Genomic DNA, 144,179 nt, shown 5'->3' with positions numbered 1-144,179 from the left:
AGGTGAGGTGACAAGCTGAATGAAATTTGGTTTCATTTTCCTCCCAAGAAAAGATTTACTTGTATTTTTAAAAGTCTTTTAGGGTAGGAGAGATGGAATTATATTGACCAATTAGCTCTTAGAGAAATAAATTAAAACAATATGTTGTGTTTCTAGGAGACAAATGATATGTACACGATGGTGAATAGTGGAGAGGGGTCTTACCCGTCAGATAGCTCCAGGGGGCGCTGTTCAGCCTGGCCTGGCTTTGGTGCCTCTGAGTGCAGTTTTGCTCTACATCACTTTGTTTTCTTTCCTCAGCAATGGTGGCTCAGCCAGCAGAGAAAACCTGTGGGGAAAGTGTGCAACCATTCTTGGCATCCATTCTGGAAGAGCTCATGGGGCCCGTGAGCTCTGGGTTCAGTGAAGTACGCTCACTTTTTGAAAAAGAAGTGGATGAACTCAGCCAGAGCTTTCAGACCACCAAGGACAGCACCCAGCTAAAGGAGGTAGGATTCAAGGTTGAGGAGCTGCTGCAGGTGGGCTTCTAGGGCTGTCTTTTCCATGGTGCCAGTCCCGCCTCCCTCCATCCCTCTCTCCTTCCCTCCTTCCTTCTTTCCATCCTTCCTTCCCTCCTTCCTTCCTCACTCTCCCTCCCTCCCTCCTCCTTCCTTTCCTTCTTTCCTACCTCCTTTCCTTCTTTCTGCTATTTTATCCGTCCAATGACCCCATTCATGGACCTAATCCATCCACCTAATTTTCTTTTTTTTTTTTGTCTTTTTGAGACAGGGTCTTGCTGTGCAGTTCAGGCTGGCCTTGAGCTCACTTTATAGCCCAGGCTGGTCTCAAACTTGCAATGATCCTCCTGCCTCAGCCTCCCGATTGCTGGGATTACAGGGGTGCGCCACCACACCAGGCTCATCCACCTAATTTTCTTATTAGTGGTTTCTCACCCATAGAGCAGCTCAGCCACTGCATCACTGCTTGAGAGCCAGGTGTTATTATTTCAAAAATAATAACGTGCTTGTACAAGTGAAGCAATATATTCAATATTTTATATATGTATATAATTAATCACACCACTGATATCATTAGTTCTCCTCTACTCCCAACTCAAATCTAGTGAATCAGAAATTCTGGGGGGTGAGGCCTTTGGGAATGTTTTAAGAGGACCCCCCCAGAAGACTTGGAGCACTGTCAAGTTTGAGAGTCAGTGGCATAAGATGTTGTAACATGGCTTGGTTTTATGCGAGACACATCATGACGAACATCCCTACAAGCCAGTAGATAATATTGGATACTTGGTTCTTTTCCTTTTCCCCTCCTTCCTTCCCTGCTCCTTCCTCCTGTCTTCCTCTCCCTCTTTCTGCCTCTCCCTTTCTTCCGTCCTTCTTGATACCACTAAAAATGAATTTTCCTTTTAATCAACACATCATAATTGTGTATATCTTGGGGATATCATAAGGTAATACAGGGCATAATGACTAAATTGGACTGATTAACATTTTAAATTCCTCAAACACTTACCATTTTTTATGATAAATCTTCAAGCTCCTATAGTTCTTTAGAAAAATACAATAGTTGTAAGCTATAGTCACCTTTGCGCTATGCCTTCGTTTTGAATGCCAACATACATGTATAATTGTACAAAAACAAGATCATAGGGCCGGGGAGACAGCTCAGTGGCAGAGCACCTGCCTGGCAAGCCCAAGGTCCTTAGTTTGATTCCTGGTACAAAAAAACACCCCAAAACCAAGAAAACAAGATCATTTCATAAATGCTTTGAGGTTTCCTATCACGGCTTATTTTTTTAAACTTGCCTTTACTCTCCCTTCTTTTCTGACACCAACTGCCTCCCCTGGAATTGCCAGCATCATCAGCCTTGCCCTTGCCATTCTGTGCTTTCCTATATATATATATAAAATCACACATGTGCACACTCTCTCACATTCTTCTCTCTCATAGGCTATTTTCTTACATTGTTTACTTTGAGAAAAATGGGCCCATATTTTATATGCTATTCTGCTTATCAGTTTTACAAAACTACTTCATGAAACTATTTCCAAGTGAAGTGTTTCAGTTCTCAATCATTCTTTGTGATGGCTACATAGCATCTCGTGTAGGAAAACATCATGACTTGTTCAGCCATCCCACTACTGCTGGCACACAAACAAAGCTGAAATAAATAACCTTGTCCATGCATATATCTTTATGTCCCAGTGATTTTATTTCTCTGGGGTAGATTCTTACGTTGAAGGGTATATTTCTCATGTTGACAGATGTTTCCATTGCTGTAAGTTTTATATTGTACTAATTGTGTCTGGCTGGGGACCTTCTCCACAGCACCACTGGTGACAGGTGTAATCACTGGACCATCTGATAGGAGCAGAGAGGCAACCCATTTTCCTGTCCTGCCTGCTTAATTGACATTTTTTAAATGATGCATTTCCTTACTGTATGACAAGAGGAGAATTGTGCAGTGTGCTTTTGATTATTAAGTTCATTTCTTTGGACCCCTTCATAATTCACTTCTTAAAGGGAATCACTTTCCCTTTTAAATTCCAACAGGAACAGGCCCTTTTGACATCCCTGTCTGCAGTGCGTCCTGTATTATTCTCATTCACCCAGCCTTTCCTCCAGTTCTCCCTGGAGCCTTCATCCTCAGGAATGTTGTCTTCTCCTTCTCTACCCACTGTCCTTTTCATTTTAACCCTCCAGTATTCAGTGTTTTAAAATAGTATAAAATAAGGGCTGGGCATGGTGGTACACACCTGTAATCCTAGCCCTCGGGAGGCTGAGATAGGAGGATCATTGCGAGTTTGAGGCCAGCCTCGGCTACAAAGTGAGCTCAAGGCCAGCCTAAACTGCATAGCAAGACGCTGTCTCAAAAAGACCAAAAAAAAAAGAAAAAGAAAAAGAAAAAAAGTACAAAATAAATTTAGAAACAGAAGGCCCTCTGTTACAACAATGTTTATAGTTTTAGAGTCTGCTGATAGCACTTGACTTCGGCAGATGGTCTGATATGGGAAGCCCTGTGTCCTTGCTGATGAAGTTATCAGCTGTGTAAACTCAGTGGGAAGGGACCCTAGTTTATAAGACCTCTGGCCGCTTCCTCGCCTCCTCTCCCCATCCACTAGCACCACGGACCAGCCTGCAGCAGACCGACAGAAACCTTGTGGGCACCGACAACCTCAGAATAGTGGGGAGCCCTGGCTTTTTGCTCAGCGTCTAGGAGTCCAGGGAGTGTCCTAACCTCCTCAGGGTTGATTGAGAGGGAGGCCACTCTTTAAAGAGAGCTTTGGACGCTCATGGGCCCAGCAGCAATTCTATGCTTAGTGCGTGAGCTCTGAAGCCGGAGCTCTGAGTCCACTGAGAACTTAAGGAGACTGGACACCTCCTCACCTAGGGCACCCCTGGGTCTTCCCTTCATCTGGCTGGTTCTTCGACGCTTTCCTACACAGCAGTGGAGCTGCCTCGGTGGCCCACGGCAGGAGAGAAATGAGATGTCGCAGATGTAGTGGTCCCAGTAGTGATTCTAATAACGTACTTGTGACTGTTTTGAACGTAGGTATCATGGAATATATATGAAATACGGCTTCTGTATCTGAAGATGTATATTTTTTCCCTTCATCAAATTGCAGCATCTAGACCAGCTTATGCATCTGCCGCTAGATTCCGTGAAGATGGAACCTTGCTACACGAAGGTCAACCTGCTCGAAGAGCACCTGCAGGATCTCAGGAGCCGCTTCAGATTCCCACACGTCGACCTGGTGGTCCAGAGAACCCAGAACTACATGCAGGAGGTAGGAGCAGCCGGAGTGCGCAGAGCATGCGTGTGTGAAAGAGAGGGCAGGATGCACACGCTGGCAGAGGAGGCGGAGTCCCGGCGTTTCGTGAGGCGCACTTCCTCAGTCCTCTTGACCGAGGACACTCTGTGCTTCCGGCTGCCTTCATCTTTCTTCCATGTTGATGAACATCACGGGGCAGAAATGTCTCAGATAAATAAAGTAGTACTGATCAGTAATTATGTAATTGACAAATCAGTGCTTAACTACATATTAGAAACACCTGGGGAATTTTTAAGACATACTCATGCTTATACCTCATTCCCAGTGATTCTGAATCAATCTATCAATCTCTCTCTCTCTGTGTATAAATGTGTGTGTATATATTTGTAGGTTGTTTTTATTGGTGCATATTGGTTATGCACAGATGAATGGGTTTCGTATTGGCAGATTCGTATATGTATATAACATACACCATTTTCACCCTGTCACCCCCCTTGCCCTCTACCTGACCCTGTTCCCTTCCCAAAGTCTCTTTTTGTTTTCACACCACCTCCCCTTTTTATTGGTTTTTTTTTTGTTTTTGTTTTTCTCTGGTACCGGGAACCGAACTCACAACCTTGCGCTTGCCAGGCAGGCGCTTTTGCCGCTGAGCTAAATCCCCAGCCCCCACCTCCCCTTTTTAAAAGCGTCCACGTTTGAGAAAACAGGTGATATTTGTCCTTCTGAATCTGGCGTATTTCACTTAACATGATGATCTCTAGTTCCGCATTTGAAAATTTCCCCCCATTCCCATTCCTCTTTCTGATATGCAGCCAGGATTGAGAAGCACTGGCTCCAATTACTGTAATTCCCTAACCTCGTTAAGAATCAACCAATCAACCAGTCACTCCATCCCGGCTTCCTGCTTGAATCTGAGTTCTCTGGATGGGTTGCTTCTCCCTCTCCCCGAAGGAATTTTTTCACCAGGGGCAGGAATGCATACCACAGACTCGTCCATATTAGAGTGTTTCATAAATAAAGCAAGGGTGTGGTCAGACACAGTCCCATCTGACCACAGACGCCCTAGCGGGAGCTCACTGTGGGCTGGACACTGCCTGATCCCACCCCAGGGGATAGATAGATTCTTGGATTAGTTCACCACAATGTTGTAAGTGCTGTGATAAAGGTTTGTGTGAATGCTTTGGGATTGACCGCAGGTTTGGAAAGACAGGAGTGGTTTTCGCTTTCTTTAAAAGTTATGGTAGGATAAGCAATGTATCTTATTACCCAGCCGCTGAATTATAAGAGACTAAGTTGAACAAAGAACAAATTGGGCAGCAGTTTATCAGCAGGTCCTTTGGTAATAGTGCACCCCCAGAAACAGATACAGACACAACTGCAGAGAATACGGTATCTGAACTGACTCCATTTCCTGACCCATGGCATGTCAGCCACGGCCACCAAGCCCTGACCTGCCTCCCTTCCCCGCCTTGCAGAGAAAAAAGAGGGATATAAGGTGGTGGGGTGGAAGGAACCGGGGTGGGGATGCTACCAAGTGGTTTATGTCCACCTAGTCTGAGGGTGCTGCCAGAATGGCTGCAGAAGGCTCCCGCCTCATCTCTTTAACTGTGGCTGCAGCCGCAGGGGAGGATGTATCCTCTGTCTCGGGGCCCTGGGTTTCCCCACTGGTGGAGGAGGAGGAGATGAGAAAAAGATCTGCATGCGTGCCGACGTCTATACCTGTGTGTGGTGGGTGTTTCCTGGCCTCTTAGTGATGCCTTGGTGACCACATGGTTGTTAGTTTCACAATCCACGTCAGTGGGATGAGGGGGTCACCCTGTGTCACCCCAGAGCAGAGCCTGAGGACTCCTGATGGCTCATCTGAGCCAGGCCAGGCTGACCTACGGCTGACGGTGCGGGTGTCTGTGTGTTTGGATTTGCAGCTGATGGAGAACGCGGTGTTCACCTTTGAGCAGTTGCTCTTCCCACACCTCCAAGGAGAGGCCTCCAGAACTGCTGCCGCCATTGAGAAGGTGAAGCTCCGAGTCCTCAAGGTAAAACTTTTGTCTCATCTATGGGAAGCATCAAACAGGAAGGTGGCCCTTGTTTATTCTGATAAGTGCAAAATACCCTACTCTCCTTCTCACTCCGCCTACCCCTCCCCAAAGTGACTTCATCTTGCAGCGATTTCCCCAGCCTGACTTTCTCGCCTGTTCTGCCATCTAGTGGCTACTTTAGGGACCACAGTTTCTTAACATTGTTGCCCACCTTTGGAAGGACAGGGCCCAGTTTACTTTCACAGCAATTGAAGCTAACAAACGTTTATAGGCTGCACATTACAAGCATTATGACAGGTATTGTTTGCCCTATAAAAATAGGCAAGGCACAGCCTCGCTCTTCAAAGAGTTGGCAGTATAATAAAACTAAACTGCCAACATATTAAGAAAAAAATCAGAACATCAAGGGCGAGGAAATAACCCAAAGAAAAGATACCTGCCATATGAAATTGCTTTTAATGCACATCATCATTTAAATATTGCTATAATAAGAGATTGTACATATTGGTACATTAAAAAATTTTAAAAACCTACCAGGGTTCATTTGATCATCACAAGAACTTGTGAGAAGGTTAGAATATATCCCAATGAGGAAATGGACCCTCCAAAAATTGACTCAAGCTTAACAGGCTAGTCATGGCGATCTTAGAGCCAAAGCTATCCTTTAGTCTAGTCTACTAATATTTTTACTGCCTTCTGCCTATCTTAAATAATGGTTTGGAACAGAAGATGAAACTCCCACCAAGCCCAGGGTTGTCCCTGAATTTCACACCTCATCTCGATGCCTCACACCTAGGCAGAACTCGGGTCAGCACATCACTGAGACAAAAAGCAGTGGTGATGATGGTCACACAGATACTAATGTATGAGCACCTGAGCTGAAGGAAAAGATGGTACCACTGCCAGGGGTTTCAGCAGATAGAAGGAGAGGAAGAAAGCAAAGCTACCCACATCTTAGGACCTTGAGTCTGAAAATGGAATTCCAGTGATGCTATTTCAATTCCATTGCTCATGTTAAGAAGGTTCCTGCCAGGCGTGGTTTCACTAGTGGTCGGACACCTCCAGTGCTAGGACACTTTCTCCCTCTCAGAACAGCCCATTCCCTCTCTCGACACTTTTGACTTCCTTGTTTTAGATCACTGGTAATTGTTTCCATCCTTTCTTCATAGTCCTTCCTCACCCACATAGTACCTTTTGGTCAATTGTACAGAGCTATAATTTTTGCCTTAAATTAGTATCTCCAGTGTGAATGACCTCATATGTCTAACCAGCCAGTCTTCATTTGGCTTGATCATGCTGCTCCGTGCCTGCCCCCTTCCCCAGGTTGTCTGTGTTCCCCTTGTGGTGACATCTAAAATCAAACACTGGCCTCTAGTTTCGGATGTTTGGTGCACGTCAGAGAGAATCATCGTTTTCCTTGTTCTAGACATTAACTTTCTTTGGGGGGGTTAGTAGGCCACAGTGCTAATGGATTTCAGAGCCAGGCTCTCTCTTACCCTGTAGTATCATTTCTACTCATTGCTCTGCCTGGAAGACCAAGAGTAATGGGTGACTGTGGCTGCCATGGGCCTGCCCAGAAAGAGTAGTGAAAACATTCACGCCCAAGTTCCATCCCCAGCTTCTTTATAACCTCAATGCCACTTCTCTATTTTGATCTTGCCTCAGCTTCCGTATCTGTAGGAGGGGAGAGATGGGTCATTCTGTCACAGCCTATACCTGGTCTGAGCAGGATTTAGATAGAAAGACCTCTGAGACCTTGGAAATGCAAGTCTTCAGATATTAGGAGGGAGAAGATGACCTGGGTGGCTGGGCTTTTTGTTTAAGTGAATGCTGACAGATTTTAATGCCACTATTTAGCAGATGTTTCTCTATTAACAGCAATATGATTATGACAGCAGTACTGTCCGGAAGAAGATCTTTCAGGAGGCACTGGTTCAAATCACGCTTCCCACTATGCAGAAGGCACTGGCGTCCACGTGCAAACCAGTAAGAGGATGGGTTGCTCCAAAGATCTACTTTATTATCTTTGGAGTTCAAATGAGTTCTTCTGCTATAGTGTAATTGCAAACAATAGACTAGACCAGGGAGGGATTGGTGAACTTTTTTGGAAGTGGTCAGCTAGTGAATATTTCATTCTTCACGGTCCACATTATTTCTGTTTGCGATCATTCAGCTCTGCTATTACAAGCACAAATGCAGCCAGATATGATACACCAACAACAAAATCCAATAAACTTTACTTACAAAACCAAGAAGCTGCCAGAATCTGCCAAGGCCTGGTCCAGAGGCTGTCTCCCAGGGTAGTGATCTGAACTGGAGCCGCACTAATGGTTGATGTAGAATACCTAATGAGACCAGCTGTTCCGCAGTATAGTAGGACTCACGTCCACTCCTCCGACGCTTGACCTTACATATGGCAAGATTTTAAGTAACGTGACTACAGAGAGGTACCTGTTGTGTTACAGCCAATAGGATTTGTTTACTGAAACTAACAGCACTATTTGAAGCTGCTGCAAGCCATGATTATGAAGGAGAGTCGTGGCCTGCAGGGCAGTGTGTTGGCCGAGTAGAAGCTGGAGGCTGGTTGCAGTCTCAAGATTCACCCTCAGGATCCCAATTTAATTGATTGAGAGAATTAGCATATGACACAGTTCATTCAATTCAGCGTAGACCTAGTTTGTAAAGCTGGGCACATCACCACAGTATAAATGCCCCTTAATTATTCCTTCCTGCAGAATTCTTTAGTTGGTAAAAAATTTAAAGGGCCTCTAGCCTGAAAACATGTATTAAAATGTATCTACGTGGTCCAGGCACCGTGCCAGCCTACCTTGTGTTCTAGAACTCACAGTAGAGAGGCAGAAGACAGGCACACAGGAGTTCAAGGGAGTGTGCCCCACTGTGCGTATGGGATCAGAGGCGGCCACCCTCAGAGAACTCCAGAGCTATGCTTTCATCCAGGCTTGAGGGCTGAAGGGCAGTCAAGGGAATAAGGACCAGGAAGGGAAGAAGAAAGGATGTTCCAGGCATGAGCCTGTGTACCACATTTAACAGAGAAAAAGACAGAAGTTCAGAGCAGTGACGTGGTTGTGCAGGGTCCCATAGAGAGTCCTCAGTAGTGTCCAGGCCCCTGAGTAGTGCTTTTTCTGTGTCTGCATCAGTCCTGTCTCGTAAACCCTGTAAGGCTCACTGAGTCTCGTGTCTCCTGAGACCTGTGGCTTACCTCTCCAATGGGTCTAAATGGACCCCATTATTACCTGCTGGTAATAACAGTCCTAGGCCACAGCACCTCTAGGCCTTAGCACTGAAAGTTATCTGAGGGTGGTAGCTTCTGATCACCTGCTAGAAAACCTGTGTATTTGGCAACAGGAATCAAGTCTCACTGTGAAGTTCCTGGTTCTCTAAAGGCCACATATGGAGAGCCCTCTCCCAGCACCACTACGTGCAAGGTTTACTGGATTAATATTGGGGATATGATTTGATACATGTGAATCTCTGCCCTATTATGCTGCTAAGGGGCAAACCATTTGGAAATTCTGGGAAGCAGGGAAGGCTAAGGGATTTTGCAGCATGCCTGGCTGTCTTAGAAGAAATCAGGGAGCATGATTGTCAGAGGGAAAGGAGAGAATGTGTGTGCTTGACTAGAGACTCTCCAATCAGAAAAAGAACCACATTCTAATAAGGTTAAACATAGGGCCGGGTGTGGTGGCACACACCTGTAATCCTAGCACTCGGGAGGCTGAGGCAGGAAGATCCTTGTGAGTTCGAGGCCAGCCTGGGCTACAAAGTGAGCTCAAGACCAGCCTGAACTACATAGCAAGACCCTGTCTCAAAAAGAGGGAAAAAAAAAAAAAATCAAGGTTAAGCGTACGTCTACCCTGTGACCCAGCAACCTCACTCCTAGGGATACACCCTAGATAAGTAAGGCTTAAAAAAAAAAAAAAAGACTTGTATAAACATGTTCATAACAGATATACTCCTCGTGGTCAAGAAGTAGAGAAATCCCAGGTGAAAGGAGTGTGGATAAACAATGTTGATTTATCCATACAGTGAATGCTATTTATCAATAAAAGGAAGAGAGCTACTGATCTGTGCAGCAATTAGGGAAAATCTGAAAAGTAAACACGAAACAATCTGATTCATTCCTCTAAAGTGCGTGTCTCAGCAAAAGCTCACCTACCATAAGCTGTCAGATCTCTGCTTACCTCTTGGAGGGCTGTGGGCTGGAAGGGGGTTTGGGGGTGTCTTGGGGGGTGATAGAAGTGTCCTTCATCCTGATCGGGGTTATAGTTACATGGGTATCATTGCATATTCAGTGTCATTGAGCTGTTCCTTAAAAACCTGTGTGTTTTACTGTGTATAACCCATGCCTTGGTAAAGTGCTTTGACCTTAAATAAAAAACCAAGAAGGACGGGCTGGGGATTTAGCTCAGCGGCAAAGCGCCTGCCTGGCAAGCGCAAGGTCGTGAGTTCGGTTCCCGGTACCGGAGAAAAAAAAAAAAAACCAAGAAGGAAACACTTTGGCTGTGCTAGAGAAAAAGGTCTCAGACCTACTGACAAGGCCTTGAGATAACCAAAGTTTCTTCCGTCTTCTCTCTTCCAATGTATGTGAGGTGTTCCCAGTGTGAGGAAACGGAAGGGAGCCCCCAGGTGCCAATTGTCACCCTATCATGACCCGCGAGTAGATGTATCAGGGTCATGTGTGGTTCTCAGCCGAGTGACCAAAGGGAACACAGTCAAAGACTGTTGGGCTGACCTATTTCAGCATCTTGGCCTATGGACCAACACTGCCCTTCGCCCCTACCTTTTGAGGAGGGGACCCCCAGTGAGAACCGTCCTTTCCCTGTCTCCTCCGAGAACAGGGATCTCATGCCTTTTCCTCTTTCTCTTGTCTTTTGCTCTCCAGGAGCTTCAGAAGTATGAGCAGTTCATCTTTGCAGATCATACCAATATGATCCACGTTGAAAATGTGTATGAAGAGATTTTACATCAGATTCTTCTTGACGAGACTCTGAAAGGTAAGAAGGGTTTACCTGGTGCTGGAGGGGACTCCCCACAGAGGGCGCTCTCCTGAAATGGAACTCAGAAGTGCTGTGAGATAAGACAGGGAAAAAGGAAGTCAGCACTGGTGTTCAGGGAGGGATCTAGGAGAGGAGAGAATCGGACATTTGTGATTTGGTGCACACCGTGTTGGTCCTTTAAACATTACACGTATTTGTTCTTTCAATGCCAATGCAAACTCTGAGATGGGAATGTTAAGCTTCCTTCTGCAGATGAAAAAACTACAGTTTAGAGGGAGTAAATTTAAGGTGTCTTATGCAGGGCTGTTGTCTTGCATTGTGGCAGACAGAACTAAGGAGAAAGGGCACTTAGGCACAGGCTCCTGACCCCGCCCAGGGTACAGCAGAAATGTCTTCAGCAGCAGGGCCTGAGCTCTGCTCTCTCAGCAAATTCCTCACCTCCACTCGGCCACACAGAAAAAGTCTGGGATAACACAGTGCCCTGCGGGCCTCGTTAGGACAGCAGCACCCAGGGTGCAGGGGAGTCCGGCCTTGCCTGGGATTGGAGTGTAAATAAGAAAGCTGATAAAAATATGCTGAAGAGGGCCATCGTCAAGCTGTGGACCTGAAATTTACCAGGTCTCCATGGAGGAGGTCTTGCATGTCACCCAAAGGCCTCCATAGGGGAAACTGGCCAAGTGCAAGCCCCACATCACATAGCTACCTACAGGGATCGAAGGAGCTAGGGAATGCCTCAGAGTCATCAAGGCCTCTGCACGAAGAAGGGCTAAGGCAAAGCATGGCCAGCCCACCATGAGCACCTTTGGGTGAACTCTCAGGCTTCTTCCCTTCAGACACCTTTCTGCCCTCTGGGAGAAAACTGTCATAATATGTTGACTTTGTTAGAGCAGGAAAATCTACTTCCGGCTGCTAAAAACCTATGCTGCACACACAAATCTGCGTTGTCTGTGATAGGAACGGCATCGCCTAGGATGTGGTGGTGTTGGGTACCACAGTGCCTGTACAGCCAGAGCCAGAGACCTGCTATCGAAAATGTCAGCTGTTTTTGGTGTTACTGTCTTTGCAGTTCCTAAGGCCTCTGAGGCCAAAGTAGATGTACATATATCTTCATTTTGGATCCCACACCCTGCCAAAAACTCTTTCAGCTGCATCCTCAGGACTGAGAACCTATTACACATTCAGGACTGTGCTGTACAGAAGAACAGAAAAGTCAAATACCTGCCCCCGTCCTAAATGTGCTCCAGTCTAGGTGAACAAACTGAGCTACATGTATTAGCAGCTAATTAGACATCACAGGGGGCCTCTCTGAGTGGTATGTGTGGTATTGTTATAGACTTTGAAAGCAAAGGACGTCTTTTATTCACCTCTGGCTTCTCAGTGTCAGTCCTGTATTAGATGCCCTAGCAAATGTATCTTGAAGTTGAGAATTTGCATAGGCAGGGAGGTTTATGGAGAGTTCGGCTTCTGGATAAAATCAGAAAATCTAGATTGTCCAGGAAGTCTTATTATCAAGTTTTGTGTCTTGTATTTTTCAGTGATAAAGGAGGCCGCGATCTTGAAGAAACATAACTTATTTGAAGACAACTTGGCCTTGCCTAGTGAAAGTGTGTCCAGCTTAACAGATCTAAAACCCAGCATTGGATCACACCAGGCCAGCCCTGCCAGGACGGTGTCTGCCGTTCTGCCTGGAGCTCTAGAGAGTGAGACCCCAAGTAATGAAGTGTTCCAGGAGCCGGAGGAAAAGCAGCAGCCTGAGGATCCCAGTTTACTGGCCAAACAAGAAAGTCTTTCTCTCCCTGAGCCCAGCTCGGCCCTAGCTGGGGATGAGCAGGTGACTATCTCAAGCACAGATGACCCTGCTATGACTCCTGTGGCCGCCGAGGACATGGAAGAACCCCTGGGCGTGTGCTCATCAGAGTCAGAATTGGGAGGGACTGCTGAGGACAAGGAGCCTGCCCATGAAAAGCCAGAACCCACTTCGGCCTCACAGTCCTTGAAGGAGCTCAGAGAGTTGGTGACGGTGACCGTGGAAGTGCCGGTGGAGTGTGCTGTGGGGGTTGAAAAAGACGCAGACAAGGAGACACTGATTCTCCAAGAAAATGAAAAAGAAGAGGAGAAAACCCAAATCAACACAGAGGCCAGTCAGGCAGCTGCCCCCCAGGAGGACAGTCATGAGGAAAGTGAAGGCAGTGAGAGGGAAGCGCATTCTCCTCCTCCAGAGGCTGAGGCTCCTGAGGTGGACTTGGGGGCATTTCCTGAGGTGAGTGGCCCTGCTCCTCAGCCGGCCTGTGGCGAGCTCATCGGAGACCTCACCAAAGACCTCACCGAGGACACCAGCTGCCCGGACCCTACTGCAAAGCCAACAGAGGCTACAGAATCTTGTGAGCAGGAGCTTGCAGTGAGGGCTGCCGCTCTGGATGCCCATGAAGGAGATGAGGCCCCGGCTAGTGCTGTAGAGGGCCAGGCCATGTGTCAAGAAGGTGGCACTGTCCATTCTGACCCCATCTGCGCTGGGGAGAGCCAGGTTCTCGAGGAACAAGAAGCAGTGGGAGGGGGAAGTGTCGCGGCCCCAGCTGTGACCAGCGAGGATACGGAGGCTGTGCGGCCTGCCCCTGTTCATGAGTGTCAGTGGGTGGCTGAGAGTGCTCCAAACACAGATGCCCCAGATTCACTTCAAGATGATGTGAAGGAGGGAGGAAGCTGCCAGGAGAGCCTCCCAGAGCAGCCCTCGGAGGAGTGAGAGGCAGCGTGGCAAGTCTTTCTTTGAACAAAGTCAAAGGGTTACACTTATGGGTATATGTGGGAGTTGCATGTGATTTACCTGAAAAACAAATTATGAAGTATTTCTTTAACCTGAATAATGAAGCCAGAGAAAATGCACACAGGCTATGAGCACAGAGGCCAACCTTTGTGGAACTGAACTGCCTTACCATCCCTTATTGCTTTAGCATTTTCATAGGAGTCACAAAGGCACTGGAGTGTTGGGCTGACACGGAGCCGGCGGGGCCCAGGAGAGGCGGCGGTACTGCAACAGAGACTGAAACAGCAGGAGCACAGTTCTCGAGATTCCACACTTTTCAGTGGTGCGATTTTCTGCTGCACTTTAAGGCTTTTTAACTTTTTGTAAGAATGCAAATGTATCCTGTAATTTCTGCCTCACCATTCACTCTGTCAGCTTCCTGGCCTCTTAGGGACTCAGCATCTGTGCCTAGTCGGGCTGCAAGAAGGGGACGGTCATGAGAACCGGTCACCCCTGACATGTGCAGCCTGCAGAACCATTCGTACCCGGTGGAGGTCTCCGAAGGGAGAAAGGCTGTGGTCTATGGGACTGTTACTGATTCTGCTATCAACTTCTTGTTAACTGATTGTGCTGATTTTTATCAGTTAATCACCTTTGAAGGAAATTATATTGGCAAGCATAAGCCTGAAAGCATTCCAAATTAGCCTTAGACTATGCAAAGAGCTCAGCTAAGTTATCAAGCTTAACGCCTACTAATTAAACAAACATTATTTGAATAGCTTCTGCATGCCACACACTGTGTGAGATGTAATAATAAAGAAAAAAGAAAAAGTGATTTGTCTTGGATAAATTTAAAGGCCCATAAGGATTAGAAGAAGAAATGGTGCCAATTTTGGAACCAATTTTCCCACTCAATTCGTGGGAAATCATGCCAGTTTTCCCACTCAAAACAGTCCTGGTTTGTTCTCAGATGGGGAATGAATGAATGAATGAATAAAAGCATGAATACAAAAGCCAAGGCATAGGTCACCAACTTCCAAATGTCACCAAAATTAGAAATCATTGGTTGGTTGTTCAGCAAATTAAGTGAATCCCTGTTAGGTCTCAGCCACTGGTGATACCCTGAATGAGAAGGTCACTGTTCTTTTCTTTCTGAAAGGAAACAGAAAGAAATGTTTCTTCTAAATGGATAGTAAAATGTAACTGTTAATGTTAAAAACGGAATGGACTTACTTGCACAAATCTACAAAAAAGATTGTTCTTTAGAAAAACACCAGATTATTCTCTGAGACTTTCAGCTCCAGGTACTATATCTTGAAGTTTCCTTTCACAAATTTTAGTATGACATTCCAACATACTATGTACGAGCTTGTTTTGATTATCACTACCAAACATACGTATATTAGTTCTTTAGAGAATCTGTTCCACAGTTCAACCATTTAACCAGGAAATAAAATATTTCCTTCGATGGTCTTCCCATGAAGAATTTCTTGTGTAGCTAAATCATAGAGGATTAATAATAATCAGTATCAGCATAGTTTCATATTGAATTACCTCAACTTTTCTTAGTGTTTAGACCCTGAGATGTATGAAGGATCCCATCACAATTAAGGAAGGTAGAGATCATTTCTCCCTTGGTCCCTGCTTACTCATATCCTGGCATTTACCCTGGTGTATTGAAATTATAGCCAGGGATATAGCTCAGAGGTGCAAGCGCCTGCCTGAAATTATGTTTACTTCCTGACTCTCCTAGAAGCTCCTTTCTTCAAGCACTAAAATTCAGGTTTAGTCATTTGTGTTTCCTGCTAAAACGCTACATCCTAAATCATGGCTTCCTGCATGTCAAGTAACTTTAATATCCCTGGTGTGCAGCTCTGGAACTGGCGCACAGGTGCTCAGGAACTGCAGGAACTGAACACCCAGCGCGCTGCTCTGCGAGGGCTGTCTGGGGCTTGCTGTTAGGCAGGGAGATGTTTTCCTTCGGGCTTCCTGCCCATGTTGTCTTCCCTTAAAAAAAGTCCAGAGTCCAAAAGGCAGATGGCCAGATGGCCAGAAGCACTGCCCAGCAAGGCAAGGAGCTGAAGAAGCAGTGCTCAGCCCCAGTTCTCTCTCGCTGGGAGAACTGTGGATACATGGAGCCCCAGCTCCGGCCCACCCTTCTCCAGAGCCTCCCAGCCTCCCTTCTGTGCTCACCTCAGTGCTTCTTGTGGACCTCTTGGAAAGCTAGGAGACTTTCCAATCCTAAGAGAGTTCATTTCAGCGCATTAGATGAATGAATGTTGGTACCTTTCCTTTATCCATTCTGAAACGAGGCACTAGATACCAGAACATATTGGAAAACACAATCAAAGACTTGCTGTACGTATTTCACAAAGACAAGTTCTTTCACATGAGCAGGACTATTGTTACATTTGAAAAGGGAGTATGAAACAGGTGCGCGAAATCTTCCGTGTGTTACTGTGTTGAAGGGGTCACTTCATGTTATCAGGCCTTTTCCTTCCTTCTCATACGGATGTGTGTGTGCTGCTTTGATGGTTTCCGGGTGGGAGCGAGGTCATTATGATTTGAAGGAGCAGCATGGAAAGTCTCAGTGCTCTGCTCCAGGGATCTCTGCTATGGGCAAAGTCTGTAGAAATGTGTAAAACCTCAAGATGTGGTCCTTGGGAAAAAGCCCATGACTTTATACCAGGTATGCTATTACTGACCTTTCACAAAGAAAGAGTATTTTCCTTGAAAAAATGGCTTGTGGATTTTTCCTGTTTCACTTGGAGCAGACAGTAGCGCTTTGCATTATGCACAGTAAATTCTTTTGTTTTTTAAAGTGTTTTGGAGATTGAGGGTAAGATTCCATTTTATCCAAAACCTTTATTAAAGAGGCTGTATGTGAGAACTGGAGATCTTTAGTGAGATACTCTGCATTTAATTGAAGGACTCACAAGTCTGGATTTATAGTTCTCCCAATGAGAACCAGTGATTTCAGAGGGTTTTTAACCATCCTTCCAGGTAAAAAGTGATTATAATTCATTAGAAGCACTGCTCCATGGGCGGTGGTTGTGGCTCAGTATTAGAGCACTTACCAAGCACAAACAAATTCTTGGGTTCAGGCGGGCACCACAAAAAAAGTGTTCAGTGATATGAGCTCCATGACAATTTTAGTATGGGGAACAGAAGAACATCCCTGACTCAAAAAGTAATAGCTTCCCTAGGTGCAAACGTTGGGGGGTAACCCACTCAGGCCCCCTTCTGTCCCTCTCTTGGACAGAAGCTTTCTTTTCTTTCCCTCAAATATATTCTGCTCTTAAAAAAGAAAATATTGGTAACATGTGCCTTTCTACTTTGTCATTAACAGATAGGCTTGGAGGTTTGCTTTCTGAAGTCTGCAACTTTAAGATTAAAAAAAAATCTACACTGTGGTTTTACTTTTATGGTCACTGTATACAGCAAATAAACTTAAAACACTTAAAACACTTGTAACCATGTATTTACTCTGCCAAGTGCCTATATTCCAATAAAGTGCTCATCCTTGAAGAGCAGTCCAGATGTCATTTACTTGGATGGGACTGGTTTTATCTTTGAAGTAAATGTCATACTTAAGCTGGAAGGAACTGTACTCAGAAATGAAAAGGTGAGTCACTCTTGCTGTATTAGGGAAGTTTTACTGCTCTGTTGTCAGGAAGGATTTGCAGGGAAGCCACTTACTGTTAGTTGAAATTATGCTTTTATAATGCATATGAGTATTTTTTTTTCCCCTAGGAATTGGATCACATCCATAACAGCAGTGGGCAATTACTCTTGATGTAACTAAATGGCTGTTCAAACTTAAATGCACTGTCAGTGGGTGACACTGAGTAAGACACTCACTCTGGAATTATAAGTAAAATAGTATTTACTCAGCCAGGATTCACAGTCACTCAATGACCCATGAATTGATTCATCCAAAAAATAATGACTGTATTATATATAAGCACTGTAGTGGGTGTTGAGAAAGAGAAGTGAACACAAGAGACAGGATCCCCAATATCAGAAAACTCAGACTCTCAGGTTAAACGTGGCTGCAGAAACGAAAAGGGATATTTACTTCCTCACCTGACATAAACCTTGTATATAATCTCAGCTTTAATTCTATACCAAATTTTAGGCGGGAGAGACAGATCAAGGGAGAAATCAAGTCCAGCAGAGGTGGGGACACTCAGCGTGCACACGCTGTCATTCCCACTGTCATTCCCTCTCCTCCTGTCCTGAACTCTATGTGCAGAAATCGTTCCCTGGATGGCCCCTCCAGATCTATTTAGGCTCTGTAAGATTAGAATTGGGCTGGAGGGAGTTGATTTTCAACTCTGCAGCGTTTTTTCTGAGGTTATATGTTTCCTGGGTGTAGCTTAGGACAGATGGAGGCTTTGAGAGTGGTAAACAAAAGGTATCTTCTCCTCAGCCGTATTTACACTTACTTGCCTCTGCGTGACTGTGGCTGAGTCTTCACCGTTATTACTCACTTTACCGAAAACATCCGGCACGCCATTCTCCAGCTGGCCAATTCCCGCTCTTTCCTGAGTGAGTCAGGACGAGTCAAGATGTATCTCCCACTGTGCCCCAACACCCAGTAACATTTTCTCAGTTCTTACCCTTTTACCTGGTTACTTCTGCTCATCTCTCATGCTACCGAGCCATCTACCCTGTGCCTTTGGGGCAGGACCCTCCTTCACTTTTTTGTACCTAGCAGAACAAAGATCCTTGCATACAGTAAATGCTCAACACATTGAGAATGAGTGAATAATTAAATATCATTCATCCCAGAGGGGGGAGACAAGTGGAACTAGCCGATGATCATTTAGTATACCATGTGGACCTGTGATGCCCGTAACTTTATTTGCCCTCAGCCTACTGAGATAGTTCTCTGAGCATGAAACTTGACCGCATGTTTGTACACACCCACTTCTCCAGGAGGGAGCTCTACAGGCAAGTGCCCCCCAAATCAAGCTAACTTCTGTGAATCACCTCTTGGTTTTCAGGGAAATACATTCCACTGGCTTTTCCCAAGGACCCTGCGATATAAAATGTGGAAAAAAGAAGACATTCACCCTTGCATTGTACTTTCTGCAAAATAGGAGTCAGTTTTCACGATAAACATCTGCCTTTTGGCCAGCTCTCACATGTGGCCCCTGCTTTTTAGAGAGCTCAGTCTAGTTGGAAAGTTCAGAGAAAATGGTGGTTTTGAAGGAGAGACGGAAGGGTCCTGGCAGCACAATGAAAAGCAACTATGGATTTTATTCAAGTACTGTAATTTCAAGTTTGATAATTGAACCTGTTCAGCCTGCCCTTTAGTTTTGCCTCTTTTATGTTTCCTTTGTCATGACTAAAATTCAAAACCCAGGTGCTATAGAAACCATAAAGAATTTTTTTACCAAGCCTGGCCACACCCTGTCTACGAACAGAGTAGTCTGTAGATGCAGATCCAGGCCTTCTGCAGATCCTGTTGTGTTCTTCCTCTGGTCTTCACACGCAGCAGTGTACATGCACGGTTGAAAGGTCTCTCTGTGTTAGCGACTGCAAGAGGGTGGGAGGCAAGACACAGGTAGGGGAGGAAAGTGGGTCTGTGTGTGGAAGAGCTCCTGCAGGACAGGGAAGAGACTTAAAACTAAGGGATAGCCTCTCCTGCTGAGATTTCGTCTCTTCCTCATTCTGTGCTGCTGTCTTAATCAGGCAGGTGAGCTCTTCTGTGCTTTTGCAGGAGTTGTGTGAGAAAAAGGAAGATGTTTTTATTTCATTGGAGGCTTCATGTTTTGTTTTGCTTTGTTGTTACTGGGGTCAAACCCAGGGCCTCAAGCATGCTAAGCAAGGCATTCTACCACAACTACATCCCAAGCCCACTTAAAGTTCTATTTTAAGACAGGGTCTCACTAAGTTGCCCAGGCTGGCCTGGAATTTGTAATCCCTCTGCCTCAGCCTGGGATTGTAGGGGTGAGCCACCACGTCCAGCTACCTTTTGACTCCTTCAGTTTTCTATTTGAATGTTAGAATAGATTTTTTCAATGTAACGTTAGTATTCATTCATGGATTCTTTCAAATACTTACTGATATTGACTAATATGTGGGATATTCTGCTAGGCCCTGGAAATAGAGTGGCTAAAAAAAAAAATTCAATCCTTGCCCTTATTCCAGTCAGACATGTGGTTATCTTTTCTGTACTGAAATCTTCAATTGTTTAACTTTAGGAGGATACTCTTAATATAAGTGAGCCGCTCCCCTTTTCAAATTGCATTTTGGAATTCTTTATTAAATTTGCTTATGCGATTCATTTACTTTCTTTGAGGTCTCTTATGAGAAAGTTGCATTGATTTAATTGCTTCACATTTGTAAGAATTCATTTGTTTTACAATGGGAATGAAATACATCACCAGAGTACTGTGTGGATTAAAGATAATGTATAACAGACATGTAAGCACAGATGGATAAAATGAGACTCAGAAGTTAAGCAACTTCCTGAGGGTTACATAGCTAGTAATATGGATGTGTCATTTAGCAACTGATACAAAACAAACCACTCCACAGCTCAGCAGCATGAAATAGTAAGCATGTATTTATTGCTCAGAAGACCATAGGTCAAACATCAGGTGGATAGTTCTGTGATCTTAGTAGGCTCTCAATATGTTCAGGAGTTGGCTGATTCTATGTGGGTCTGGTCTATCCACAGCTGAAACAACTGGGCTCTACTTCACACGGTCTCCTAGATTTTAGCAAGTGAGTCAAGGTTTATTCTTCTGGTAGAAGGAAGGTTGAGAGAAAGAGAGGGAGAGAAGCAAAAGGCCTTTTGAATCCTAGGCTCAGATGTTACACCATCACTTCCTTATTCTGTTGGGCAAAGCATGCTACAAGGCCGACAAAATTTCAAGGGAAGGGAAAGCTGCCAAGTCACACTGGACTGGGCATGAGTCCAGGGAAGCCATTAACTGGGGCCATCAGTGCATTGTCCACTGCACTAGGACTCAAATGATGGCTGTTTGATTCTGAAACCCATATTCTTGCCTGCAGATTGCACTACCTAGAAATACTACTGCAGCCAACCGTGGTCACTCCACACACTTTCCAATGCCTGGGCTATTCTAGTAAGATTTGCTACTGGGTAAACAAAACATAGTCATTCTCAACTCCAAGCAGTTCATCTATCACAGAACCTTGATTTTTCATTAGTTTGGATAATGGGCCTTTCATTAACAGTACCTTTTTATATTTTAAAAATCTTCATTAGTACATGTTTGCAGTATATTCCTCATGGGGAGTTGGTGCATGTAGTAACATATCTTAATTCTTTTTATTTCCCCTTTCCTTCCTTCCCTTCCCTTTTGGAAAAGATGTATCTCTCTGTTTTCTGTTATCCATCTTTTATTTTACTCTTTGAATTACTTATACTCTGGAGTTCTTATAAAAGAGAAACTATGCAATATTCAAGATTGTGTGTCTGTTATTTCATGTAACATCATGGTCTCAAGGTGTATCCATTTTCCTACAAATGATAGTTATCCTTCTTGATGGCAGAGTAGTACTCTATTGTGTATAAATACCACATTTTCTTCATCCATTCACCTGTTGATGGACCTGAAAGCCATTTCCAATATTTAGCTATTATGAATTGTGCAGCTATAAATGTAGGTATGCATCTATCACTGTAATATGATGCCTATAAATCTTTTGGGAAGATATCTAGAAGGGGAATAGCTGGGTCAAATGGAACTTATATTTTTAGATTGTTGAGGAGTCTCCATAGTGGTTGTATTAGTTTACATTCCCACCAACAATATAAAAACTTTTTTTTTTTTCTCCACAGCCTCACCAGCATTTGTTTTTATTTGATTTCTTCATGATAACCATTGTTTCTGGAGTAAGACAGAATCTGTTATTTTAACTTGCATTTATTAATGGCCAGAGATGTTGAACATTTTTAATATACCTATTAGCCATTTGTACTTCTTATGATACCATCTATTCATTTTTGATTGAGTCTTTTGGAGGAGTTCATTTCTTTGAGTTCTTTATATATGCTACATATTAGTCCTCTGGGGAGTAGCTGGCAATTTTTTTTTTCCCATTCTGTAGGTTGTCTCTTCACTCTGTTTCCTTTACTGTGCAGGAGCTTTTTAATTTGATATAATCCCATTTGTTGATTCTGGTGTTATTTTTTCTACAACTGGGGTTCTGTTCAGAAAGTCTTTGCATAGCCCTCCCTGTGTCTTCAAGAGTTTTACCAATTTTATCTTTCAGCAAATAATTTTTTTTTTTTAACATTTAGGTCTTTGAACCATTTTAATTTTATTTTGGTGTGTGCTGAGAGATGGGGTCTAATTTAGTGTTCTGCATGTAGGTAACCAGCTCACCCAGCACCATTTGTTAAAGAGGCTGTCTTTCCTTCAGCTTATGTTTTTGGCCTCTTGGTCAAAGATCAGGTGGCTGAATGTCCCTGTGGGTGTTTCTACATTCTCTCTTCTGTTCCATGGATCTGCATGTCTGTTTTTGTACCAGTACTGTCCTATTCTTAGTTGCTATAGATTTGTAGTGAAACTGAAATTGGGGTTTGTGATACCTCCTGCTCCCCCCACCTGAAGAATTGCTTTTACTATTCTGGGTCTCTCCTGATTTAATATGAATTTTAGAATTGGTTTTTCTAGTTCTGTTTAGAATGGTGTTGGTATTATGATAGGGACTGCATTGAATCTATGTATCAGTTTTAGTAGTATGGTCATTTTGACAATATTAGTTCTGCTTACCCAGGAACTGAGGGTGCTTTTCTATTTCCTGATGGCCTCTTTGATCTCCTTTTTCAGAGTTTTTTTGTTTAATAGAAGTCTTTTACTTCTTCAGTTAGGTTAATTCCTACATGTTTCATTTTTCTTGAATCAGTTATGAATGGTGTTGTTTTTCTAATTTCTTTCTTTGTGGGTGGGTATTGCAGACTGATCAGGCCTGCAACCTCCCAAATGAGTGGACTGCAAATGTTTAAAGAAAAGAGACAAATGGTATGACTTTAGGGCTCCAGGAGGCTCAAAACCCTCTAGCAGAATTCAAGATTCTCTGGGAGCTGAGATAAAGAACTTCTCTGGGCAGCCTGTATTTATTTGGTTTTCAAACAAAGGAAGGGAATAGTGAGGAAAGCTCAAGAAACTGAGCAGGATCTTAGAAGTCAGTACAGAGACTTCCCCAAGTAGCAAATTATGCTAATTAGGAGAACTGTCTTAGCTCCAGGTTAACATTCACAGCAGGAGTGAGACACCTGCAGCTACAGTCTCTAGTTAGATAATTGGGGTTGGAACCAGGCATCCTTGGCTGTGGCCTTATCTTGTCCTTTGAGGCATCATGGCATCACAGGCCTTAGCTGGGACCAGTGTTTCATAAAGGTTCACTTACTATGAATCTGCTGCCCATCTCCAGATAAGGGGCCTAGGCCTGGGACAGACTCATAAGTAAACATACAATGCCAATTGATTAATTTTAAATCCTGCTCAGAGGCACTTCTTAGTGGTCTCCTATAGGTGAGTTCATTACTGGTGTATGGGAATGCTATTGATTTTGTATCCTACTATATTACTGAATTTGTTTATTACTTCTTGGAGTCTTGATGGAATTTTTTGGGTCTTCCATGTAAAGGATCATATCATCTGCAAATAAGGATAGTTTGATGTCTTCTTTTCCTATACATAGCCCTTTTATTTCTTTTTCTTGCCTGGTTGCTTTGGTTAATGTTTTAATTACTATACTGAACAGAAGTAATCTCTTCCCTTTTTTAAGATACGGTCTTACTATATATTCCAGGCTGACGCACAACTCACTATAGCCCAGAGTGTCCTGCAACTCCAGCTGATCCTGCCACCTCAGGCCTGTCAGGTGCTAGAATTACAGGTGTGCACTACCATACCCAGCTATTTAGAATTTTTATACCTCGTAAGAAAGTCCTAAAAATATTTCTGTCCCTAATTCAGGAATGAAATTTGTTATTTATGTATTGTTTAGGTTAATAATAAGATCAGTGGTCATACATGGGTGTGATGTGAGATACCTATAATTCCAGCACCTTGAGAGCCTGAGGCAGAAAGATGACCTTAAATTGTGTGTAGTGACCTGTGATTTTCTGCCAAAAGTTTAATGAAGGCTGAACAAGGGTTTGAGGCTTAATAACAATTTCATTCCTAGTCTTGGTATACCATTTCATCAAGACTTTTTCCCACAGGATTACACCAGTCTCACATTCTGCTCCCAGAACCATTTCAAACTTGCTTTCTATGAATTCCCTTGGTTTTCATAGCTGACAACATTGATTTTAGCATTTAACTATGTGCCACCAAAAAATTTTTAATGATTTCCCATGTGGTATGTGTTTTGACTCATACCAGATGGTATGCTTTTGGAGGAGAGTTTTCCTTACACATCTAGACACTTGCTATAATCATAGAATCATAAATGCTTACATTTAGAAAATACTCTACAGTTCACCCGTGCAAAAACATCCATTGTGCTTGAATTGTGTTTTTAAAACTTTTGTGTTTAGGCACCTGCCAAGGATGAGAAACACACTGTCTCCCTAAGGAGCACATTCTATTTTCAGAAAACTTGAACAGAGATCAAAAATGTTGTCCGTCCATTCTCCCCTATGGATATAATTATGCCCATCATAATGTAACATGCCCTTTCTCTCATGACAGCTTTCAAACATCTCCAAATAACTGGGATTCTTTCTCCTAGCTAAATAGCCCCAGATTATCTGTCTGTCTGTCTGTCTGTCTGTCTGTCTATCTATCATCTATTTCTTTTATGTAGCATATTTTGAGTTCCTGTGTTGACTGTTACGATAAATGAATTGTGTTTTCCTTTGTTGTTTGAAGCAGGGTACTCAAAAGTGCCCCTTATCTAACTCACAATATAACAGCTTTTTTTTTATAACAACATAACAGGATCTTTTCTCTCTTCAAACGTGCTTGAAAGTAAGACACCTTCTTCCACTTCCACCTTCCTTGTTATTTTCAAAGCAATTTTTTAGCTAAGGCTTTTGCTTCCAAGCAGTATGGAAAGAAAAATGAGTAAAAATTTAACAATCTCTGAGGTTACAAAAATGACAAGTTTTTAAATTTAAGTTTCCAAGTCTTTCATTTTTTTACTCCTTCTGAGGTCAAGAGAAGACATTGGTTGTTGCTCACTAACTTATCCTTTCCATTTCTGATTCCTTCATATGAACACCATATGAATCCATTTATTCAAAGAAAACACCTTTTCTTAGAATGCAATTTGGGCAGAACAAAAAGTGCTTTCATGGCTATTGTTATTTAAAAGAGCTTCTAGGCTGCAAGAACTCCCCACTGGATTTGTCTTACTAAATCTGGTCTCCACTAGATTTGTCAATATCCTTTTGACAATTCAGTATGCTCCTTTTAGAGATTTTTGTTATTTTCTGGGCATTTATTGATCAAATATCTTCACCTCTCCCAAATGGACGTATAGGACAAGAACTGAAAAAAAAGAGCGGGGTAGTGGGGAATGTCAAGGAAACAGTAATTTGGGAGTCAATGGTCTACATTTGGCAGATTGAGCTATTAGGAGACAGTAGAATATCTCATTTGGACAATCTACAGAAAAGTGAGGTGGGAAACTTTGGTAACATCTGAATTTGTGCAGCAAGTGCGAAAAAGTGAGAAAAGTAAAAACAAGAATCTAAAAAATGGTGGAGTAGAGAAAGGCAGCAAAAAACAACCTTTCCAGGTTCTGGAATTAAGCCACCTCAAAAACAATGTGGTGAAGAAAAAAATAAATAGATCTTCCGGATCTCCTGCAATTAGTGAGGAACTGATAGGAACACTGGGAACTGTAGAGAAGCTGGAGAAATGAAGGACAGCACAGAAAAAAACAAAGCCGTCTGGAAAGCCTACTCCCACTCCTGTGGGAGGGAGACCTGTTCCGGAGGGAGACCTGTTCCGGCTGAGACAAGTCAAACCCAGAGAGGATGGGCAGCTCCAGGGAGAAGCAACAGACTAGACCAGCAGCACTAGCCCCAAGTGGTTATGATAAATTGTGAAAACAGCGTGGGGTTTTACTCTGAAAGTGAACCCTTATACATGCCAGGCTGGAGCTGGAGAAGAAATCCAGTATAGCGCTCACCATTGTTGAAAGGGTTTAATCAAGAGCCATTTTGGGAAGGGGTTAATTGTTTAAGATGGAACTATGAAACAACTACAGAAAAACTGGACTTAGGGCTTTTGGGGTTACTCTACCACAGTGACTAGATGAAAGGCAACCGCAAGAGTCACAAAGAAGAGTTTCACAGTGAAGATGTAGTACTCTCAAGCCAGAAACAAAACTGAATGTTTAAAAATAACTAGAACTGATATTCAGCACAAGGGTCCTGTCTTTTCTCAGAAGTCCATAATTTAAGCATTCTTTAAATGTGTTTATTCCCACCCCCAGGCCCTTTAACAACAGTACATAACTGGAATGATGTATAAGCAGAAGGGAAGAAGCTACCAGAACCTGGCCAAGTTAAAATTGGCTCTCTAAAGTAAGCATTTGACAAGTACCATTTTGAAGGACTGTTCTTTGAAGTTCTAAACGTGACTTAAATCTTCTTGATCAAAATTCCTAAGGTGACGCCCTGGTATGTGCAAAGCCACTTTTCTGGCACTTTCTTCCCACCATGGGAAGCCAGGCAGGCACCTGGGCATGGCACAGTGTGATAGACTGCCTAGTTAGAAGTGAGAACTCTTAGGTTACATTTTCAGCTGTGTATTACTGTGGAATTCCCCAAGAGGTCCAACATGAAAAACGACCTAATTTATTTGGTCTTATTTTTACTTGCTCAATATGCCTTAAGAAATTACAAATACAAAAGAGATCACACTCATTAGAGCATGGCATACCATGCTGTGAAAAAAAAAATAACATATGGTTACTTGAGCCCTGAAAAGCCTACTAAGTTTTAATTTTTTTTCTCCTAAATATCATTTGATAGATATATATGTTCTTTTTATTATTTTGCAAAATAGTAATTTCTAGATCAAAGTCACAGGTAGAAACTTTTTCTCAGTAGGGAAGAATTAACTGAAGAAAAAAACTGCTAGACATCATTAAAGAAAATGAGATTAAACACATGATCACAAAGTACTTTAAGCACATGTCCACGGTCAAAACACATGTGTGTTTTAAACGCAAGTGCTCTTTCAAGTTTAGCAAAAATTTAAACATATCCATAAAAGCTGGATAGATATTTCTTTAGATATATTTCCTCCTAGTTATATCACAAGTTTCACTGTGATGCAGTGACTTTATTTCACTTGATTAAAGATCAGCAATCTCTACAAGCTATATACAGTGGCTATCAAGAATCTATTTTGAGAAAGAAGGAGAAATTTTATATGTATGTATATACAGGATAGTTAACATGGTTGTTCTTCTGTCTTCTATTTCTATGCTGAAAGAAACTGTGAATGAGTCTTTGGTTGACCAGTATTGCATGTCTATATCTGTTTTCATGAGAAGCCACTTTGAAGATATCAATATGTAATACAACCACCATTGTTAATTCCCTACCACATTGTTTGTAACTCTGTATTGTCTGTATTGTGCTTGTGATATGTTGTAAAATGTTGTGTGTCTGTTAATGTTTCCCTCCTTTTATCTTTAAAATAAAAAAAATTTTAAAAAAAATCTATTTTGAAAAATATTCATTCAGAATCAGTAAAGTAAAATCTTTGACAATAGGGATTATACATTGAAATTTATGTTAACCTCCTTCTTATAGTTTGATCTGAAATGTCTCCTAAAGACCTTTGTGTTAATCTCTGGCACTATTGGAAAATGGTGGGAACTTTAAGGGGTGGAGCCTAGTGGGTGTAAGTTGGGTCACTGTGCGCTATGCTGTTGAAGGGGATTTGGGGACTCTCACCCCTCGTCTTACTCTCTTTCACTTTCTGGCTGCTTTGAGGTAAGCAGTGTGATCAACCATAGGCGCCCCACCGCATGTTCTGCCTTGCCATGGCCCAAAAACAATAGGTCCAACTGGACTGACATGGGGCCAACATGGACTGAGATCTCCAAAACTGTAAAGCAAAGTAAACCTTTTCTCTAATTACTAATTTCAGCTATTGTGTTGAAATAACAGAACACACTTCTGTTATTTAGATAGGTACTGAAGTAAATGGTTATCTTAATTATAAAGTATGCTCTTGTTCTCCCACTCTGCACACACACACTCCATTTCTCTCATTTTTTTTTGATGGAACCCAAGATCTTCATATTGAGCTACATCCCCCATCCTTTTTAAATTTTTTTCTTTTGACTTGAGACAGGATCTCACTAAGTTGCCCAGGCTGGGCTTGAACTTGTGATCCTCCTGCCTCAGTCTCCCAGAATACTGGGATGATAGGTGTGTACCACCACACTCAGCTAGCTTTCTTCCTCCCCTATTTCTGTTTGGATCTTTAACTTCTACACCCAGGCCTCTAGTGAGGATTTGTTTCCCAATACTTTTCTCCCTGTTTTGTTTTAAATGCCCCAGTGAGATGTTATTTATTAAGTGTTGATTTTCCTATCTCAACCAATAGTATTTTATGGGCAAGACAAAATTCTCTTCAAATTATCTTAAGCAAAAATAGGAGAGTTTATGATATCAGAAGTATCTCATGGAGTCTAAATAATTTCAAAATCATCAGGCCATATTTTTTCATCTTTCTCTATGTTTCAGGCTACCTAGTCTTCTATTTCTACTTCTCTCTGTATATTTACTCCACTGTTCTCTATCTACAGTGTAACTTTCTCCACATTCAGTACTTTTCTTTACACACAGAAAGCACCGTGACCACACCATAGCCTCTAAGTACATTTATCCTCATTTCTAGGAACAAAGACTTTCTGAATCTCAATTCAAAACCCTGGGGAGAATTTGTGGTGTCTAATTTGGATCAGGAGTCCACCTCTGGTCAGTTATCTACAGCTGGGGTGGGGATGGGAAGGTGACAGATATATCTGCTCCAGTGTTTTCCAAACCCATCTGAACACAGAACATTATTGTGACCATTCCTTGTAATGTCAACTTGACTGGATTAAGAAATGCCTAGCAGATTAGTAAAGCACACTTCTGGTTGTGTCCAGGTAGGTCATTGAGGTATGACCTTGGGGTTTGTATCTGGTCCCTCACTCCTTACTCTCAGGTACTGTTTCCCTGCCCTGCTTCCGGGCCACTATGATCTAAGCAGCTTTGCTCTGCTATGTCTTCCCACCATGACACTTCTTCCTTGGAGCCAGTTGACTATGGATGGAATTCCCTGAGACTGTGAGCCAAATAAACCTCATCTTAAGTTGTGGATGTCAAGTACTGTGTCCCAGTGACAGGAAAGCTGACTTATCCAGAAAACTGATACTAGGAATGGAGTTGTTGCTGTGATTATGTGTGATTGTGTGGTTCAAAAGCCTTTGGAACTAGTTTGTAGGAGTTTGGAAAGGTTTGGAGATGCAGGCTAAAGCCCAAGAATGCTACATTTTGGCAGAGCTGGATGGGTGATTCTGGTTGGATCTCAGGAGGCCAGAATGCTGATAGGAGTACAGATAGTAAAGTTCAGGCTTTGGAGGTGTCAGTTGGGAACCGGGACTCTATTGGAAATTGGACCAGAGGCCAAGGATGTTACACTCTGGCCAATGTCATAAGGGTTAGTAGGAAGCTGAGTTTAAGAGTGGTAGGCTAATAGATCTGGTGGAAGACATTTCAAGGCAGTCCAACTTTCATATTGTGGCATGGGCACTGGTAGCTGCTTTTGGCTACATGTGTAGTGAGAACTAGTAGGAAAAAACAGAGAAGTATTTGAAAAACAAATTTAGGCCCCAAAGGATCCACATACAAAGGTGGGGCCAAAGAAGTTGCTGTTCCTGAAGAGACTGGTGTCACTGAAAAGAACCAAGTACTTGCTACGTGGACAAAAAGAAAAATCCCTTAAGGATATCTCAGAAATCAAGACCCCACCCATTAGAGGCTCAAGGGTGAAAGTAAACCTTTCTTTGAGAAGAAAATTCATGCAACCTTTGATTGGAAAGGGCCTCTTAGGAAACTGGTGGCCTGGAATTCATTTCATTGTTCTCAGCCATCTAGGCACTTAGAGGCTGCTACAGCCATGGTCCAAGAGGCCCTGGGTATTGCTTTTGCTGACAGAAGACACTGGAATCATTCAAGAGATGCTGATTTTATTGGTATGCAAGGGTTATGAGCTCAGCAAGACTCCTATCCAGATTTCAAAGATATCTGGAGACTAGGCAAGGAACAACTGAGATGGGAATGTATGAACCTATGAGAATGAATCCAAGGCAAAGTGAAGACCTCAGAAAGGCAGAGATTGCCAGAACATAGAATATCTGTTGAGGAATGCTGCAAGCCAAGAATGGAGCTAGCCCAGGAAAGAACCCATGTCAGCCACAACTAGTAAGGCCCATAGGGTGAGACTTCTCAAACCATCTGGAGCTCACATCTTACCACCATGTGCCCTAGATGTGGGATGTCAATTTAATGTTAATATTTACCTGTGCATTTTTGTACTTTGGGATTTGATAATTTGTTTTTAATTTTTATAGAAGCTCACAGCTAAGGGTTTGCCTTGAGCCTCAGGAGAAACTGACTAAGGTTTTGAAAAATGCTACAACTGGATGGAGACTTTGGAGGTAAATTACTGTGTTTTCAGTTGTATGCAAGATAGTTATATAATTTTATTTTTTAAAATATTTATTTATTTATTTATTTATTTATTTATTTATTTATTTATTTTGGTACTGGGAATTGAACTCAGGATGCTGTGCTTGCCAGGCAGGTCCTTATGCCACTGAGCTATATCCCTGGCCCAGCTGTATAATTTTGGATGGAATTATGAACTTGCCTTTCAGATTAAGTATGGTTAAAGAGATGTGTGTAGCTGACAAGTTGATAAGGGGTAGGCTATGAGCATTGTGATACATCAATTTCAATAGATTAAAGATGCCTAATAGATTAATAAAGCACTCTCTGGTTGTCTCTATGAAATGCCTTCAGAGATCTGCCTGCAGGCCAATAAACTAAGTGGGGAACATTGTGGGTGGCATCATCTTTTAGTCTTGTAGCCTGGATGAATGAATGAAAAGTAAAGAGAAAGGTGGTCTGTATTTTAAAAAGCTCCATTCTGCTTGCATGGGAATGTCCTTTGCTACTAATATTGCCTATGTATTTCAAACTTGATTCTTCAATTTTTTAACTCACTAACTCGAAGGAACTTTCATGTTTTCAGCCTCAGATTGGTGCTGCATCTTTGATCCCTCTAGTTCTGTGCTTCCAACCTCTTGGATTGCACAGCTACTGGATCCTATGGCTCTCTAGCGTGGAGGTGGCCATTGTGGACTTTTCTACCTGTGTCCATGAAAGCCTATCTAGTAAATCGTCTTGCATGAATATGTAATTCATATTCTGTCTCCCTTCTCCATTCATTCTGTCCACCTAGAGAACCTTAACTAATAATTATCCACCCACCCTAAGTCCCTGGTTTTGGTGTGGGTGAAGGTTGGGGTTACAGAGCACATCCTTTATATGTTCTTTGAAACAGCCTTCCTCAAGATACCAATTTGAGATGTTCTGACCTAACTTGCTATTATAATTTTAGAGATGGCCAAACTTAGATTCAGAGAGGCAAAACCTATGCTTAAATGACCAAGACAATGGCAGGGTAGAGATTAAAAGATAGGACTAAGAGATTTGATATTTTATACCTTCAGTCCAACCTGGATAAAAACAAAACAAAACAAAACAAAACAAAACAAAACAAAACAAAACAAAACACTACAATGGCTAACTGGACCAAAAGTAATTCCAAAATAAAGATGTCAAGAGGGCCATGCTGTATATGAATGTCTAGGAGTCAATCCTTACTTATTTCATTTGTCTGATGGCTCCAGGCCTTCTTTGGCTTGTGGCTGTAAAACTCCAATCTCTGCTTTAGTGTTCTTATGGTTTTCTCTTCCTTTAGGGCCCATTTGGATAATCCAACATGATCTCATTTTAAGATCTTTAACTTAATTACCTCTACAAAGATCATTTATCCAAATAATATCATATTTTCAGGCTACAGGGGTGAGGACAGGTACTTATCTTTTTTTGGGATGGCACTCAAACCACTAAAAAAGCTTTATAAGGTATCATAGGGTAGTTAAATACATGAAGAGGGTGTCAAAAGTGAAGGTATGGCCGGATATGGTGATTCACACATGTAATTCCAGCACTACGAAGGCTGAGGTAGGAGGATAACTGAGTTTGAGGCCAGCCTGTGCTACATAGTGAGTTCAAGGCCAACTTGAACTACATAGTGGGACCCTGTCTTAAAAAAAAGAGTGAAGGTATTAAAGAATAATATTTGCGAATTTTTTTCCTCAAAAATAAGTGTTGCAGGATTGAGAAAAAAATATGTAGTAGAATTACAAGAAAATAGTTTCCTGGTTTTAAGGATGTAAAATTTACATTCTTAAACATTCCTTCATTCCAATTAGTACATCATCTTACACTTTGTAACAAATATTTATTGGATTTGGCTGGGAGGGTAGCTCAGTGCTAAAGCATTTGCCTACTATGTGCAAGGTGCTGGGTCCAATCCCCAGCACTGTTATATAATAGCAACAAACAAATAAAATTAAAATGATAAAATAAGTATTTTTTGGATTAACTAAAGAAAAATTATCAGGGGCAAAACTTGAAAATAATATCAAACACAAAAACTAAAGATTGGTGTGTAAATGTATTGATCAATATTGCCCTAGTGGGATCAGTGTCTGCAGAATTAATGACTTGAAGAAGATGAGAAAATGCCGTTCTCAAGTCAGGATTGACCTTGGTAAATTCAAGGTCAATATAGTTAGAATGTGTAAGGGGAAGATTTATATGAAGAGGTTAAAGAAATAACAAGTAGGGAGTTGATTATGAAAACATGAAATTGGGCCAGCGATATAGCTCAGTGGCACAAGTGCCTGCCTGGCAAGCACAAGGTCCTGAGTTCGATTCCTGGTACCAAAAAAAAAAAAAATGAAAACATGAAATCTAGGTTATTTCTTCTAACCCAGATTATGTAAGGTAGCTATGGCTCTATGCCAAACCATACTAAAACTTGATGAAAATAACAAATCATTTCTCACAATGTTGAGTCAATCATATGACTGCAATCAGCTGGCAGCTGAACTGTGGTTGGAGGGTGGGTCCAAGTGGCCCCAATTACAGGTGTGGATGTTGGGTTTTGGCTGGACCACTCTATCTGTGTGGTCAGTTACCGTCAAACAGCCTAGTTTAGGTAACCTTCACCACAGTAGAAACATCTCAGGAGGCCAAAAGTGCAAACTGCAAGGAGCCCAGAGACCAAAGTTCTGGAGCATCCATATTGCCATTTTCAATATACTCATCCAAATCATGACACAGGTCAGACACAAAGGGTGAGAATGAGACCTCACCTTTTGATGGGAGATGAAAAATATTGGGGTCATGTTTGTCAGCCTATCACATTGTGCTGCTGTTTTGTGTCTTCCCTGCCTTCAACCCGTTTGATAGGATAATTCAGATATGAATTCTGTTATACCATCATAATCTTTTAAAGGGCATCATCTATTTTTCCAGAATTCTTTCAAATCCTTTGATGTTTAAATAACATTTGAAAGAACTTCCTGTATTCTAAAGACCCAGTCTTATGAAAGTGATGCTTAGGTGCAAGCTCTTTTAGACATCAGTTCATTAATGAATATCTTTCTCTTATAATGACTTTCTATCAAAAACCTGTATTTGAAGAGTTTAGAAGAGTGAATTTTCTAATCCCATAAATTCTACTGACATAACAATGTGTTGAACAAGAGAGAACAAGGCTTGTTCTATTTGCCCTGGCAATACAAGGACTTAGGCTGGGGAATGTGGGAGGGTGACAGTTTTTTACATATTATCTTTCATTTTTAAAGTTTAATTAAACAGAAAGATTCATATGGCAAGGACCAAATTTATTTTAATTATGTTAAGATGAAAAAAGTCTTAGAAGTTGAAAGTATGAAGAACTGTATTTATTCTCTGTGTAAGGCAGCGCTTTCTGATGGTGAAAATAGTCTGTAAGTTAAAAGTATCATCATGCAGAAAAGCGGAATGTCTACCATTAGAAACTGTTCAAACTAAAGCTGGACTAATGACTTCACATTTCAGGTGCTCAATAGCTACATGTATTATTCATGTGCTCAATGGCTACTGTATTAGACTGCACAGTTACAGCAAAAGTCATTAATGAAATAATTAGATTTCTAGGAGTGAAAAAAATCCTTACATAAATGCATAAAAAGTTTCTAAAATTAAGACTTCTTATATACATATATATATACACACACACACACACACATTCTTACTTCTTTGCATGACACCTCTCAAAATTTTCTTGCTTTCTAATCAAAACTCAGTATTAGGTAAACCAAATCATTTAGCAAGCCATTATTTTAAAAAAATCAACTTCTAATAGACTACCTCTCCAAAAGTGGAGCAGTAAATAACAGTCCTGCAACACCTTAAAGCCAATCCTATTATATTTAACTACTTCATCTTAGTCTTTTATTCTGGAACATTCTGCAATTATTAATATTGTAGCTTTTACTGTTTACTAGCTCTCTCACCACCATGGGATATATGCACTCACAAAGGAAGCTCCCTTGCAGCACACCCCGTAATGTATTATCTCTATGCACTTTATAGAGAGAAGAAAAGATAAAGTCATAAATTGGGCTACCTTTGCAATTATAGAGTTCCCCTAAGGTTCAGTGAAAATGATGAGATTTAAGAACATCTTTTCAAGATTCCATTATTTATTCACAGAAATAAGAGTTTCAATAGACAGATTATATATAATAATCAAAAGTAAAACAGGATTTTCTATGGCTAACCCACTTTAGAAATCTGTAATTTTATCAAAATTTCTATTTGCATCTTCACTGCAAGTATAATGATGACTATAAAGGTAACAAAGCAAGGGCTTGAAACACACTGCCAAGTGCCTCCCAGTATTTATTATCCTTTTCTTCTTTTTAACTAGAATTGCCCAATTTGAAGTTGGACATGTGGCTACTCCATTAGTGAATAAAAATTCCAACCTTGTAGCTAGGCCTAACGATTAACTGTTTTCCAGTAAGATGTGAGTGAAAGGATGCGTTCAACTTTCAAGTCACAACCTTTATAAAGGAAACTGCTGTCTTTCTCTCTTCCTTCACACAGGTGGAAAATATATGATACTGGTGAACTGGTTTCTTCTATCCAATTGAGTTTTAGTTGATAGAACTGCAATGATTCCTGGATGATCATGAAGTAGTTGCCCTCAGCCCCGTTTACCCACAAGCTTGTGAATAGTAGCTGAGACCAACACCCTCGATCTTGTGTAAGTCACTGTGTTTGTGGTCTCTTACAGCACTTTGGTTTACTACACAGCATCACCAACACTAGCATTTGAACTTTGCTCCTCTGACTACTGTGCTTTTTTTTTTGGTTTTTCTCGGTACCAGGAACCGAACTCATGACCTTGTGCTTGCCAGGCAGGCGCTTTGCCACTGAGCTAAATCCCCAGCACCCCCCACCCCGACTACTGTACTTGACTTGAGGAGATTGCTAATATTAAATGATATAATGATTTGTGAAACCTTTTAAACTTAAAAGCACTATAAATAAAAAGTTGTTATATAGTGCAATATAAAGAGACATGTATCTTTTTAATTACTCCATAGAAGAAGTTTCTGTTTTAGCTGGGTATACAGATGTTTTAAGTGCTTTGGGAGGTTGACTTTACTGAATTATTTCAGATCATTTTTTTTCTTGCTATGTTACACAAATTTTATGAAATAATGTGCTACTAATTTCATGTTAATGTAAAAGCATGTCTACTTAAACCTATCATTAGCATATCACTTTAATTTCATTAACTTCATTCTCAAATTAGCTAATAGCCCTCATTTTTGTATCAGTGTTGAGTATCCACTGCATGCAGAAACCACCCTAGAGGAATGTGTGAGCAGGGTGAGGACCTTCCTGCCCTTACGTGATGTTTCTGCAACACGGGATGCTCTATTGGTGCTCCTTTAAACTTTCTCATTCTTGGGCTTCTGTGATTCTTTTCCATAGTTCTTTGATATGGTGAACTGAATTAGTTTCCCAAATAATTAGAGCCAACATTAAATATGGATACGTTACACAGTTACTTCCCTCAAATAATTAAAAAGAAGTGTCCATTTACACTAACATCCCTCCTTGCTTCCATCCAAACTTTCTGACCTACTTCATCAGTCTCTTCTACTTCTTAAATGTTGGAGATCTCCAATGTTTTTCCCTTAATCTCTTTCCACACTTGTTCTTAGCCTTTTCTTTTTCTTTTTTTTTAAAGTCACAGATATCCTGGAGAATGTGACAAACCAAGAAAACATGAAAAGACATTCTGACAGTAATTTCAGGATTCCATGAACATCCGCAAGCAAATGATAGACCTCCCAGGGGTTCATACAAGAACTCATCACACAACACTCACCATCTTGCTATCCTAATGATAGGAAAGAATGTAGAGGTTACTGCTTATTAGATTGATAAAGAAAGGCATTTTCATCCTTAAAAAGAGGGATAAAGATAACTCTCCTACCATTCATCTCAAAACACTATGACCCTCAATATTTTAAAAATTATATATGTATGCACTTAGCACACAATTCAAAGTTGCATTTCTACAACTACTTATGTTTGCCCTAATCTTTTTGTATAAAATTTTAATTGTTACGGTATCTTGATTCTTTGAAATAATCTGTGAGAAACAATTTTACTGGAAAATGTTTTATATTTCTGTGTTTAGAAGGGATATATATTATAAAGCCCTCTGATTTAGAATCAAATAGATATAAGTTCCACACACAGTGCTCCATCCTGTTTAGAATTTTTTACCAAGACTTAGTGTGGTTGTTTCCTTCTCCTGTTCCTCCCTGCCCCTCCCCGCAAAACGACCACCCCTTTGTAAAATTTAAGGAAAAAAGGGATCTAACCAAATCTGAGGTACAAGGCAAAAAAGTGGCTATAATCAATTCCAGCTTGTCTAGCTGGTCTTGCTGGTCTTTTCAAATATTCTGCCACTGCTTCCAACATTGCTGACAGCACACTTTTGGCAAAACCTCAGGCCACATCACACAAGGGAAAAAAATGTCAACTTGGTGCAGAAGCTCCAAAAATAGTAAAGATTAGAATGATGGCAATGATAAACAATGGAACAATAGTTTCAGACTGGCATAAGTAGATCAACCAGTCATGGGACGAGGTACGACCCGAGAGCTGGCTCTGTCTCACACAATAGTTCTTAGTTCTGGAGGCTTGCTCACTGCTGGCTCATAGGGCAGATGTCTCTGCCATGGTGCACCCTCTGATGAGAAAAGATCAGCATTTTTCAACCCATTCATATCCACAGGGAGCTCTCTTTACCATTTCAGGAAAAGGTCTAAGAGCAACAGAGAATTTCAAATTTGCATGAAAAAGAAATGAGATTTGAATAAACTTTCAATGCATCCAAAAAATGTGCTTCATCAGTCATCACAACTGATTGGTAAATCTAATTCAACACCAAAAATATACTTATTAGCTCTAATGTGGTAAAACTTGAAGTACAAACATTCATCCGCTTGGTGTTCTCAGTGCAAATGGAAATAGCATCAAATGTAGTCAATATGAATGTTCCTGGGTAAACATGATTGAAAGTATAGCTTATCTTCAGTATTAGACTTATTCTTCTAAAAATCTTCACGACACTTTTGTAATAGATACCTGTTCGTTGTTTTGGTGACTGATCATTACATCTTTCTCAGTAACAGAGACTTGTATTTCCTATTAGCAAGATTTTATTTGCTCTAATTTGTACACCTTAATTATACCAGTTTCATTCTTTTATTCAATCTCATGCAATGGAAAAAGAGGCCAGGCCAGAAACACTGGATGTTTTCTCCATACATCTGATAGAGCCTGACAGAGTTGGGGGACGGAGATCATTGAATTTTGGATACAATGCTCTAAGGTTCGAATGATCATATTATTTATTGTTTAAATCTGGACATGTTTTGAAATGAAAGGAGGGGCCCAGGACATACCTCAGTGGCACAGTGCCTGTCTGGCAAAAATAAGGTCCTGAGTTTGATTCCTGGTACCAAAAAAAAAAAAAAAAAGAAGAAAAAAGAAAAGGATTACTACTCTGATAGGATACCAGGACAATGATGTAAATGAAGACTGTCATAGGCAAGTCAGAATTAATGGACATGTAGTACAGCAAAAATGATCTACATTTTTACCTAAGTTGTAACTTTTTTTTTTAAAAAAAGGGACAATCACACCCACATATTTTTAGTATGAGGACAAATGATCATAAAAATAAAAGAGATGCCACATGAGCATAAAGTAAAATTTATGCTTGAAAAAACACCTAAATTTCAATGAATATTATCAAAATAACCTTCTGTAAAAAAGAACATGGAAGCTTATAAATTGACCTAATCTACAATTATGATGGGATATATGGATAGCTTCCTAGTACATGAAAAGGTAACATTTGTTAATCAACAATTTGTTTGAAAGCAAACTGTTGATAAAATTTTCTTTAAAAATATAAATAATTAAAAAATATAAAATCTAGCTTTAAAATGTTCTATGTTCCATTGAAGGAAAGACAGTGTACATACATACACACACACACACACACACACACACACACACACACCCAGAACCCACCAGGTTAGTGGGAAAATTCCCAAAATTAACAAAATTCTTTTAGTAGCCCATTCACCCCAATAATAAAACTTACATAAATACTAGCATATTAGAAATACATTTCGTTTGACCTATAGATCTAAGATGGTACAAAATTTAAAAATCTTATTGCTTATTGATTTAAAAGACTACTGAACTGGCACACTATTACACAAAAATACAGAATTATGTCACCTCAACATTAATTTTAAAAAGTGAACATTAGAAATACATTATCCAGAGATGAACTTATTTGAGAATGCACTACTAATACACACTGTATTTATACATCAGGACATATTGTTCAGGTAGTGTACTTTCTGAATCATTCTACAATTAATTTGCACCAACCTCTTCGTATTACTTCTATGGTTTTATACTACACAAAGAATTTTCACAGAATTTTGAAAATTACAACTCAAAACTTTCTTATAGTGTTCACATTCATATATAGGCCAGTTTAAGTCTTTTGTACATCTCTTCTATGGAAGGTTTCTCACTACATTGTGTTCTTTTGCCAAGTATGAAACAAAAATGATTAGAGACATTACCATAAAATGTACATTGTCTCCATGTGCAAACTGACACATGGAGAAATGTCCTGCGATAAAGAATGTGCTCCACATTTTATACTTTCATGTCTCTAAAGGATACTGAACTGACCACTTTCCCACAGGGCTTACATATATAGAGTTCCTCTCCAATGTGAACGTTTTCATGTATTTGAAGGCAACTGGAAGAATTAAACACTTTTCCACATTTCTTGCATAGGGTTTCTCCCCACTATGACTTCTTTCACATTTCTGAAAGGAACTGAGTAAAGGCTTTCCACATAGCTTACACAGATAGGGTTTTTTCCACTGTAAATTCTTTCAGGCCTATGAAGTGAACTGTGATTAGTAAGCCTTTTCCACACTGTTGATAGACAGTGTTCCTCCAGTGTGACTTTTCTATTGTCTCTGCAAGCATGATGCTTTCTCACATTGCTTATGTAAGGTCTCTCCAGTGTGAGTTCCTATACTTTAAGTCAACACACGTGAAGGCTTTCCCACATTGCTTGCATAAGTAGGGTTTCTCGCTAGTGAGTTCTTTCGCATATTTTAAGGTAGTGAGAAAGCCTTTTTCCACAATGGTCACACAAGAGTTTCTCCTCACCATGAATTCTTTATGATGTGATCCTGTATCTGTGAAGGCTTTCCTGCACTGCTAACATATATAAGGTAGTAGGGTTTTTCCCCGGTATGAATTCTTTCATGTCTCAATTCAATTCCTCTCTGTGAAGGTTTTCCCACATTGCTTACATAGGGTTTCTCTCCCGTGTAAATTCTTTCATATACTTTAGAATTAGTAGAAGTGACTATGAACATCACAGTGCAGAAGCAGCCTTTGCTGGATCCTTCCCGAAAAGAAGTTCCACAAAGATGTGATACAAGAAAAAGGCCAATCAGGATTTCTCTACACTAGGCTTTCACCTAGTTTTAAGCCAAGAGGTTTCATATTCAGTTTAGGACCAGGGGTTGAGCTGAAGCTTTCTGCACATTGGTTCCGTATTTTATACTGACAGTTTCTTTCCACCTTTTGACTTCTTAGATTTCTCCTAGAACTTCTGCATTCACTTTCAACTTACTGGTCCTGCAATTTTCTTCCCACAGAAGCCAGATTCCTAAAGGTATCTTGCATCGTATCAGTGTGGAGCTTCTTTTGGGAAGGATCCAATAAAGGCCACTTTTCCACTGCCATATTCAGTCACATCCTCAAAGGTCACTGCCACTATTTCCTGGCTTGAGGCTCTCCTATGGCCTTTCAACAGGGGTCAGTAGAAGTCACAAAGCCACTCAGAGATATTAACCAGCAGAGATATCTCTCAGCATTACACAAGGGTTCCTGACTTTGGTGCCATGACAGAGGAAGAGCATTCTACTCTGTGGGAAGTGATATAAAATCTCTGAGCTTAATTTTCTACATCTGTAAGAAACAAGGATAATGATTCCCATTTGGAGGAAAGTACCTAATATATAGTATATTCTTCACAAATATTATAATGTTTGCATATGTATACTTGAATTCTTCAACACAGGCAGTATGCTATTACGAAAAAATTAAGTTAACGTTCAAGGTGTAGTTGCCCTAATCAGATATTCACAGTCCAGGATGGTGGTCCCATCAGCAATCTTATCTTAATGCCAATCATCACTTTTTTATACACAAGATGTCAAAAATGAATTTTTCTTGTTGAAAATAATGGTTATTCTTTACAATGGGTGTTAGAAACAGATACTCATTTTTCCCTCTCAAATGGCATGAATTTTATTAAAAAGGGGAGAGTAATTCAGTAAGAAAAATTTTATAGTGAATTTTAAGCAATACATTCTAGCTACTGTGCAACTTTTCTAAAGCTTCAAAATTATTTTTCCAAGTAAAAATGCAGTTAAAGTGTATAGACTTGAATATAAAAAACTAGGTATGTACATACACAGAAAAACAAAATAGAGCAGTCTCATGAAATCAAACCACCATTAACAGAAATATCTTGATTATCCCCATAATTCTCTCTCCTTCTTTCTCCCATTAAATTATACCAGTTAAAGGCCTAAGAAACCATCAGCTACTTCAGGTTCTTAGGAGTCATGAACACTGTATTCTATTAATTTGGTGCTGGCACTGTTCATGTAAGAAAAATGGCAGTATCCGTACAATTTTCACTGAGGAAGAATATTTTGCATCAGTATGTCTATGAATTAACTACCACTGTGTATTATTTGCTGTCTCCCATCAAAGCAGTTTATAGTACACAAAAACATAAAAAATTCCACCACAAAGCATATGTGTCTCTTCATGTATTATTTGGTGAAAGGCAAATCCTGATGATGAAAAGGTGATTTTTCACAAGTAGGCTATCTAACTCCTGAAAAATAAAGTTAGCCACACCAGGGTTCCCTTGAGCCATGATCAGGCCAATCTGAAGACACTTGAAGTACTTCTTGAAGACAGCGGTCTTATTAGGGAATCGGATATGGAAACTCAAATTGAGCTAGTTGGCCTCTCCAGCAACAAGGAAGGATTCAGTCCAGCATGGTGTTTGCTTATGCCAACTGTCACTATTTAACGTTGATTGTTGTGGTTATACTTTCTGATCAAGAGACAGAAGAATGATGCATACTACTACTTACGAAAAATTTCAAGCCTTGGAATCCTTCTGAAAATAAATAGTCCAAATACCAGTGCCACTTCTTCTCCCGAATAGAACTTATGTTTATTGTCCTTTCTTCTGGGCTTCCCTCTAGCAAAAAGGAAGCAGCATAGCTCAACAGAGAAGGATGATGAACTAAATTTAAGCTGTTTTTATACTTTGCTACTCCAGCTTTTTCTAGGATTTTGGGGTCAATATATATTCCTTTCTTGAAGGGTTTTGATGTCCACAAGCAACCAATCATGGTTGTCAAATAATGATTAAACTGTTGACAAGTCTTGGTGCTGAAACTAAACTCTGATTTCGCCCTTTGTACCAACTCATTTTTCTTTGCAGCAATCAAATTTTTATGATACCTGTGCATAATATAAGAAAGCTGGTTCAAGATACTGGTATCCAGACTGAGAAGTGAAGAATAGAAGATCCCAGGAGGAAACAACACCACTAATGGAAGGTCATGGTTTATATATATATCACACACTGTCTCATAGAAATCCAAAATAAAGTGTAGCAAGAAAGTACTGTTGCTCTCCAAGCGCACTGCAGTGGTGGACAGCCATCCTACATAGTCAATCAGTTTAGACACTGAGTTCATGGACGCACCCAAAGTTGTCTCTAGAGGACTGCTCATCACAGGCTTCTTGTAGATGTCCATAGAGAGCCACAACAGCCAATTCTGTAGTAGCTCTTTCAGACTCTGAAGAACACTACACTTGAAATAAATGGACGATGTAAAGAAAAGCTGCGCTAAATGGTCAAAAAGTAGTGGCTTCATCTCAGAGAAGCTACTAAAAGGAATCCAGCTCATAAGCTGAAGGAATTGTGATTGACAACACAGACCATCCCAGAGAGGAATGCTCTTATACAGGAAAACTTCACAGGAATAAAATCCCTCTTGTAGGAAGCACTCTGCCCTGATGATGGTGTCCAGCAAGTTGGTAAACTCTTTTCTCTGTTCGTGACTATTCACTTTATACCAGATACATTGCTCTTGTAGTGTCTGACTCAACCAGTGGTACAGCCTCAATAAGAGTGATTCATCTCTGGCACAATTAATATACTGAAGTAGCAGAGAGCTGGTTAGCACAGCGCCCATCTGAGAGGGCAGCTCTAAGCAATGAATGTTTTGTAAGAGTAGCGGGAAGCTCTGAAGCCTTTCTAGGGGAAGTGACCTATCACAACTGAGGCAATCAGAAAGACTCATTTCCTTTTTTCCACATTCTTTAGTGCAGCTACCAGAATTCAGCACTGGTATAACTGAATGAGAATTCCATTTTCTTCTCAAAGGATTGAAATTAGCTGGACCTAATGTCAGTTTTAGAGGTTCTGAAAAAGGGCTCTGGTTTCTAAGTCTCACAGCAAGGACAGCTGAATTCCACAAATCCTTTGAATTCTTAAAGAAGATCTTCCTTGTAGGTAAAGATACAGAAATCAGAGTAGGAGCAAAGGACTTATACAGTGACAACAAAGCCTGGAGATGTGGCTGTATTCCCATTTTGGCCTGAAGATCAAGCAGTTTTCTCACACGAAATGGTCTGACATTTTCCTTTTTGGTGAGTAAATATAACAAGCGGCAGACATAAGGACACAGTGCATCATCCTGCAATGAAGCAAAAAAGAAGCCATAAAGCAAGTTCATTTGTTCCTTCTGATCAATGAAGTCAAACATTGCAACCAACCAATGATAAAAAAGTAACTTGGTGCTACCAGAACACTTGCCAACACAGAGCCAGGAGACTGCCTTGACCACAGAATCTTCCGATATTGAAGTTGCTGGAATCATACACTTCAATAGCTGTGTGTTTACAGCACTTCCAAATTTGCCACTGAGTGCCACATTCAGTAAAATATCTATCGCTTCTGGAGCTAACCCATTTTTCCAAGCCACATTTTCCACCGTTTTCAAGTATTTTCCCAAAATTTTATCTTTACTGGATAAAGTTTTAATGGGACCTTTCTCAAAGTATCGCAGTGCTGTTTGCAGTGTGTCTTCAGCTTGATCATCCATATATTCATGAGCTTCCACTGGATTTTGTTTCAAGATGGTCTTTGAGTCGTTTGGTTTCTGTTTTACTTTCCAGGCTGAGAGACTGGTTTGAAAACTATTCTTAACTTGTGAACTTCTACTTTGTGCCTGAGGATTCTCAACCCTCTTCTGAGGCAACATTATTGTGTATGTTCTTCACTCTCTTAGGCCCTGCAACTTGCAGAGTCTAAAAGCCGCCTGCAGGATTGAAAAACTGAGTTCTTATTGACAGTATTCCTGATTCCCAAGATCTGTGGAGAGGCTAAAATATTTTAGAGACTCTCTCATCCTTGCATGAACAAGTAGCAAAGAGTTGGACTATCAGGAATGGAATATGGCTGGAGGACTTCCAGTCGGCTGATGCCCTCTATAAAGGTGATAGAATTCTGGCTCTGTAATATTGTTCTATCTGCTCCAATAAACTTTCATGCAAGACCATGGTTGCAGAATCTGAAAGGATAGAGAGTTGGGATTTAATCAAATTCACAATAGGTGGAATGTAGCATCTTGTCTGTGCTTGCGAACAAATGTTTAATAAATATGTGACAAAAATTAGCACAACATTGGCTTGTTAACTTGTTATGAAATGGTTAAGGGCTAATTTTCACTTACCTCCTGTAACTATTAACTAAAAAGAAACATGACTAACGGTTATTTCCCTCCCCTTTTAAACCACATGTGGAACCTGGTATTTTTTTTTTTTTTTGGAAGTGAAACTGAAAAGAATTTATTTTTGGTGTAGTCATACCAAGTCCCAGTAGGTCTACTGACCTCCTAAGAGAACTGCATTCAAGGCACTGATAGCAGCTCTAGGATTATACAGTGGAAGGACTATAGTAGAGGGCCGAAGTATGCAGGGTCAAGCACTCTTAGTTAAACTGGGGTTTAGGTCATCATTATCTCAAGTCTGTTCCTATATGATTACGTTACTGCCAGGGAAGATGACTGCCTGCAGGGTTTGGAGTTCCCAGCGCTTGAGATACATTGGGAAGAGAAATGACTCAGAGAAAACAGGCCAGAGTAGAAAAAGAATTAGTTGGGTCAGTGACAGGGTCCACCTTTAGGTTTAGGGCAGTGACCAGAGACTTCTAGGCACAACTCAGGTGGTCCAAAATAGGATGTTATAAAAACTAGTGGTTGTTGGGTGTGGCTGTGGTGATATATGCCTGTAATCCCAGCACTCTGGGAGGCTGAGGCAGGAGGACTGCAAATTCCAGCCCACCCTGGGCAATTCTGTGATTTAGCAAGACTATGTTTCAAGATCAAAAATAGAAAGGGATGGGATGTAGCTCAGTGCAAATGCCCTGGGTTCAATCCCCAGTACCACTAAAAACAAACAACTCCCCAGCTCCAAAAAAAAAAAAACAACCTTCAGCACAAAAGTGAAAGCTGGTGGTTGATAATCTGTTGATTATGATGTCCCTGTAAATCTTAAAAAATAATCTTACTTTCATCTTAGGGCCTTCAGTATGGAAGGACAGCAGAAACACTGAATCAAGTTAAGGCTAATCAAACTTGTATTACCAATTTTAGATGAACCTTTCTGAGATGATTACCATGTCCATGTGCAGAGTTGGGCAGGAATCTGACCCCAAGTTTAAGGTAGAAAGGAGTCGAAACAATAAGAAGGCAGAAATGCTAAACATCTTGTTTGTTGTTATCCGTCAGGTATCTGGAGGCCCAAACGGAGCAAGCACTTTCAGCAAAAGCAGCTTGTAAGTCCCTATTACAATGTTTTCACTTCTTAATGCACCACATTTTTGCTGGATGTAGACTGTTCTTTTCAGCACCTGAAACATGTTTTGTCACTTTCTTCTGGTTCCTACCATTTCAGAAAAACACTGTCATTGAGATTGTCTTTCCCTGTAGGTAAACTGTCATTTCTGAGTAGCTTCTTTTAAGACTTTGTGTTTATTTCTGAGCAGTTTGACCGTGGTTTGTCTTAACATGAATTTCTCTAGGTTTATCCCATTTAAAGTTTGCTATGATTTTTCCATCTCTAAGTGTATGATTTCTGCAAATTTTTGGAATATTTTTGTCATTATCTTCAAAAACTTTTCATCTTACCATTCTCTCTGCTTCTGGGACTCTGATGACACCAATGTGAATTTTAAAAAATTGGTCCTACCAGTCTCTACAGCTCTATTAATGTTTTAAAGACAAGGTATCACTAAGTTGCCCTGGCTGGGCCTGCACTGTCAATCCTCCTGTCTTGGCCTCTTGAGTATCTGGCACTACAGCATTAGCATGCCCAGATGTGGGGCACCACTCCGGACAGGACTGCTTCAGGCTTTAAAATTCAGGGGGGAGATAAGCACACCTCTGGCCAGCTTTGAGGACACAACACCACTGTCTAGACAGGCAGACTGGGGAACAGTTTACACAAGGATGACTTCGTAGGAGACACCTACACATGTGCTAGTTCAGCCAACATGCAAGAATGTAAATATGTGGTAACTACCTGCATAAGAGTTAAACAATAAAGATATAGGCTGCTCTTTTGTTGCTTTCTGCCTTTGGAACTGATGTCTACCCTGCCTGCATTCTTTTTCCTGCCGATTTCACCTACCAAAGTACCTCTTTAGGCCACCAGCAATGACATAGGCTTTGTTCATCTATCTTTTCTAGGCAATTTTCTTTTTTTTCTTGGTAATGGGAATTGAACTCAGGACCCTGCGCTTGCCAGGCAAGCACTGTGCTGCTGAGCTATAACCCCAGCCTGGCAACTTTTTTCCTATTGTTCATACTGGATAGCTTTCTTGTTATATCTGCAAACTCAGTGATTCTTTCCATTGTTATCTGTTTAGCTATGTACCTATTCATCAAGCATTTCCATTTTGATTACTGTATTTTTGATCTAAAATTTTCATTTGGTGATAATTATTCATTTCAAGATTTCTTATTTCCTTGCCATGACTTTATATTTTTCACTTGTTTCAAAAGTATTTATAGTTTTTTGAACAATTTTTATGACTGCTTTAAAATTGTTGTCAGATAATTCAAAGTTTTCTGTGTTGGCATTTGGTTATTATCCCACTTAGTTTGGCATCTTCCTGGTTCTTGGTATGGTAAATGATTTTCAATTGGAACACAGATATTTTATGTAAGACTCAGAGCCTTGTTTAAATCTTGTGGTTTAGCACCCTCCTATGACACTAATCTAGAGGCTGGAGGGGTTTACACTTCCTTACTGCCAGGTGGTATGGAAGTCCAGTTTCTCTGTTCCTTCCTTAGACACTGAAGGAAGGAGGAGGATCTTATTACAGCTGGGAGGGGACAGATGAGTAGGCTCACCATTGGCTCTCTGCTGAAGTCCACCCTGGCCAGTGGAGGGGGAACAAGAGGTCATCAAAATCTTCACTCTATTAAGCCTCATCTCATACTCCCCAGCAAGGAACAGGACAAATGCCTCTTTACCACCAGTGGAGGTGGAGCTCTGGCCTGGGGGGGATGCGGCTGTGTGTGTGTTGCTGGAATGGAGTGATTACTGTATCAAATTTTTCAGTCTTGCAGGGCTGCTCTTCTTCAGTTTCTTTTACTAGACAAGACAGTCTTTCCCTGGGGCTTTTTTGTCTGTGTATATTGGTACTCCTAGTGTCCAGTTTAGGATATTTTGTGGAGGTTTTAGTCCACAGTTGGCTGCCTTCAAGGCAGTAGGGCAAGGCAGAGGGGCATGGTGGAGAACTTCTCACATCATAGCAGTGGGGAAGGACAGAGAATTCTTTTCTCCCTTTGATTGTACTGAAGATTGAACCCGAGGCCTTTGCCCTAAGCTACATCGCCATCCCTTTTATATTTTGATACATGGTCTCCCTAAATCACTAAGTTGCCCACACTGGGCTTGAAATTTCAATCCTACCTTAGCCTCACAGAGTGCTGGGATTATAGGTATGTGCCACATAAAATGAGAGAAACAAAACTAAAAACTGTGTCTTAGAGAAACTGATTTGCAAAGATTGGCAAAGGGCAGATCTAGGGCTAGGACATAAATCATCCTATTCAAAGTACAATGCTCAGTAATATAAAGTACGCTCACGCATGCCCAATAAAGGGAAATGATACGAAATGACACGGAGAAAAAAAACATTATAGACACTAGAGTAGGGAATCCTCATAACCCAAATAGGATGTTAAAATTGGATGTAATCCCCAAGAGAAGGGGTAGGAAGATACTAAAAATATATGGTTTAGAGCTAGTTCTGTAAATAATAATAAAGTCCATTAATCTTTAACGGTGCACTAGAAATAGTATATTTACACGACCAAAGTGACTATGCTTACCTTGCTAGCTGATCCCAAGAAACATATGGTGAACTTTACAAGGGCAGTAGTATTCAAACCATATCTCTCAAAAGTTTTAAGTGTAATCTTGTAATTGGAGGTTATGCCTTGATTTTAAAACATCACAAGGAAATTAATCTGCAAAAGAAAAAGAGCAAAAATACTTATGCTATATTTTAAACCATGACAAATCTTCCCTGACCTTGGCTTATCATCTAAAATACTAAAAGCCTTGCTTGTAAAAGATAAAAACTCTAAAATTTTCAACACATTTAGAGAAAAAACAGAAAACACTGACAACTTTAAAAGCTGGAGAAGCCTGGAAATATTTAATTTCAAACATTTAAGGACTATAAACTTTTATTCGAGTGGAAAGTACACCTTTCAGGTTAACAAATGATGAGGTTTGACAAATTTAGATCCTTCTGTCTCATAAATATGACATAATAGGGAGGAAAGAAAGCCTAAAAAGCAGTATTATATACCAGTGTACACACACACACACACACACACACACACACACACAGAGTATGCATACACATACACAAAGAGAGTTTTTAGGAAGAATGTTCGATTTGGATAACAAGAAACAAGTGATGTTGGGATTACTATAAATAGCTAATTTTTAATTCTTAGACATACAATGCTAGGCTTGCTCTATCTAATGCTTTTTAACGTGATCAGCTGGGCACTTTTCACTTTGAACCTCAATTTCACATACAACTAGATGACTTATACAACTATTTTTCCAAATCTAATGGAGGTTGGTGATTAGGATAGACTTCTGTAAAAACAAAACCAAACCTAAACAAAAAGCTGACAAGGTTTTCTTACAACTGTACCACTTCAAATGTTGTATAGTTGAGGTCACTTTTTAAAAGGGGAGAGAAGTACCATGTGTTTGTGTACATATTTACTCCAAGATGAGACTCTATATCTCATACAAGGTCTTTGTGGCAGAAACTGTGGGAATTTAATTGTTTCCTGAGTTACAAGCAGGAGGGCCATGTTTTTTGTACAGAGAGCCTGCAATGGCCTTGTGAAGTCAGCAAATCAAGGAAGTGGGCAAGATTTGTGGCAGAGACTAAACCAGGGATATGGATGTTGTCCAGCAGCTTACTTACCCTTGAATCCTACTGTCAACCATGGCAACTTTTTCTTTCTAACCTTAAATAATGATATCAGTACTATTTATGAGGCTATTTTAAAATGTTCTAAGTATCTTATACACATCAACTCATTATATTCATGACACTTGTAGAAGGTATAAACAAGTTAAACCATTTAATCTTCTGTCTCATTTTACAAATGAGATTGAAGCACAAAGAAATTTAGTATTTAGCTTAAATGTATATATCTTTTAGGTAGCAGAGTTGGCTCAGAGCCACTATTTTTGGCCTGTATTAGACTTATGTCAGATATTTTAGAAAGGTGTTGACTTAAAACCTTGTAGTCACATGGAACTGGTAAGTGGGAACTACACTGATGACACAAAATGAGGATTCAAGACGGGGGCCAGAGGAAAGGCCATAAAGACTTGGCTTTGCTTCTGATACACAAAATAAACTGCAAATGGCTACTACTGAATGAGAGAAGCATTTATGAGCTTAACATCATAATGGAGGATTCCTCCCTTGAACTGCTGCTGGCGTCAACAAGAGAAATAAGATAATCTGAGGCTAAAGTGATTCTGAAGATCTCAAATCATAACAGAACAGTGGGCAAAGCCCTGGGGACATCTTTGTGGGATAGTGCATCATCTGAAATCCTCATTCTTTTTTTGGAATTTGGATAAGTTAGCCACAAAAGGAGTCAGCCCACAACATTTACTGAGTGCCTTTTTCATGCGGTACCCCCTTTGAGTTCCTAGTTGTGAATGTATAATAATTACTGTATTGATTTAATGTTTGCAAGACTGAGGTCTCAAGAAGACAGGTGGTTCTGTAAATTCTAGATACTATCAACAATGAAGAAAGCAACTGGCAGAATGACAAATCACCACTACCAAATTCCATCACGGAGTTTTAGGAGTGATTAGATTTGTGGTATTAAAGAAGTTATTTAAGTACAACTGTGGTTTTAGGCTCCCAGGACTCCTTCTAAACCATAATATTAAAGTGGAGCCTCTCCCTATGCTAGTTCTAGCCATGGCTCCTGTTCCCAACTTCTGCACATCGAGGCAGGAAAGCGAACATTCATATATACATGAGCCCCAAATCTGTGTAAACAAACTCAACCTTTATAAATGGGTCTTATTTCATTTTTAAGGGGCTTTACACAGCAAAATCTGATCCAAATTCTTCATCAGTGATTATCCATCATTCTCAATTGCTTTCCTCTTGTGTTTCACCTTTTGAGCACCACCATTCTCTCAATTAAGTCCTATATCCTTTTGATTACTAGTGTATACATTTTAAAAACAACGAATGTAAATATTCCTAGGGTCCATAAAATGCTAGTTAGCTAAGAATTTATATTGTTTCCATTAAGAGGCTAAAAGGAGATCTTGTTCAAAATGTACTTTGTCAATATGTCTTTCACTTCAACAGATAGTTTCTACCTTAAGTAAATTTCAAACTTTTCAGGCCACATCAGCTTTTCTACTTGATAGTTTTCAGAGGTCAGTAAATAGTGAGCACAATTGTTGTGTAGAAACTGAATTTTAGTAGGGAAAAACAGATGCTTACTCTTTAGCAAGTCAATAAAAAACATGTTCTGGCTTCTCATTATACACTTAAAAATGCAGTGTTTGCTTAAAAAAAGCAAAGATGCAGACAAGGTTAAACATTAAAATCTAGTAATTTTTTTTTTAGTACACTGTATCTTAATAATAGTGAATTTCTACTTTTTAATAAAGGCTTAGGATTTCAGAAAGGTAAAGAAAACTGAGTTATTGCCAACAATCCACCCCAAATGACTGAGTTGACTACATTTTAATATAACTAAAAGTTACTATTTTTCTTTGTTCTCAGTTTTTATTTATTTATTTATTTTTTTTGAGACAGGGTCTCACTATGCAGTTCAGGCTGATCTTGAGCTCACTTTGTAGCCCCGGCTGGTCTCAAACTCGCAGAAATCCTCCTGCCTCAGCCTTCCGAGTGCTGGGATTACAGGCATGCACCACCATGCCCGGCTGTTTTCAGTTTTTAAATAGTAGGTAACTGTTGTTTACTTTTAGCTTATATTCTCTATGCCTGAGCAAACACCAACTCACAGATCTTTATTGGTTAACGTCATCATGAAGGCTGCCAAAGAGGACAGAGATTGAAATAACGCAGAATTACAGGTTTGTAAAAGGGATGACATTAAACACTGTTCAGAAATGACTTCATATGTTTTCATAGCTTACTTGTAAATACACAGAATGACCTTATTTACATTTTATAGATGAAAAAACTAAAAAAAAAGTATACTCAACATTTACTAAAAATCTGTAACAGAAGATGCACAATGCCTCTTCTGAAGAGATGGGTTTGTGGAGATGGAATCTGAGTTGAGCCTTAATGGACTGTGTTTTACAGACAAAGTGGTAGGGTGGCAGATCTGACAGTATGAACAAAGAAACAGAAAGGATATAGGATGATTATTTAAATTATTGTGGTGGCTGCCCATTGGAATACAAGGGTTAAAACCCCTAATAAGGCAACTCTGGTTAAAGACATCCCACTCTGGTAGATAGCAACCTTTTAATGTAAGCCCCATCCACTCCTCCAAGTGAGCCCTGAGTCATCTTGCTAGAAGATATGTATAAATCTCCTCATCGCCTCCTTATCTAAAGCTAAATAACCTCTGTAAGCCAGAGGCAATGATCCTGTCAAAGCTGCAACTGGAAACATGTAATTTTGAACACAAGTGCTCCTAAAGATCTGCTGGGTGCTGTATGACCCAGAAAACACATTCGCTGGATAATCTGCTGTCTAAACCCTTATTTTAAAAAAATCCCAATCTCTCACCCTGACTGTGCGATTTCCTCTTCTGAGAACTCATCTGTCTGTGCCCCTGTGCAGTTTACTTAAATCTATGTCTTTTCTACGTTTCTTGTCTACTGGTAATAGTCACCGGCCTTCTTTTGATATCTCCCAAGGCAGTTATGGCATAGGATTCGAGGCAGGGCAGTACCGAGGGAGAGACAAAGTGTTCTGGGACTCTGCAGCTGTCCTTGCATGCAGCTCTGGTAGTAACGTGTAAGAGCGGAAGGGGGCCTGGAAATCACATAGGACATTCCAGTCGGTCACAAGGAAGGTAATGAAGGCTCAGAAGTGGGAGTCGAAAGTAAGCGTGATTTGAAAGACTGCAGAAGTAGAGAGGTCAGTCAGAGCGGTAAGAAAGGAGGTGACAGAAGTCAAGAAAGAAAATCTGCAGAGCTGAACGTAGCGGAAAGGAACGAGTACAGTCTACAGCGTACTCACAGAGCAGCACATCCAATCTCTTTGATTCCCCACCTACCCACTGAATTACCACCACAGAAAGCAAAGTGCTTTTCCAAAGGGAAACTATTGATTATTTTATCAATAGTTAACCCGGGAATCAATCACCACAAACTTCAAGTTCCAACCTCCTTCCCCGTTTTTTTTTTTTTTTTTAAGAGCTTGTGCGGTTCCAGAGCTTTTCAGGTAACCACTAGTGATGTCCTACAGCTTTCGCGCCCGCCGCCGTCTCTGCGGCTCAGGGATCACATTCAAGGGCGGCCGAATGGGAGAATGGGTGGAACGCGGTCCAGCAGCGCGGACGCGGGTTTGTTAACCAACTTCTCTAGGCTGCGGTTTCCTCACCGGCGCAGGGCTCGGGGCGGTACTTACCTGTCAGAGACGACCGGCTTGCAAATAACACTCTCAGCGCGACGACATCAAAGGTTTTCGTGTTTCCTAACGTCCCCGAGGGCAGAGGGCTACTCCACGCTGTCGTCTAAGGCTGTCGAGCCCCGCCGGGAGACGCCGCAGGAAGAGAGATGAGCAGGAAACCCGGCTGCTCCGGAACGCGGAGAGCCGCAGAGCGCCGGGCAGAGGCGAGCGCCCGGAAGCCGCCGCCGCGCTCAGGCGACCCCGCGCGCCAGGACGCCGCGCGCCACCCAGGGCGGAAATCCCGCGCGGAGGCTGCGAGCGCTTGCGGGGACGCCGGGAGCCAGCGGGGCACGCTGGGACTGGTAGTCCCCGGGTGGGTCTCCGCCGTCCGAGGCGAGGCGAAGCGACAGGCCCTGCCCCGTCCCGCCTTCTGAGCGCGCCGCGCTTCTCCCGGCCAGTACCGTTGCCCGTGGCCCGTGCCGGCCCCGCCCCACCACGGCCTCCATTGGTCCCGAGGCTCCACGACTCCGCTCTGCCCGGAAGTAGCGTTGGGGGAGGCGGTTTCCTAGACTACGACACAGGAAAGCTGGGGGAGGTGCTCCGGGTTGCCGAGGGCGGAGGGCGGTGGCAGCGCTGGCGCTGGGGACCGGCTCGGTGGCTTCGGCAAACAGTTTGACGCTGGCAGCTGCCCGCCTCACTCCACACCCAGTCCTCGTCACGGCTTGCAGCCCCCTGGCCACCGGCGTCCGGCAATGTGTCCCGCCGACCGGGCGTAGCAGCTGCGCGTGCGTGGAACCGCGGGGCCATGAGCGAAGCCGGCGGCGGCCTGGGCTGTGGGTCCCCGGTTCCCCAGCGAGGGCCATGGAGCCTGGTGGCCGCCACAGCCGCGCTCTGCCTGGTGTCAGCCACGTCTGTGTGGACGGCGGGGGCCGCACCCATGAGTAGGGAGGAGAAACAGAAGCTTGGGTAAGGGTGCCTGGCAGTCTGGGAGGGTTTCCTGGTGGGAGCGACCACGGGCGAGGTGCCTGTCATTGCACCCCGGGAGCAGAGTGGCGTCTCCACTCGCGATCGCAGCAGCTGCTCCTGAGCTCCGATCTTGGCGGGTGGGCAGGGTCCGGGAAGGTGGGGGTCTGTCCCCGCGTCGCTGTGGGGGTCGGTGACAGGTGCGAGTTCCTTGAGGCCAGCTCGGTGTGTCATCGCTGCTGTCATGTCAGTGGCCCGCGAAGGGGGCTACAGCCAGCGCAGCCCCGCGCGAAAGTGCAGCGGCTGCCCTTCCGACCGAGGCATGGTTAGGTTTCTCGCGCAAGTGGGCTGCCAGATGGAGAAATGTTGCTGGCCTCACATAATTCAGGAAGTGGGGTTTACACTTGTTAGGGTAGAGGGGCGTTCACTGGAACTTGAACTTTACAAATTTTATCCTTTCCTTGCAGTGTTTTCTTGTACTGACTTTTCATAGTAGGAGAGGCTATTTGGTGGTATTATTCAAAAGCCATAATTAAGTGTATCTACTTATTTTACACGCAGTAGTTTTAACAGTCCTGAGAGGGTCGTAAAACTCTGCTATATTTACAGCATTTAATTCAGAGTCAGTAATACTAATATGCACGAGGCCCCGGAAAGGAATAAAAGCTGAGAATCAATAGCAAGTGGGCAAAAGCATGATCAGTTAAGTCAGAGAAGAGGAAATGAGACAAACATGAAAAAGTTACTCAACCTGGTCAATGTGAGAAATGCAAATTAAAACGAGATAGTTGCTTTTGCCCATTAGATTAGTACATAAATGCAAAACTCAGGGATACAGTCTTGGCTACTTAAGGCATGAAAAAAAATCTTTCTGGGAATGTAAATTAATATAACTTTTCGACAGTATTTCCTGAAATTTAAATCACACATGCTTCTTGATTCATCACTCCTGTCTCTGGGAGTCTACCCAACAGAAATATAAGCACTGTTAGTGTAGAGATAGATGTACAAAGCTGTGTATTTTGAAGGAACAGAACTGTTCCTAGGAGAGAAAAGATTGTGGTGCATCCTTTTTATGGGCTAATATTCATGCATTAAGATGGAGGTATGTCATTAGAAGGCTACCCAGGGTATATTTCCAATACCAAAAAAAAAAAAAAAAAAAGCAAGTTGTAGAATAGTATATATAGTGTCATACCATGTTGTTTTTTTGTAAAGAAGAAATACTGTCTAAGCTTGGAAAATAAAAAGATAATGTATGTCGTGGTGTTAGAATGAAAGGGAGGCGAAACAGTCAGATTTTAATTTATATGCTTCTTTAAGTCCTTGTTTTTTGAGACAGGGTCTCCCTATGTAGTTCAGGCTGGCCTTAAAGTCACTATGTAGCCCGGGCTGGCTTCAAACTCCCAGTAATCCTCAGACTTCTGACAGCTGGGATTACAGGTCTGTGCCACCATGCCTGGTTTATATGCTTCTTTAAATCATTGTAAGAATCTTTGAATCAATTTTTAAATAAAATTGCAAAAAAGGATGCTTTAATGGAAGGTGGAGTATTAATTATCAAAACAATTACCAGTAAGCTCTGTTAAATATCCTAAATGCTCTCTTATGAATTCAAGGTATCTTTTTTTTTTTTTTTTTTTACTGAATATGTTACTCTTTGAGTACTTTACAGCATATGTAAAGTAGTATTTCATCATCTCTGTAATTCTCCCTGTTCATACAATGGGTGGGATATCCATTTTGAAAAAATGTGAGATTTAAGGTTGATTTGTTGGGAATCACAAAGCTAGTAACTGATGGAGCTGTTTTTCAAATATAGGACTGTCTAACTCCAGAGTTCATGCTCCTCCACTGTGCTGCATTTCTTAAGAGTTGGAAAAGAAATATCAGCGTTTCACAGGCCTGGGATTACAGGCATGATCACCACGCCTACCATAGAATTAGTTTTTAACTGGAAAAACCCAACCAAATTGACCTGAGATTTCAGCTTACATTTTTTTTTTTTTTTTTTTGGTTTTTCTCCGGTACCGGGAACCGAACTCACGACCTTGCGCTTGCCAAGCAGGCGCTTTTTGCCGCTGAGCTAAATCCCCAGCCCCTCAGCTTACATTTTGAGATCAGTTTGCAAAAGAGAAATTACAATTATTTAGGCTTGTTATTTTAGATTGCCCTCCTGTAGAGTAAGGGCAAAGAGTCTAGCACAAACCACAAATATACAATTATATGACTGCTTTCTCCTTTGGAAATTTTCAGAAAACTGGATTCTGATTCACTAGGTTTATCGCTGTCATTTTTAAGCAAGCTCAAATAATGATGTGTGATAAAACACGGAAATTGTCACACCCCTTTCTCTACACCCCTAAACCAAACAGATTAAAAAAAAAAGAGTTGACGAGTAGTTGCTCAATTGTTTGCCATTTGTGAGCTGTGGACTATCCACCTAATCACACTTAGTCTTATCCTTCAGGGAATATATGGGTTTTATTATCTTTATTTAAAAATGAGTGTAAAGCAATCCAGTTACTGTAGAGTTGGCAGGCAACGTAACCTTAGAAAAAGCCAACTTACGGAAATTATTGAAAACAAAGACAGACAAACTTTTAAAATTTTCTCTTTTTTTTGGTTTATTTCCTGTACCAGGAATCGAACTCATGACCTTGTGCTTGCCAGGCAGGCGCTGTGCCGCTGAGCTAAATCCCCAGCCCCTAAATTTTCTTATAGCACTCAAGCTCCTGAATATGAGAACGTTTCACAGACAGACTGATTTTTTAGTTCCACATTTACAGGATTTTTAGTCTGGTATGGGGATATGAAATACCCATTTTAAACAACCATCTTGGAGTGTCTAAGAAATAGATAAACCAAACCACATACATTTCTTTTTGAGCCTTAGATTTCTCATGATAGAGCTAACTACTATTTTTGACAGTTTTTTTTGAGGGAGTGAACTATATCATAAAGTATATCTTTTAAGAGTATGGCAAACATTAATAAATATGTACTTAACTAGGCATTCGTGGTTTTATTCAGTTTAATAGGAAAGGCAGAGCCTTGATAAAATACTGCTTCCTGTTTCAATCATCCCATTCCTCTCTTTTAGTAGAACATATAGGATAATCAATAAATGCTACTAATAATTATTTCCTTTGGTGGGTCTCTAGCAGTATTTCCCCTTCAAGACATATGTTAAATAATTATGTTGAGAGGTATGGTAATTGTTTTTCAGCATCAATTTTCCTTTCCTTTGATTGTGCAGGTATCATTCAACAGATTTTTTAAGAAAAGTGTAAAGTGAGTTTCATATAATTGGCTGTGAATTGTAAAAGTTTGTCCCAGCTCTGTGTGAGTTCATGAATTTGTCTATTAAGTGGTGTATTTCCTGACTCTGTTATGTCCCTTTTAAACTAAACATTTCCTTTTTTTATTGGTATGTTTTTGAGGAAAAATTAGCTTTTTGAAACAATTAGTAAGATGCGATTTTCTCCATTTCTCTTTTTTCAAAATTAGGAATCAAGTACTGGAAATGTTTGATCATGCTTATGGGAACTACATGGTAAGTAGTAAGCTTATCTTTATGTACCATTTATATGAATTGATTATTATGTGAGCGGCATCAACTGGAAAATGTGAAACCTGAATTTCCAGCACGTTTTTTTTTAAAGGAAAGTTTTTAAAAAGCTTGGCAAATGGAACCAAAGCTTTTGTAAAAAGAAGGGGAAGAGGACTTGAAGGGAGGGAAGACGATTGGAGAACAAGGAATCAAGATATGTAGAGGTATAAATTCCCTATGATGAATGTGATCATTATGTACATCTAAAATGTACTAATAAAATGAATTTAAAAAAGCAAATGACTGTTAAAGAAAATCAGGGAAAAATAAGTTGACAGAGTATTCATGCTAGTGGTTTTCAGGGAGCCAACTTATTGAATAGGTAGGAATACATTGAAATTAGATTATAAAATACTGTATTTAAAGTATTCCCTTGGGCACTGTTAACAACATTCATTGAGTGCTTTATATAGCTAGATATTGTGAATTTAAAAATGAAAAAGATATTATCTTGGTGTTAGGGAAAATTCCCTTCATTTAAAGGAAATTATAATATTATTTTGTGTACTCCATGAAGAAAATCTGTGCTTAAAAAAAGATAAACTGTCATCTATCTGTTCTTACATGTTTTAGAGCTCCTTTATTGATGAAACAGCACTTTCAGTTTTATGAGATAAGATGTTTGGGAGATCTGTCATACAAAAATGTAGATGAAATAGCAAACATTTTAGTCTAAAAGAAAGTTTTGCATATAAGTTTGTGTAAGTTTGGAAATAGTTCAATCAGATATTCCTGAGAATTACTTCTTACAGTCTTCTGACTTTTTGTTTTGTTTTTTCTTTTTTTTCCAGTACTGGGGATTGAACCCAGGGCTTTATACTAAGCTATGATCTCAGTCTCCCCACCCCCCATTTTAAAATTTGAGGTGGGCCTTGAGTCTCATTAAGTTACGCAGGCGGGCTTTGAATTTAGGATCCTTCTGCTTCAGCCTCCCAGAGTGCTGGGATTACAAGTGTGCACTGCTAAGACCAGCTATAATGTTGTTTTTACATTTTAAAATATATCAGCAGATTTTCTTCTATGATTACAGCCTATAAAATATAATTGGTAAAAGTTTGGCAGAGAGCTGACTTTAATTCTGCTTTAAATATTTTTCAGCCCGTTCTTTGAATCTATTTTCATTATATACTAACCAAATATTTTCATGTATTACCATCATTATTTATGAACATCTAAGTATACTTTGTGCATTTCTGTATTTTTAAACATTTTGTGTATGATAATACTTGTTTGGCAAGGGCACGTTTTAATTTCATAATGCTTTTAGAATATGATTTTGATGAAGTTTTGAGTATAAATATATTGAAAATGCAGTTCCAAATTCATTTTTCAAGACTTCAGCCATTGCATTTCAAAATAACTCATCCCTAGCTAATTCAGTTTGTGCAAAGCATAACTTAACAAATCTAGGGTAATGGTTTTAAGATGGCAAGTGGATTCATGATTACTGCATACTTTTTGTTCCAGTGTTAAAATAATATACAGCTGGGGGGCTGGGGGTTTAGCTCAGCGGCAAAGCGTCTGCCTGGCAAGTGCAAGGTCGTGAGTTCGGTTCCCGGTACCGGAGAAAAACCAAAAAAAAAACCAATAATAATAATATACAGCTGGACAAGTTCAGCACATCTTGCTACAAATAGAAGTCTCTCTTTAAAGAGCATAGTATCTTTAATATCTTGTCCCTTTTAGGTAAGCAGTAGAATGTTTTATCAATACTTGTTTTTCCTACGATAGATATACTTAATGGTTTTGTGACAGGTCAGGTACTGATAACAGCTACCAGATGACTTTCTTGCCCCATTCCCATTGCACCCTGCTGGGTAACTTTTTTGCTATTCCTAACTACTTAAAAGATCTAAGTGAGAGTCTGGGCAAGGTGGTACACTTGAGAGAGATTTCAACTCCAAAGACTGGGAACTTCTGTTGCAAGTAACAGCCTTTTTCTTTGTTTCCAATGGGGTCATACCCATCTGTAGGCCACTGCAGTGCATATTTTCAAATGTTCAACTATTGTATAACATGTGTGACCCTTGTGATATACTTGTGCTATACACTACATGGAGTCTGCAACCCAAGATTTAGTTTACAATTTATGCTTCCCCTTTTAAAGTTCTCAGTGAACAACACAGTTCTAAAATATTAAAGAGAATTCAAACACATTTTATTTGAAGTTAGTTGAAAAAGAAACACTATTACTTTACTATAAAGTGTATAGGTTTTATAGCTGGGTGACTTTGAGTTTAAATCTTGTCTCGGGTATTTATTAGCTTGGATTGTAAACAGGTCACTTAGCCCTTTTGAATGGTGTCTTAGCAAGGTTAAATGGGGATATTTATAAAGGATTATAAGATTTTTTTAGGACAGAAACTTTTTTAAAATTTTTGATGTTTAATAAATTCATCTTGTATATGTCCTATGCTTAATTTTGTGTGTGGAACATAACTGCTTATTAAATTTTTTTGAAGGAACTAAATTGAATTTTTAATGATACTATAATCAGATGTTTACTTTTTTGCATGTGTTTATGTGATGTATCATCGCCTTTTAAACTCAAAGAAATAATTTAACAGACTTCATTAAAAAACACAAGATTGTAGTGAATTTCAGGGTCAGTAAATCTCCTTACTTTGTTGTAGTCGGTTATTTACTAAAATGTAAAGTGCCTGGTACATGGTGGCTTTTAGTAAATGTTGAAAGCTTTTCTTCATTTCTCACTAGTTCTTTCTAATATTATTCTCCAATTGAGTCTACCATTAGGGCAATTTCTTTAAACTTCTTGGTTCCAAGAAGAGCAGTGGCATTTTCCAGAGACAGGTAATATAATTAAGAGCAAGAACTCTGGGCTTGGAGTAGGATAGGCTAAGGTGTTTCTGCCTTCTGTTAGCTGGGTTACAATGGGAAAGCTACCTCATCTTCCTGAGTCTGTTCCCTCATTTCTGTAAGATGGAGACAGTTGTTTGCCTGCCTTAAAATGTTGTGTTTAGAGTTAGTGTCTGGCAGATAGGAAGCACTGTGTAAGAGTTTACTACTTCTGCTGCAGCTACTAACTACTGCTATCATTACTATGTGTTCTCTGCCCAAGATTGAACTTCTTTTGCTAAAATTCTTTTAGGCTTTCACTTAGAACTTGTTCCCCAGATTTTACAGAAATCACATTTCTTAAATGTACATGTTCTTTCCTGGTTTGGGCATGTGATTTTTGAGCTTATTTTTTCTTTCTTTTGATGAAAGAAAAAGTTCTCATCATGCTATTTCTTCTTCCTTCCTTCCTTCCTTCCTTCCTTCGTGTTTTTTTGAGACAGGGTCTTGCTATGCAGTTCAGGCTGGTCTTGAGCTCACTTTGTAGCTCAGGCTGGCCTTGAACTCACAACGATCCTCTTGCCTCAGCCTTCTGAGTGCTGGGATTACAGGTGTGTGCTACCAAGCCTGGCTCATCATGCTATTTCTTAATAAAAATGTCCTGCCAGGACTGGAATTATTTTTTTATTTTTTTATATTTTGGTTTTTCTCCGGTACCGGGAACCAAACTCACGACCTTGCGCTTGCCAGGCAGGCGCTTTTGCCGCTGAGCTAAATCCCCAGCCCCAGGACTGGAATTATATTCAAGGATTTTCTGATGTTATAAATTATTGGCTTTACTATTAATATTATAATGATTGTTATATCTCACAGCCTGATGACATTGTAGTTTATCCATAATAAATTGTCCAAATAACATGAAATTTGATGTTTATTTTGCAGTTCTTGTAATTTTAGAACTTAACTCTGGACTACTATCACTCAAGGGCTTCTAGTGACCGGTTTTGAGTATTTATGCAGAGTTCCGTTTGTAGATTGATTTAGATGACAAAGTGAATTGTGTTTGGGCCAAAAGTAGAACTTTCTTGGACCCAAGCTTGCTCATAGGATGTTTGTCTCCTCTTGTTTTTCCTGATTAGTGTAGACAACTCAGTTAAACATACTTTAAGCAAAAACTGTACTTTATTAGAGTCTTAAACACTACAAATAGACTTGAAAAGCGTTGGTAAGCACAATTTCCTGTAACTAGTAAAATCATCCTAATACTGTAACTGCTTTTAACTTCGATTTCATACAATAGGTTAGTCTTTATAATTAAGCCAAAGGAACTATTTTAAATTGTAACTTCCCAAGGATTTCCAGGTTTACATACATTTTCTTAGTAATACTTCTTTTTTCGGTTTCTTTAAATTTTTTTACTGGACAAGTATATATAATACAAAATTTACCATTTTAACCTCTTTTGAGTGTACAGTTCTGTGGCATTAAGTACATTTGCATTGTTTTATATCCATCTGTAGACCTTCTTCATCTTCTCCAGCTGAAACTCTGTACCTCATGTTTCTTTTTAATTGTTCATCAAAAAAGTGCAACCTGTAAACGAACTATTTTAGAAGTGATTCTAATGGAGCAAATGAAAATCTATATTATCTCTTTTTACGTAGGTCATTGTGGGCCAGTTAGTCATTGTTCCTTGGCTTCTACTTTTACAGCATCCCAGAACCCTACCAAACTTATGCAAGAAATTCTGTCATATCTTCTCATAATGTTTTATAGTCACACTGTTACTCCAAATACGATTTGGAGATCAGTAGAACAAAGCTTTTTGTTTAATTAAAGTGACTGAGATATAATTTTTTTTTTTTTTTTTTTTTGGTTTTTCTCCGGTACCGGGAACCGAACTCACGACCTTGCGCTTGCCAGGCAGGTGCTTTTGCCGCTGAGCTAAGTCCCCAGCCCCTGACTGAGATATAATTTATAAGCAATAAAATTCCAGTTTTAGGTGTACTATTCTAAGGTTGGATAATTGTATGCAGTTATTTAACAACCACCACAATGTAAAACCCTGCAAATTTTTCATCACTCCCAAATTTTCTTTTTTCTTTTTTTTTATTTATTTTTTTTGTTTTTTTTTCTGGTACTGGGAATTGAACTCACGACCTCCCGCTTGCCAGGCAGGCGCTGTGCCGCTGAGCTAAATCCCCAGCCCATCACTCCCAAATTTTCTTCATGCACCTTTGTGATAGATTCCTTTTCTTCTGACCATTACAACTATTGATCTGGGTTTTTTGTCATTATGGTTTCCATTTTGTAGGATTTAATATAATGGCATTGTACAACATGTAGTCTTTTGATTTAATTCTTTCATTTAGCATGATGCTTTTGAGATTTATCCATGTTGTTGGAAATGCATAGAGTTTCTCTTCATTGATTAATAAAGTTTGGTTGATTTGGTAGAACACAATGTATTCATTTACTAATTGATGAATATTTGATTGTTTCTTGTTCTTGGTTATTATTAAACTGCTGCAAAGCTGTGAGTGCTAGTTTTTATGTGGACATGCGTTTTCAAATGTTTTCCACTTAAGAATGGATTACTGTGTCATATGGTAAGTTTCTCTCTATGTGAAACTGTGAGACATTTCTAAAGTGGCTGAAACACTTGGTATTCTCCACCAGCAATATATGTGTTTTAGTTACTGCACATCTTCTCAGTTGGTATTTTCAGTCTTTTTTAATTTTAGCCGTGCTAGTGGGTGTGTAGTGGTATTTCATTGTGACTTTAATTTGATCTCTATTGATGATTAATGATGTTAAAAACTTCCCATGTGCTTATTTGCTGGGCATGTATCTTTTTGGATGAAGCATCTGTTCAAATTTTTTTCCATTTTAATACCAAGTTGTTTGCTCTGTTTTTGCTGAGCTATACAAGTTACTATATATTTTAGAAATTAGTTCTTTAACACATATGTGTTTGATAGATACATTCTCCTAGTCTTTGCTATGGCTTTTAATTTTCTTTAAGAGTTACTTTTGAAGGACAGGTGTTTTAAATTATGTTTAAATTAAATTTATCAATAACGTTTTGTCTATTAACCTTCATTCTACAAATAGGATAACAAGTGCTAAAATCACTTGTTATTTCTAGTGATTTCTTTTTAAAAACAAGATTCTTAGGGATTTTTCTTATGGCTGTTATGTCATCTGCAGACAGAGACTTTTACTTCTTCTTTTCCAATGTGTATGTCTTTTATGTAATGTGTTTTTCTTTCCTTATGGCAGTCGTTAGGGCTTCCAGTATTGTGTGAAAAGAAGTGGTAAGATCTTTTTCTTGGTCCTAATTTTAGGGAGAAAACTCTTAGTCTTTCACTACTGAGTATGAGGTTAGCTGTTTTTTGTTTTTGTTTTTGTTTTTTCATAGAGGGTTTTTTACCAGATGAAATTCTCTCCTGTCCCTGAGCATATTTTTTTTTTTTATCATGCAAAGGTATTGGATTTTGTCAAATGCTTTTTCTGCATCTATTGCTATAATCTTTAAAAATCAGTAGCAAGACTTTGTTTCATCAGAACATTATCATTATTTATTTTTATCTCATGTAACATTATTGCATCAGTTTTATTTTGTTAACCAAAACCACATTGACTAAGATACATTGAAGAATTTGAACTTTTGTTCTCATGTAATGTTTGTGTATAAACTTAAAATATTAATACAGTATTTTACTCTGTAGTAATTATTTAAGGTCATATGAGATGACTGCATGTTTTACTACTTGTTTCTCTTTAGTGCCAAGAAACGTTTCATAAAGTATGATACCTAAAAGGACAAGAAATGTTCATTGTAGGAAGTGAGCATGATAATTTAATAATTAAAATAAATGGACTTCTGACATTTGCAAAATAGTTTAATAAATGAGTATAAATGAAGAAAAAAGGAGAGTAGGAAAATTTGGTGTGAGGAGTGAAAAACAACTGGTAACTTGTACAAGTGCAATGAGTAGCTAGCATATGTTACTATTATGTGATAGGTGGCTTATGGGTTACTAACTGTCATGCTGTTTATATGTTAAGAACAAGGAGGAAGATTTGTTTTTGATGTCAGGAGAGTTTTTATTAGAAATAATAGCTCCTGGATTTCCAGTCGAGGTCTTGAGGGTGGCTGTGTGGCCCCTAGACTTAAGTTAATTATAGATAAGCAGAGCACAGGAATTGCTTAACTGTTTAGAGGCTACCTATCACAGGTGTCTCTGTGCTTTTAAAATGATCAGTTGGAACTCAGGCTGTCTGACTCAGTTCTTCAACATATAGGGTCTAAAGGAAATTGGGGTTTTAGAGAAAAAAACTGGTTATCTTGTATTTTATGTTCCTCAGGACTCAGAGGCATAGTAGGGAGTGGCTGTAGCTCTCTTCAGTAGGGAGAGGGCTGCATTTCATGTCGCCTGAGTTCTTCCTTGGTCCAAAGTCCTAGTTCACTGTCTGTTCTTATATTAGTTCTTATCAATATGGCTGATTATCCAACTCTATCTCAGGCCGTTCTCCTGGTCAGTGTCTTACTTATAAACTAAACTATCGTCCCCCCACCCAAGTATCTTTAACCGTGGTTAGGGGACAAGAGTTGAAGATGTAATCTAGCTGCTTTAAGATGAAAAGGGTCAGTGTAAGGGAGGCAGCAGTCAGGGATTTTTTTCAGAGAACGAATCTTAGCGGCCTTGGATAGAAGTTATATTGGGATTTAGCAGTTAATGGACTCTCTTCAGAGGGTCGATCTAGTGGATCACAGGATGAAAAGACGGATTGGGGAAGGAAGGAACGAAGTCCAGACATGGCTCTTAAGAAATTGGATTAAAGATTGTAACCAGCTGGCTTCTAGACCTGCATGCTTATGGAGATTACCTATAAGTCTGCTATTTCTTTTTTGAAAGAGGAAGATATTTAATATGAGGATCTGGAATAAAGTATTTAAAATATGTACAACTTTATTGACAGTTAACTACATTTGATATTTCCAATAACTTATGATTTTTAAATTATTATTTTTAGTAATATAAAGTCACCTCCTAAAGTTTTTTCAAAAGGGTTTTACTAAAAAGTAAATTTTTGATGCTGTTTTGACTTAACTGTTTTAGAGGAGTTTTTGTTATTTCAAAGACAGTAAATTTACAGTCTGATATGAAGAATCTACTTCTTAAAAATTTTATTTTTGTTACTTTGTTTTTAGCTAAGCACATGTTCTACTTAATTTTCATAGGACACTTTTATCACCTGAGTTTTATTTCTGAGTGATAAATATTTTCATGGCTCCAATTTGTGTTAATATGAATTAGTTACCCTTCTTGCTGGCAACACATTGTGAGGAAATACAGCTACATTTCACATAGCCAGGATGTTTGAAGCCTAGTCAGCCTGTTTGCCACGTTAGCCAAGATTTTTGACGTTTACTCAGGCTGTTTACTTGACACGTACACACTCCTTTGGATTTATGCAAACCTTCTCTAGTTTGCCTTGTGGTTAACCCAAAGAAAGGCTGTGGTTTTATTTTTATCCTTAATCTTGAAACAGAGAAACATAAAGTATGTTTACACCTGGTTCACAGCTCCTTTATTTAATTATTCTACTTTGCAGTTGCTACCAGTGTTTTTATTATCTAGGTAAGTTTAGGATTTGAATTTTCTTATTTAATTTGGAGTTTGAATTCATATTTAATTTCAGGTAGGTATGTTTGTGTATTGCTTTATAAAATAGTAAAATACTAGTATGAGGTTTTTTAAGTAGTAGTTTAAAATAGTATGAAACTAGGGCTTGGGATTTAGATCAGCGGAACAGCACCTGCCTGGCAAGCACGAGGTTGTGAGTTTGATTCCTGGTACTGGAAAAAAACCAAAAAAAAAAAAAAAAAAAAAGAGTATGAGACTTTCCAACTGAATTAACATTTGAATGATATTTTTACAAAGTACCTTTCATCAGTAACTTCAAAAAATTTTCCTTTCATTTCTAAGTGTTACTTATATATGTTAAATATGAAGCTATAAAGCCATAAAAAAATCATATGTGTTCTGATAGATAAGTTCTGGCATTGACATATGCAAGTGTATTTAGGACTTTGATGCTGAAATGATACATGTAAAAATAATTCAGAATTGATGCTGAAAATTATATGCATTATTAAGATAGCAAAATACTTTATTGAATTCACAATTTGGTAGCTGTGTATGGGTTCTAATTATATCAAAACATTTGTTTCCTGGAATCTTCTCCTCTGGGAATGAATCACTGTGGAGAGCACTCAATTTTTCTAAGTACTGAAGGGTTGCAGGCTTCAGTGGTTTTTGTATTCTTCAGCCTGAGCTAAAAGTTGTGGTTGTTTTTCTTTTTGTCTTTCCCTTTCTTTTGACCATATGTTTAGTGTCCCTGGTCTCTGTAGTATTTTCTTTATTTCTTTCTTCTTTTTGTAGGGGGCAGATGGGATAGTGGGCACTGAACCAGAGCCTCTTAAAATTTTTTTATTTTTGAAGCAGAGGCTTACTGAGTCATCCAGCTGACCTTGAACTTCAGTGTGTCTGCCTTAGCCTTTTCTTTATTTAATGTACTATGAGTTTGGAATCCAAATAATTGAGTAGGACAGTTAGACATATACCTGGACATACTTTTGCTAAATCTCAAGAATTATGAAGCATCATAATTAAGAATCATGTTAATTAAGAATCATGTGAACATTGGAGTAATAGAAACAATTCATACATATATAAAATATCAGACTAGTCTTAGAAACTTTTCCATAGCAATATTCGGTGAATGCAGTAAGAGTGTAGAACTGTATCTTTAAACTTCTAAAGGAAAGAAAATATGTCTCAAGCATTTCATAACCATTCAGATTATTCCTGAAGTATGGTATAAGTAAGGTGACAGGCACCCTAACCCAGGGATACCAGAAAATAAAAATATCCATGTTTAAAACAAATAAGAATAAACTCCCTGAGGATATCAGGCAACTAAGAGAAGACCCAGAATAAAACCTCAGAGCCAGGTGTGGTGTTGCTCTCCCAGCTCCCTGGAACTTGAGGCAGGAAGATTGCAAATTTGAGCCAGCTTGGGAAGTATAGTGATTTAGAGAGACACTGTCTCAAAAGAAAAGTTAATAAGTGGAGGGGCTGGTGATATAGCTTAGTGTGAAGGCTTTGTGTGCAATCCTCAGTATTGGAAGAAAACAAAAACCAGAGTGGAGAAGCCGTGGAACAGTGGTGTGTATCAGCTTCCTTAAGCAGAGTTCTAACACTAGCAACTCTGGGAATTATGGTTCCAGGCCAGAATGCAAATGTTATAAACCTTCAGAAATCAAAATCTTGGGGCTGGGGATATGACTCAGTGGTAGAGCACTTGCTTGCATGCATAAGGCCCTGAGTTCAAACCCCAGCACCGCATATATACACACAAAATCAAAATCTTTGTCAAATCATTTTTTTTCCTGATGTAAGGAGAAATGGAAAAATAGCAAAGCTATACTAACATTTAAAATATTTTAAAACTTGAAAATGGTGTTTTTCTTTGAAAAAAACAAAACAAAACAAAACAAAAAAAAAAACCACCTCATTGCAAGTAGTTTGAACAGTAGTCTTGCCTTGCTGACCTCTCATTGTATTACTTAAAATATGGAGCAGGCACCTTTTCTTTTTTTTTTTTTTGGTTTTTCTCCGGTACCGGGAACCGAACTCACGACCTCGCGCTTGCCAGGCAGGCGCTTTGCCGCTGAGCTAAATCCCCAGCCCCTTAGGCACCTTTTCTATACTTGGTAAATTGTCATGCTTATTTCCAAATTTGGATTAACTTCAAACATTTTATACTTTGCTCTTTTAGTGTCATGAAATATCTCTGGAAGTTCTTTTTAATAAGAGGGTTTTATTCAGACATCACTTCCTTTGTGACTTTTTTTATGTCACAACCATTTTGTAAATTTATGTCAGTAATTTGGCCTTCACTAAGTTTCCCTGGCTACACATCTATAGAGATTTTTGAATAGTGGCAGTGGTAACATTCCCAGGTCAGCCATTTCTTCTGTAACCCCATTTGTGTTTGTGGCGGTTAGGATGGAGTGCCAACTTGCTTGGCTTTGGGATCCATGTGGGGTTTGGCGGAGCATACTTTGCTGTGTCTGGGTGGGTCCTGGAGGCATGTCTTTGGGTATTGATTACACATGGTCCTTGGTCCATCCTTGCTGGCATGGTTCCCCTTTCTTTGCTTCCTACACCAGGTACTAAATAGCCCTTTCACGTTATGTTCCTATCTTAGAGCAGTTTAGCATGGATTACATTCTCCTAAAACAGCGAAATCAAAACTCTTCCTTTTTTTTTTTAGTTTTTTTCCAGTACCAGGAATTGAACTCACGACCTTGCGCTTGTCAGGGAAGCGCTGTGCCGCTGAGCTAAATCCCCAACCCCAAACCTCTTCTTTAAATTGTGAATGTAGCAACAGGAAAGGTGATTAATACAATATTAAATTTGAAAATCACTTCCAACATTCCCATCTTCCTTTTTCGTTTTTTTTTTTTTGGTTGTTGCTGAACTTTCATCTTTGTTGGCTAATTCCCTTTCTGCTGTCCATTTTTATGAACTGTCATGTAGAATGATTCTGAGTGACAAGAAGACACATATGACTCATCTGCTGTCTGTGAACTGAAGAACATGTGTATGGCTATATTTGTGTGCACATGAATATATTCATGTATGCAGTGATCAATCACTGACAGAATTTGAAAGGATGTAATATGATTGATTGTGGATCATGATGAGCATTTGTTATTTAAATAGTGATTTGTAGACTGAAGAACTAGCATCATATATTATAGTTTATAGAATATCTCATTGTATGCTAGGATAACTGACATTTGAACTATGTTGCTGAGTGTTTATTTCACTAAGCTAAAGTAATTGAAACCTGTGCATTCTAAGACTGAGCAGGGAGAAAGCTAAAATAACATAATTGACAGAAGTCCTACTCTGAGTGGGAAAAAGTATGAGTATGTTAATTGTGTGCTTGCCAGGGAGTTAATGTTACCTAAAATTGAAACGTAGTTAGAATTCTAACCTGGGAATGCTTCTCATAATCATATTTTATCAATCTTTCAGAGACTCTCCCTTGGTGAAGAAGCAATTCTGCAGGTCTTTCTTGTTTCTGTCCTTCCTATTAAGATCCATGACCAGCAGGTGGGAATATTCTCATCCAGTTCTGTGGCAGCAGTTACCCAAATTAAAGCACCTAGTTCTGGCTTATGGCCATGTGCCTAAGGTCAGAGCATCAACTCCTGCATCTTTTGGGCATTACCATACCTCTCACTGAAGCCTATCTTTATTTCTAATACCTCTGTTGTATTTATTTCTAATACCTCTGTTAGTGCACTTTTATCTTTTTACTTTGGTACTTTAAAGTTTCTTTCTTTGCAAGCTCAGCTGTGTATTAAATATTATTTTAAAATATTTATTCAGTATTTTATTATATTTATATGAGTAGGAAAGAAGATTTCCACATGTATTTTTTTTACCATTTAGACTGAATATTAACTGTCATGGTCATTCTTTAAAAAAAAATCCTGGTAACCTGAACTACAAAGTACCTATTAATAAATATTAAGAGATATGAGAGATCTGCAAGAAGAAACTAAATACATAGAAGAAGATTTGAATCAATATATTCCTAGATGAGAAGTCAGTTTGTAAAGATACCAGTTTCCCCATGTTATATTCTTCCAATTAAAACTTCAGTGGCATTTGAAGGAAATTTAAAAGTTATACAGAATAAATGTTGAAAAAACATGTTGCAGGGATAGAGTAATTAAGGTAATAGTTTTGGAATAGGAATGGGCAGCTAGGACTGTAGAGTAGAATGGAGAACACAGAAATGTGTGTTTATGGACAATTTTGTACAAAAGTCTGGTATTTCAAGCAATTAGGGAAGGAATAGATTCTTTTAAAAGTGGCATTTGGAAGGTTGGCTATTTTGGGGGAACAAACACCGTTAAATCCCTATTTCACATTATAAACAAAAATCAGTTCCAGGTAGAGTAAATCTCTAAATGTAAAAAATAAAAAATTATAAGAATACTATTTTCAGAAGTGTGAAGTAGCTTTGAAAAGCATTCCTTTGAAAAGCAATCCAGAAACCATAAAGAGAGAGACTGGCAGATTTAACTACACATTTAAAGCTTAAGGTGAAAGCACCAAAACAAAAGCCAGGAGATTGACAAAATGGAAAACATTGGTCATCTCCTGTGTTAGTAAGAGTATAATAAATTATAAGTTTGGTAGTATCTATCAAAAATTATCCATCCCCTTGACCTACAGATCTGTTTTTAAGCAATCCTCAGAAATACTAGCATATATACAGAAAATATATACAGATATTTCTTATTTAATGACCTACCTGTTTAACTACTGTTCAGACTTACAGTCAAGGTGCACTATTTTTTTTTTTGTCTTTTTGAGACAGGGTCTCACTATGCAGTTCAGGTTGGCCTTGAGCTCACTTTGTAGCCCAGGCTAGTCTTGAACTCGCAAAGATCCTCCTGCCTCAGCCTCCCGAGTGCTGGGATTACAGGCATGCACCACCACGCCCTGCTAAGGTGCACTATTTGGACATACAAGCTATTTTTTTTTTTTTTGGTACAGTTCTGTACATCTTGTTTATAGAGCCTCAATGTCTTTTTTGTATAGTACGCCTTGTTTATACAGTACTTTTTATAATTTTTGCTGATTGTCCTGTACAGTACAGTGCTATAGTTTTATGTTCTATTATACATTACAATACTGCATTTAAGAGTCATGCAGATAAAAGCAGAGTCATCAAGTTGGAGTTTCTTTTGAGCATTCATTTGTTCTGAATATTGTAGCGTACATACTATATGCAATTCCTTATTTAGCGGTCAGTTTAGTTAGCGACCTAGTCACAGGGACATAACTTGGTTGTTAAACAAGGAATGTCTGCTAGGCACACAGTTCTACAAAAGATTATATATATATATGCACGTAGGTGTTTTCTGCAGTATTGTTTATATGGTGAAAAATTGAAATCAGTGTCCAAGTTCATTAGTAGAGAAATAAATAAATTATAGCATATTCGTAGTGTGGAATTCTGTGAGGAGCAGGTACTGTTAGGGATATAGACCTCTGGTGTTAGGGTATCTCACTTAGAATTCTAAATCCATCACGTACTAGTTATGTGACCTATGCTTACTTAATTTCTCTGGGCCTCAGTTTTCTTACCTGTGAAATGAAGGTAATTGAATGTAATTCAATAAGTTGTTGCAATAATTAAATTACAAAGTATATAGAATTGTACTCAGACTGTAAATACTCAGTATTACCTAATGTCAAATTATCACTTTGCAGTTATAAAGTAGACCTATAACATTCCAGCATGAAAAAAACCCTATAATTTCAGTAAGTGAATTTTAGAGCACTGTCCCTATAGCATAAGCATCTTTTTGTAAATAAAACTTTTAAATGATATATGTGCATATATTTGAATGTATATGGATAAATATACTAACCTCAGGGGAGTGAGAGTATGGGAAGGATATCAGATTATCAATTTTTAAAAGAATTTTTTAGTACTGTTTGAATTTCTTCAAGCCTGTACTGAATTTGTGATTAAACTTTTAAATACGCCATATATAGTATAACTTTTGACTGACCTCCATTTTACTTTATTTTTAAACTATAAAAAGGTCACACTCTCTTATGTGATGTGTACTTTCACATATTTTCCTTAGTAACTTACTAAGGTTTTCTTTGTAGGAACATGCTTACCCAGCAGATGAACTCATGCCTTTAACCTGTAGAGGTCGTGTGAGGGGCCAGGAGCCAAGTCGGGGTGACGTGGATGATGCCTTGGGAAAGTGAGTATAAGCATGGTGTGGCATTTCAGAGTACCAACTGCTAGACTGCTTAGCGGCAATTTACAGCCATATTCCCGGGCGCTGGCTAAATTTTAAAGACTGCTCTAAGTATTGCATTAAACTTCTTTATTCCTTTTTATTGTGTTTTGCAGAAATCAATCAGCTTACCCATTCAGAGAAAAAGTTAGTTTGCTAATCCGGAGCAATTTTAAAAATATGTGTAAATTTAAAAATGTATGTAAAGTGATTAACACATAATGAAGTTTTACTGCTTTAATAATATTTTTAAAAGAGCTAACGAATATTGTTATGCATCTTTGAAGATGTGGCATGTAAGGCTTTTCAGATTTCTTCAGTGATTTTTAGGTTACAGTGTCCTTTAGGTACATGTAACTGCTAGTTAATAGAAAGTACCAGTCAGTCAGATGTAATAAGTCAGCTTAAACGTTCATGGATAAAATACTTAGAATTTTAAATTTTGTGTCTCGTTATACTTTTTTCTTAGATTTTCCCTGACACTGATTGATTCTTTGGATACTCTTGTGGTAGGTTTGATTTTTCTTGGATTTACTTATTTTATAAATATCACAATATGCACACTCAAGTGTTATAAATTTAATCAACACAATAAGTATGAAATGGAAGACTTAAGAATTTAAAATGTTTAGATCTGCTTCTAAATAAATCTTTCACATGGTTCAGGTGACGATTCCAAGTGATTATCAAGTGGAATTTTGTCCATTAATGGAGATACCCAAATAATTTATGGTGAGATAAGCTGCAGTAATGATATCTTGTTGAGGAAGGTCCTTCCTCCCACCTTTATAAAAGAATGGTTGAATCAGAAGAAAGTAATTTTGGAAAATGCCATTAATATTCTTGTGCCATAGTGATATGCTGCAAAAATACTGAAATTATTAAACTATAATCTTTCTATTGATAAGTGAAAATATATTTTTCCCAGCAGTGATTTTTAGCACCAATGGATCACCTCTTGCTTTTTTTTCAATCTCATGATGCAGAAATTAATTTTGAGTAATTCGGTTTCAGAACTCTTCATGATGCCATAGCATATAGGTCGAGTTCCAGATGTCATGATTTCTAAATATAGTGTGTCTTTTTAGCATTTTACTTTTAGATATTTAGAATATGAAAGTAGGCTTGTTTAAAGATTTTCCTTAAAGCGTAAGTCTAAACTTTAAATTAATGTCCTGTGTACTGGTTAATATTTAAGGAAAAAAATCTGGGTTAGCAGAAAATGTTTAGAATTAAGTTTTACTTCCTCACACTGTTTCTGTATTCTTTTTCACTGTGCCAATTTTAGAACAAAGATACTCAAATCTAATCGCTGTTTAGGAAGCTCACCTGTAATGTTGAAAAAAAATCCATGCTCAAATTATTTAGTTTAACTGTTCTGAGTGAGGCTCAGTATTATTCTTTACTCTTCTAAAGTTTCTCTTTAGTTTAAAATGAAGCAATGATTGAGAACAGTTATTAAGACTTTTTTTTTGAGATAGGGTCTTGCTATGTAGTTCACCTTGTCTTTAAACTCACTATGTACCCCAGGCTGGCTTCAAACACCTGGCAATCCACCTGCCTCAGCCTTCCAAGTGATGAGATTACAGGTGTGAGCCACCACACCTGGCTGTTTATACCTTTTTAGTTGGCTCAGAGTTTTGAAAGTCATGGCTTCATTTTTCAGAGAGTAATGGAATGTGTAAGCTACATTGTAATAACTACGAAAAAATACTGTTCCTTTTGTTGTTTATTTTGTTTTGTTGTTGTGTTTTTTTTTTTTTAAGATAGGGTCTTGCTAGGCTGACCTTAAACTGTCTATGTAGCCTGGGCAGGCCTCAAGCTCACTGGGATCCTCCTAGCTCAGCCTCCCCAGTGCTAGGTTACCGGAGTGCACTAACATGCCCAGCTTGTATGTTTTACTTTTGGTTTAGTGGTTCTAAGTTTTCTGTAGATAATAGGGAAAGAGAAAAAGACAAAATATTCTGAAGGCACAAATGATTACCTGGGAGAAACTGAGTGGTGTTATTTATAGTTAATGGTTGCTGAGTAATTCACATCAGGTCTGCTTTGGTCAAAGGGAATAGATGAGCAGAAACAGTGCTTGGATAGATCATAGGGGCACTTATCCCTCTTTCCCATTCTAGCATATAAGCTGTATTTTTCCACATCATGGGTTCCCCATCATTCCTCAATAAACTTCTAATTGACGTTCATAAGCTTGGACCTCAGATATCAGTGTGTTCTGTAAGATGTCATGGAGGTCAAAAAGGTGGTTCCAGGCTGCATAAATTTCCAGCATTTAGAAATCTGTGGTCCTTTCTAATTGGGCAGCTATTATTTTAAAGATTATATCCTTCAGGCTATTCCTGTTAAATACTTTGGCATTGGTTCTAAAGGATTCTGGATCAATAGCATTAATATTAGCAAGGATCTGTTGAGAAATACAGATTACTCAGCTTTATTCGAGACATACCAAATCAAAAACTGGGAAAAGGGCCTCGCAGCCTCTTTGCAAACAAGCTTGTAGGTGACTCTGATATATGTTAATTTTTTTGAAGTACTACACAATGATGCAGTTCTTTTTAGACACATACTTTTTATTGTTTTTAAATCAGTTATCTTAAAAGCTGATGTGATGGGGTTCCTGGAGTTGGCTCTGTAATTTGATGAGACCTAAGGACACCATGGTCTCTCCTTCCACTTCTGTGGGGTATACAGATAATCCTTGGTGTGAATTGTTTGACCTAATACGCCATGTATATCCATTTGACTATCGTAATTCACCACTTGTGAGATGTCAGGAATTTAGCGACTCTGTGCATGAAAATTTTGAATTTCTTTGGCACAGTAGGAAATATAATGATGCTGGCTGGTTGCTTTTAGCAGCCCTGGACAAACTACTGAAGGAAAACAATGAGCTCAAAACATCCCTAGAAAGTTTAAAGTCTTCTGGCTGTGAGGACAAATTAAGAAAGGAAAATAAGGAGCTCAAAGATACAAATTCCATTCTCCAGACACAGATAAGAAATTTAAAAGTTTCTAAGTGTGTCCTGAAGGAAAATCTCCTTTCTTTTAATCGAAAAGCTGAGATTGCAGAAACTCAAACACAGTTCCTCATAATTTGATTGGTTGAACTACAACGTAAGTTTAATGCTCAGCCTCGAAGGGTATCTGAAGCAAAAGTGAGGGCATTGATTGGAAAGGAATGGGATCCCATAAACTGGGATGGAGACATGTGGGAGGATCCTGAGGAAGCTGAGAATGCTGAGTTCCTTGATGCTGATAAGATTATTTTGCCAGAGGAAGAGATCTCCCCACCCACTCTGGCAGAGGCATTGCCACCTCCACCCCCTGAGCTGTTGGCATCTCCTAGTATGCTGGGGAGACTAATCCTGTGCTGATGACACAAAATGATGCTGACACTCCTCAGGACCCACCCTCACCACCCATTTTTGCCTCTAGGCCCATAACCAGGCTCAAGTCACACAAGGCTCCTAAGGGTGAGGTACATACTGTAACCCATGGGGAGGTCTGCTATTCTCCCAAAGAACTCCTTGAGTTTTCTAACTCTTACACGCAGAGGCCTAATGAGCCAGTGTGGGAATGGATTTTATGAGTGTGGGATAATGGTAGAAAAACTATACACCTGGATCAGGCTGAATTTGTTGATATGGGCCCATTAAGCAGAGATTCTGAATTTAATATTGCAGCTCATGGAGTAAAGAAAGGTGTTAATAGTTTATTTGGCTGGTTAGCAGAAGTGTGGATCAAGAGATGGCCCACTGTGAATGAGTCAGAGATGCCTGATGTTCCGTGGTTTACTATTGATGAAGGGATTCAGAGGCTTAGGGAAATGGGAATGCTGGAATGGATCTGTCAAGTTAAACCTAATCCTCCATATTGGGATGATCCAGAAAATATACCCTTCACTAACACCCTGAGAAACAGATTTGTAAGGAGAGCACCAGCATCCCTGAAGAGCCCTGTCATTGCTCTTCTCTGTATGCCAGACCTTACAGTGGGTGCCGCGGTTACTCAGTTAGAACATTTAAGGGCAACGGGCTTGATTGGATCCCAGAGTGGCAGAGGTCAGGTGGCAACACTCAGTTGCCAAAGGCAGGGTCCCCGTACTTACTGTAATAGCAGATGCAGGGCACTGACCAGAATAATCTGACACGTGCAGAACTGTGGTGTTGGCTGATTAGCCATGGTGTTCTCAAAAGTGAAATAGATAGGAAGCCTACAAAATTTTTTCTAGATTTTGGTGGTACCGAAATGTAGGTACCAGGTGGTGCCAGGTGGTACCTGGTAGGAGTGGCTCTCGAGAAACAGAATTCTAAGGATGTCATTCTTTAATGGCTTTTGGGTTTTGGAGGCAACACACTCCTCACTTAGGTGTCTTACTCCATCCCATTTACTGAGTGGCTCAGAAAGCTGCTAGTTTTGAGTGGTACCGTCCCTACTTCCACCCCTTGAATGTTTTTTGGTTTTTAAAATATGGGACAGAATTTATTGAAGGGCTATTGGCTCTTCAGGAGTCTGCATGACCAAACTTGTGCTCAGCTCAGGAGTACATGGTTGCTGTCCCCTGCAGTGAGCTTCTACTGAGATCTGCCCCATCTTTCCCAGTGTCACAGCACTCTAGGCTCTCCTGAGTCCACTGCTGTGATAGCTACAGCCTCTAATGACCTATCCAGGGTTCTTCCTTATTTGTGTCACCAGCTTCCCATTCAGAGTTAGGGATGGGGCCCAACTCTTATTTGTGGAGCCTACATCTTCTTCAAGTATGGTGCGTGGGACGGGTCATCAGCTTCCCTGAGAGCTTGTTAACATACTAAAAATGAGGCGTCAATCCAAGGATTAGGAGAGAATCTGATGAAGGACTTTTAAAACTTCAGTATAACTAAGTCACCTAGGAAACCTGCGAAAATGTAGATTCTAAAACAGTAGATCCTAAGAGTCTATATTACTGCTAAGATGCCTGCTGGTGCCAGCAGACCACACTGTAAGTAACGAGTCTGGCAATTTGTATTACTCCTTAGAGCAGGAAGGAGCAAGAGTTGATAATATGATATTGATATGCGTGACTTAGACCAAATTATTCAACTTCTCTGGGCCGTGTTTTCACTTCCAAAGGGCCTGAGATAGACAGTTGTCCCTGTTAAGTGTATTCTTTCCTACTGATCTCTGGTCTAGAATCAGATAAGTAATATCTGTTTATTGAAACTATCTTTAAGGAACCAAGAATAAAGATCAGTAAACTATTACAAATATTTTAAAATACTTTATAAAATTTAAGTTTCAATCTTATTAAGTGGGAATAAACAAGGCAACTCATATATCATTATAGCCTTGAATTGTACAAATTTATTTTGATTTTTTCATCATTGTAAACATTTTCTTTGAATTTAAACAGAAGAATTGGAGCAAAATTAAAGTACTTTGAAAGTTTTTTTGATATTGGGAAGGAGTACTATTCTTTACATTTGTCAGTACAAGTATTAATATTTCTAATGAACTTTGTGATTTTTTCATTTAGTGATTTAGCAATTAGAAAATAGTAATAAGACATCACTTGTAGCAGAAGACATAATCTTACCATTTTTATTTTGGTCACACCATAATATAGTAAGTAGAATTTCTATTCTCATAGTTTGATTTTCAAACTTAAACAGTTCCAAAAATCATCCATCTAGTTTCTATTGATTGTTATGGAGTCATGCACTGTGTACCCTTGAATTCAACATTATCATAAAATCTAGGGGAAAAATTTAAAAAAAATTAGATATAATGGGAGAAAAGATGAGACCAGGATTTATCCTTTTTCAGCTAGAAGTCTAAGCTGAAATTAAACTCATTAAATAATAGAGCAATTAGAATGAATTTTCTAGCTAATGTTGTACAAAGATAAGTGGCCACTTCTGTTCTTTTTAGGAATAAATGATATTGGTACTATTCTTGGTAGTTATGATTTTGGAAAAAAGGCTTTTTTTTTCCTAGTTCAAGAAGCAGCACAGACGATAAAGAATGTATGTGGAAGGAAGTTTGAATATAAGTTCAAGGGAGAAAAATTCTCAAGAGACAGATTAGGGAGAAAAGTAAAGTTAACAAAATGATATTAAAACGCACCAGTTTGTAGGGTAGAGAGAGTAGAAAATGTACACAGAAGTAGTGTGAGGACCATATGTGTCTGCATTTGTTGCTGCAGAATTTGCATGGATTTTGAGATTGAGAAGAAAAAGCAGTGAATTTAAAATGAGGGCCTCCCTAACTTTTAATTTTTCTTGAATTTTCTGTGTATATTCTTACGGAATGTTTTATAACTGTATCAGAAATCTTAGTGAAAATAGCAGATCAAGTAAAAAAAGTACTACAAATTATTATGAGACAAAAAGTCAAGTAAATTTAATGTATCTAGTCTATTACATAACATCTAATTTAGACTGAAAAATCAAATGAGCCTATGAAATGATAGTGACCTATTTGTGGAGTTCATTTTAAGACTGCAGTTTTTAGTGTAGTCAGGATTCTAGACCTGCATGATATTAAACACTTGATATTAAGCACTTATTAAGTCACTCTGCTAAATGTATTTTATGTGTGTTATCTCATTTAAGAAAACAATCTTATGAGAGCAGGTTTTTTTTTTAATGAAGGAATAGGCTCAGAGATCGAAGTAACTTGTTTTGGATTGCTTGGATCACACATAGTGAAAGGACCAGAGTTCAAACCAGGATTTACTTTTTTTTTTTTTTTTTGGAAGTGCTCGGGATCAAGCATAGCTTCTCATACACGCTGTTCTCTTACCTGTAGTAACACTGAATCACAGCTTCTTTAGAGAATGGGACATTCACAGGGTAAAGATACAACTGTCTGGTTTAGGATCAGTCAGTTAAAGAAAGAGCTTTCTTCTGAGACTAAGCAATTCTAATACAGTGCTTGATGAACAGGATGATTGTTTTGTTTTGGCTTGTAAATCAAATCCCACGAGAGCTCACTTCAAGTAGCTTCATATTTTGTGTTTTTGTTTGTTTTATCTTTTCTATAATGCTTAGGTCTAGAAGCCCCAAGATTGCAAAGATTTTTTGTATTTTGAAATATTGTCATATTAACGTAGACTAGAGGTTGAGCATCCTTAATACAAAAATCTGAAATCCGGAATGCTCAAAATCTGAAACATTTTCAGTGATATCTGCATGACTGTCAAAACACCCAAAATTTCATATCTTGGGGCAAATTTTGGGGCATTCGGATTTCAGAACATTTCAGAGCATTTTAGCTTTTAGAACTGATTGGGTTTTGGATTTTTGACTTAGAGAAGCTTAACTATATATCAGTTCTTTTTTAAAAATTTTATTTTATTAGTACATGTGGGCAGCATATGATATTTACATTCCTTGTGGGGAGTTGGTACATGTACATAACACACCTTCGTTCCATTCCTTTTTTCATCTTCTTTCCTTCCCTTCCCTCCTCCCTCCTTGCATCTCTTGAGCTTCTTCCCCTTTGAGAAAGAGCTACCTCCCTACTTCCTATCATCTATTTGTTATTTTGCTCTTTATTTTTACTTAGCATTTCTCATAGAAGAGAAACCATGTGTATCAGTTCTTTTGATGATAGTTTTAAAGTGCTGAAGACATTTTATTGTATCTAAACAACAGAAATGTGTAAGGGGCTAACTAAAGTGTAAAAAGATGCACTTTTTTCGGTTTTAGATACTATCAGATTTTTTATGTTTAAAGAATACATTATTTTTGTATGGGTTACTTTTTTGAGTCTTGAAATATAACTCGGTTTTAGTAGCTCATTCTGATGATGTTTCTCCTTGACTTGGTAGAAAAGAACTTTATTTTATAATTTTCTTCTCCTAGGTATTAAATAAAACTAAAGAATTTGAAGATGCGGTGAGAAAAGTTTTAAGAGATGTTAATTTAGATAATGATGTAGTTGTATCTGTCTTTGAAACAAACATCAGAGTTCTTGGGTAAGTATGTAAGTAAAACACTCTAGCTATCATTTTAATAACAAAAGCTTAGGGTTTACTGTTTAGTTCTCAAAGGCATTAAGTTTCTTACGTTTGAAAGATAAAATTGGGGTATTATGAAGCTGTGACTCTTTGTGCTATTAGTCACAAATAGCAATGGGGCATCGGAAATACAGGTGTCTTTATAAGTTGTGATTAAAATACGGTGAATGGTGCTACCACATGCCATCCGCTGGAAAAGAGGGAGGCTGGTAAGAACATGATGGTGTGTTCTTATCCACCTTATTCACTTTATCTGGCACTGTGTGATCTCTGACTCTCCCCCAAAGTCAAAATGACCGTGAAAAGTAAACCTTTTGTATTGATTCAGGATATCAAGGCAGCCATCACAGTGCAACTAAAGACACTCACAAAAGAACTTCCAGAACTAATTGAGAAAATGGCAAGGACGATGGGATAAATGTGTTTGAAGCAAGAGGGGAGTATTTTGTGCGGGATTAATAGCAATGCATCTTTTACTAGAATACATTTTTTTTTTAGTTTAAGCATTCACTGTATTTTTAGATCACATCTTGCAGTTGTAGGCACAAAGCAGGGTAATGCCTGTGTAAGGCTGAACATTTGTTATATTAGCTCATCACAGTTTTTTCATGAACTTAGCATAGTTCGCTGACTTTCAGCAAGGTACTTCTGCAGAGAAGCCAAATGAGACTGAATTTACAGGGTTGCCTCTCAACTAAACAATTTGAAATACTATTGAGATGCTTCAAAATGTGAAACTATAAGCTGTATTGCCTCATTTCAGTATTGGTAAATTTTTACATTAATGATTACTTTTGTGATATTGCAGCTCACTTCTTTTTGTCACAGTAAGTCTTCAGTTAAACACAAAAAGTTATTTAGCTTTTCAGAGTTATTGTTTAACAGAGTAAGACTTTTTTGTTGTACTAAGACAGTTAAAGATTTCATGGTGATATAGTTACATTTTTAAATTTAAGATTTGTTAAAATTTATGTATCACATTTGTTAAAATAAATGCCATGCCTATGATACTCTTTGTTTTAAGCAAATTTAAGGTACTTAAGAATGCCAGATACTTTATAAGATAGAGCATCTGATTTATGAAGTATGTTAGCTGTCTGATTGTGGTAGTTTGCCATAAATGCATATCCAGCAAAGAATTAAGTTCTTCGATAGTCTTCTCTTATGTATGCTAAGTTGTTGATAGCAAAATACACCTTTCTAGGTAGTAACTTTTAAACCACTGAAGACAGGGATAATGTGTTGTCTCTGTGATTATAGAGGTCTTTTGGGTGGACACTCGCTGGCAATTATGCTGAAAGAAAAAGGTGAATACATGCAGTGGTACAATGATGAACTGCTCCTAATGGCAAAGCAGTTGGGTTACAAACTTCTGCCAGCTTTCAACACTACCAGTGGGCTTCCTTATCCAAGAGTAAGTAATTCTGAAAAAGTATGATAGTCTTTACATACTTCCTTTGCTGTTTTACAAAATGAATTTTTGTGATCAGAACCATTGTTCCTTACCACATTGAGGCTGGAAAACAAATGTTTCAAAGCTGTATAACAAATTTATATTGATGTTTCCATTAACTTATATTTGAATGATGTGAAAATTAGACTAGTTTAAGTTTTACTATGTCTCTCCATAAGAGATTATGCTGCAAAAAGAAGAAACAGATGCTGGACTGGAACTTTGACCAGAATTGTTTGTGCTGAAATTATAGTTGAAGCAGTGAGCGCAGAGGGGCGTTACTCTCTGAAGGAGGGGAGATGGAGAACACAGGACAGACCAGGGCAGGAGGAGGTAGAGCTGTTGTGGAGCGGAGTGTGTTCAATGTAGTGGGTGGTGATAAAACATCCAGAAAAAGGCACTTCAAAGGAAGGAGATAGCCTCTTAAACTTGAAGATATTTGGGTGCATACAGAGCCTTGAATGATGTAATGTGGTAGATTAGGGAGGGGGGAAAGATTCAAAGTAAGTAGGTATGGACCACTTACAGCTGTGGGATTTTTGTTTGTTTGTTTGAGACAGGGTCTCACTGTGTAGTTCAGAGTGGCCTTGAACTTACTATGTAGCTCAGGCTGGCCTCAAACTCACAGCAGTCCTGCTTCCACCTCCCAAATCCTGGGATTACAGGTGCGTGCCGCCATGTCTGGCGTTGCTGTGGGATTTTTTTTGGTGTTCGCAGTTAAAGGAGAGTTGGCAGTGGAGTCAGTTGAGGGAATATTTTTCATTTTTCCACCAAGACAAGTTTATATGTAAAGCAGAGGGAAAGAAGCCGTTGCAGATAAAAAAGAGTTCTTCTGGTTTATTTCATTGTTTATTAACACTATTCATTGTTAATTTCCTACCACTTTGTGTGTAACTCCGTATTGTCTGTACTGTTCTTTTGCTATTTTGTAAAATGTTGTCTGTCTGTTAATGTTTTCCTCCTTTTATTTTTAAAATTAAAAAAAAAACTATTACTCTTTCTCTTTTATCTAAGATAGATACCTTAGCTATTACTAAACTTTATCATTTTTTTCTTTTCTTATTGTTTCTATATTGAAGTCAATACAATTTTGTATTATATTTATTCCTAAACTATTATTATTATTATTATTATTATTATTTTGGTTTTGGTTTTTCTCCAGTACTATTCCTAAACTATTATAAGTGCTTATCTAATTCTTTTCTCTCTGGTTTATGAGTCAGGACACTTGGAAAATTAATATCACTAAAACAACTTTTGTTGAATTACCTTTAAAAATTTTTATTGATTATTGTATTTTTGCTTTAGCATTCAGAATTCTTTGTAGTTTGGCAGTAGACATTTTTTCCCCCACACTCCATACTCCAGTGAAGTCAGTTTTCTGTCTTAGCCAAAACATTCTATAGTCCTCCCGAAAACCCTTAGAGTTTCTTTCACATTCCTTGCTTTTAGGCTCTATTTCTTGGCATAGCCTTTCTACCAATATAAATCAAATAAGGCTCATTTCCTTCAACAAGAAGTCACCTTGACTAGGTAGACAACACAGCATGATAGAAGGTGGTGCTGTGCGAAGTGAAGGTCACATTGCATTCGTTTACCCGTCAGTTTAGTTGGTTATTACCAGCACTTTTTCTTCAATGGAATGGATTAGATTTAAATGTCTGATTATTTAAACTTATAGTTTTTGGTATTTTAAATATCTTGTGAACGTTCTTCTATACATCTTTTTATATATTTCTTCTTTGGGATGGATTACTATGAGAGGAAATCAGAGAGTAGGGGACTTTTAAGACTTTAGGTAATTACTGTCCAGTTGTTCTCCAGAAAGATTCTTTTATACCTCCCCATGTACAGAAGTGTATGTGTGATCATACTGTTGCCAACACTGTATATTTTCATTCTTTTGTCAACTTAATGAGCAAAAAATGAAATTATTTTAATGTGAATTTTTTGTTAGTAAAATTAGATTTAATTCTTTTTCTTGTAGCTTATTAAAATTAGAAGCAGTTATTTTAAGCAATATACAGACATTACTTAGTTTATTTTTAGTAAATATTTTTAGTTTTTGTTATAAACAGAGGTGCTAGATTTTGAGGAATCAATTATATCTTTACTTTTACAATTACATGAAAAGCAGATATGGAATTGATATAGAAGTAACTATGAATATTATATTATAATAAACTTTAAAAATGTTTTCAAACACAACTACATAAGAAAATAATTCCTCCCCTTCCTTCCTTGTATACACTTAGTGACTGCTTTTGCTTATGAAAATTTGCACAGTCTCTCTTAGATAGTATAAGTTTATATAATTTGCATTAATTCGCATAAATTGAATTTGCTGGACAAAAATGGTGGTATAAGAGTTAATAGTTGTTTTGAAACTTATATATAAAGTGTGTCTATATTTTGTAATATCATTTCTTTAAAGTTATTAAAAGCAACTTGCCACCTTTTCAAATAAATCATATTGCTAAGATTGAGTAAATGATATAACATACAGAGTTATTAGGAATTCTATTTATATACACATTATATACATAAGTATATAAGAATTTTCAGGATAACTAATAGATAATATAGTCAATTTATACTTTACTAAATTTATACCTTATAATTTATACTTTACTAAAAGGTAAAAACCTTTTAGTAAACACTTCTTAGTAAAAAAAAGTGTGCTTTTTTTGGTGAAAGGATGGAAAACAATATTCCATGTAAATGGAGTCCAAAAGCAAACGTAAGTATCTATACTCATATCTCACAAAGCAGACCTGTGCACAGAATTAGTCAGAAGAGGCAAAAGCCACTACATAGTGGTAAAGAGAACAACGCTCCAAGAAGGTTTAACAATTGTTAACTTATATGCATGGAATGTTAGAACAGTACAGAAGATTGATGAAACCATTGATTCTTTGAAAAGATAAGCAAGGCTGATAAATCCTTAGCCAAATTAACCAAAAGAGAGATAATCAAATCAATAAAATTAGAGTTGAAAAAGGAAACAGTACAACAGATACCACTGAAATCCAGAGGATTATTAGGGACTATTTTAAAGACTGATACTCCAATAAATTGGAGAATCAAGAAGAAATGGATAAATTTCTAGACACATATGAACCAACAAGATATAAAAATCCTCATCAGATGAGTAAGAAGCTGTGAGATTGAAACAGTAATAAAAAGACTCCTAGCAAATAACAGGACTAAATGGGCTTACTATTGAATGAATAAAAAGGGAAGGAATGCTTTCCAGATTCACTTTGTGAGTCCAGTGTCACCCTGATACCAAAACCAGATACGGACATAACAAAAAAAGAATATTATGGACCAATATCTTTGATGAACATAAATGCAAAAATCCATGCAAAATACTTGCGAACTGAATTCAGCAATACTTTAAAGAGATCATACATGTGCTCAAGTTGGTTTCATTCTGGTATGGTTCAACATATACAAAGCAGCAAACATATGCACCACATAAATAGAATAAATGTAAATATGACGTGATCATTTCAGTTGATAGAGAAAGCCTTTGACAAAATTCAGCATCTATTCATGATAAAAGTCCTAAAGAAACTAGGTACAGAAGCATTATACCTCAACATAATAAAGACTGTGTATGATAAATCTGTAGCTAAAATCATACTGAATGGGAAAAAACAAAAACATTTCCTCTAAAATCAGGAATGAAGGTAGGGCATGGTGGCACATACCTGTAATCCCAGCACTCAGGAGGCAGAGGCACGAAGATCGTTGGCAGTTTGAGACCATCCTGAGCTACAAAGTGAGCTCAAGGCCAGCCTGAACTGCATAGAGAGATCCTGTCTCAAAAAGACCAAAAAAAAGAAAATCAGGAATAAGACAAGAGTATCCACTTTTACAACTCCTATTCAATACAGTACTGTACTTGAAATTTTAGAGCAATTAGGCAAGAGAAAGAAATAAAAGGATGAGCATAGGAAGAAGTTATCTTTGGGTTTGCATTTAAAAGGGTGCAAGATTTAAATGATCCGATGTAGATAGTTGTTATGGGAAATATCCTTTTCCATGACTTTGTAGCAATCATTTTGAGATAGGAAGGGCTGTAATTCAGTGTATGAACATATACAAAAAGTGTCAACGTGTGAAATGTTTTTCATGTACTGACTTTGATTTAAAGTATTTTTTTCTTATGGGAAAAGACACTAAAAGTGGAATATACATGTTTATTATTTTTTTTGTTTTGAAACTGCCTTCTCATGATGAGTCCCTACATTTTACCATGCATAGCTCACTACTACTCCCAATCTAGTGATATTTCTTCTTCTGAATTTTAATGTTTTGATTAATCTTTTTGTTTGACACCTACTTATGACATTTAATTACTAGCTGTCTTCTCTCTATATATATCTCTCTTATTTACTCTGTCTGTATTTTAAGGTCTTTTAAGGCAAGGATATATTTGTATCTTACCATAGTATCTATGACACAGTAAGTAAGTAACAAATATTGATCAACTGATTGCAGTAATTAATAGAACTAACTAGACAGTATTTCTCATTTGTGATTCTTACTCCAAATATGTATAAAATTTTTATACTTTAGTGTAATACTAAATTTTTATTTGATTATTGAGGATTACTTCATTTTAAGTTCATTATTCATAATACAAGTTTTCAATTTTACATCTATAGCTAGGGATATAGACAGCTTAAGGTAGTAGGGCATACTTTCCATTTCTGTTCATCATGAAGAACTACCTAAAACTAGTTAATCTTCCTGAAATGCAAATGGTAAAGATAATTGCGAGTTTGGGTGGAGATGGAGGTATTGCCAGGCTAAGAAGCGTGTGGAAATACCTTAAGTGACACTCTGGAAGAAAGATAAATGGCAGTGCTGAAGACAGCATATGGTGGTCAACTCCCATGTCTCACCTGCATTTCACTTTTGTTTTGTTTTGTTCTTGAGAGGATGTTTGTTTTAGAAATGCCTAGAATGTGTTGACTGGAGACTGTTTAGGTAAGAAGCATACTGAGTAATGGGTTTTTGTATATCAACTGAAGTATTAATTTATTTGAGCTTTTCGTAAGAGTCTGAACAACTGACGTGAAAACATATTTATGCTGTTTCACATTTGATTTTTTTTTTTTTTTTTGGTTTTTATTATACTAAATCCTTGACATATATCTCCTTTTGGGGATTTATTTGATGCTGAAAACGTTCTAGTTTTAATAAATTTCTGATCGAGTTGGTTCTAGATAGTCCAGATTAATACCGGTAGTATTCTTTGATTGTCTTCAAGTTACGAAAGAAGTATTCCTTGGTAAAAAGTGTCCTTGTTTGCTAGCATGCTAGCAAGACAGTATAATCATATTTGCAACTTCTAAAACCTTTAGCAAAAAAAATTAAACTCTTCAAATGCATACCATTGTAATCAGTTTTTTCTCTGTAAAGAACAGTTAAACCTAATTTCTTTTAAAGCTTATTTACTCTTCTGTTGTTGAACTAACTAGTTCAAACTGTCCAGAGGAAAAAATTGTTATGGAAGGTGTTTTTCTATGTAATTGTTATGATGGTGTTGCATTTTGATGTAATTGAGGAACAAACTAAATAAAAACTTATTTACCTTGTTAATTTTATGTGTTTACAATATATTTCCGTAGATATTAATTGGAAAGTCACGAAGATCATTGGATTGAGCTTGAATGTCAATAATTTCATGAATTATTTTCATGATTTGATAAAAAGTCTTGATAAATAATTTTTTTAGAGAAATATGTTCTCTTGATAGTTGCTGATGATTATCTTTTGGTTGTGTTTAGATTAATTTAAAGTTCGGCATCAGAAAACCGGAGGCTCGGACAGGAACTGAGACAGATACCTGTACAGCCTGTGCAGGTACCTTGATCCTTGAGTTTGCTGCTTTAAGTCGGTTCACTGGAGCAACAATTTTTGAGGTTTGCTTTTCATGGCCTTTGATCTTCTGGGTAGTGGGCATAGCTAACTTTATATTTCTTTTCCATTGGTTAGGCATTAGGATTATCAGTTAGAGGATTACTGGTTTTTAGTGAACTTTTAATCTAAATTCCATGATGTAGTTTTGGATTGTCAGAAGCATAAAAGTCATTTTGAGCTAGCCATGTTAATACAGCTTTGCGTTTGTTCACAAACTATGAAGTAAAATGTTGGTTTAATTCTTAGATTGTTTACGTATAGCATTGAGATTTGGTAGCTCCTTGATATCATCAATGTCTAATACGAAATACATCTCTTACTTATTAGACTTCCAAATGTGTGAGTGTACTTCTGACACCTTCGCTAGCCTAAAACAGTGAGATTTTTGAATTCAAGTCTTGATTAAAAGTCTAAGCTGTAAATTAGTTTACTCAAGTTGAAATGTCATTCATTTTCCGAAAACCTTAATATGCCCCGCATAGTTTTTATGGTCTAGCTATTTCTTACAATTAGGAAAAGAAATCTATTTAAGCATGTCATTAGAGTGCAGTGATTATGTAAATACCCTCTTTCAAATATATGACTTGGGTGAATTTTTAAAATTTTAATAAACGATACACATGGACAGAATAGAAATAGGGAATACGTATCAAGCATTTCAAACGTTGGATCTGAATATAAATAATAGTAGAATGATCTTTGTGTTTTTTTAATATGTATTTACAAATGTTTGGGGGACAGATTTGTGCTTGATTAGTTTATCTTTTAAACAAAAACTTTTGTTCTATACCTAGGTGACAAATGTTACCTTTCATTAAAAAGTATGGATATTTTGCATGCTTTTAAGTGTGAGCTCTAAATTTTCTAAGATAATGATGTATTTACAAGTGAAGAAAATCAGACTCCAAGAAGATAAGAGGGCTGGGGCACAGTGGTACACACTTACAATCCCAGCTATTTGGGAGGCTGAGGCAGGAGGATCACAAATTTAAGGCCAACCTGGGCATTATAGCAAGACCCTCTCAAAATAAAAATAGGATTGGGGCTGGCTGTGGTGCCTCCAGCACTTTGAAGACTGAGGCAGAAGGGTTGGGCTAGCCTGGGCTACATCATGAGTTCAAGGCCTGCCTGAAGTACAAAGTGAAACCTTATCTCTAAAAACAAAACAAAAACAAATGAATGGTGGGGTGGTTGGGGATGTTGCTCTGTAGTAGGACAGTTGATGGCATAACATAGCCCTGGGTTTCATCCTGTTACTGAAAAACACAAAGAAGAATCCATGTCTTTCTGAATTCAAAACTCACGATCCTTCCACTAGCTATCTTGTGATTACACATAAATTTGTTAAAAATCATTATTTTTAAACTTTCTGAATTTGCAGTAATTTATTTTCAAAAAAGCAAACTGATGTCACTGATAGAGTATTGATCTAATAGAAGGTTGGAAAACTACTGTCTGTGGGTCAAATTCAGCCACTCCCTATTTTTGTCCAAAAAAAATTTTATTGGAACATGGCTATGCTGAGTTACTTAGTTTTCCTCAATGGTTACCTTGTTACAGGGACAGAGTTGAGAAGTTGTGACCAATGACAATATGACTGTGATCCTTAAAATATTTACTATCTGGCTTTTTAAAGAAAGTTTGCTGACACTTGTTCTAATATATAAAGAGATCTGATTGCTTGTACTACCCATTCCATACCAGGAATCGAACTCAACGACCTTCTGCTTGCCAGGCAGCCACTGACCTAAATGCCCAGCCCCCTGTACTACTTGTCTTATAATTCAGTTTTAAGTTTTACTTAAATCTTTAATTTCACTAGGCACAGTTTTTAACTATAAAAATACAGGAAAGTATAGTCTATACCAAGCTTTCTGGCTCTGACATTCTATCATGAAGTTAAAATTGAAATCTACTTTATTTAAAAAGATAAGCATAATTAGGTTGGGTGAAGAATTAAAACTTTTATACTCTGTTTTTAAATCTACAAAGTAACAAATTAGTTTTTTGTTCTGTAGTATTACTTCTGAAATACTAAATATTCATGTTCTGAATTTAATTTAGAACCTTACCTACACATTCCCTTTGCTTTTACATTTTTTAACATTTTAATCTAAAACCAGGAATTTGATTAAAATCACTTTAAATTAGTGTCCAATTAGGTAAAAATAAATGAAGAAAAATTGCCATAAGATTTTAAGTTTGTTACTACTAAGTATTCATTTGTTATTACTAAATATTCAATGTTACCGGTTGATTTACTGTCTTCCCACTAACAAAGTTACATATCACCAAAAAGGGACCTTTAAACTATGTCAAAGATAGTATACCAACTTGGAAATTCTTTCAGTTTTCTAAATAAGTAAGGAGAGTTTCACTTTGCATTTAAGTTATAGAAATTACTTTAACAAATGTATCTAATTATGACCAGTGACCAATATAATTTAATAATACATATGTATGAATATGTACCTGAACCTCAGGAATAGATGGACATGGATGATCGCAGAGTGAGACCACTGCCACTTAAATAGCATTTTTCTAGTCCTTTTTAATTAGACTGGCTGAAAAGAACCAAGATATAACCTTAAGGAAATTTATATTACAAATAGTTATTTTAGGAATTTTAGTTAATTCTTATACTATCCTGTAGACCTTTGTTTTCTTGTCAGTGACATACCACGTCCTTAAGTATGCTTTTCTTTTTAATTGTAGGAATATGCAAGAAAAGCGCTTGATTTTCTCTGGGAAAAAAGACAACGAAGTAGTAATTTAGTGGGCGTGACTATCAATATTCATACTGGAGATTGGGTACGGAAAGGTATGTAAGTTGGGCTTTTAAAACCAAACTTTCACATCCTCAGAATGGTCAAGAAATATAGGATTGGTATTTGTAAAAATAATCTTTGGGAGAGTATACTATTTGATACCTTAATGGTTATAGCATTGTTGGTACAGGGTATAGATGAAACACTAGGATTAATTTCTTTTTCAAGAGTACCCAGATATTACACATTAAGATGTGTTTTAGTGGATATGCTTAATGATATTATTACCAATTTTTATGCCAGCCCTTCCAGAAATAGATTATTTTATTAGTAGTTAACAGCATAGATTCTGGAGCCACATTTTTGGAATTCAAGCCATGTGAGCTTGGGCAAGTTATTTAACTTCTGCTGCCTTTCTATCCATATCTGTATAATGGGAAAATTAATAGTACTTCATAGAACTATTACAAGGATTAAATGAGTTAATGTAAAACACAGAACACTGGGTGGCATATCTTATTCTTACTGTAAAGTAAAGTGCTCACTGGGATGGTAGTCCCTTCGATTCATAATGTTACTTCTGGGAATCTAGCCTAAGAAATAATGAAGAGCATTTTTGTCCCAAAGATGTTCATCACATAATTGCAATATTGGAAAGCTGGGAAATAATCTTAGTGATCATCAGTAAACTAATAGCTAGGAAAATTGTCTTGCATCAGTGTTGGAATGTTAAGTAATTTAATGAATTGGAAACAGAGAAAGAAACAAGCAGCAATGGCATATGAAAATAGGGCATAATATTGTATAAATAATACAATTTTATGTTTATAAAATGCTCTTATAAAATAAGCATTGAAGAGTGGAAATATCTAAAATATTCCTAGTAAGATTATCTTTCTTACACATTTCTCTATTTTTCAAAAGGTTTATCTCATTTATATATAATTTTAAAAGTCTATAAGTAAAAATTATGTAACTATTAAATTGAACATATTAAAGTTATTGTCTCTTTAATATTATAGGTTTTTTTTTTTATTATAGACAGTGTCTCACTAGGTAGTTCAGGCTGGCCTTACACTTACTATGATCCCAAGCTGGTCTCGAACGCATATGATCCTCCTGCCTTAGCCTGCTGAGTGATGGGATTACAGGCGTGTGCCTTATAAAATTTTTTGTAAGTTTTATCAGGATTCTGTATTTCTTCCCCATTTTTAAAAAGCCTTAGGTGGACCTCAGGTCTAAATTCATCACAGTTAATTTTAATTAATCATACTCTATGACTTATGACCTGGCACTGTTGTCATTAGTCCATGCATAGCCCATTTTTTCCAGCTTTAGTCACAAAATCACCCACCAAAGCACCATTCATTGCCACCTACTTGGCAGCCTACTACTGCTATATATGGTCCTTGATTCCCTCTGCCTTTTTAATTCCGAAACTCTGCCTCTTCCCAGCTGAAACATAGCTTATCATTATGTTGATCATTCTCTCACTTTCCCTTTAAGTCAAGTTTTATTGCATTTATAGCTATTCCTAAAGAATATGTTGTTTTGTTTTAAATTTTATTAAAGGATATCACATTATATGTATCCTTTTGAGACTTTTCTCAGTATATTGCTAAGACTCATGCATATTACTGCATGAAGTTGTGATTATTTTTTGACTGTTCTGCTGTATGTTATTCTAGCAGTCTAATAAACCATGGTTTATGGACATTTAAGTTATTGCAGAATTTTACTATTGTGCAGAGTAGTGTTGTGAATAATTTTATACTTGCTCTTGTGCATGTGTAAGAATTTCTCTTGGTGATATACTTTTGAATGAAATTTTAGGTCATAGGATAAGTTACATGGAAGGACATTATAATTTTAAGTAGTATTTATTATTCAAACATCTGTATGTTAGATATATGACTTTTAGTCTTTGCAGGTTGCTTCTATTGTTTGTCTTTTCTAAAACTTACACATCTTTACATCTCTTTTGTCAGTCTTTGTCTTTGAATTGGTGAGTTCAGTCCATTTACATCTATTGATACTTTGAATATAATTGACTTTTTATACTATTTGAATCTTATTTTATTAGATCCCACCTTTTCTGTTCGTTTTTATTCTTTTTTTATTGATACCTATATTTACCTTTTAAAAACATAAACTTCAATATGCTTTCCTATTTCTTTGTATCCTACTTCTGGAACCTTTATCTTCTGTTACACTGATGTGACAGTATTTAGTTCTATGTTTTCTCTTTTTTATTGTTCTGGGTATTCTCCCCAACCCTATTTAAAGGTAACTAACTTTCTCAAGGTATTTAGTTACTTTTACTTTGTATACTGCTTATAACATTTTCTAGGTTCATTTTTTTATCTGTGGTTGTTTTTCACAGATTAAAACAATTGTGGTTTGGAAATACTCAGAAACAATTTGTACTGGACATGTAGAAACTTCTTTTTTCTTTGCATTATTTCCTAGACTGCATAGTACAACCACCATTTTTTTAGTATTTTAAGTTTTTTAATTAACCACCATTTATGTAGCATTTATGTTGTATTAAGTATTCTAAGTAATCTAGAGATGATTTAAAAATATATGAGAGAATGTACAAAAATGATATGCAAATTCTGTGCCAGTTTAGTGGTTTGTGTGTCCTTGAATTTCACATTCTTAAACCCAATCTTCCGCAGGTACTGAGAGGTAGTTTTATTTCATCCCAGGCTGTCTTCAGTAGTTTCTAGTAGCTGCTGCAGCCTTCTGTGCTTCACAATAGCTTAGTTTTTTCATATTTCAGTGATATTTGGTTGTATGTAATTTACTTTTTACATGGTTTACCTTGACATGGTTTACTTTTTACATTTTTTTTTACATGGTTTACTCTCAGTTTTTAAAAAAGTACAACTTTATTGTCTTTTTACATCTGTAAAATCTGCTATCATCCTCATTTTTATATTCTTACGAAAGGATATATATGTGTTCTATCTTTCTCTTTACATGATTATGACTATCAAAAAGCAATTTCTAGCCAGGCATGGTTGCACATGCCTGCCATCCCAGCTGTTTAGGAAACTGAGGCAAGAGGATTGCAAGTTCAAGGCCACCCTGGGCAATTTAGCAAGACTTTATATCAAAATAAAATAAAACAGGATTGGAGATGTAGCCTAGAACTCCTTTTGTTCAACCTCTAAGTTTAGGTGGAGATATTCCTATTGGTAAAATAAGTGGAGATATTCCTTCCGGCAGTCTGTGGGTTTTTCCATTTAAAATACTCGTTTTTAATTGCTAAAAGTTGATCTTTATTGTTTAGACAAGTTTAACTTTTTAATTTTTATTTATCTTTTTGCAATTCTTATTACCCAAATCACTATCACATCTGTTTTTATTCTCTCCATATCTTCACTTTTTAATGAATCCTGCTTTTAAATAAGACCTTTGTAGCCAATTTTGGAAAGTAAATTTAAAAAGAAAAAGGAGAGAAAAAAACAATTTTCAACAATTTTCGTATTGTAAAGTTAATATTTCTGTCAGTGTGTATAATTTTTACTTTAAACAGTTTCGTGCTTAGACTAGTTTTTCATTCTTGGTATACTAGTACCCTTATTTGTATTGTATTAAGAATTTTTAAGACTTGTTTAATGAAGAGTCATATTTATTTGTATTTTCTACAGATAGTGGAGTTGGAGCAGGGATTGATTCATATTATGAGTATCTGTTGAAAGCTTATGTCTTGCTTGGAGATGACAGTTTTCTGGAAAGATTTAATACAGTAAGTTTATAAAATTTTGTGTTAATTTCATAGCCAGTTTCATTTAAGTCCAGATTTTGATAGACACTCAATTACTGAAGTGACAGTCTTAAAATAATTGTTTTTTTAAATGTACTGTGTAGTTTTTTTTTGTCAATATTCCCTGATGATGTTGGACAGGGAGGGGACTATGTCCAGTTCCAAAAATTAGTGTAGTTTTTGTCTCTCATCAGAAATTTTTGGATCTTCCAGTAGGGATAAAATATGTAGGTTTGAGGTTTTTTAAAAATACAAGAAGTGTAGATATTGAAACAAGTTACAGTTAGCAAGTAACTAACCCTATTTGCCTATGTTTTTCATCTATAAAAATGAGAGTACTAGTACTATTTATATGGCTATTGGGGAAATTAAGTGAGCTTAATATATGAAATGACTAGAATGGTGCTTCAGTATGTGTCAGATACAAAGTAATAATAATTAAGTAATATTTGGTAGCAAAACAGAGCAACCTATTAAAAATTCTAATATATCAATTAAATACTATCATATACTTATTAGATTATAATAGGATTTTCTTGAGGTGAATGAAGACAGATAACTGTTTTTGTTGAGTTGGAAACACAACTCTTCTGTGATCAAAGCTGCAAAGTATGTAGAAGATGAAAAAAGAAAGAGAAAATGTTTCTGAGTGCATAAAAGGCAGAAATAGTAGACCAAAAGAGTGATAATAGTGATTAGATGCTTTAGTTTCAGTAGTGGTGAGCACCAGAATGTTATATTATGAGAAGAGAACTCATTTCCTAGACCCAGGAGGAGACTAATTCTTTACTGTAGAATTCTGTTATCTGTATTCCAAGGAGGCCTAAGAACGTGATTGGGATACAAAGCTATACTGACCGTGGGCCAATCTCATAGGAGATAACGATGTTCAGATCTGTTCCCCTCAGAGCATTCCTTATTAAATATAGTCTTCAATGTTCTGCATCTGCGTCAAGGATATATGCAAATATATATGCTTTAGAAAGATTTCCATCTAAAATAATTTAAATATTTACAGTTAATTGACAAATGGTGAGTTTATTTGTAAATGCATTAAATTCAAGCTCAATTTCTTCACTGTCCTATTCAATGTGTTTAGAGTAGTACATCTTCCTTCATCTACTTTCGTGAACACATTGTTGTGATCTTTTAGCACTATGATGCCATAATGAGGTACATTAGCCAGCCCCCTCTTCTACTTGATGTGCATATCCACAAACCAATGCTGAATGCTCGGACTTGGATGGATGCTTTGCTTGCCTTTTTTCCAGGTTTACAGGTATAAAGAACTCTATTTTCTGTTTTTGTTTTTGGTACTGGGAATCGAACTCATGACCTTGCGCCTGCCGGGCAGGCGCTGTGCCGCTGAGCCAGGCAGGCACTGTGCCTCGGCCCTTATTTTCGGAATAATAAAATAAAATTGTTTTAATTAAGAACATTTATGATTTCTAAAAGTGAGTGACAAAATATAGTCACATTCTACAGTTGTATTAATACGCAAATTTCTGTGTGTATATATAATGTTACACATAACATTAACTCATATTTTATTAGATTGTTGTTTTTGTTGTTGACTTCAGGTTTTAAAGGGGGATATTAGACCTGCTATTGAAACTCATGAAATGTTATATCAGGTGATTAAAAAACACAATTTTCTCCCAGAGGTAAGCAGTTAATCTTTTAAATTCTCATTTACATTTATAGTATAAATTGCTTATTTAAAGAGAGAAAATGTCATGTTTGTTCTTTATTTTTGTGGTTATTTAGTTATTTTTGGTTTATACAGAATTATTTATGTTTTTGCTTTTCTTCATGTATTAGGAAAAGTATAATTTAGGATAATGCATATTAATTGTATTTTAAAACAACCTTCCAATTGACTGTTTCTCAGACCTTTCTGACCATGACATTGCAGTCTTCCATCTCATCTCACCCCTTTATTTCTGTGATACTGGAGGCTGAACCGAAGACCTCACCATGCTAGGCAGGCTCTCTACTACTGAGTTATAATCCCAACCCTAATCATTCTGATTTTTAGAATACTTACCCCTCTATGTTTACCCACCAGATAGGGAGTGTTACCCTTTATTTTCTGAAGTCTGTTTGTGAAAACTATATGCATTAAATATAGTTTGGATGGTTGCACATGCTTCCTGGACATTGGGAGAATCCTGACTGAGAATTGCTCTTCCTTTTTTAAAAAAAACATTGTTAGTCATAAATATTTATTTTTAAAATTTAAAAAATTTTTTTTTGTTTTTTTTTCCAGTACTGGCAGTCGAACTCATGACCTTGCGCTTGCTAGGCAGGCGCTGTGCCGCTTAGCTAAATCCCCAGCCCCCGCTTTTTTTTGGTTAGTAATAAATATTTAATAAATATTCTTGTTATGACAAGATTTTAATAGCATACTTTTTGGCTTTCCAGAAATGTGCCATTACAAATTTCCAAATGTGTGTGTGGCCTTATTCTAGCCTTGATTATTGACTACCCTCTGTGAGATATCTAAGCATTCCACCAATGTAGAATGCTCCCTAAAGTGTTTGTCTGGAAAGTATAGTTTTATTAGCTTCAGGTGAGTAGGACATTACATTGATAAGGTTCATATCCATGCAGAATAAAACGAGGTTTCAACTAAACACATAAATGAAGTGTTTATCTGGTTGCCATAAAAAGGGGGTTTTTTGCTTTTCTTTTTTTTAAACTGGTTGACTCTGTCTTGAGTAAATTTCAAATAGACTAATTTATTTTTAAATAATTATCTTATTCCACAAATGACTTGAAGTTGTTATAAAAGAAGACACATGCTGAAATAATACGAAGATAGAAATATATATATACTATAGTACTTAAAAATAGCTAAGAGTAGATTGTGTAATTAAGAGGAAAGGTAAAGAGAAGGAAAAATACAATTATGCAGACTGTCAGTGTCCATGTATTGACATTACTGAGTTTCATTACTTCCTTACTGATGTTCTGTGATTTTCCCAATAGCCCAAATGTTTATTTAAAAGTAATGCATTTATATTGGTAAAAATAATATCCTTGCAAAAAGAGTTTGCAATTTTAGCGATGGAAATTGATGTTTTATAGATGAAAATATATCATGATTGATATTTTAATTACTTTTACAATGTATCATTTAAGATATACTTCTGCCTATTCTAGAAGTACTTGTTTATATTTTAATCACATTTATGCCTATTGTATGACTGTTTTCCAGGCATTTACTACAGATTTCAGGGTACATTGGGCTCAGCATCCTTTAAGACCAGAATTTGCTGAAAGTACTTACTTCTTATATAAAGTAAGATAATTTACCTCTTTTTGCTTTTCGCCCCCTCTCTCTGTTGGATATCTTACTCCTTTATAACAGAAACTGGTATTTAATATTATTATAGTTGAATATATTAAAATTTATATTCATCTGGCCCATAGAATTACTGTGGGATGTAAGACTTCACATATGTATTTTATGCCTGTCAAAAATATTTGTGTAAACATGTTTTAAAAATAAATTTTCATCCTAGTGCTGCTTTTTAAAGCATATCTCTTGCCTTTCTTTTATTAGGAAACCTTTTTAGGCATTAGAAATCTAATCTCAATGCTAATGCTTATAGTCGAACAACTCTTAAATTATTTAAGAAATTCTGTAAAGCAGATCAAGGGCTTATTTTTAGATCTAGGTAGGTTCTATATAACATGCCTGACACAGTACCTGGCATCTAGTAGCTACTCAATAAATATTTAGTAAGTGAATGGCTATGATAATGTATAATATGTGTATGTATAATATATTCTCCTTTTTAATAGGCTACAGGAGATCCTTACTACCTTGAAGTAGGGAAAACACTTATCGAAAATTTAAATAAGTATGCTAGAGTGCCTTGCGGATTTGCTGCCATGAAGGATGTTCGCACTGGAAGTCACGAGGACAGGTAAAGAAATTGCTAACATCCCCTTTCCTCAGGGTACGCTGAAACAGCACAAAACACAGCTACTTGTGAGGATTCAAATAAATTTGTTTTACAAAAGATATTTGAGGTTGCAAACCTTAGTTCATTGTGTTTATTTTTCTTCAACTCTTTTGAATAAACTCATTTTAAATTGATTAAAAAGTTTGTATTGTAGTGCCTGGGATGTAGTAGGTGCTGAAATGATTTTTATTTATTTATTTTTTGTTTGTTTTCTTGTCTTTTTGAGACAGGGTCTTGTTATGCAGTTCAGGCTGGCCTTGAGCTCACTTTGTACCCCAGGCTAGCCTCGAACTCGCAACAATCCTCCTGCCTCAGCCTCCCGAGTGCTGGGATTACAGGCGTGCACCACCACCTTTGGCTCTGAAATGATTTTTAAATGATGAATGAATGATTGTTAAATATCAGAACTTGGCATATGAGTGTAAGACATACTGTTCCTCCTCCCATTAAAATATTAGAAATTATCAAGGTGATGGTGAAAGGTCCTCATTATAATTCATATTCAATCAAGAACTCCTCACAAACGCTTCCATAATATGTGTACACTTATTCTTGTCCTGTGTGGTGAGGGGGGAAAGACCAGCAGTAATTCCTGTGCTGGGTAGATGGGGACAGCACGAAGTATGAAAGTATTTCAAGCTATGAAAAGCACACTTTGGTCAGTGTGATAGTCACTGATATTCCAGTTACTCCAGGATCATTTGTCTGGTTATCACGTAGCTAAACGAATGCTGCAGCCTTGTTTGTTCATTTGGTTAGCAACTGTCCGTTCCATGTTTACTGAGGCATCTTTTTATGCTAGCATACTAGTTTTTGAGGGTTATGGATAGGAAGACATATCCTGTATGTCATTGAATCACTGAGGACAGGCTAATAAATAGACTTTTAAAACTCTGTATAAGTACTGTGAAACAAGAAACAGACATGAAATGCAAATTGACATGTGATGATCACAGAGTAAATCCTGGAAGTCCACAGTCCTGATGGATGAGCAAAAGTGAGAGGATGAAAGAAGTAAAGGAAGTTTCAGGCAGAAGAACTAAAGACCTGAGAAACATAAGGTTGTCCCCTCAGTACTTCCTCAGAGCATTTGGATAATGGCTCAGTAGGTTTGGAACCCCTTTCCCTGACAATAGAGAAGGAGAAATTGGAGGTTTCTGGAAACAGGTGTACAGATAACAGCAAGAAACGCAAGCAGATATTCTGTGTATTGCCTATAACATTTACTGACTATTTCCTATACCTTGGGTACTTTTCTAAACATTTGTACTTTAACTTGTACTTTTGTACTTGTACATTTTAATGTACTTTTAACTTGTACATTTGTACTTTAACTTGTACTTTTCTAAACATTAATACTTTACCTCTGAAGTGTAATTCTGTTAGTCTTCATGGTAAAGATGAAGAAAACAAGGTAAGGAGAAATTAGAGAACTTGCTGAAGATCACACAGTAAGGCTAAGGTCAGAATTCTAATTAAACACTTGGGCTTTTGACAACTACGTTATATTGGTAGTTTATTCAAAGAACAACTAAGTACCTCCTGTATGTGAGGCACTGCACTTAAATATGAGGATGAAAATTAGAACCAGTTCTTGCCCTGCCCTGGGTTGTAATTAGTGCATAAGATAGGTGTGTAAAGAAATAATTACAAACATATGATACATGCTTTAGTAGAAAAGGAATAACAAGTTGTGGAATTATGAAGGAAAATGTTGGTTTGTTTTTGTTTTTTTTTCCCCAATACCAGGAATTGAACTCACGACCTTGTGTTTGCCAGGCAGGCACTGTGCCGCTGAGCTAAATCCCCAGCCCCAGGAAAATCTTGTTAACTCTGTTTATTTTTTATTGATTGATTGATTGATTGATTGATACCAGGAGTTGAACTCAGGACCTTGCACCTGCCAAGCAGGAACTTATGCTACTGAGCTATACCCAGCCCAAGTCAACTCTGTTTAGAGAGTTCTAGATTTTAGAATTCCTTTTTTTGCCTTCACCAAATATCCTTTAATGATACTGTTTTTGGGACCTCTTACTGCTGCTTTGCCCTATTCTGATGTACCCTAGTATTTCTTAAACTATCATGTCCACAGACTGGAGATGTAGCTTGGTGGTGCAGTGCTTGCCCAGCATGCGTGAGGCTCTGGTTTTGATCCTAACACCACAAAAAATAAAAACAAAAAATAAATCATCTTCAGAACTAAAAATATTTAAGATGTACCCTGCATACATCGGAATTCAGGGAGGAGATTGCTAATTTTTTGAGGAGCTAATAGGTTTGTACCTGTCCAGTTAAGGATTGTTGCTTTGTCAGCTTACTGTTCTCATGGTGCTATTTGACCTTCCATCTGTGTTTGGCCCAACCAGTATTTGAGAACTATGAACCTTCATTATACTGTATTATTAGATGTGCTCTAGGTTTATTAGCTTTATTGATAAGTTCAGCTCACAGTGACCTTGTGATTGATCCCAAGTAGTCTCAGAGACTTACCTATAGCCCGGTGACACATGGATGTTCTCCACCATACTTTGAATAGCTATTTGTTGTTATTGAGCAGCTGTTTTTTTAATGCAAACTTAGAACTTTATATTTAGCCCAGCAAAGTTCTTTGTTTGTTTCCAGACTAGTGTCATTTTAGTAATGTAATCTTCTAGCTAAACTTCAGTTTCCAGTGATCTATAGTTTGGGTAACTATACTGTAAGTTTTTTTTCATCCAAATTATTGGAAAGAAATAATAGGACCAGGACCAGTACTTCTTGACATGGCACTTGAAAGCGTTCAGTTACAGGTTGTTTGCATTTGGTTGCTTATTCCCGTGCAGGTCTCTTAGTACCATCTTCTGGCTCACTAGCACCCTCATGCAGCCCCTGACGCCTACAGTTTTTGAAAGGAAAATTGTCTATATTTTCCTAATCATAGATGATTACTGAAAAGAATTTAGATGTCAAAAAAAAAGAAGGAAAGAACATCTTTTAGGATACTCTCCCCTACCCGCCTTAGGTAATTGTTGTTAGTAATTTGATAGTCTTTCAAGCACTTTTGTCAGTGTGTTTATGTACGTGTTTATGTTTTTATTTAAATTGAAATTTTTTTAGTATATGTTTGCAGTGTATAATCTTATATTCATCGTGGGGAGTTCGTACATGCACATAACACAATCTCAATTCTTTTTATTTTCTCCTCCCTTCTCTCCCCACTCCTTCCATTTTTGGGTCCCCTTCTCATTTGGAAAGTATGTTTATGGTTTTTTAATACAAAGTAGATCATACAATACTCAACCTGCTAGCTTTCCCTGTTTCACATTTTAGTAACCTTACCAGGTCATACTTTTTCCTAAAGGTTAACAAATCAAATTTTATAATCAGTCTACAATTCTCAAAATAACATTTGCTCATGATACTATCAGTACAAAAAAGATTAAATTATGATAAATGAATTGCAGGTTGATAGGAAAGGTTTTTATTGTCTACTTATTGATACTGAAAATAGATAAAAGTTCTAAAACTTCACAATGAGTTTTCATCCCAGAAGCTTTTAAAAAATCATTTATATGTAAGAGAAAGAAAGACTGTAGTTTTGATGCCATACACATCCCAGGTGCTATGCTAAATGACTGATATATAGATTCTCATTTAGTCTTTACATCAGTGTTATGAGTATACATCTTATGTTTCTTTTTACAGAGATTAAACCAAAGCCACAGATTTATAATCCTATAGATTATATAACCCTGGAGATTCTATAATCTCTGTGGTCATAGAGCTAGTTGTGAAAGATATATCTGTTTCCAAAGTGCATGGTCAGTTGTCTCTCCATCTCATTCTTTAGTAATCAGTTTAGTGTTTATTGAGTACCTACTATGTGCCAGGAATTGTGCTTGGCCAGAAGTTGATATTATGCAGACTGCCCAGCAAACTATCAATTTGTACTGCTAAAACCTTGTGTGTTGTTATGGCTTATGTCTAGATGTCTCCCTGAAAGCCTCTTCTGGTCATAGGTGGGGCTTTTCAGAGGTGGCTGGATCTAGGGTGTGTGATACTGGGGTCAGTTAGTCCACTGACTGATTTTGCACAGTTCTAGCTAGAGTTAAGGGTGCCCCACCCTGGGAGTAAGTGTTACTTGCTCTAAGGTCAGGTAGCTTGGATTGAATATAAGGGACAGAAAGAGGGTCATTGCTTGACAGTAGTTACTTGTCTCTTCTGCTGCCTGTTGCCAGCTCTGTGATGCCCCTCTGTCATGCCACCCTGCCTTGGAGCCAACTTACTATGGACTAAACCTCTATAAATTGTGAGCCAAATAAACCTTTCCTTCTTTAACTTTGGGTGTCAAGTATTTGTCCCATCAACGAGAAAAGTAACTAAGGCAGAATTTGGCACTAGAGAAGTGGAGTCATTGCTGTGACTTCCCTGACCATGTTATTGAGGAGCCTTTGGAACTGGCTTTGGGAAGAATTTTGAAAGGGTTTGGAGATGCCAGCTGAAGACGTGGCTCTAGAATGCCTTAAGCTACACTTGATGAGAGTTTGGGGTCAGAGCTCAAAAGACCAGGTGCTCATAGAAATACTGCTAGTGAGCACCAGGCTCAGGAAATTTCTCCTATGCAGAAGGACTGCATTGGCTGTTGGACTCCAGATGATGTGTGTTAATGCCTTGGTAGAAAGTTTGTCTGCATTTTGCTCATGTCCAGAGACTTTGCTTGAGATCAAGAGTCTGGGTTGCAGACTACCCTTGCAGAAAAAAATTTTCAAAATAGTCTAATGTTGAGGCTGTGGCATGGCTACTGTTTGGAGCTTTTAGCCAGATCTATGTCAAGAATCAAAAACAAAGAGCCCAGTAGAATGATTTAAAATGTGAGTTTGGCCAGAAAGGAAACTCCATGGGAGCTGTGGACTACAGAGAGAGAGCACAGAACTTGGTTGCTGAAAAGGAATAGGACAAAGGGAAAGATGGCCTGAGGACATCACAAGAAACAGCAGGATGCCAGCCTTTGCAGCTGTAGGGTTGCAAAGGTGAAAGAATTTGCTTTAAGAAGAGAGCCAGAGAGCACCACATTCCAGAATGGTGGCAGCCTAGAGAATTTGTTCCTCAGGATTGGGTTCAGAGCGCTCAGCAATCCAGGCATTTGACCCCTATAGCCAAGAGAGAAGGACACCTGACTGCTGCTGCAGCTGGCAGCAGACCTTGGCCTCATTCACATGGTGCTGGCTTTAGGTGCATGCAGAATCAGGAGTTGGGAGGTCAGGAAGACTTCCACTCAGATTTCAGAAGGAGACCTGGGAGGCCAGACACTGTGCCCCTGAGAGGTCAGTGTGTGAAACTGTGTAAGAGTGAAACTGAAGGTGCAGAGGAGACACTAGAAGGTTAAGAAGTCAGGAGAGTGGTTCATTTGAGAATAGCTGCAAAGAGTGAACAAAGCCGGCCAAAGAGAGAAGTCATAGAAGCTACAACCATCAGAAGTGCTGTAGGGGTGGAGCCTCCCAACCCCTTTGGAGTTCACATCCTGCTGCAGATTGCCAGGGATGGTGGACATGGAGCTATGGGATTGAATGTTTCCCCTACTTGATTTTGGTCTTGCTTTGTTCCCATTGCTTTCTGTCGCCCTCTTTGTACCTTTTGGAATAGAATTGTCTATTTTGTGCCATTATATGTTGGAAGTGTTTAACTTTCTTTTCATTTATACAGGGGCTCACAGCTAAGAGCTTGCCTTTAATCTCAGAGTAGACTTTAGACTTGGACTTTTCAGCAGTGCTGAAACTGTTAGGACTTTGTCAACTCTTAGAGATGAACTAAATGCCTTTTGCATAAAGGGATGTGCACAAGTCTTTGGGGAACCAGAGGCAGACTGTGATGGCTTGTGTCTAGAAGTCCCCCTAAAGCCACATGCGGTCATAGGTGGGCTTTTCAGAGATGGCTGGATGTAGAGTGTGTGATGCTGGGATCAAGGTTGTATAGTTACTAAGTTAGTCCACTGATTGGTTTGACACAGTTTGAGGTGTGTATAATGGGAAGGCCCTCTTTGAAGGTAGGTAGCCTGCATAAAGTGTAAGGCACAGAAAGAAGGCTGCTGTGGTTGTCAACTGTGGCTTGCTCCTTACTGCTTGCTGCCTTCTACCTATCATGAACTGTTCTTTTTTTCTTTGATACTTGTGTGCCATGCTACCCTGACTTGGAGCCAGCCAATTATGTATGAGATGAAACATCTACACACTGTGGGCAAAATAAACCTTTCCTCCTTTAACCTTGGGTGTCGGGTATTTTGTCTCAACAATGAGAAAAGTAAGGCAGATGCTTTGGGACATAGTAAATTTAATTGAATTAGATGTTATAACTCCTTTTGCCAGCTGTACTCTTTTCCTGACACTTTTCTTTCAATTTTTTAAAAAAAATTATTCAAACTTTATAACATTAAATCATTCATAAAGGCACATACTTTTATTCTCGTTATTTCTCCACATTCTCTCCTTGACAGGTATATACATATTTACAAAGTTATAATTATAATACACATGAATTCATATTTTCTTTTCTTCATATAACTTTTTAGAAGTGATTTCGTTTACCTTTAAATGGCTACATAATAATCATCATTAAAGTTGTATGACTTGAAGCCAGGTGTGGTAGTGCACACCTGTAATTACAGAACTTGGGAGGCTGAGGCAGGATGATTGCTGAGAGTTCAGGGTCAGCCTGGGCTACATAGTGAGTTCAAGGCCAGACTAGACTGCAGAGTGAGACCCTGTCTCAAGAAAACAACAAAAACAACAAAAAAATCATACGACATAATCCAGTTCTGTTAATATTAGTTGAAAATTCTCCTTTGGGTTTCAGTTGTAAAAGTCATCTGCATTACTTCTCTTCTGTTACTTCTGTAGCAGAAATAGAGGACTTTGCCTTTGTGGAAGGTTTATACAGAAATCTTACCTGCATGGTTGGCAAGATTGACAGCGTCTGTCAATGTGGTGTAGGCAGCTTCTCTGATATTTTTCCTGGTAGTGTGGCTGGAGTCACGTCATCCTGACACTAGGTGACTGATGCATTCTTTAGGTTTTTGGACATCTGAATCATTGTAGATAAAGTTACTGCTCTTGACTCTGACTTTCAGATACTTAACACTTAAGTATTTCTAATGTTCTTATATTTATTTGTGGCTTTATTTTAGAATGGATTCTTTCTTCTTGGCCGAAATGTTTAAATATCTTTACCTGTTATTTGCTGATAAAGAAGACATTATTTTTGACATTGAAGATTACATCTTTACAACAGAAGCTCATCTATTACCCCTTTGGCTCTCTACTACAAATCAAAGAGTCTCTAAGAAGAACACAGTGAGTTTTTAAATTAAATGCCTTAATTCCTTTTTTACTTCTATACATTTGCTTCTCTAGATAAAAAGAAATCTATGACTAGAATTCAGTAAATATGTATGGTAGGAGAAAAAGTATATGTTTCTTATTTTCTTTTATTACATCCATCAAGCACTCTTATTAACAAACCATAATGTTAAGTAATACACACACACACACATATATATATATATATATAATATACATGAAATTCTTTTATATTGTAGACCTCGGAATATACAGAACTTGACGACAGTAATTTTGACTGGACTTGTCCAAATACTCAGATTCTGTTCCCTAACGATCCACTGTATGCCCAGAGCATTCGTGAACCCTTGAAAAACGTGGTGGATAAGAGCTGTCCTAGAGGCATCATTAGAGTGTAAGATGTACTATTTTATATTTGTTAATATCAGCTAATTCTTACTAAATGACAGAATTTTAAGGAGCATATAACAGCAGTGTTAAAAAGCATGTAGTTAGACTGAAAATTTAAAAGATACTTCTATCAAAAATATTGAGGTATGTAATTGTCACTGATTAAAAGTTATTAGCAAAGTTAGACAGTAAAGCTTATTTTGTAGTAATTTTTTATAGTAATTTAATGGAGATTTTCTTTTGTCTAATAGTAGTGAGTTGATAGCATGCAACAGTTTTTAATTTCTGTAGCTTTTTTTTTTTTTGGCAGTACTAGGGATTGAATCCAGGGACTTCACACTGAACTCATCCCCAACCCTTTTAATTTTTTATTCAAAGACAGGGTCTTGTTGAGTCACAAAATTGCCTGGGCTGGGCTCAAACTTGTGGCCTTTCTGCCTCAGCCTCCCAGAGTGCTGGGATTGCAGACATACCTACCATGCCTAGCTCTTTTTTGATTTCTTTTTTTTTTGTTTTTCTTCCGGTACTGGGAATTGAACTCATGACCTTACGCTTGCCAGGCAGGTGCTTTGCTGCTGAGCAAAATCCCCAGCCCTGCCATGCCTAGATCTGTAGTTCATTTTTTTTTTTGCACCAGGAATTGAACTCACGACCTTGCACTTGCCAGGCAGGCACTATGCCACTGAGCTATATCCTCAGGCCTATAGTTCATTTTTATACAAAATAGTTTCATCATATATTTCTACATGTCTTAGATGTGTAAGAAATATTTTTCCTTATGTCTATATTTCTTGTGTGTTGAAAACTCAATTTTTTGTTTTGCTATCTTTTTAATTTTGGGGGTACCACTTATTAAATAAAATTGTTAAATAAAAATATTTTTGGCTTCAAGAATTCATTTTTTCCAGATAGGTACATTAGAAAGGCCACCTCAAAGATGTAAAAAAGTTCAGGTGAACATTATCATTCACAGATACTACTGTGGCTTTGGTTTTAAAATATTGGGAGAAAGATCTGTGTTTTTATAGAAGACACCAATAGTAACAAATCGCCAAGCAAACTATTCTAAGATACCAATAGTAACAAATCCCCAAGCAAACGTATTCTTTACTTTCAAATAGATAGTTATGATATTCTTGATTAGTACTGCCTTATATAGATGATATTCATGTTTTTATTCCTTGAAAATATATTTGAAAGCTGTATCACTTACTGATAGCCAAAATAATAAGTAGGAAAATACTTGTTTCCAGTTACTCCAGTTTCACTAATTTTAAAATCAGCAATTTTGAAAATATATAATATTAGGCCAGGGATATAGCTCAGTGGCCTGGCAAGCCTGAGGTCATGAGTTCAATTCCTGGTACCAAAAAAAAAAAAAAAATTATACAGGATATTCATGCCTGATATTATATAAACAGCCGATTTCTCTTGATAAAAAAGTGATAGAGAAAATACATAATGTTATTTTTATTTGGCTTATGTTTTTACTAGTTCTAATCTGTATTTTTTTAAGCCTCACCTCTAATTATTTTTAGCAGAGAGGAGAGTTTCAGGAGTGGAGCTAAACCCCCTCTAAGAGCCAGAGATTTCATGGCCACTAACCCTGAGCATTTAGAAATCCTGAAGAAGATGGGGGTGAGTTTGATTCACCTGAAAGATGGGCGAGTCCAGTTGGTTCAACATGCAATCCAAGTAAGACATTGCCATACTGATTTGATACCATCTCTTCTCTTTTCTTTATTCTCCTTAGCTTTAATAAGATAATGGCATTTGAGTTTTTAAAAAAACTTTAAATATACAGTTTAGAGAATCAGAATTTTGGATTTAGAAGTATCTTGGAAAGTAATTTAATTCAACTCGCTTGTAGTATAAATAAATTAAATCAGGTTGGGTAATTGGCTTTTGTTGCCACAGTCAAAGATAGGGCTCAAATCCAGAATTTCTGTTTCTTAGTCCATTGTCTTTCCACTGTTACTTTTATTTGGAGTATAATTTTACACGTTAGTAGCTAATTTTAATAATTATATCTCAGTATTTCAGATTAGTTTCCCAGAGCTAATGACTCTTAAGTATTTCTTTTGTTAAAGAAATCAATTTGTATGTATTTGTACCTAGGAAAGATAACATGCGTTTCAGGGAGATACTTATTTTTACTGTAAAAGTTTTTATACTGTAAGACCTTTAAATTATTTACCTTGATTTTGAAAAAACTACAGAGTTTGCTGAGTAATTGCAACCTAGACCTGGATTCAGGTGTCCCTTACCTCCTTCCCACCATCTTACCATTCCCTTGCATTTTTATCTCGTCTGTGCTCTTGTTGCATCCATCCTTCATTAAAAACGTGTTCTTCCTCCTTGCTTAGGTTTCACTCAGCCTCCCTAGTAGTGAAATGGCATCTCTAGCTCTCACTTGGGCCAGGCAATGATGTAATTGCCTTCAACTTTTTAATCCTTAATATGATTGAACTTTTATGTAACTGTTAACTGACCCCTTCTTATGTCATTTTCCTTTCTCCTAGGACATTCCAGCAACATAGATTTTGTTTGTTGGGTCTCTGTTCATTGCTTTGTAGATTTCATTGTAGCTCTCCCTGCTTGGTGTATGTTCACTGGAGGCGCTACCAGATGACATTCTGTTTTCTCTGCTTTTCAACAATCTTCCCTATTTCTACAAGCTCAGCTATGAGCTTTGTGTGGAAGACTTCTTAGAAATACATATGTAATGCTGATGCCTGACTTTATAGCTAACCCCAATTTAAATGTAATACATTTCTGCATCTCTGTTCATCCTATCCAAACTCAGATACCTCTTTCTCCCCTTACCTCAGCTTTTCTTTTCTTACTTTGTTGTCTGTGACACTAAACCCTATTATCATTCTGTAAGTTATCAGTGCAAGAAATTTTAGGATAAGCTTGAACTTCGTTGCTCAACTCTCTGTCCTCCAGCTTCAGTCAAGTTCTGTTGGGTTTTTTTGTAAAGTGTCAGAGGTGCATCTTGCTTTTTCTACTCTAGGCATTCTTAAGCTTTTCCACCACTAAGGTTCAATCCAAGTGTTATTCCAAATCTTCCTCAGATATAAGCAGAATCAGGTGTTCCGTGTCTGTGGTCCTATTGTACTGTCCTTACTTGAGAAATTTTATCATAGTTAATTTTACACGTCTTTCTCCTCTAGAAGACTTAAAGGACCATCTCCCCAGTGCCCAGCAAGCACTGGGATAGAAAAGATGCCCTCTGATGTATGGTTTGAATGAAATTGAATCTGTTCCCAATTTCAGGGAGGTAGGCTATGAGTCAGATAGGTTTATTTCTTCAAAGGTGAGGGCAGTGGGAAATCGAGGAAGGGGAGCATTTCAGCATTTGATTGAAGTCCAGTTCTCAAACTGCATCAAAATTGGTTTAGAATTAGAATGGTGAAAGACATACTGATTAAAAAAAAATTCATTTATTTTCAAAAACTATAATTTCTGAAAGTAAAATTTAAAGACAAGTAAGGCTGTAAATATTTAATAGAGACCTAAACTGAAAGGAGAAATTTTGAGCAGAACAGTGTAATGCAGTATATTTAGGAAATAAAAAAGGTTGATGAAGTTTCCAGGAGGAAGGATAAAATTTACCTGTTTCCTTTATAGGCTGCTAGTTCAATTGATGCTGAGGATGGATTGAGATTCATGCAGGAGATGATTGAATTGTCAAGTCAGCAACAAAAAGAGCAGCAGCTCCCTCCGCGGGCTGTACAGATTGTTTCCCACCCGTTTTTTGGCAGGGTAGTATTGACTGCCGGTCCAGCTCAGTTTGGGCTGGATCTGTCTAAGCATAAAGAGGTATGTCTACTTAAGATAGTCTTGTTGAAATCGAATTTAAAATATTATTAAGTACTGTTTAACTTCTTTATCTCTTAATTTAGTAGTTTTAATTTACTTTAGAACCCCAGGGGCTGGATATAAATAGCTTAGCCACAGACCATATGCTTGACATTGATGAAGTTAGAGTTCAATGCCCAGCACTACCGCCATAAAAACAAAACACCTAAATGTTCAGTATCAAAGATTTACATAAACTAGAAGCATATCTTCAGAATTATACATCTTGCATATAACAATACAAAGTTTTATGTAAAATATTTTTCAGGGTGCTGGGGTAAAATTCAGTGGTAGAGTACATATTTATCATGCACAAGGCCCTGTGCAAATATTGCTGAGTAATTATAGCCAATTTCTTGGTCTCTTCTCTAATTAAATACCTTCAATTTATCAAAAATGACTTTTCAGGCTTTCAAATAACTACTAGAACCTTACTTTGAACACAATTTAACTCAGGCGCTTCATGAAGAAAACAGCTAAAAGCGGATACACTCTGGCTGCAGTGGCTGTGGAGAGTGAGTCCCTCAGTGCACTGAGCACACTTTGAAGACCAAGCTGGTTCATTCCTGTAGTCCTAACCTAGGAGACAAACACCTGTGTCGCTAAACATTCACAGGGTTATCACACTGAAGATTGCAAAGCTGGGGCAGAGCCCGAGGATCCTGACCATCTACAGTCAGAGCTCTTTCTGTTCTATCATTCCTAATTTAAGCTGTTTCATAATACTGTATTTTAAACTATATAGATCGATTCATTTAACAGCTCTTACTGAGCACCTGCTGTATTCGGGTCAGTGTTTGGTATGCATCAGTTTACAAAACCAAAAAAGATCTAGGCTCTCTTGGAGTTTATATGCTGAGAAAGAGACAATACTAAGACATTTTTGAAAAATCCCTTCTATGTTGGATTTAATTTATCTAGGAGGAAAAAGTTGTAAATTTGTGTAGACGAAATCATTTTTTTTCCTCTTTCAAAACCTTTTTCTGGTTACCAGTATGGTTTAAAAATTGTTTCTGGCTATTGTAGATGTGAGTATAGGTATGTAGTAAATTTGCCTATAGGTGCCAACTTTGCCACTTACTAGTATTTTATCTTTGGGTAAATTATGTAACCTGAGTCTCAGTTTTCCCATATGTAAAATGGAAATAATATTTATATTGTTTCACTCAAAGTCATTATAAAGATAAGGTTTAGTAATTTATATAAAATGCTTTACCAATGCAAAGCACATTGTAATGATACATGATGCAATTAAAAAGAAAAGCAGTCTAGTTTCCTTAAAACACTAGATATTGAGGCCTAATGACTAGTTTGTAATCTGAGAAGAAAAAAGATTTGAGCTACTTTTATTTCTGACAGACAAGAGGCTTTGTGGCGAGCAGTAAACCGTACAATGGCTGTTCAGAGCTGACTAACCCTGAGGCGGTGGTGGGAAAAATCGCGCTGATACAGCGAGGACAGTGCATGTTTGCGGAAAAGGCACGCAACATCCAGAACGCAGGAGCCATCGGTGGCATTGTTATTGGTGAGTAGTCCTCTGCCGTTCTGCTGATCACTAGAAGGTAGTTTTTAGGAATTTTTCTTTCAGTCTCCAAACATTTATGAAAAATTTTGTCAAATTATTTTAATTTATAAAATGTAAAGGAGAGAGAATTCAAAGACTTAATAATTTCCATATACCTATTATCTTGTTTTTAAAGCCTAGATGTGAGTTTGTGTGTATTAATGTCAGTGAACATAATTGGGAGTCATGTGTAAGGGTGAAGTAAGAATGGTAAAAATGCCCAATAATGTGGAAAAGAAAATGTCCCCAGGAGGTTCGAAACCCCTGTAAGGTAAGAAGGAGACTCTCCTACCTCCATTCCCACTGGACGTGAGCTGCTGAAAATTTCCACCCCGCCGCAGCACCAGGCTGTGGAGGCAGGGTCAGACAGGTGCAGTCCCGGGCTCTGCCACAGGAGCTGCCCGCCTTGGTCCAGCTTCACTTTTCTTTCTAATCTTTTTTTCCTGTAGAATATTTTTTGAGCTTTAGTGAAAAGACAGTAAATATCTTTTAGACGGTTGTCAGTGGACTTAGGTATAAGTAAATTGCTAGCAAATGTTTATCCCCCTGGATCTTTTTCCGCTGAATTATAAACTACCAGCTTTAAATAACTTACTCATGTATCTCAGCCAGTGAGTTGCTGTTTTTACCTTTCATAGAAAAATCACTTACATCACGATAAGCAGGCCATGAGGATCAGGTGAAACAAACTTTTCTGTTTAAAGTAAGGGTTTACATTTCGAAAGAACTGGAAGGCCTTGGTTCGCACCTTAATTGAGAATTCTGTGTATTTTCTCTTACTGGGAAAAATTCCTTCTGAATCCTTGCCCTTCTACTCAATTAGGATGATTTCTTAGTTTAGGGAAATAAAGACACTTAAAGGGCAGTGGTTGTAGCTCAATGGGAAGTTCTGGATTTAACCATCAGCACCATGGGGAGGAAAAGGACAATGACGAATTATTTACTGTTCCTTTTGTGTATTACTAATGAGTATGCTAATGTTGACTTAATGAGTGAATAAATTTCATTAGGTAAATGTAAGTATTAGAAGAAATTCTGTTTAGTAACTTAAATCAGCACTTGGCCAACTGCCCTATAAATCAAATCTAGCTCATTTTTTCTGTTTTTCTAAATAAAAGTTTTATTGGGCCACAGCCACATGGATTTGTTTCCATGTTGTCTATGATTGCTTTGAGCTTTACAGAGTTATACAGTGAGTACTGTAGAGCCTAAAATACCCACAGTTTAGCCAGTTACACAAAATATTTGCTGACCCCTGACTTAAATCCTCTTTATTCCTGGTTATCTTTCACATTGAGATTATGTTTACTGAAAAACCTTTGGTTTTGCCACTCTTGTCATTTTGAACATCTGTTGCTTACCAAGACTTAAAAAGTAGACATACAAAGTATAAAAAATAGTATGAGACATATGCGTGTGTAACTATATGTGTGTATATACATGCATACACATAAATAGATTGGTTTTTATGCAGTAGTAGGGATTGAACCCGAGGAACACTGAGCTACATCCATAGGGCTTTTATTGTTTTCATTTTGAGATAGGTCTCACTGCTTTGCCCAGGCTGGTTTCAAACTTGTGATCCTCCTCCTTCAGCTTTGCATGTAGCTGAGATTATAGTCATGCACCAGCATACCCAGTTGCATTAATGTAAAAAAAAATCTTTTTCTTGTATAGGATTTTGGATTGCCCCAATGGGGGCAAGAGCATTAATTCTCATGGTATTCTGTAGTATGCAAAGATTGTCAAGTCAAGTGTTTTGTTTAGTAGCTATTAGTTGCAGAATCTTCTACTAGCTTCTATGGAGGAATAAATTTGACAGTGGTGGTTATTTTCAAACAATTTTTTGAAGAGCAACTTTCGTGTTGTGGCTTACTGCTCCTAAGTTGTATTTTTCTGACAAGGCATTTTGTTTTTATGATTTTAATTATTTATAAATGAGTAAATTAGAACTTAGGGGTTTTATAGCAATGACTAAAAGTACAAATTATCTTATGAATCATTTGGTTGCAAGAGATAAGTTGGATTAAGAAGGGAGGTTTGTTCACTATATGGAAATGGGTTATTTTCACTGAACCTGAGAGTTAAAATATAACTGAGATTTATCAAGAGACAGAAGTGGGAACTAAAAATCACTAGGAACCATGACAGCTAACAGTTTTCACCTTTCTCTCTGTCTCTGGGCTCTCTTCCCTCTGCAACTTGGCCTTGTTTTCCAGCAGCTTCTCACCAGTCTGCTCCTGCTTTGTTCATCAGTTCCAAAATACCCTTCTGCCTGGCAGCCTCAGCCCTAAGACTGTGGCACGAATGGGGTGACTCCCCACCATTAACCCACAGGCCGTATGTGTTCCAGTTTTAGGTTCCCCTGGTAAACAGGGTGAGGTAGCTGTCCTTGGTCTAAGCAGTAATTTCTGAGAGGTGGGTCAGACATTTTATTCTCCCCTTAGTAGGTGCCTCTGAGAGCAGATCTCTCTCACTTGGGATAGGCAGCTTCTTCAAGGATACTGGCTTGTGAGACTGGGGGCAGGGTAGTGATTGGCATCTCCATTATAAAAGACTATTTAACAGGCCTACTAATTTTTTTTTCCAGTACTGGGAATTTAATCCAGGGCCTTCACACTGAGCTACACCCCCAGGTCTTTTTGTTTTTTTGAGGGGGGACATAGTCTCACTAAGTCTCCAGATTATCCAAGCTAGGTTTGAACTATTCCTGCCTCAGCCTCCAGATTAGATGGGATTATAGGTGAGCATCACTACACCTGACATATCATTTAACCAAAATAATAATATTTAATTCAGCTCGTAGAGGGAAAAATCACTGTAGTCATAATTACTCTTTGTAAGTATTATATAAAAAAGAACTTTCAATTTGTAGTTTGGTAAAACCAAAACACAGTTTCTCAGTGTACCTTATCCAAAATGTTGGGGACCAAAAGTGTGTCAAGTTTTGCAGCTTTTTGGTTTTTGAATACTTGTATAGACTTTACTGGTTGATTATCCCTAATCTGAAAATCTGCCTTTTTGGAGCATTTCAAACTAATGATGCTGATCCTGTATCTCAAACAACAAAAATTTAGTCATAATTCTATCATTGTAATAAAGTCATTACATTTTTCCATTTCTAGGTTTTTCCTTAAGTATATGAAATTCTTATAGTAATAGTTATAGAATTTTCTGTTCTACATTTTTCATACATTAATATTATTGTTTTTCTGTATATCCTACCAAATAGTTCACTATTATTTATTTATAATGGTTTATAATTATGCACAATTATAAATGGCACTCCAGTAAAGTTCTTGGGCATACAGTTGAATTATTTCCTTAAGATAAATTTTTGTAATTAGTGAGTCTAAAAATTATGTTTGTTTTTCTTGTTTTTGATGCATAAGATTAATTCTGTCAACAGGTGAAAAGCAGTAACAGTAGATAAGTCCTTAGTAGATGGGTGTCTTGATACTTGTTGTGTTCACTTTCCGGCTAGATGACAATGAGGGGAGCAGCAGTGATACTGCCCCTCTGTTCCAGATGGCGGGGGATGGGAAGGACACAGATGACATCAAGATCCCCATGCTGTTCCTGTTCAGCAAAGAGGGAAGTATCATCCTAGATGCCATCCGGGAGTATGAGGAAGTAGAAGTGCTCCTTTCTGATAAAGCGAAAGATCGAGGTAAGGGTGGAAAAGGTTTTTATGCAACTTAGCGTTAGTTTTACCTGTTTGATAACAAAAATGAGTTATAAAAGTGGACCTTTTGGTTCATTAAAAAGCAGATAAAATTTTTAGAAGGTAGTTCCAAAATAAGTTTTTCATTTGGAAATAAAGAGTAGTAAAACATTTATTTGCTCTGCTGAATTAGGATATTTATAGAATGATATTTTTATATGTAATTTATAATTTTTGCCGTAATTCTGTCCAGTTGATAAATATACAGCATCTTTAACATTTACAAATGTTCACCATTCAATTTTATTGATACTACGTCTTACATTTTTTTTTATAAGGAGTAAGAATAGATTGTATAGAATTGTGTTATATATAGTACGTGATCTCAGCAGCCACTTGCAGTCACAGGAGTCACAGGACTGCTGTCTTGATAAAGGCAGTAGAAACCTAGCGGCTTTTCCCCACTGCAATCTAATCAAATAGACATTCATGAGTTCTAAGAGTACCAAATGGCTGTGCCTGAAGAATAAGATAGCATGCCTTCATTCGTGAACGTATACAGTCCTTTCTAGGTCAAAATGTTTATAGCAAGTTTAAAGCTCTTTCAACCCCTACTATACAAAGGCAAGGTCTTACTAGTATTTCTGAGTAGCTTTATACCCAGGGATGGAGGAGAGATGAGGGAAAGTGAGCCATCAGACATAGGCTCTACTATGGCAGCCAACATTCCTGTTGACCAGGAACACCTGTAAAGAAAGCCGTACTACCCAAATATATAGAGTTGTAGAATTTGTATAGGGCTGTTATATTATCTAAAGTGTTCGAGAGCTTGTTAGGAGGTTCTAGCAGGGGAGTGCAACTACTCGTATACCCTTGACCGAGGAACGGTCCTCCTCTATCGGGGGTGGTCATCCTCTTGGACTGAGCACGCAGCTTCGGGAGGGATGCACATGGGGTGTTGAGGAAGGGCACACCTGTCTAGCCAGCCAGAACCGCCAAATCAACCCTGCAATCAGTGAGGTGACAGACGTTGCAGCCTGATCACCCTCACATCTATATCTAAAGTGTTTGATAGGAAATCGATTCAATTCAAATGGGACAGCTTTTATTTTAAAGTGCATCAGTAATCTAATGCTACTCAGTGTTTTGTCTTGTCTTCTTGTATTGCTTTATTCTTCGGGATTCTTTGAATTGTCAACTATTTCAGGGCAGTGGAGTGAGTAGGATGTAGGAATATAAGGATATATAGATGAAAACAGATTTTCCGTCTTCTTAAGTCCTCCTACATATCTGGTCCCCCTTCTCTTCAAGTCCTTTTTCTAAATTCAGATCTTCTTTTCTGCATATATTCAGTTAGGTACATCAAACATAAGCAAATTAATATTATTCTATGTAACTCTTTAATACCTTTGCTTTTTCCCCCTATTTTGTGCTACCATTGGAATTTCAGCAGCAATATTAAAAGGTAAAATGATTCCAAGCTACATTATTAATAGTAGTAAGTATCTTGCATTAAGTAAGCCTCAAATTATATATGTATATGTGTGCATGCACACACATACACATATAATTTTTTCAGTGAATATCCTGATAATGTCTGATTTAATATAATTAGATTATTTTCATGTCTGGTCAGCTGTCCAATAATAATATTTTATTGATCCTATCTTAACAAATTCTATTAACTTTACATTCCATATAATAGATGAATTCACTAGTCTCATATCCATCCAAAACACTCTAACAATAGCATTGTTGTTTAGGTATTTATTACTTTGTATCATCTTTTCCCTGAAGAAACTATAAAATATTTAAAATGCTGACTTCTTTTAAAAGCTCATGGTGGGGTGGTGGGTGTGTAGTTAGGACTGCATGATTATGATAAAGGATGTGCTTCCTATGTCAGAGAAAGGGTAGGAGAAGTGACTGATTCTACTTAAAAAAAATCTTGGCAAATAGTATTTCTTTAAGGATCTTGCCGGAAAGGGATATTACTTCGTTGATACTTTAAAAAACATTGGGATAGTCTGTAAATTTATTGAATTGTGATTGTTAAACATCTTAAAAATTCCCTTTTATGCTGAGAACCATACAGCTATATTCACTAAATCAGTAGCATAATTATTATTTATCTTTGTAACAGAAATCAGTGATAGTGATTAAACAAAATCAATTATGATTATTCGCTTAGGATAATATTCTAACAAGATAAAGTCTGTAGTGTGGTTTGGTTATTGTTAACTTGTACTCTACGGTTATCACAAACCTCCGTGTTTCTCTGTGGTATTAGAATCAGCTGATGACTTGTTAAGGATACAGCCTGCTGTGTTCTGCTCCACAGTATGGAATCAGACTCTCTAAAGGCAGGGGTCACATTTTAAACACTCCACAGGGGTCAGAGATAGCTGGTTCCTCAACCAGACTTAGAGACACACTGAGCAAGACCCTGAAGGCAGCTCTTTTCTCTTCTCCCGCAACCCTACGTATCTGGCCATGCTGTGCCATTATGTGTCCCAGTTAGGATTTCTTAAGTATACCAGATAATACAAGCTTCAAAACTCAAACAGTAAGATATCCTCCGGATTGTCCTTTGTAAAACTCTTACTCTACAAATAAATATTTTTCTTTATAAAGTCATACAATGCTGATTGTACAGTCCTTTGCACATTTACTGTATTTTTAATACAGAAAGTAGACGCTGCCAAACTCCTACTCCATTTTATCTTACCTGCTAGCACCAATTTTCAGATAATACATATTTTTCTTCAGAAGCTAAATTAGTAATTTATCAAGTAGGGATGTTGCTTTCATGGATCAAATTAGTGACACTTCTAAAAATTAAGTTGTCCATAATTTGTTATTAAAACGTTCAATTTCGTGTCTCATCTTTCCAGAATTTCAGTTCATAAAGAAACTAAATAATTCCAGCCCTCTGCTAACAAACAAAAGTTAATGCATTTTCACTTTTAAATCCAAATGAAAGTGGTTTACAATTAAGAATCAGTTTCCTTTTCTTGATGATATTTGTCAAGGGGAAATAAATCAACATTATAAAATTCCAGAACTTTGTCATGCTTGGAACTTAGAAGTACAGTGCAAGCCGATAGTGCTTTAAGGGTTATAGATAAGTTTTTCCAGGCTACTTCTATATTTGTGACTGTCTAGTAAAGGGGCAGACAGAGAACATGGGGGAAAAGATTTTTTAAAACTTCATTCTATGAACTGCTCTTGGTTAAGTCAGGCAGTATCAATCTTCCTAAGATCAATACTGAAGTGGGTTGGGATGAATCCATGCTAGAGTTGAACTGTACAACCTAGGTTACTGTTAGAAAGTTTTTGATCCCAAGGAGAAAAATCTAGTATATAGGCAGGCACGCTTTTGTGTAGAGAGGAACATCCTAAACATTCTTATTCACAGGATTGATGCTAACCTACCCACCCTTTTCTAACCAGAGCTTGTTTTTACATGCTTTTTTTTTTTTGCATGTCTCTTCCCTCTTTCTGGAAATGCCTTATCAGTTCCTGTTTCCCAGCCTTAGAGAATGTTTAGCCATCCTAAATACCCAGTTAAAATGCCACCTTCTATATGAAACATTCTCTTATTCTCTTACTAAAAATGTAAAGATGTCTTTTTAATCTAGTTCTGTGGTATTCATATTCCATTATATAGTTCTTCTGTTTATTGCTCTCCATAAACACTGTATAGATGAATGCATGAATGAATGATTGTAGTAGAGCTAGTCTTTTAAGTCTTTGCCAAGCTTCCCTTCTTCGTTTGTTAGTAAAACTCAATGATTTTATGTTCTTGGTGTCTTAAAATATGCTCCATTCTTTCTTTGTTGCTGGTATACCCTTTCAAAATTTAAAGTTCTATTAGTTAGGCTCCTAAGACTGTGATCTCACGTAATAGTGAAATCAGTATTGTACAAGTGTAGCATAATTTATTTATTTTATTATTGACTATCCATATTTTTTCCAGGGTCTTTTTGTTTTATTTTGTCACTATACAGTGATATAGAAATCATCCTAATTACTTGTCTAGAATTTTAAGATTTACTAAAATGGAATTCTGGCAAAAAGAATATGGATCTTTCAGTCTTGATAAATATTGCAAGTTGTAATAACAATTCACATTTCTTCCAAGATACAAGAGTGTATGTATCTCCCTAATTTTACTCACAATATTTCTATCGATAGGCATATTTTTCATTGAGCTTCATCTTGCTTTAATGGAAGTGTGTATCTATGCTAAAGAGTTCTAAGATGTAGGCTATAACTAGAGCAGATATATAAATAGATAACTAGAGCAGATATATAAATTACTAGAGCAGATATATACATCACTAGTTGAGAAAAATATCCTCAGAAGAAGTGATGTATGGCAGATCTAAATAGTAGTGCAAAGTTGTATATGGTAGACTTATCTATAAAGTTAGTAATGAGGTCAGAAACAAATTGGTAAGTTAAGAGCTGGATAAGTCAGGGTAAAGTAATCAAGACAAGACTGAGAATAATGTGCAGGTTTTATATAGTGTTGGCTGATTCTTTTAAAAGTTACTTAACTTTTCTTTAACATATATTCTTCAACACAGAATTGAAGATGATTTTATATAGTTCCAAAACAAAAAGTAGAAGTGAGATTCATTTAAAATTAGTATATAATTACATACTTTATGTATAAATTAGGAAAATGTTAAATATTGACTTTCCAGGAACATACCTATAAATTTAATCAGATCTTGTTTTATGTTTTTATGATTGCATAGTATTAAGCAATATGAGCCTTATGCCTCTTATAATGAATTTAGTTCTTTTTTTTATTATGAAAAGAATATATGGTTTTATTATTAGCTAGTTATTACCACTACACAGGAGTTACTGGTATTCAGTTATTTTAGTCCTTCTTACCAAGTTCTTTTATTAATTTTAATAGTATTTTTAAAGTTAGAATTGCTTTGAGTTTTCATCCATATTCACGATCTTTTAATATGTATAATTCAACAGTTTTTTCCTCATTTACAATTGTTCTATTTTCTTACCCTATTGCATTTGTTAGATTTCCAAAAATAGTATTGTGTCATATGTAACTTTAGGGGAGTTTCTAGTCATAAGCACACTCTTCCTTACTAGAGAGAACAACCCTGTCCTTCTAAACTAGAACAATATCATCCAGAAAGAAACTTGAAGGTTTTTCTTTTTTTTTTTTTTTCTTCTTGGAACTTATAGTACCTAGCATAAATATTGTCTCAGCAGCCAGCTCCCTACTTTCTTTGGGCTCCACCATGGTTTCCCTGTCTAGTTAAATTATACCTCTTCCACAGCTCAGAAAACAGATGTATGAGGACTCTTCCTCAGCTTTTCAACCTACACACCCGCCCCAAACCTAAGAATAAATTTCCCTGTTCGGGTAATCCTGCCTGAGCAGAGTGAATACACACTCATCCACCTCTGTCTTCTTGCATGTGCACTTTCCTTTAGTGTTTCTTACTTTATGGTAGGTCCATCTTCCTTTCTTTGGTCGAAAGACTACTTACCCTTTAAGTCCCAGTTCAATTATTATCTCTGTAAGAAACCATTAAATTTCCTTACTTATGTATATGCTTTCCTAACACCACATATCTTGCTCTCAAAACATCTGTCACAGTTGGATTTTTCTGTTCGTTTTGTGTGAATATTTGTAGATACAAGATGCATAAGGGCAGGTATAGTGTTTTGCTTTTGCTCGTCATTTTCTTGTTAGTACCATGCACAGCGAACAGCTGGCCCCGCTGGCTGGCTGTGTCTCAGTGATAGAGACTGAGCCGCAGCCTGAGCAGGATGTGCCATGTGGGCTTCAAAGCTGTTTAAGCACTTATGGAACGCTAAATGAGATGCTTTCGTTGTATATTTATTACTAAAGCTTTAACCTACTTTGCAGGCTGTTAGTGGCGTTTAGAATGTTATGTTTTATAATTCGTAGACATAAAATAATAGTATTTTTGTAAATCTCAGTTTTTGTTTTTGTGAACGTATTTTGATCAGTCGCATTAATACCCATAATCATTCAAAATCGTGTTATCTGAATATTCATGGCTTACTAGTTACCCTAATTTTGCTTTTCCAACACACTGATACATGCTATTTACAGCTTATTCTATTTGGTATGTTCTCATGTGCATGCTTTCCTGAACTTAGGTATTTAATAAATTTTAGGTAAACATTACACATTTTTGTGCATTTTAAATTATTTAATGTATTTCTTGGCATTTACTGATATGCATTGAAGCCTGTTTTATCAGTTGTTAATTTGAAGCATTTACTTTCTAAACACTGACACATTTTACAGAGCAAATGTATAGGAAATATTGCTTACATTAATAGAAGACAAATCATTTTCTTTTCAGTTCACTGTTCTGCATTAATATAATGATTGTTAACCTTTTATGTCTTACTTGTATCGTGAGAAATAGTATGGCTTTTTAAGTGTACTGGTAAGGTTTTTGAGAGGAGAGTAGCATGAAATGTTTCTTTTTTTATACAGATCCTGAAATGGAAAATGAAGAACAGTCTTCCTCTGAAAATGATTCTCAGAATCAAAGTGCTGAACAGATTATATCAATTTCTCAGGCAGTTGATTTGGTTGATCAAGAGTCTCCTGAGGAAAGCTCTCTCAGCTCTCACGCAGACTCATCTTCAGCAGACCCTGACAGTGCTGCAGTTTCCCCTGCTGAACAGACTTCTAATCCCTCGGAAAGCCAGGAGCCTACCAGTCTGGATGGTGAATGTACAGATCTAGATAACCAACCTCAAGAACAGTCAGAAACTGAGGAAGACTCCAGTCCTAATGCCAGCTGGGGTAAAAAGGTCCAGCCTATAGATTCCATATTAGCAGACTGGAATGAAGATATAGAAGCATTTGAAATGATGGAGAAGGATGAACTATGACTCACTGAAAAATGTGGTGGTAGGTATTTAAAAAGAAAAAGTAAACTGTGGTTAGAGACACCCTATACTACGCAGGCTCTCCAAGGGGCTTTTTAAGTATGGTGATGAGCAACCACGTTCTGACTGGGAGAGGTAGTTAGCATAGGAATCTGGAGCATGTTGCGTTAAAATTGACCTTGGTTAGACTGTCCCATCAAAAGTGGAAACTCACAATTCCCCCTCAAACGACAGCATGGCACAACTTGCAGCATGCCCAACCAGGGAAAGGCAACTGGGAATTCCTGGGAGCTGTGTTTCTACTGTCTCTGGGTAGACAGAAAAACTCAGTTAGCAGTGGAGTAAGGAATTGGAATTTATAGCTTTCTAATTAAAGGAAGCTTGACTTTGGGGAAGATACATATGGGTATTGTGGCATTCAGATTATGCTGCCTTCCCCAAAAAAGCAAAAACGAAAAATAACAACAAAACACTCTAAGTGACCTAAGTGGTTATAAAGCAGATGCATTCATGGTAACAGTTTCTGCTCATCACTTGCTTCATTCAGTGGCAGATAATCAAGATGACTTGGTGTTTGTCCCTCTTAACAGTGTCTTCATCTAAACTAAAGGTGGAGCCAGTGTACTTTCTTAGTGAGTTTTCTACCTAAAGACTAATCAGTGAGACCAGGTCAAAAGACATAATCTGAAAATTGGTTACTTCTGTGAAATGGAGCAAGGGAGAAACCATAACGCTGCATTGTGAACTTCCCCTTGGGCCTTCCATAAGCAAAGCTGGGACAGCTCTGAAATGAAACTTAGCATATATCCTTGTGGGGTAGATTATGAATCTTTGCAGTTCATTTTGCTGTGAGGTGATTACCTCCAGCCATCAGCCTTAGTCCACCCCATGTTTAGTATACAGTTTGAGCCAAGAGGCCCATATCACCAACAGCTGAATATATTTTATTCCACTTTTCTGTCTTGTGAAGCCATGATATAATTATGGTAGTGATCTGAAATTCCTTGGGTAACTACTATTTTTCTTCTCTGAAATTTTGGTTTCTAAAGCTACACCTAAGGAGTCTGTCATATTTTATGTTGAATCATGAGTTTTGGGTTTATTCCCATTTTAACAAATATTCATTATGATATGAAATTGAAAATTAGTCTGTACAAAAAATTTACATAGTAGGAAATAAATTGCATAGCCATGTAGTTTAATGAAAAATTTTTCCCTTTTCCTCTTGGTGGCAGTCTGATGCTGGCCACATTTAAATTTTAAAATGTTTATTGTTAATATTGTTAGACAGCCTGGGTTTGAAATCATGGCTTTGCTCATTTTATTTATTTTTTAAACTTCTACTAATCAGTTCCAAAGGAATATTTGTGAAGCCTGATTTCCTTTCTTTTTCCATGATATTACATAATGACCTTTTCCTAAAACATGGTTTTGAGGTACTGAGTAACTTATATGTGGAGTTGTTAAAGAACAGCAATGCTGTGTTGTAGTTATGTATATTCATGTACAGTATGTCTTAGATCCCAAGTAAATATTCTTTTATAAGAGGATAACTACTTGCTTCAAAAATTCCAGCTAAACATAATTGGGTCAGTGAGTAATAAATCTAATAGAGAATTTGCCTTGGGGAAGGGAAAAAAATAGTAGTATAACAAGGCCTTTATCGGCCCTTAATTAAACTTGACACCAAAATGGATATTTTTAGTCCCTCTGCATGTCAAATTTGAGGTAAGAAGATAGACCTATAATACATACAGCTTACAGAAAGATAGACATAGTGCTTTGTTCATTTTAATTGCAAAGCTGCCAAAATAGCTGAAGCTTAATTACTTGACTTGCCTTGATTGATAGGACTGGGTCTTGGAGAAAAGGAGCAGATGTTCCTGTAAGACTTTGATTACAGAAGCCTTATGTACATTGATTTGATTTTGTATGTGTAGCTCAGAGCCATTGTTGTCTAGGTCTAATTCTTCTCAGTTATCTAAACAACATAATTTTTTTTTCCGACAAGGAGAACTTAATGGCATGAGGGATCCTGTGACAGATGCACTAGGAAAAGCCAGCTTACTGCCACTCTCCCTTTCTTTGGCCTTTAGAGGGAGCCGTTGTCTTTTACTGAGATTTAGAAGCAAATCATTCTCTTGTTTAGAAAACTAAACCCTTTTTTAAAAAAAGAAAAAAATGTAGCTAGTTATACTTAATACCCAGAAGAAATTACACCAGTTTTCCCTAGGTAAGAAACAAGATACAAGTTCAGCTTCAGAATACCACCATTATACTGTGATGAAGTAGTTTTTGAGTTCATTAAAAAACTCCAGCAGCATCAGATTTTTAAAACATTTTTTTGTTTGTTATTTTGGTACTGGGAATCCAACCCAGGGTCTTGCGCTTGCTAGGCAGGTGCTGTGCTGTTGAGCTACATCCCCGACCTAAAATGTTTTGTTAAATACCTTTCGTAGATACTTTATTTACTTGCTAAAGGTTCAGGGGATTCTGCCAGACTCTGAATTTAGAAACATCTGGTCTACCTCAGTTAAATGTTGACTGCTTAGAAATAGAGCTGAAAAGATCACCACAGCCATAAAATTATTTGACTAAGAAAGATTTATACAATGTTTACAAACCTGGAATCAAGTAAGACTTTTAGCTGAAAGTTAAAAGATGGAAGCAAGTGTTTAATTCAGGTATTTTCAAATTGAATTTGTTTGCCTATTAAAGATAAAATAGCTATAGTTATTTTGCATATAAAAGTCCATTGAAATGACACACCCTAATTTGCAATACTTTTCCCATAAAGCTTTAAGTGAAAAAGAATTAAAATTACTAGACATGTTTGAGATGGGATACTTATTTGAGTAAGTTTTCTCTTTAACCTGTAATAGGCTTCTAAAAAGAGCATAATTGTTTCAGAACAAATTATTTTGTGATTTTAGTTTTCAATTTATCTTCACAGTTTTAGAGATTTTTAAAATGAGATTGTGCACTCTCTGATTTTAATTTCTCTAATGTAGTCACTCTCCTGAGAATTTTTTTTAGATTGAAATTACCATCACACAACTGTTTTTATAGCAATGCCAGCGTTCTCTCACCAGACCCCATGCCAAATTCATCATAAAGAAAGCTCAGCATAAGTACTTCAAATAGTTCTTACAATTTTAGAGGGGGTGGGTAGAATTTAGTAAATATTTCAACTGGTTGTTTTATGCACAAGGCTTCAGTCAGAACATAGAAAAATAAACATTCTGTGAATGAAACATTGTATGTTCAGATTTTATAAAAGACATTTTTAAAAGCCCAATTTACAGCCGTATATTTTCTTATGATGTAATTTATGAAAAAGATGTCTGTACTAACAGGTGCTGTAACACTACTGTTGTTGGGTTTTATTGTTTGGTGATAAATGTATACAATATTTCTAAGGGAAATTATGTACTGTGATGTAAAAGTCTGGGCAAATTGTATATAATCCTTGTATATAATTGTGTATTTGATTATAATTACTGATTGTAAAGATTTAATAAACATGTAAATATTCTGGTCTGGTTTTAATTTGAATTTTGAGATCATTGTTGCATATCTTTATATTTTAATATATTTAATTTTTTATCACCTGTTTTCTTACTTTTCATTTTATCACGTGCCAGTGAATTTTGGGAACAGCTTCCAGTGTAGGAAGCCAGGCATATATTGAACAGTTCCACCTGAGACTAGTGCTAGAGAAATACTAATAATTCACAATGTCAGTATTGGGGATGTGTTTATGTTTTAAGTTAACTTATATTTAATAAGATTACGTGTCCTCTTAATGTTATCATCAGAAGTCACTAACCCTTCAATTCCAGTGAAAGAGCCTCTTCCTTTCAGTACTACCGTGGTACTTTGCTTTTCATCTGTACTCTTACAAGGTGTCGGACGGCGGGTATCGCCAAAGGCCTCTTAATAATCACTATTATTCATCGGTAATTGTTGTCTTGTTAGTGAGCAATTTGAGACTTGACCAGGCTCCAAGCATCTTACTCAAAGTGCCACTTGTAGTGGCTTTGAGAGGGGAGCTCTGGTCTAATTGCAGAGGCCAGGCCCAGGTCTTCGCAGGGTACTTCCCTCTCCCTTCCCTTCTCAGCCTTCTCCCCACTCCCATCCTTGTTTCAGTTTCTGCTTAACTTTTGCTCAGCTAGTCCCTTCCTACTTGACACTTCCCCCGTCAGAGATGGAAGTTTAGAAATGAGATCATTTATTCCCAGGTTTTCTGGGCAGTGATTCTGATGTCAGTGTATGCCCGTTCCTCCAACACAGTGACTGCACTGTGGTTTCAGGAAGTGTTGTCTTCTGAAAGATTTCAAAGGGGGAGGTTGCTTTAGCAGAGGGGCTCAGTACCTTAGGAGTTAGTGGCGAAGAGGAAGTCCCAGTGTCTGCCTGCTAATGATTATACTTCAGAAATCCAACTGGTTCGTCTTGTTCTTGGGTTAACGTACTTAGTTACCGTTTACCCTCCAAAGTAGCAAACGGGGCTAGTGATGGACCCCTTGTGGATTCTCCTAATCCATAAAAGAATGTACTTTTATTGTCTCCAAAGACAGTGGGCGACTTGCTGGTTAGAGTCCTGTGGTGCTTTATACAGCACATTTCTACCTAAGTTCAGTCTCAGAGCATCTAGGTAAAGCAGCAGCAGGTAATGTTGAGAAAACACCTTACAGTTATATGGTTATGCAGACACTTAGTTTAACGACTGAGTTCCATCCCTGCGACTAAATCGTTACATAAATTGATCGCTAAATGAGGAATTGTATGTAATATATACATTACAATATTTAGAACAAAGAAATGGTCAAAAGAAACTCCAACTTGATAACTTTGCTTTAATTTCTATAACTCCGATGTGCAGCATTGTAATGTATAACAAAAGTACAGTGCTGTATGGTACAATCAGCAAAAATCACGGTACCCTATAAACAAGGTGTACTGTACAAAAAAGGCATTGGGGCTCCATAAACAAGATGTGCAGAACTGTACACACCGAAAAGGACGGTCGTAAGTCCTAGAGGTGGGTCAGAAGTCTGAACTGCACGCCTCAGTTTTAAGTCCGAACAGTCATTAAACAGGTCATTAAACAAGGAATATCTATATTAGACATCATTTTATCAGAATAGCTCAATGAAGATGATTTGTTTCTCTTAACACAGGCTTTCCAATAACCTCTAAAATACAGCAGCCACCAAGTAAGTCATCACAGCTGGGTTCAGGTAATGCTGATCACCACATGTCGGCAAAGGCAAGGCTGAAAATTACTCAGAAAATCCAGGATATTTTATAATATCGAAATGATATAGGAAGTGCTCGTCAGTATCAGTGATTACAAAGCGTGCAATACAAGTATGATCGTTAGCAAAGTAAAGCATCTGTTCCTATATTTCCTCATGAGCCCTTGACTGACAGCTGCTTCCATGAGTTCTTCAAGGTTACCTTGATCGTAGAGTTGATGCTGCTGGAAGTTGTGGTGTGAAGTTTGGGCTCATTAATGCAGGAGCTTCTGCCGCTCATTGCAAGGAACCAATGAAACTAAAATATTACCGAGATATCACAGAACCATGAATATGCTTAATTCTGCAAAATTGAAATGCCTTGCCAAATACCCTCGACATTATTGGAGCCACTGCTCTGCCTGCTTCTGCAGTAAATTCCTTGAGGATAGTCAGCTAACGTATATAGCAAAGGAGCTTACTAGCTAGGAGTGTAAGACAAAGATGAAACAAAACAATCACAGAGACAAGAATAATTTATTGTTCAGTTGTTTCCACACAGAACCCTTGAGAAAATATGTACACCCATATGATACAAGACCTTTCTACATACCAAAATGTTTCAAAGGTAACATCTCTTCTAAAGAGTTTGTTTATATCTGAGAATTCAACTCCAAATGAATCAGTTTTATTGTCCCCTGTTGGAAGCAAATATTCCTTAGAATTGAGCCCAGTAACAAGAGTGCACTGACAAATTTTTCTGGCCCTTTGGTGCAGCTTTTCTGCCTGTATCATATGTGATCAACAGGTCTCATAAGACATGCTCCAAATCACTACCTTCTGCATTGGAGCAGGCAAACTATTTTTTGGATATCAAGGCAAAAAAGCAACCTCCAAAAAATATCAAGTAGTTTATTTTTCTTTAGTATCAGATGTAGAAATAATACATATTTTGAAGACATGTCTTTTCATGAATGCTATGCTTAGTTACACAACATGCTAAAATACAATAGCTACAGGCACTCCATTAAATAGCCAAGTTTCCTTCCTGCAGCCAGGTCGTTAAGCGAGTTGGTCACTGAACGAGGAATTGTGTATGGCATATACGTTACCATATTCCTAACAAATACATGGTCGAAGGAAACTCCAACTTGATGACTGCGCTTTTATTTGGGTAACTCCTACATGCGGCCTTGTAATGTATAACAGCATAAAACAACAGTACAGTACTATACAGGACAATCAGCAAAAATTATAGTACTGGATAAACAAGGTGTACTGTACAAGGAAAATAACTGAGGCTCTATCAACAAGATGTACAGAACTGAACCAAAAAAATTCAGGTCATAAAACCAAGTGGCAGGGGCTGAGGATTTAGCTCAGTGGCACAGCGCCTGCCTGGCAAGCGCAAGGTTGTGAGTTCGATTTTCGGTACCGGGAAAGCAAACAAACAAAAAAACCAAATGGCGAGTCATAAGTCTAAACGGCATGCCTCAGTCATGAATCCTAGCAGTCATTAAGTTATTAAGCAGGCAAGCCATTAAGTAAGAAATAACTGTAGTAGGATGTGACTTTTAAAAAAACTCAAAACGTCCTTGCATGGTTGAAGAGAACTGAAGTCCCTAAATAGACTAGTCTGAGTTAACTTCACCCTAAGAGACCCTGACCCGCCAGCCCCTCCCCTGCTGTAGAACGGGAGTTTCACAGCAACACAGGTACCGCTGACATAGGAATACTATCTCTGTCTTTTCTGAACCGCTAAGAAAACCCAGCTGCCCTCCATCTCAGAGCCAGTCTGACACTGCAAGCTATTTGTCTTCTTGCACTTCCCTCGCCTTCTAGTTTCCTCCACTGACAGAGCCTGTGAAGGTCTCTGGGGAGTTCCAGATAACTACCGCTCTAGAAATGCTGAACTGTTCATTCAGCCACTCTCCTTCCCACCTGTGAACTATTAAGCTGATTGCATTCTAGCTCCAGTTCCTTTGTTGCATAATTATCAACAGTCTGCAATCATTATTTCCTATTGTTCTAGTTCCACTTTGTCCCCTGAGTTAGATAATGCTTCAAAATCCCTAATCGTTTGGTCCCACTCGTTTCTCAGCATTCATCCCTGGACCTGGCTGTGATTCCCACTTCCCCCACTGTCTCTTCCTTTGCTGAACTACCTTGACAAAATCTTAAATATTATTGAGCACAACTGTGCCCTGTGTCTGTGTTTAATCGTATGTACTTCTTGGAACTGGATGAAATCACCCCCATTGCTGACTAGTCTCACTTTAGACCATGACTGAAAATCTCCAGGGAGATTCAGTATTTCCAAAAATTCCCGTCACATTATTTACTCACCCAGCTTTTCAAATCTCCCATTCCCCTTTGTTCACTGACCCGATGACCTCACCGCTGAGAAACAGATGGAGATGAGAAGACTTACACTAACCTGTCTGCTGAATCCACAGTGCCTGTACTTCTGCTTAGAAATTTCCCTAGTGCATAGCAGGACTTCTTCTACATTGATATTGGAGAGCCGGAACCCTAGACTTGAATCATATGGCTAGGAAAACGGAAGAACCAGGCTGCTAGACTCCATTTTACCACAAAGGTGAAGGGATACCTGGCGTCCCCCTTAATACCTCTTCCAAATGCGTGCTCTAACCCTGGAAGGAGCATCGAGTTGCCTCCACTACTGGGCCCTGAGACCACAAATGCTAGGTAGCATTCAGACACAGTGCAGCCTAATCCGAGGCCTAATAAGTTAGCTCTCTCCAAATCGACAAAACATGCTGATTTACAATCCTTTCCTTTCAGGAAAATTGGATATTTGGGGAATAAAACATTCACCAAAATTCTTTGTAACAAGCTCTTCTTATTTTTGTTTTATTTCTACTGCTAGTAGAAGTACAAGTCGGTACAATTTTTCCAGATATCACTTTAGCGGCACCCATCAAAACCTGTTCATTTCCTTATAATGCCGTCATCTGCTACTGGGAACCTGTGGAGATAATTAGAGGACAGAAGGTGAAAGTCTGGACACACCTAAATGTCTGTGGGCTAATGTTCAAGAATAGTATGGCACATCAATAAAGTAATGTGCATTCATTAAAATTATGTTTATAAAGTTTTTGATATTTATAAGCATGCTCTTTAAAGCTGATTAACTCTGCAATGCTTTGTTGCCCTCCTAGTCTCCAGGCACTGAACGGGCCCTGACAAAGGTGGAATGATGCTCAAGACACTTTCAGATCTTGTTCTTACGCATTTTACGTTCAAACCCAGAAGGCAGATTTTGAACAAGAATAACAAAAGTTATGAGGCTTTTTCAAATAGATAACACTCATACTACCAGGTCCTAATACGAGGTGTAGGCCAGTAGGGAGGGAAGCCTGAAGCTGTGCTGTGGTGAATGCTAAGGTTTTGGGGAGGCCTGAGCCCCAAAGGTTAGCATTGTGTATCTTTCCAAAGACTGACAGCTTCAAGGCTAAAGTAAGGAGTTCGTGCCAAGGTTAATGAGAAGTGACTGTGGGATTTTAAACAAGTCAGCGAGATGCCCAAATAGAAGGCTAAATTTTAAAAATGTACAGTTGTGCATAAAGTATTAGCTCTGATATAAATTTGTATATATATACATGTCATTGACTCACTAATTAACAGAGGCTTATCCGGTTTCTCATACATTCCAGAGGAAAAACTGGATAAGTCCTTGTTAAATTAGTGAATCAATGTCATGTGGATGTAACAGGACCTGTGGATGTAGCAAGGAAGAAGACATAGTAAAAAAGATAGAAAATAAAGTAGTAAATAAATAGGATAGTAAGATTATGAGGAAAGAGTGATGAAGGCTCCATTGTAAATGAGCAAAATATCAATCATGGTTCTCTCTGATGATAGGCAATTGGTGTTTCTTTATGTATGCAGTAGCCCTCCCCTTACCCATGGGAGGTACTTCCAATACCTGCAGTGGATATACCCGCAAAACATCAGGTAGTACTGAACCCTGTGGATATAGTTTTTTTTTCCTATACACAAGTACCTTATGATAAAGTTTAATTTCTAAATTAGGAATAGTAAGAGATTAACAATAATAATAAAATAGAAGAATGTGCTTTACTAAAACATCTGAATATAGTCCTTCCTAAAATACCTTATTGTACTGTGCTCATCCTTCTTGTAATGATGTGAGATGACATAATGCCTATGTAATAAGACGGAAGCAAGTGGAATGATAACATAGGAGTTGTGATACTGTGTTGTGCTACTGCATAAGGATTACTTGAGCACAAGGACTGTGGTACCACGCAATGGATTTGATAATTGAGATAGCTACTAAGTGACTAACAGGCAAGTAGCAACTACTGAGTGTATACACTGGAGGAAGGGATGATTCATATTATGCTACTGAGACTACCATGTAATTTTAAATTTAGGGATTAATTTATTTATGGAAATTTCCATTTAATATTTTCAGACCATGGTTGAGAACAGGTAATTGAAATCATAAAAAATAAAACTGGATAATGAAGAACCACTGTGTTTCTATATTTTCATGTTTCCAAAGTAACCATAATTTCAAAAATAAAAAGTTTAAGTCACTTAAAGAATAAAAGAGAAAAAAATATCATTCCAGAACCCTTTCATTTTGTGCTTCTGCACCCCAACTTACATGCCATAACCTATCATGCTGTGATTCAAAACCTTGGGAGGAATAGAGATTTAGCAGGAAAAGTGTGTAAATATGGAAAAGAATAGTGCCCTGGGATTTCTGGCATTTAAGGGCAGTGGAAGAGAAAGGATTTGTATAAAATAAATGAAAAAGAGCAGTTGGAGAGTGGGAGGGGAGTGAAGAAGGTGTTATAGAAACAAAAAAAGTATTTCGAGGAGAGAGTAGTAAATAGCCTCAATCCCCTACAGGGTGGTCTCTTGATTTTTAGCATTTGCTTATTATCTCCCTCTCCCCTGGGCACCAGATAGTTATAGAAGATAGTGGGTACTTGAAGCCAGTGGACTGTTTCATGACTGTATATCTCCATCTTCTGATATTTGAGAAAAACCAGAAAGGGAGGTGAAACTTTCTCATTGCAAAACATATTGTATTAGTTTTCTGTCATTGTGACAAAATACCTGAAATAAACAACTTTTAAAACAGAAACATTTATGTCGGCTCACTGTTTCAGAGGTCTCAGTCCATGGTCATTTGGCTCCATTCTTTCCAGGTGTATGTCAGCACAGAATATCACAGCACGGAGCATGTAGTCGAGTAAAGCTGCTTATCTCTTGGCAGCTAGGAAGCAAAGAGAAGACAGGAAGAGGCTGGGATTCCAATATTCCCTTCAAGAGTGTACCTGCAATGACCTAACTTCCTGCCTCTTGGCTCCACCTCCTGAGATTCCAATCTGTCCCCCAAACACCACAGGCTGGTAATTAATCCTTCAGCATACAAGCCCTTGGGGGACTTTTAAGATCCAAACCATACCACCGTCCAGGTCAAAAGAAATATGTATGACAATCAAGGCCTCTAGTTTGCAGCCTCTGAGCTGTCAGAGCCTTACTCCACATGTGTGTGGGAAGGGAACATCCCTTTCATTTCTAGGAGACCACCTATCAATCCAGTTCAAGATCTATTATACGCACTAAAGTGTTCTCCAAGTGTTAAGCTTTTGCTTTTTTATAACAACATCCCTACACCCTGTGGTTTTCCAAATATTGTTCAATCATGATAGGCCAATTAAAACCATCCTTTATCCATCCACCTTCTTATAATTTCTAGTATCAAACAGTGAGACTTTCTTTGACCTGAAGCAATGAAAATTTCTCTCCCAAATTTAGTTTAGACCTTATCTCCATCCTCTGGTCTGGCAAGACTGCTGGCTTAGCCTTAACCAACTTCTTCCTACTGTGGTTCTTCATCAGAACTACATATGCACTTAAGACACACTTGTAAGTCTCTGCCCACCTCAACATTGATTCCTTCCAACACCAGAAAACTTTCCATATCAGCTCTAGTAGGCAGTACAATGACTAGTGTCCTCCCTGCAGGTCTGATCATAAAAAAGAGCTGCTACCTTCTGAATGCTCACGAGGCACTAACATATACTGGGGATTCAGTACAAGTGATTACTTGTCTGCATGGCTGCCTTATACGGTCTCTGTAATTTATTTTATGGAAATGCTTATAAACAATCTTCTGTTACCAACCATGAAGCTTTTGAGGGGTTCTGGGAATTGAAGATCTTTAGCAGGTACTAAAAGGGTAGGAACGGGAGAAGGGATTGGTTACAGATTCAGATCTTATGGCCTCTGAGTCAGAAAATATCAGAAATCCTTCAAGATAGTAGACAGAGAGAGAGGTCTCCATGTTTGCCAAGTCCACTACTGGCTTCTCGGATCTATGGCTCATTTTAATCATCTCCAGTCAGAATAGCTAGACCTAGGGAACATCTACAGGTCACACACGAAACCCACTTGCAGCACATTTTACAAGCTTGTCCCAGGACTGCAATCACCTAGAGAAAAAAAGAATCTTTGACTTATCCACTTGTGTTTTACCGGCACTAGTACCCACCTCTTAGAAGGTGCTCACAAAGCCCTTGGGTGAAATGAATGAAATGCCTGTTTTGGAATGTGTGGGTGTCTTTTGTCAGTTCCCCAAATCACATTTATCCTGCAACAGCTAGGGGTTTCAGTCACTGAGAAATTATGTACCAAATTTAAGACAGCGGTATGAAGGTAATCCTAAAGATTTTTCTTGTCTTTGGAAGTAAACATTGAAGAGAATACAATTCATATAGGGATCTAAGAATTCTGGATCTGTTGATCATCACACTGAGTCTCCTCACAGGACAGCAGGTAGAAGCCAGGGATGTGACCTGACCAAGGTCACACCTCAGCCAGGCCTGATTATATCTTTAGGTGCATCTGCTTCAAAGTCAAGGCCTTGCTTGATGGGCTGTCTTCATCCATTCCTTTGCAAGTTAACATGCAGCCAGTGAGATAATTACCATGTTCAGAGCTGGCCCTGAGGGATGCCTTAGAAAGACACCCAGGTTCCACTCAGTATGGTTTAGAACCTATTGATTCAGATGATTTATTGCTCATTATTTAAACTTTTAGCATATTCTAGCAAAAATGCCTTTGAAGTCCTTAAATACTGGCTATTCTCACTGGCAGCATTTATTCTTTTCTTCTTTTCCTAATGAATACACCCATTAATGAGAGAATGGATTCTGTATTTTCTTTTGTGCGGTTATGCATCTGAATTGACGTGTGTGAGTAGAGCTCAAAGTGGTGAGACCGAGATTCAGATCCTCTTTTGGGGGAATCTTAAAACCAAGGGCTTCCAAGGTTTGTGATGATAGCAGAAATGGTTCTCCCTGGGCCCAAATCACTGAATCTAGCATGTCTAAATTTGAAATTCTGAGTAGCAGAGAGCATGCCAAGAATGATTTAAAAAAAAAAAATCTTTCCCCTCTTCCCTTCCCCTCCCCCCTCCTTCCTTTTTATTTTGCGAGAGGGTCTCACAAGTCGATAAGTTACCCAGGCTGGGCTTAAACTTGTCATCTTCTTGCTTCAGCCTCCCAGAGTGCTGAAGGACGGTTATTTTCAAAGAACTAGCTCATTGCCTCACTCAATGCGAGAATGCAACACAGTTTACCTGTTAGCCATGGAAAAGTACTGTATGCAAATGTGCCTTTGAGCCTCTCCTCACCACGCCTGCCTCCAGATCGCTGTCCTGGAACTCCACCTGCAAGTTCTAACTGTAGGAATCCATTCAATATTGTCACTGAATTTCAGCTGTGTGATCCATCCTTTGATGCTCTATTACATCCAAGTAGAGGTGCAGAGAGAGCATTCCATCAGCGTCTCAGCTTCTCAAAAAGCAGCCGAAAGAGATCGTTTGAAACAAACGATATGGAGCTTTCAGAAGGCAGGTGTTTAGGGGAGAAGCAATTTGAAGAAATGGCCTGGATTGTTCACATCGGCCTTGTGTAACTGGAGAATCTCAGCATGGAACAACATGCACATCAGGTTCATTCTCCACCACAGTTACTACCCTGACCATCCCCAGGACCGTTCAACCGAGCAGGAAAAGCGGCCCCCTCTCCAAGGCGGTCCCAACACTGCCTCCCGGAACACTGCAGAGATGACCAATGGAGCAGCCCTGGTGGCCACCCAGAGGGGAATCTTTACCATGTCACATGTATGCTCTGGAGAGCGTGGCTTACACAGTACTCAGGGGACAAGACTGCAAAGTGCTAGTCTACTTGTATGATTTCCATAATCAGAGAGAACCTCAAAATTATCAATGACCCTCATGGGAACAGAGCTGGAAAAGACCAAATATGAACAAGGCAATTATTTCAGTAAAGCACTGGCTTTGTAAGAAACTCAAACAGAGGTGCTTTCTGGGGATACTAACCACACCATCAAAAATGGACATTGTACCACTCATCTCTCTCAAAAATGCAGGGAAATTTTTCTCCGTCTAATTCCCAAAGCTTGCTTGGAAAATTAGTTTTGATTTGTAAATGCTTTGTGTGACCCTAGCAAGTGACTTGACTTCTTCAAGACTCAGATTTCTCCTCTGTGGAGTACGAGTTTTATGCATCTGACCTACTTTCCCTCCACTTCCTCCATGGCTAATGCCATTATAGAAAGAAAGGCTCTAGGGTACAATCTTGCTTTGGCAGCCTCCCTTGCAGCCATAGAGCAGGCTCATAGCTTGAGTTCTGCCAGTCAGGTAGCTGCAATGCCTGGACTTTGAGTTGGAGCTTGAAATTTGAGGTAGAATCTGTTCAAGTGAGCATGGTGGTGGAATTGTATTGTCTCCGGAGACAGTGACAACTTCTGGGGCCAGGCATGCTACAGAAACTGGTGATTCTGATTCTGGGAGGTCTATGCTATGTGTGTGTGTGTGTGTGTGTGTGTGTGACAGAGAGAGAGAGACAGAGAGAGAGAGAGAGAGAGAGAGAGAGAGAGAGAGAGAGAGAGAGAGAGAGACATGTTTCATACTTCTCATGCTTCCATAGGTAGGTCTTTCATAGTGTGATACTCTGGCTTGGTGCTGCATGGATCATCTAGTTAGCTGACACTGAATTGAGAGCTAACCTTTCTATCAGAAAAGACCTTTTGATCTACATTTGACTATGTAGTAAGAGGAGCTTAGCATGTGAGGGGCACTGGTATGTGGATGAGAAGAAGACTGAGTTTTTCTTCTCTGGATGCATCTTCTTAATTCTAGAATAACGTGTTAGCACTTTTGTGTAGTACACGAATCCATTGTTGTTTTGGAAACAATTTTTTTATTTCAAAAGGAAACTCATAGGATCATTTTTAATAGAAAAAAGATCTTAGTAACTTTAAGCACAGATAAGCTTTAAACATGATTGTTTTATTATTATTATTATCATTATTATTATTTTTGTATTGGAAATTGAACTCAAGACCTTGCACTTGCCAGGCAGGTGCTATCCCACTGAGCTGTATCCCTGGTCTCACATGATTATTTTTTTAAAAAGTACCCAAAAAAAATTAGCCTATGTAATAAATCTTGATAAATTCACCTATTAGTTTTATTTACTTTATTTTGTAGTGTTTAAAAGAGTTTTTCTAGGTAAATAATTGTGCTATCTATGAAGAAAATAGACTTTCACTTTTTGCTTTCCAATGTTGGTTAATGATTTTATTTCACTTTTTGCCCTTGTAAAACTGGCTGGGACAGCCAGTGTGATGTTGATAATTCTGCTTTATTTATGAAACAAGGGAGAAAGTATTCAATATATCATTATTATACATGATGTTAGTTATATGTTTTTCAGAAATGTTCTTCAGGTTCAATAACTTCTCTTTTATTCCTTATTTGGTAATACTTTTTATCACAAAATGACTATTCAATATTATTAGATAGGTTTTACGCATCTGTAGCATAAGTTGTATAACATCTTCTTTATACCGCTGCCATGATGAATTACATGGACTGATTTTCAAACGTTAACCCAACTTTGACTTTTGGGACGGTATATATTTGAAATCAGCATGTAGAAGAGAATCCATGCTCTTATGTGCACTGCAGCGTTATGCACAACCGCAAAGATGGAATCGACTTGTGTCCACTGACAGATGAACAGACAGTGACGATGGGCATATCGTCATTTGTGACAACACAGATCAGCCTGGAAGACATTAGGCTAAATGTAATTACCGGGCACAGAAAGACAAACCCCGCACGATCCCACTCATAGGTGGAATCTAAAGTAACTGACCTCACAGAAACAGCAGAACGCAGCTACCAGAAGCTGGGGGTGGGTGGGTAAAGGAAATCGGGAGCTATGGGTCAAAGGAAACAAAGGTTCAGTAAGACAGGAGGAATGTTATTTGAGATCTGTTGCATACCATGGTGACTATAGCTAATAATGACGTGTTATATACTTAAAAATTGTTCATAATTATATTTTAAGGGTTCTTACTACAAAATAAATATTTGAGTGATAGAGATGTTAATTTCTTTGACTCTGTCATTCCCTATTGTACATACATAACATTATGTTTTACTCCATAAATATATGTAATGATAATTAGTCAACAAACAAGAAAAAGTGTCAAAGTATCTTTGCAAAGTGCTTGCACCCATTACTGTACAGTCCCACCAGCAATATATGTGAGAGCTTATGGGTCTATTTCCTTCCCAGCATTTGGCACTGTAGGATGCTTTGCTTTTATATTCAGGAAAAGACAATGTACCTAAAAACAAGCAAGTAACAGCAAAAACAGAAACATCTTGTCCCCCCTTTCTCTTAAATTCTGGGAAAGATTTGGGGCATAGGAGGCAATACTAGCTGAAATCAATAGTTTTTCAAACATGTTCAGCTCTGGAAAGCCTCTGCTAGCAATGAAGTGGGAACTGCGGGGGTGTGAAAAGGCAGGAAACTGCACATTTGTGCCATGGGGACTTTTTCCAGCAGATGGTGAAATTATGCTAGGTCTGAATTAGAAATCTCAATCTCTCAGTCTCTCTCTCTCTCTCTCTCTCTCTCTCTCTCTCTCTCTCTCTCTCTCATACCCTTCCCCTCCCTTTTCCCAAGACAAACAGGGGACCACCGAGATTCTCTGCAGTATGTGCCCTTATTCATATACTTTGCAAACTTCTTTGCAAGTATCTGAGAACTGACCACATTACAGGATCTAGCTCCCATGCCCTGAACTGCAAGGTAAGAACCTGCTGGTTCCACTAAGGGGAGAGGGATTCTCTGCACAAGCACTGAAGAAAAAGAGAGACAGCATTTAAGAAGGGAAGGCATCCTGTGTGCCTGTCTTTGGAAAACTGAATCCTAGTTTTATGGCTTTGCAGTAGCCTGGGGCACGATGTGAAGCACCAGATGGGCGTGATGAGGGTGTGCGGTTTTTCCCATACACTCTGAGCTTGATGGGCAGACCGCTGAAAAATGTACAGAAAAACAATAGACATGATTATCTTGAGGGTCAGCCTGAGTGATAGCTCACCCTGGACTTATCATTCAGCCTGGTTGGGGGCCTGAGAGGCTGAGCCCCAGCACAATTCCACAGTGCCAGCCAGCCTGCCATGGATGGTGGTTTCACAGCAAGCTTAGCAGAATTCTCTCAAGGTTCTGGAGAAAGTGGGAGATCTGAGAGGCGGTCAGCATTCTACCCTGTTTTTTTCACAGACATGGAGTAGTTTCTGAATTGTCTATTTGATATATTTGATTTTCAAATTAAATATCATTTGAAGAAAAAATATCCATGTTACAGAAAGTATGGAAACCACTAACAGGACTTTGTGTATTTTTTTTTTTTTAACTAACAGGACTTTGGACCTTAATAAGAGAAAGGGAGATAAAGATCTGCAACGTCCCTGGGATGGGAGAGAAGTGTAGAATGAGGTTAGATGTTGCCAAGAGCCAGGCCCACACACGCTCAAACAGGTGGGAGATAAGGCCTGCATCATCTGATTTATTTTTATTTTTATTTTATTTTTGGTTTTTCTCCGGTACCGGGAACCGAACTCACGACCGTGCGCATGCCAGGCAGGTGTTTTTGCCGCTGAGCTAAATCCCCAGCCCCTGCATCATCTGATTTAAAAAATTAAGTCACCCCAACCACTTGGAGGGCTGAGGCAGCAGGATGGCAAGTTGAGAGATTGAGGTAACCTGGGCAACTAAACGAGACCCTGTCTCAAAATAAAAATGCAAAGGGTTAGGGATATAGCTTAGTGTTCAGTACTCAGCAACACACACACACATGCATGCACATGTACTAAGATATAGAGGGAGAGGGAGAGACTAAAAGGAAGGAAGGGAGAGAGAGAGAGGGGAGAGAGAGAGACAGAGACAGAGAGAAATATTATGATGCCAAACCCAAGATTCTCGCTGCATTATGATGTTAGCGTAATGGAAATGCTATGGTTAGGATATGATTTAATTGTGCCCTCACCAAAGTTCTCGTTTCCAGAGGCTCTGAGGTTGGTCTGGTCTGTTCTGTGTCAGAATTTGGAGGTGCTGGAATCTTTAAGGGATGGAACGAGTGGGAGGTCCTTAGGTCACCAGGGTGTGTCCTCAGAAAGATGGAGATATTTCTCCTGGGATCTCTGGGTAGTGCTCTTGAGAACGCTTTGCAACAGGAGTCAGCTTGGCCCTTCCTGTGCCCTTGGTTTCCTGGATCCAGATGTAATCTTGCTCCAGGATGCGCTCACACCATTACAAAGGGCCAAAAGGCGTGGGGAGGTTCTCATCACAGAGCTGGTATTTTGTCATTTGGACTCTGAACTCCCAGACTGTGAGCTAAATAAACTTCTTTTTCTCATAACATTCACTTGTTTCAGGTATTTTGGTATAGTAGTTAAAAGTTATTACATACAGACATGCTAATCATGCTCACCATTGTGCTCTTGTGCTTAGCACAGCTCCAGGCACACAGTAAATATTTTAAAACATATGTTAAAGAAAGAAAGAAAAAAAGGAGGCTGGAGATGGGAGGGATATTACAGGGGCAGGACCAAGGGTCTCTCTTAAAAATTGTTTTGAGACTTTCCCCAAAAACATAGCCCCCTCTATACACAAATAAAATTCTCAGGTTTTTTTTTTTTTTTTTTTTTTTTTTTTTTACCAGAGAGCACGATGAAAAAAAAATCGGAATAATAGGTAGCAAACATTTACCTTACCTACAGGAAAAAGCTGACAACACACCTGTCACATATCTGTTAAAGACTTTAGCACAGCCTCCCTTGAATCCTCCAGAGGAAATCAGTTGTGAAATGAACCTCTAGGAATAAAATCTTGTCACCTACTGTTTATAGTTGTAAATACACAAATTTCACCTTTAAGAACATATTCTAGGAATGGCTTTGTTTTGGTTTTGTTTTTGTTTTTTTTTTTGTTTTTTTTCCGGTACCGGGAACCGAACTCACAACCTTGCGCTTGCCAGGCAGGCGCTTTGCCGCTGAGCTAAATCCCCAGCCCCCCAGGAATGGCTTTGGCTTAGCAAGAATTGATCCTAAGCCCTTGCACCTGAGAGTAGAGGGATAAAAGCTCCACTCTTGGTGCCTGACCATAACTTGGGGTCACTGTCACCCAGGACAGAGCGCGCCTCTTTCTGTCCTCACAGCAAGCTGGGCTGGGTAGATGGCAGTGCGGTCATCCTTTGCAAAGGGGGCAGTAAATCACTGGTTTATATCTGAAACAAAGGACAAAGCATCCTCCATTTGGTACTGCTTTTTGGGAAAAAAATTGTGTCTATGTTCAAAAAGCCATACTTACCTGACCCCAACTCTGAAGGCAGTATAAAGGCTTGTTTGGTATAAGGACCAGTGACTGATGGGGCTTTTGTTTTGAGTATGAGCAGTGAAATCTAAAATGAAATGTTGGGGAAAGCTCAGTATAGGGACAGTAGGTGCTCTTGCCTGTTGTTCATAAGGGCATCCAGAATACATGGATAAATGCCACATGGACTTGGAATCCGGCTGGAGGTCTCAAGTGCAGTATCCCTGAACACTCACACTGTCCTTCATCAAGGAGAGAGTAAGCACAACTCATTAGGAAACAGTTTGAAGGAAGTAGAATACACTCATTGTATTTTCCAATGGGTTCAAATAGGTAAGCAAATTGCACTGGACCCTAACAATCAGAGCAGACCTCAAGTAGACCTCCAGGGAAGAGGTCTTTATTAGATTACTATATTTTTGGAAGTTTCAAACTGAACTTTGTAAAAAACATGACCAGAATTCAATCAGAGAAGAATGTGTCATCTACAAATTTTAAGGCATTTGTACTGAACTTTAAAAACTCAAGAGAAAGACGTCAACTCAAATTTGAAAGTCTTTGTTCACATTCAGCCAAGTTTGGGCCTGACTGAATATGTCCCCAAACCTTACCTCATTCATGGTAGTAAATGCCAAACTTTGTACCCCTCTAACAGGATTTGGATCTTTTGGATAGAATAAAGAGTTTATATAAGATTTGAAGCTGATAAATCCTAAACTGACCTTCTCTATTAATTAATCTATTAATTTATGGCATCCACAGTTTAGCCAAAGTTGTTGTTATTATCTCCTTTGCCTTAACCAGTCAGCAGCATGTGTGTATCGCCTATATCACCCAAATGAGAAAGAGATAGAAGGATTCATTTGCTTCACATGTATTTATAATTTTCTAGTCAGTGCAAGGGACTTTTCTAAGTCTCTGAAAGCAACAAGGAACAAAGTAAAATTCCAGCCACCAGGGAGCTTCCCTTCTAATTTTAATCAACAATTCACTAAGAGAGACTAGAGCAAAGCAGAGTATCTCTTTGGGACCAAGGAGAGTAATTTAAAAGACTTTAGCAAAACATCACCCAAGGTAGACAGTCACTTTGCCTCTCATCTCAAACACTCAGTGCCACAAATATACACAGCTGTAAACATGGTTAAGGTGAAAGGGACCTTATTTATTGGACCCTGGATCTTCATTTTAGATAGAGATAAATTCATTAAAATGTAGTACTGATGCCAAATATAGTGATAAAATTTCCTCCAGAAAGTTCTCTATTTTGGGTTTCTGTTTAATATTAATAGATTTTCTGCTGTTGAGGGACTTTAGCTGTAGAAGTTGTAAATAAGCAAGACATTTCCCACAGTGCACCTCGAGTTAAAAGTCTTATGAACACAGTACTTACTGATGGGCAGATAGATGAAAAGCCTGAATCACAGCAACAACCTGAAATAAGCCAGCAGGAGACTGTATTTTAGAGAAGTTTCCAGCCAGAGTTAGTATCTAGCCATGCAAGTGGAATAGAAAGGTTTTACAAGCTAAAAACTAAGGAAGCATTCATTAGTTTTGGCCAGTAGAAGTTCATTTGTGACAAAGGAAAGACCAGTTTTCAACCAAGAGGTGAAGTGGAAGCCTGGGTGCTATTGGTAGGGAGGAGGGAACCCTATGAGGCAGTAAGGGACTTCTCAGTGGACAAGGGTGACTACACTCACCTAACTGGTCTCCTTGCCTCTACTCTATCTTGCATACCACTCATCCTAGAATACAGATGCCCAGGCTCAAAATCGATGGCACCATTAATACCTGCACAATAAATATCCAGCTTATTAGCATTCAGGTGTCATCCTAGCCCAAATCTAGGCTGTAATTACTTGCATAATTTCCAGCCTTTGCCACTGAGTTGCTCCCTAACAGACATTGTCCCCTGAAGGTATGTAGTATTTCTTACTTGGAGTGTTACATCGCCTTTTTTCCGCTCATTATGACGGCCCTCTGCTTTTGTGGTTGAATAAATGGAAAAGTGAGAGGCGGAACTAACAGAGGGTGCCACCACGCACTGTCTTTGTAACAGCGGATTTCTGAGACTCCCCAGTTAGAAGCTACAATTCTCTTCTATGAAAAAGCTCAGCAAGTTGAAAGACAATCTCTCTATCAGAGGTTCTCTACATAAAAATTTTCTATGAAAGAATCTCTAATATTCTCTTCTTGCTGAGACCTTATCAAAGTGTTTTGTTTTGGAGACGAGTTATCTTAATGTTTCCTCATTACATCTGGGGAAGTTCAAGGACTGTGACAGTTTCTGACTGCAATAGGATTCTGCGCAGTGTCCCGGCAGGTGTGTCGGGAAGGACTTTTGTTTAGCACGACACTAAGAATGCAGGCCCAGTCTCCATCAGAGCGCTGACTCGTGCCTGGAATCACCAGAACCACGGGGACAATAATAGATTTTGCTTTGTGATTTCTCTGGTGGCCCATTTATTTTAGTTCTGGCAGAGCTAGAGACTTGCCCTACTAATTCACTATGACGTTGTTTTCTAATTAGGTATCTCAACACAGCAGGCATCCCAGTTTTAAACTCCCCCCACCCTTTCTTTCTCATTAATATGCCAGCAAGCTGCCAGCCTTTTAGCTGCCTGATCTTCCAGAAATGCTACCTGCCATGTAAAATGAGGTGACATACTGAAGGCACACCGCCCGTTGCAGGGCACTCGGGAGGTCCTTGAGATGTTCGTGGTATTCCTGTTGCATCTCCCTGCCTTCTTACCTTCTGGGGTTTTCCTTAAACCTAGAGGTAAAATATCACCTTTGTAAGGGTTACATTTTTCTCCATCCCATAAAACAGCCCAGTGATTCTATAAACTAGATGGATTTAGCATTTCATTTCCATTCACCCTCAAAGGCACCTCATGAGGCAGGAATTTTTATTATACCTACCTTTTAGAGCAAGAAGGCTCAACTAAGGAGTCCAGTAGCTGAGGTTACAGATTGGATAAGGCGCTCCCCAAAACCTTCCTCCTTTATCCACCTTACTAGCTGGCCTTCCACCCCCCACCCCCGCCCGCCCCCGAACGGCTGCAGCTCAGAGTACTAAGGTAAGCAGAACACACAGGGCGGAAAGCCACAACCCTGTTTTCAAGGGAGTCCTCCTGGCAGAACAGAAATGTCACTGACCCCGGGTGTAAGCGAGATTCCAGCGCAGAACTTGGCCTTTGAGCCCAGCTGGCAAGAACTTCCTGCAGCAGAGCCCAGCGCCTCCCCGGGCGCCCTCCCTCACCCTCTCCACCGCGCAAGCTGAGCCCAGGGGGCGCGAACAGCAGCGGCTCCTGCCGCCCTCGCCCTCGGCTGCTGGGAGCCCATTGTCTAATACTGATGGGGTGGCCCGCTTGCCTTTCAGTGGTGGGCATGTGGGCAGAGCACAAGCTAATTGGCAGGGCAGCTCCAAATACTAAAGAGGTTGGCGCCGCCTGTCGCCCAGCGGGAGGGCCGTGTTCCCAGCTTGCGTGCTGACTTTTTCTGGAGCCTGGGTGAGGCCACCTGCCCGACGAAGGTGTGACAGCAAAATCAGGTCCTTATAGCCTGGCACCCCTCCTTTCCAAGGGACGCGGCTGAAACCCAGCTGCTCGG

The 144,179-nt window shown here is 38.3% G+C and overlaps 2 protein-coding genes and 1 pseudogene across 3 annotated transcripts in view; 2 read left to right on the top strand and 1 right to left on the bottom strand.

Annotated features, from left to right (window-relative positions):
• Fam129a (family with sequence similarity 129, member A) overlaps positions 1 to 17,089 on the top strand; it is an 85,878-nt gene extending 68,789 nt beyond the window's left edge. Inside the window, exons 9-14 of the mRNA XM_013521626.1 lie at positions 301 to 488; positions 3,621 to 3,782; positions 5,690 to 5,800; positions 7,682 to 7,789; positions 10,707 to 10,818; positions 12,357 to 17,089. Coding sequence (XP_013377080.1) covers positions 301 to 488; positions 3,621 to 3,782; positions 5,690 to 5,800; positions 7,682 to 7,789; positions 10,707 to 10,818; positions 12,357 to 13,561 — 1,886 coding nt within the window. The 3' untranslated portion in view covers positions 13,562 to 17,089. The remainder of the gene's footprint in view (positions 1 to 300; positions 489 to 3,620; positions 3,783 to 5,689; positions 5,801 to 7,681; positions 7,790 to 10,706; positions 10,819 to 12,356) is intronic.
• Positions 17,090 to 40,642: 23,553 nt separating this feature from the next.
• LOC102004890 lies at positions 40,643 to 52,907 on the bottom strand (annotated as a pseudogene).
• Positions 52,908 to 53,236: 329 nt separating this feature from the next.
• Edem3 (ER degradation enhancer, mannosidase alpha-like 3) lies at positions 53,237 to 125,119 on the top strand. 2 transcript variants are annotated; one of them, XM_013521605.1, is made up of 20 exons: positions 53,237 to 53,595; positions 57,103 to 57,148; positions 71,785 to 71,885; positions 72,391 to 72,430; positions 79,775 to 79,887; positions 81,190 to 81,343; positions 87,187 to 87,321; positions 90,035 to 90,140; positions 93,747 to 93,844; positions 95,016 to 95,141; positions 95,443 to 95,526; positions 97,083 to 97,166; positions 97,673 to 97,797; positions 104,996 to 105,161; positions 105,407 to 105,561; positions 107,096 to 107,252; positions 109,191 to 109,382; positions 110,781 to 110,946; positions 114,470 to 114,655; positions 121,170 to 125,119. In XM_013521605.1, the coding sequence occupies exons 1-20, from the start codon at positions 53,435 to 53,437 to the stop codon at positions 121,571 to 121,573; spliced, it is 2,799 nt and encodes a 932-aa protein (XP_013377059.1). In that variant the 5' UTR covers positions 53,237 to 53,434; the 3' UTR covers positions 121,574 to 125,119. The 2 variants fall into 2 exon arrangements, with proteins under 2 accessions (XP_013377059.1, XP_005375116.1); XM_005375059.2 differs by having other exon boundaries at positions 53,238 to 53,595; positions 107,099 to 107,252.
• Positions 125,120 to 144,179: the final 19,060 nt, after the last annotated feature.

This window comes from Chinchilla lanigera, unplaced genomic scaffold (assembly GCF_000276665.1).
Source record: "Chinchilla lanigera isolate Chin_1 unplaced genomic scaffold, ChiLan1.0 scaffold00005, whole genome shotgun sequence".
In the NCBI taxonomy this organism is placed as follows: Eukaryota; Metazoa; Chordata; class Mammalia; order Rodentia; family Chinchillidae; genus Chinchilla; species Chinchilla lanigera.
This window is presented reverse-complemented; position numbering and strand designations above follow the sequence as displayed.

Excerpts from the sequence above, each read along its gene's own strand:
- Edem3 (XM_013521605.1), top strand. The coding sequence starts at position 53,435 with ATGAGCGAAGCCGGCGGCGGCCTGGGCTGTGGGTCCCCGGTTCCCCAG. Across the intron at positions 53,596-57,102 it reads GAGGAGAAACAGAAGCTTGG|GAATCAAGTACTGGAAATGT; the intron begins GTAAGGGTGCCT and ends TTTCAAAATTAG. Across the intron at positions 81,344-87,186 it reads GTGGGCTTCCTTATCCAAGA|ATTAATTTAAAGTTCGGCAT; the intron begins GTAAGTAATTCT and ends GGTTGTGTTTAG.